Source organism: Peromyscus eremicus, chromosome 2 (genome assembly GCF_949786415.1).
Source record: "Peromyscus eremicus chromosome 2, PerEre_H2_v1, whole genome shotgun sequence".
NCBI lineage: Eukaryota > Metazoa > Chordata > Mammalia > Rodentia > Cricetidae > Peromyscus > Peromyscus eremicus.
Window position 1 is genome coordinate 131,162,320 of NC_081417.1, and position 121,789 is coordinate 131,284,108.

The 121,789-nt window shown below is 49.1% G+C and overlaps 6 protein-coding genes and 1 long non-coding RNA gene across 11 annotated transcripts; 3 read left to right on the plus strand and 4 right to left on the minus strand.

Moving 5' to 3' along the window:
• The first annotated feature begins 4,503 nt into the window (after positions 1-4,503).
• Elovl1 (ELOVL fatty acid elongase 1) lies at positions 4,504-8,944 on the plus strand. Of its 2 annotated transcripts, none has more exons than XM_059254853.1 (8): positions 4,504-4,625; positions 6,861-6,920; positions 7,097-7,287; positions 7,441-7,521; positions 7,616-7,672; positions 7,750-7,855; positions 7,939-8,075; positions 8,228-8,944. In XM_059254853.1, exons 2-8 carry the CDS (start codon positions 6,875-6,877, stop codon positions 8,447-8,449), a joined length of 840 nt encoding a protein of 279 aa, XP_059110836.1. In that variant the 5' UTR covers positions 4,504-4,625; positions 6,861-6,874; the 3' UTR covers positions 8,450-8,944. The 2 variants fall into 2 exon arrangements, with proteins under 2 accessions (XP_059110836.1, XP_059110837.1); XM_059254854.1 differs by lacking the exon at positions 4,504-4,625 and adding an exon at positions 6,113-6,217.
• Positions 8,945-9,198: 254 nt separating this feature from the next.
• Cdc20 (cell division cycle 20) lies at positions 9,199-13,152 on the minus strand. Of its 2 annotated transcripts, none has more exons than XM_059254852.1 (11): positions 12,921-13,152; positions 12,619-12,807; positions 12,370-12,518; positions 12,184-12,280; positions 11,948-12,076; positions 11,650-11,846; positions 11,452-11,546; positions 11,102-11,330; positions 10,813-10,938; positions 9,746-9,863; positions 9,199-9,441 (listed from the first exon to the last, which is right to left on the minus strand). In XM_059254852.1, exons 2-11 carry the CDS (start codon positions 12,797-12,799, stop codon positions 9,263-9,265), a joined length of 1,500 nt encoding a protein of 499 aa, XP_059110835.1. In that variant the 5' UTR covers positions 12,800-12,807; positions 12,921-13,152; the 3' UTR covers positions 9,199-9,262. The 2 variants fall into 2 exon arrangements, with proteins under 2 accessions (XP_059110835.1, XP_059110834.1); XM_059254851.1 differs by having other exon boundaries at positions 12,935-13,150.
• On the plus strand, positions 13,065-16,172 carry LOC131903964 (uncharacterized). Of its 2 annotated transcripts, none has more exons than XR_009377637.1 (3): positions 13,065-13,404; positions 15,098-15,318; positions 15,884-16,172. It is a non-coding gene; the product is annotated as an uncharacterized LOC131903964 (long non-coding RNA). The 2 variants fall into 2 exon arrangements; XR_009377636.1 differs by having other exon boundaries at positions 13,075-13,337.
• Positions 16,173-19,651: 3,479 nt separating this feature from the next.
• Mpl (MPL proto-oncogene, thrombopoietin receptor) lies at positions 19,652-34,274 on the minus strand. 2 transcript variants are annotated; one of them, XM_059256065.1, is made up of 12 exons: positions 34,196-34,274; positions 33,894-34,026; positions 33,421-33,599; positions 32,602-32,720; positions 32,072-32,234; positions 31,721-31,847; positions 25,816-26,000; positions 25,443-25,585; positions 22,927-23,086; positions 22,624-22,720; positions 20,312-20,399; positions 19,652-19,929 (listed from the first exon to the last, which is right to left on the minus strand). In XM_059256065.1, exons 1-12 carry the CDS (start codon positions 34,272-34,274, stop codon positions 19,678-19,680), a joined length of 1,725 nt encoding a protein of 574 aa, XP_059112048.1. In that variant the 3' UTR covers positions 19,652-19,677. The 2 variants fall into 2 exon arrangements, with proteins under 2 accessions (XP_059112048.1, XP_059112047.1); XM_059256064.1 differs by having other exon boundaries at positions 32,602-32,900.
• A 13,339-nt stretch (positions 34,275-47,613) lies between these two features.
• Positions 47,614-72,029, minus strand: Tie1 (tyrosine kinase with immunoglobulin like and EGF like domains 1). Its single transcript, XM_059254855.1, has 23 exons — positions 71,880-72,029; positions 68,483-68,800; positions 68,298-68,408; positions 66,719-66,874; positions 66,425-66,556; positions 66,177-66,317; positions 65,852-65,980; positions 64,626-64,771; positions 64,235-64,379; positions 61,873-62,031; positions 61,566-61,703; positions 61,075-61,365; positions 60,369-60,659; positions 59,904-60,094; positions 56,958-57,168; positions 56,707-56,817; positions 56,308-56,498; positions 55,131-55,244; positions 54,951-55,021; positions 51,383-51,423; positions 51,207-51,303; positions 50,986-51,085; positions 47,614-49,372 (listed from the first exon to the last, which is right to left on the minus strand). Exons 1-23 carry the CDS (start codon positions 71,935-71,937, stop codon positions 49,301-49,303), a joined length of 3,414 nt encoding a protein of 1,137 aa, XP_059110838.1. The 5' UTR covers positions 71,938-72,029; the 3' UTR covers positions 47,614-49,300.
• Positions 72,030-102,854: 30,825 nt separating this feature from the next.
• C2H1orf210 (chromosome 2 C1orf210 homolog) lies at positions 102,855-103,512 on the plus strand. The gene is made up of 2 exons (XM_059255870.1): positions 102,855-102,894; positions 102,939-103,512. The coding sequence occupies exons 1-2, from the start codon at positions 102,855-102,857 to the stop codon at positions 103,250-103,252; spliced, it is 354 nt and encodes a 117-aa protein (XP_059111853.1). The 3' UTR covers positions 103,253-103,512.
• An 11,163-nt stretch (positions 103,513-114,675) lies between these two features.
• Positions 114,676-117,939, minus strand: Tmem125 (transmembrane protein 125). Its single transcript, XM_059256066.1, has 4 exons — positions 117,685-117,939; positions 117,094-117,237; positions 116,326-116,460; positions 114,676-116,084 (listed from the first exon to the last, which is right to left on the minus strand). The coding sequence occupies exon 4, from the start codon at positions 115,943-115,945 to the stop codon at positions 115,295-115,297; it is 651 nt and encodes a 216-aa protein (XP_059112049.1). The 5' UTR covers positions 115,946-116,084; positions 116,326-116,460; positions 117,094-117,237; positions 117,685-117,939; the 3' UTR covers positions 114,676-115,294.
• Positions 117,940-121,789: the final 3,850 nt, after the last annotated feature.

The window sequence follows — 121,789 nt, forward strand, 5'->3', positions numbered from 1 at the left end:
TCTGTCTAGTATGTATTAAGACGTGCCCTTTGTCTTTCACAAGACGGGCTAGGTAGGAGCTTGCTGCAGGTCTCAAGGGGCTGTCTTAGAGACCCCGAGTCCCAGTCTCCCCCACTGTGACACTCATAAACGTGGGGGACCTTTACCCACGCAGCACTGCCAGTCCTGCTTCTCTGGTCCTCCTTGTGTTTTATTTTGTGCCCAAACAGCTCCAATCACGTCCTAGACTTGGTAGAATGTATACAGCTGGTGGCTTTCAGGCTGAACCATAGGGGAAACATCATTGGTTTTTTTCCTTTAGTGCCGTGGTTCTCAACCTTCCTAATGCTGCGACCCTTTAATACAGTTCCTCATGCTGTGGTGACCCCCCCAACCATAAAATTATTTCATTGCTACCTCATAACTGTAATTTTGCTACTGTTATGAATCATAATGGAAATATCTGATATATGACACCCCTAAAGGGGTCATGACCCACAGGTTGAGAACCACTGTTTTAGGGAAAGAGGACAGTAAGGAATGAGTCTGTTAAGGTGGGCCCGAGAGAAGCTGCCATTTCACTTCCCAGGGCTTGGAAAGGCTCCTTTTAGAAGGGATTGTAGCTGTTAGACTGGGCAGTCTTGCCCATCCCACTGGGACCTCATTCTTTATCTATCTTGTGGGTTCAGTTCCTCCAGTCTGTCAGCCTGCTCTGGTTTGCTTTCCATTTCCTCTCACCCCCAAGGCCTTCCATGAAGCTTCCCTGCGGATCCCAACCTGTCCCATTTACGCCACTCTCCTAATCTCCTAAATTCACTGGGAGCCTTGGGAAGCTGAGGCAGGAAAATAGAGAATCCCAGGCTAGCCTGAGCTAGAAACTAAGATCCTGCCTTTAAAGGGTAGTGGGGCAGCACTAGGAAGATGCCTCAGTTGGTAAAGTGCTTGCCACTCAAACAGGACTTGAGTTTAATTCATAGCACCGATGGAAAAGATTGGTGTTGTTACCCTACACACACACACACACACACACACACACACACACACACACACACACACCCCTACCTTTATAAAAGAAACAAAATAAAACCCTAACCCTGAATCTCTGATGAAGAACACCACTGTGCATGGTCTCCAGTGGGTGGGGTCATCATCTGTGCCCAGGAAGCCTGCCCAATGCCTGCCATCCGTGTTACCAGACTCTTAGCATTTCTAAAACCTCTAATCTTACCGCCACTCATGCTCATTGACTGCCTCACATTCTGCTGAAGGGAAAACAGTTCCCTTCATGAAACTCCCTCCATTCCATCCCAACCTACTGACAGACTTCATTTCAGCCTGTGAGGTGTTTTTCTTAGCCAAAAGCCAACGTGTGTGTGTGTGTGTGTGTGTGTGTGTGTGTGTGTGTGTGTGTTCCTGGTGGGTCCTATTGTCTCTTTCCATACAACCTATAAACAAATTCCAGCCCTTTCCTATTAAAAACAACCATTAGTACCAGTTTAGAAACAAGAGGCAGGCACTGATTCTGAAAGCTCCCCCAGGTGATTCCTGTGTGCATTCGGGGCCAAAAATTAGAAACAGAGGCTGGGTATGGCTGCACATGCCTGTAATCCTAACACTGAGGAGACTGAGACAGAAGGACCTGGTGTTTGAGAGCCTAGGCTGCATAGTGAGATTGTCTCAAAATGCACACACACACACACACACACACACACACACACACACACACACACACGGGGGTGGGGTGGGGTCAGGGAGGCTTGGGTGGCTCTCTGAGCTGGAGCCATACCAAACTACTTAAGGGTTTCCAGTACCTGCCACACGTTCTGCTTCTAGGCCATTACGTGCTTCTCTGTGTCTCAAAGGCTCTCACTGACTGCTAGAAAGTGTCCCCTAGTGCTCAAGTCTGGTGTCATTCCTGAGAGGCCTTTAAGGACTCACCCCCACCTTTGGTTAAGTTCCCCACTCCCCAGAACTTTGACACGCCGCTGGGTCTCTCTCTGGGGAGATTCACATGCTACTATGTGTTGTTCATTTATATGTATGTCTGCTCTCCTAGGCTAGAGGCTTTGCAGGAATCCATTGGCCAAGGAGATGCCATTTGGTAGACTTGGGATATATCAGATATTGGAAGATGCTTTCTGTCAGGACCAGGTTAAGTACTGAGGCATTTGTTCATCCATGTAGTCAGCCAGCATTTATCGAGACCTTGCCATAGTCATTTATCAATGTGGCCCAAATGAATACATGTATATTTAAAGTTTCCTGTTCGTTTGACTTTGGAAGAGTGTCATCATCTTTCCAGTGTGCTTTCATAATGGCTGTGTAGTCCCAAATGTCTTAGTAGGACTTTCAGAGAAGTTTATGTATTTGCACATTGTTTAGGAAAGATGTGTTAAAGGAGTTAATTCCTATGCAGACATGTACTTTGTTGCTGTGTTGGACTGCTTCTTACCTTGTCTGTTAATGGTGAGAGAGAGAATGCTAAACACTTTACATGGATGATCTCCTTTAACCTTCACAATGTTCTATCAGCTAGGCACTATTTGTTCTCATTTTTAGGAGGTTCCACAAATATACACGATCACACACATATTAACTAGGACATTTAAACTCAGAACTTCAGAGTTAGATGTGGCCTCAGAGCTGTTCAAGTACACATGAAAGACATTAGGACTTCAGTAAGTATTGGTTAGCTCAATAAATACTGCTCTCGAAGGAAATATAAAGATGTGAATTCTTACTGTTGTCCCATTTGACTCTGGATCGCTTGATTTCTCCCTCTTTCCTTCCATTGTCCTATTCATTCTACCATTTCATCAACAGGTTTTGTATAGGGGCAACTGAATGACAGGCAGTGGGCCCAATTATGGAGAGAGAGCTATGACTAAAATATGAGCTTCCCCTGCTGAAAGGAGCTTGGAGTTGGGAGAGGTGCAGAAAATTGCATGATGGTAAGCCAGAGGCAGGAGTGATTTGCTGCCTGGAGAGCTGACTGTATCTTGTGCTGAGCCAAGGGGAGGCTTGAGAGCATCTGTTTGTTTGTATGTGAATTTGGGAACAGTCATTTAACACGTCTTTCCTAAACATCCATGCAAAGCATCATTCTGAATGCTCTACTGGGAGGTTTTGGATAAGTATCCATCATGGATGTTCATTGGGAAGATGCGGACATTATTTGATGGCTGAAGTGCAGGCTGTGGCTTGAGAATGAGAAGGCCAGGGAGATTAGGGGTTAGGGTACAGTGCTAAGGGGCTTGGATTTGGAAGTAAATTCTTTGCTGTTTCTTGTCAAGAGTGGGTACTAGCAGGTAATCTAAGGTATACTCAAAACTGTACCCTGGCTTTTGCCTCTTACCAAGCTCTAAGATGACCCTGCCTAGGTAGCTACATCCACCAGTTATCATTGTATTATCCCTCTCAGCCACTGCTTCTTCTGAATTCCCCAACTCGCTACATATATACAGCATCCAGTTGTCCAGGCTGTAATTGGATCATTATAGGCAAAAGAGATAGAGATTTCATGTCACTGAAACCTGGTCTAGTAGTAGTTTGGGCTACCTGGTGTGTGTGTGTGTGTGTGTGTGTGTGTGTGTGTGTGTGTGTGCAGGTAGTGTTGAATTGACAGCTAAATAGAAATCCCCACGTCTGTCTTTCCTAGTCCCATCAGTTTTCTCTTCAGGTCCAAGTTTTCTCTCACCTGATCTCTCTCTGGTACCTTGTACCTGGACTGTAAAATTATGTAAGTGCCAGAACCAGAGCTTAATGTGGTTTTGCACACTGTAGATGGCCAGTAAATGTCTGATGAATGAGATGAGCCGCCTCAAAAGTCTTGTTTTCTTCTGCTTCTAGAATAAAAGTCAGCCTCATTTGGCCTCAGAGATCCACTACATTGAACCACAGCCAATTTCCCTTGCCTTCCCCCCCACCTCCACCCCCATCCACTACCTTGAAGGCTAGTTTAGACAGTGATTCACAGTTTTTGCCTGGGGCCACTTGTATTCTCCCATCTCCGTTCCAGGAAATCCTTTCCGTGGCTCCTTAAGCTAGGACTCATCTAAGTTTATAGGCTCTGAGAGGCATGGTGGTGGCAAGCTGCTGCTTCCCGCTAAGGCCTCCCGCCACCCCAATCAGCCCTTAGCAGGCACAGCTGGCCCTCCTCTGCCCCTGCTGGATAAGTCTTGAGGGAATGGTTGAACCCTAGAATTTCCCCGGAGTCTTAAGCCGCGCCTGTCGCAGACAGCAGGTGAGTGGGTCCTCATGCTGGACTGGACAGAGGACCGCGAATGAGACCATGCAGGCTGGACGTCAAGAAGGAGCTGGGTGCAAGCCAAGCCACAGTCATCAGCGGGGCAGGCTGAGAGATGCGAAGGAAGGGGTGGAGAGCTGGGGCTGGGTGTGCTTCCTGCCCGGGGATCTGGCGACCCGCCCCTACTCCCGCCCTGGCGGCCAGGCGGGTGCTGGACGGCCCCTCCTGCCTCGGCCAGCCGCCCAATCAGCAGGCGCCCCCCGCCCGGCCCGCCCCCTCCCCCTCTGGTGACAGAAAGTCGGCCCAGCAGATGAGGAAGTGGCCGGCAGGCGGCCCTGGGGACCTCTCTCCGGCCCTGATCCCTCCGAACCCTCTACTGCTGCCCGCCTGGCTCCCACTGGTGAGTGTGGACCTTCCATGGCCCCCCACGTGCCAGCGCCCCCTGCCTGGCTGGCTGGGCTAGCCCTGCCCTGCCCTGCCCGCCCTGCCCTGCCCAGGCTGTGGGCGAGGCTGTTCTTGGGGCGAGTGGGTGGGAGGTCCCAGCTACTGGGGCTGGGCCAGCCCAGCATGTTCCCTCCCTCCGACACCTTGGCCCCTGACCCCCATTCGCTCTCACCTAGTTCTTTTCCAGCACCTCCTGACCTTGCCCACTCGGCCCCCTCCTCTCCTTTGCGGTGCCCTTTTTCATTCCCATCCATCTTAAAGGAACTGCCCCTGCCCGTGTTCCACTGCGGGGAACACACCCGGGGTTCCCTCAAGCTTAGGGAGAGATCCTTCCCAGAAGTCTGACTCCCTCCTGCCCTCCAGGGTTCCTGTGTGCTACTGTGTATGTGGTGATGAGGGGGGAGTGAATTGGAGGAGGTGGTTGAGGAAGATAAGGAGCTGGCAAGCTCACGTGTGTGAGGAACTGTGTGTGAGAGCACATGCCTAAGTGCTAGGCCCCACTCCAACATAAGCCACCAACAAGTGTGACTATGTGAGAAGAAATGATCAGTGTCGCTCACCAGGAGCTCTGTGTGAAGGAGTGACTGTGAGTGAGGCAATGTTCCCTCCATGTTCTTCTCCATGTGTCTGTGCCTGGTGAAGTGTGAGTGCCACTGTGAATTCAGCCCCTGCCAGGTGTGAGATTTAGGGGCCTGGCATGTCATAGTCCAGTGGGGAGGCCTGTTTTGGTGGTGTGGTCAGCAAGATACGCATGGGCTCTGTATGGAGGTGTGCTAGCCCTAGGTATAGTGTGTATGTCTCAGGGGTAGTGGAGAACGGTGTGAGGCAAGTGTGTAGAAGTGCGAGGGTGCAGCTGTGAATAGTAGAGTTGGAGCCCTGAGGAAGGCGTGATGGAGAGCACCTGGAGCACTTGGGTTGTTGGGCACTTGCCTGATGCCTCTGGGACAGAGCCCTGGGCTTTCCTGCGTCTAGGCTAAGTTTTTGTACCACTGTAAGCCTTCCTCTGACATTCCTGCCAGCTTTGAGGGGGAAAGGGCCTAGCCCATGAGGATCCCTCCCAGAGGAGGGAAAGATTCTTGAGACCTCCCCCACTCTCCCACCTCCTCACATACCACTGGTGTCCTCACCCCTCCCTGGAAGGGAAGGGTGATGCCCATTCTGAAGTAGGACAAACTGAGAATTCATGGCTGGTTTGGGAGAGAATGCTGGGTGTGGATTTTTAGTAATTCCTCTGGCCAAAGTCCTGGTAGAAGTTTCTGGAGTACCTACAACATTAGCTTATCTGGCTGGTCTAAGGTGGCCAGTCTGGGTCCTTACTTGGCTTTCTCAATTCCAGTGGGTCCTGCTCCTCTAGGCATTGACCTGTGGCCTGGACCCACCCTCCACCCCATCTCCAATGTAGCGGGGGCGGGCAGAGGGCGGGGCTGCTGCAAGATCTAGTCAGACAGGTGGAGCCGCCAGGGCAGGAGTCTCAAAGAGCCAGGCTCCCGGAGTGGAAGAGAGAGAGGAGAGCTTGCCGGTGAGAAGAGGGGAGGAGAGAGACTGGAGGTGAGAGCACTGGAAGGCAGAGGGGACGCCTGGGGAGACTTGCGCTTAGCAGCGGAGAAGTGGAACCCTAGGTTTGTTCAGGTACTGGGACAGAAAAGCCCATGGAGGTGGGAGTCCTGGCAGGGGACAAGGGGAGATGGGAGTCTTGGGAAGGAACCAGAAGGAGTTTACTTGGGAGAAGCGGGGAGTAAGAGAGGAGAGGCTGAGGGAGAATTGCAGGAGAGAAGAGTGACCTCTCATGGGGAGATGAGACTGCTTACCAGGAAGGGTGAAGAGGTTCACTGGGAAGATGAGCTGTGCTGTGAGGATAAAGGATCCAGGAGACCCACCCGGAATTCAGAGTTCCCTCAGAGAGGAAGCGAGGGAGGCCAGGAAGGAGAATTCAGGAGAGGAGAGGAAGGGTGGGACAGCTCTCTCCAGGCAGCAGGATGCTCCATCCAGACTGCCTTCTTTACTCCCGGGATATCCCCACCTCGTGCATGCTAGGACAGTGCTCTACCACAGAGCTCCATTCGCAGTCCTACCCTGTCTGTTAGCGGTGAGGCATCAGTTGTTTGATTCTGTATCTTGTCTCTGTGGGCCAAGTGTGGGGTGGGGGCATGCAGCGATCCCTATCTGATGCCCCCTCTCCATCCCTCCTCAGAGTCCTTAGCCAGGATGGAGGCTGTCGTGAACTTGTACCAGGAATTCCTGAAGCGTGCAGGTAAGCTGCTGTCCATAGCCATGCCTGCCCACCTTCCCTGGGACCCCAGGGTCTAGGCTATGTCCTAATGAAGTCCTTATGAACTACTTCACCCTTTTGTGACCTGATCTCATGACTAGACCTAGAAAGGCATATTGAACCCTGTGACCCTAACCCCTTTGACCTCCTATTTACAGATCCCCGGATGCAGAACTACCCTCTGATGGGGTCCCCCTTGCTAATAACATCCATCCTTCTGACCTATGTGTACTTCGTCCTCTCACTTGGGCCTCGAATCATGGCTAATCGGAAGCCCTTCCAACTTCGTGGCTTCATGATTGTCTACAATTTCGCACTGGTGATACTCTCCCTCTACATTGTCTATGAGGTAGGCTGGAATGCCTAGGCTTAGTTTGTGTGCAGGGTAAGGGGTAGGGCATGGGCCAGTGCATGGCATGTCTACTTTCTAGAGGTTCAGTAAGGAAACGGGAGGGGTTGCTGGGGGAGGGGAACTTTGGTCTAATCCATACTTTATTCTTAGTTCCTAATGTCTGGTTGGCTCAGTACCTACACCTGGCGCTGTGACCCTGTAGACTTTTCCAATAGCCCCGAGGCACTTCGGGTAAGTAGAGCCTTAGGTAAATCCTAAGCAACCTAGATAAGGGAGCAGCCAGAGACCTGTGTGTGGGTATTAAGAGCGACCTAACTTCTTACAGATGGTTCGAGTGGCCTGGCTCTTCATGTTTTCCAAGGTTATTGAGCTGATGGACACAGTGAGTACTTGAGACATTAGAACTTGGGGTAGAAAGGCAGGCACTAGCACTCAGCCTTTCCTCCTCTCTTCTCTCAGGTGATATTTATTCTCCGCAAGAAAGATGGGCAGGTGACCTTCCTACATGTCTTCCATCACTCCGTGCTTCCCTGGAGCTGGTGGTGGGGGATAAAGATTGCTCCAGGTGAGCAGTCAAGGCCACTGGAGAGGCGGGCAGCCACTGGGAGTGGAGGCTCATCTCCTGACCCTGTTTTCTTTCCCTCCTAGGAGGAATGGGCTCTTTCCATGCCATGGTAAATTCCACTGTACATGTTGTCATGTACCTGTACTACGGATTGTCTGCCCTTGGCCCTGTGGCTCAGCCCTACCTTTGGTGGAAAAAACATATGACAGCCATTCAGCTGGTGAGGGGCCTGGTGGGCCTAAAGCCAAACCCCCAGTATCGCTCCGTTCCATTCTTTATCCAACCATTCTCACCCCTCCTTCCCGAAAGCCTTATCTATGTCTGTTCCTCCCTCCCAACCCTGTTTCTGACCCTTGTCTTTCTCTATCCCAGATCCAGTTTGTCCTCGTCTCCCTTCACATCAGCCAATACTACTTCATGCCCAGCTGCAATTACCAGTACCCTCTCATTATCCACCTCATCTGGATGTATGGCACCATCTTCTTCGTGCTCTTCTCCAACTTCTGGTATCACTCTTACACTAAGGGAAAGCGGCTGCCCCGTACAGTTCAGCAAAACGGAACTCCAGCTATCACCAAGGTCAAGGCCAACTGAGAAGCATGGCCTAGATATTGCCCACCTAAGTGCCTCAGGACTGCACCTTGGGCAGCATCCACAAGTGTCCTCTCCACCTACACCTATGACCAGGGCTCATGTGGTCAGGACTGAGTAGGAGGACTGGCTCTCCCTTCCCCACAGCTGGTCTACAGGGACCACTGTTCCCATCCCTTCTCCCAGCCAGCTCCAGGGATGTGGCCCCACTGCTGTCTGCCACCAGAACTGGAGGCTGAAAGGGCTGGACACTTACTTCCCCCCTCCCTGCCTTAAACTTGGGAGAGGAACACTCAGGGCTGGCCCCCACCAGGGTCTTGTGGCCTTTCTCCTCACACTGAAGAGGTCAGCAATAATCTGTCACAGTTGGACTCAGGCTCCCTTTCTCACTCCCCACTGAAGCATGAGCTTCTGGGCCAAAGGTCAGGATGGGCAGCAGGCCTGGCAATACAGGCTGTGTACTCATTTGTGTCTTAATTAAAGTGACAGAGGAAACCACTGAGATTGTGTGTATGTATAAATATTGGAGGGGGCACACAGCTTACAGAAGGAGGGTGCAGGCAGTAATTCTAGCTACTGAGGAAGGCTGCTGAAGCAGGAAGCTCACAAGTTCAATGTTAGCCTAGACCGGTCTCAAAATAAAAATGCTCAGTGGCAAGGCTCTGGGATCAATCTCCAGTCCAAAAGTTCCCACAAGACTTCTATCTAATTAGAGTACGGGCAGCCCCGAGGAAGGATGCTTGGGACACAAGAAAGGGAGATCAACTTTATTAGAAAAATAAGAAAACAACAACAACAAACAAAAGGGGTCTGTTTTCAACGGATGCCCTGGTGGATAAGGCTACTTTTAGCTACACTGGCTTTCTCCCTCTCCCGCCGCAGGGCAGGGTCCAACTCAAAGCAGCGCCACAGCCGCAGAGTCTCATCGGCTGCTGCTGATGCCACTGTGGCCCCATCTGGACTCATGGTAAGACTCAGGACCCGGGCTGTGTGACCTAGGGTAAGAGCAGTGCATTTGAGGATAGGCACATGACCCTCTAATTTTGTTAGTCACCTTGAAATAAAATTTGAATACCATAAACTCACCTTCTTAACTAATTCAGTGGTTTTACTGTATTTACAAGGCTGTGCATTGTTATAACTAGTGCCACAGCATTCTAAATCATACGTCCCATCCTCTCCAAAGCCACTAGCAAACCATTAATTCTTTACTCTCTCCACATTTATCTATTCTCAACATTTCACATAAATGAAATCATACACTGCAGCCTTTCTGCCTGGCTTCCCTTTCCCACCTACCTTTGAGCTCAGCCACCTTGGCCATGGTTGGGTACTTCCAAATAACCAGCTGGTTCTGGGCAAAGCCATGGCCTGAGATAAGCTCCTTATAGTGGGGAGACCAGAGGATGGAACACACCTGTGGAAAAGAGTTGTCATGGGCATGACATATAGCCTGGGCTACTCAGAATCAAGTCCATTCTAATATTAGCAACCCTATCAGGTGCTATAGATTCAAACAATGGTCACAGTCCTTACGAAGCCGCTTGAGACAAATATCTATTTATGGGAGATAAATCCACCAGTAGGAAGTCCATAAGTTGCCCCAAAGTAACTCCAACTATCTGACATCAGAGTCTATGCCTGCAGTGTAAGCTGAGTGTTGGGGAAATGAAGAGGGGAAGCTGGAGTGTTTACAGCAAGGCACAAACCAATAGCGAGAGCCTCAAATGTTCTAATGTATTTGGATATGTTTTAGGTTGTGGGAATCACCACAGGTTTAGGGACAGTAAAATACCACTCAGACTGTGAAATAAGACTGGAAGAGGGAATGCTTGGGAGTCTGGGCATGGTGGTGTACACTCAGAATCTCAGAACTTGCAATGCTGAAGCAGGAGGATTGCAAGTCTAAGGCCAGCCAGGGCAAAATTCTATCTCAAAAAAAAAAAAAAAAAAAAAAAAAAAAAAAAAGATGATGAAACCCAGTAATGAGGGGACAGATGTGAATGATATTCCAAGATAAAACAATTCTCTTAAGGAACATGAAAGATTCTAGGAGGCTTTCAGATTTCTAAGCAATTCTGAAGCAGTCCAAGAGGAACAACAATCATTTCAGGAAGGCAAGGTGAAGTGATAAGTTTCATTTGGGACATACGGAGGATGTGATCTTTAGAGGACCTATGGTGGAGAGAAGCCAAACTTGGAAATGGTAACTCAAGAATGAGGGCTGAGTTAGAAGTCCAGAAATGAGCAGGTATTGAGTTGGAGTGGAATTGGTTTCTCAGTAAGCTCACACAGAAGAACACACCTGGAAACAGCTAGAATATGTTAAAACGTGAATCGCCACTAACAATCACAACAAAAACTACCTGGGAATGGGCGTCCACAGCACTCAGACAGGCCCCAGAGCAGACGTTCCAAATTCGGATGTGTCGGTCACTGGTGCCGCCTCCTGTTGCCAGAATATTGGACTGCCAGGGACACCATGCAACAGCCTAGGACAAAGGCTGGGTCAGGTCAGTGGACAGACAGTAGAGCTAGTCAAGAAGCTGTAAGTGTCACAGTTAAACACGGTCTAATGCCACCGTGTCATCTCCCTTCAACAGTCCCCAGTTTATAGCTGAGGGTCTGCAGACCTCAGCCCAAGTGCTTTCTCACCTTGACAGCACCTTGATGTTGAGTGAATGTCTGCAAGGGAGCCCAACCACTTTCTCCAGGACTACTAGGCCACACATTGACCACGTTATCGTTGCCACCGCTTGCCAGATGACGTCCATCTGGGGCCCAGCGCAGTCCACATACTTCCTGGCTATGGCCACTCAGTGTGGCCACATGGTGTTCTGCTACCCGTACATCATGGTGGTGGATGTGGCCAGAACGTGAACCACTGAGAGAAGAAAAGAGATTTAGTTCTGAGGCAGCACAAAATCAAGTCAGAGCCACTTCAGTTCTGGATGTGCCCTCAATGGCAAGAGGTAGGCAGAAACCAAACTGCTACAACCACTGACCTGGACAGAATATAGCTGTTCCAACTTAGAGAGCTCACTCGAGCGGAGTGACTGGTCATGTTCCGAAGCCGTTTCTGCTGCTGCACATCCCATAGCTGTAGAGGTTAGACCAGAGGATCAGAGTGGGGCTGGGCATCTACATCCTTCCAGCTGGGCTGGCTCCTCCCTGGGGCTGAGGACACAGAGCCACCGACTTACCTGCACTTCAGCGTTACTGGTGCCCACAGCCAGGTAGTTGCCCTCTTTGATCCAGGCCACGGAGGATATGTAGTCCCCAGGCTGCTCCATTTGCAACAGCTGCAGGATGTCACCAGAACCAGCATTCCATAAGTACACACTGTTGTCCAGTGCCACAGCCAGTACATTTCCAGAGCTCCAATCCACAAGGTTCAGGTCTGCCGGAGGCAGAAAGAAAGGAACACGAGGTCCTTTGTTAGACTGGTCCATCCATGCCCAGGCTATCTTTCTCCATCCGCAAAGACAATGATGCACTTACAGTAGTCATTTCGGATCTCGGGGGCATCAAGTATCCTGTCTGGCAGGGAAGGGATGTATCGGCAAGTCTTCCGGCTGGAGCCAGGCGTGGCTTTCTGGCTGTAGAGTACTTTCAGTCTGTTCTGGTAGCCTGTGGCAACAGAGTGGGTCTAGGCCTTGAAAGCGATACCACCCTTGCCCTCGACTTTGCGCGGGGAAAGCAGGCACATGTCTCCTTTAGGAGGGACTGACACCAACCTTCTGGGGCATTCTGAGGTTTTCCACTGAGCCTGAGGATCTTGGCTTCCTCCACATCAAAACCGTTCAGGTTCAGAGCCCAGGCTTTCTGATGCTCCTGGCATAGAGAGGTGGCCGTGAGGCATAAGTGGTATCATCCAAGGGACACATAAGGTCTCAGGCATCGTGACCCCCGTGGAATCATACCTTCTTGGTGGGCGTCTCCCCGTCTTCCGGCTGGTTCTCCTTGCTCAAGAGGAAGCTAGCCACCTCCATTTGGGAAGCACTGCGATGTGGGATATAGCGGTCACCTCCAGGTTTGCTAGGGGTGGTCTGAACCTTGGAATTAGATTTGCCTGGGGCAGGGAGAGAGAAGACAGTCTGTCGAGGCTCCTGGAGGGGGCTCGAAGGCCGACTCTCAGAGATTCTATTTCCCTCCCCGGACCCCCAACTCACCAGGAGTTCGGCCCGGGGTCCGGCCGGCGCTGTGAGACCTGTTGGCAGCCCGCATGGGCGACGGGGCCGGACCCGTGGCTTCCTTCGCTTTGCGCTGCCAGCGCGCAATGGGTGCATTGGGGATGGGCGTGTCCAGTTGAAGCAGAGAGTGCAAGTCGCTCTCGAACACGAACTGCGCCATGGCAGTGTCTGCAGGGGCGAGAGGCGACCAAGTTCGGGACCGTGCCGGGCTTCTGGGCTCCTCTGGCCACAGCTCCCACCAGCCCGGCACCTCCCCGTACGCGGCCTTCCCAGGCACAGACCCCCGGCTCCTCACAGTTCGTCCGTGCGTCTGCCGAACGCGTTCTTGCCCGGACCAGCTAAAGGAACGCCGGGCTGTTGTTCTTAAACTCTCCGCTGCGAGCACTCATTGGCTCCTTCAAAACCCAACCGTCTTAACCGTCGCCCTCGCCCATTGGTCGCCACACTGGAAAGGGGCGAGTCTTCCGGGAGCAAGTCTCAGATCTCACGAGAGTGTGGCGGCCCGGCGTTTCGAGTGGAATTCCGAACCCACCCCCGGGAGCCCTCCCGAGTCCCAGCCCGAATCGGAGCGCGGGGCGGAGTCTGCACCGCCCGTCAGCCCGCCCTGAGCATCCGCTCGCTGGTTGACGCCCCTCCGGGTGGGATCGAGCGGTTGGGGGAATCTGAGAGCCTGAGAAAGGTCACGCGGAAGCCTGTGTGTGCGTGGTACTTAGGTTATATACAGAAGGGTAAACTCCATCCCGAGGACCCGGTGACTTTGGGCAGGTAGCAGCCTGAGTGAGGAGAGAGGGAGCTTGCTGGCGTGCAGTCCGTTAGCCAGAAACCCTGCTAGGAAGAAAGTATGCGTGTGTGTGTGTGTGTGTGTGTGTGTGTGTGTGTGTGTGTGTGTGTGTGTGTGTGTGTGGTGTTTAACTGAGGCTGATGGAGGGGAAGTGGGGGGTCAAAAAAAAAAAAAAAGGATCAGGATTCCTGCCTTTCTGTCCTTGAAGATGTTAGGCTGCTCTTGGGGGCATCCTGTGATTGACTCTCCTGGGGCTTTAGATTCTTGAGAATCCTAGAGATTCTGTCTTACCTGAGTTACATGCAACCTGTCAGTGAGCAGCAACCATTTTGTTTGTTTGAGACGAGGGTCTCACTATGCAATCCGGGTCTGGAACTCAAGTCTGCTGGGATTTAAGGCGTGTGCCGCCACACCCGGCCCAGAACCAGGTTGTGTTGGTGTAAAAACTAAAGCCCAAAGCAAGGAATTTGCCCAAGGTTGTAAAAAGAAGTTGGTAAGAATCCAGGTCTGGGACCTGGAGAGATGATTTAGGGGTTAAGGGCTGCTTGCTGCTCTTCCATAGGACCAGAATTTGGTTTGTCAGGCAGGCACACAACTACCTGTAACTGCAGCTCCAGAGTTACTATTCTGGGCTCCACTGGAACCCAGCAGAACAGGTGGCATACACTCAGGCAGACACAGACATTGACACACACACAAACACACACACACACATAAAAATAAAATCTTTTAAGGGGAGGGGGGAGGCCCTCGCTGACCCTATGGGATGCTGGAGGTCAGTCTGCGGGACCTCAAAGCCTCACTGTGGGAAAATGTGCCTATGGCCCCCTGCCCCCACCACTGCTGCCAACCCATGGCTTGGGTTCGTTCCCCTGTGGCTGCACCCTGACTCACAAGCCCCTTTTCTCCTGTTCCCATTTCACCTTGGGATCTTTCCCCTGTCACTCTTCTTTGCTTTCTCAGGAGACAGCTTAAGAAATAATGATTTCTATATAAGTCATTCAGGATTGTAATCTGGCTGTACTCAAAGATCAGAACTACAGCTACAGGGCCTTAAAAATGGTAATAGATTCAGATATCACTGCTAACAGCTTAAAAAGTGTCTCTCCTTACTCAAAGTCTATTCAGGCTTAAGAATGTGAACCAAGCCGGGAGGTAGTGGCACACGCCTTTAATCCCAGCACTCGGGAGACAGAGCTAGGCGGATCTATCTCTGTGAGTTCGAGGCCAGCCTGGTCTACAGAGCAAGATCCAGGACAGGCACCAAAACTACACAGAGAAACCCTGTCTCAAAAGAAACCAAAAACCAAAAAAAAAAAAAAAAAAAAAAAAAAGCCAGGCAATGGTGGCACACGCCTTTAATCCCAGCACTTGGGAGGCAGAGGCAGGTAGATCTCTGTGAGTTTGAGGCCAACCTGGGCTACAGAGTGAGTTCCAGGAAAGATGCAAAGCTACACAGAGAAACCCTGTGTTGAAAAACCAAAAGTAAATAAATAAATAAATAAATAAATAAATAAATAAATAAATAAAAGAATGTGAACCTCCCTGTCCTTGCTAACTTCATTAAGCTGTAACTAACTGGGAAACCTGTATATTCAGATTTAAGTCATATGTATGCTCTCAAAGTTATAAATACATCTAACGGATTTTGTTCCCTCCGTCCTCAAACACCTGTAGATCTGAGAATATGGCATTTAATATAAAAGCTTTTTTATCATAAAGAGACATGTCAGCTCCTGGCAGCATCCTGCATCTCCTCCAAGAAGACGGATGGCCACAGAAGAACCTCCACCCGAAGCTCCATGGCAAGGCTGGCTACGCAGTGAAAAGCTGAGATCCTGTCCAGATTGAACAAGTGGAACAATGGAGGACCAATTGCCCCATACTGCAAAGTCAAGGTGGGTCAGTCTCCCCAAATTTCTACTCCATAGAACAAATCTGTCAGATCTTCTGGGCTTATGAGCTGAACAAGTGCTGCCTTTGGGGCTTCTGTCCCCTGCCCCCAACGACCATGAAGAGACTTGGGATTGTCGCCTAGGTAGCTGGAAAGCTGTCTCACTTCTTCTTAAATTTATCCTTCTCAGGTCTGATGGTGTTTGATGACTAGGGTGTATCAGTTTAACAGCCCCAATCCCAAGATTATATATATATATATAATATATATTATATATATATATGCTCTCCAATTACAGACAGGTATGCCTCATTCACAGACTTCATGGTACAGGATAGACTGGTTTCAGATATAAATCCAGAAGTTCAAAGTTTTAATACTGATAAATGCAGCTTTGAAGAGTTCTTAAATGGATTTTTAACCCTTTTGCTATGGTGTAAATGCATTCCAGATGTCTAACAGATTCCTACAGGCTCCTGGGAAAAGTTTTGCTACTGCATCAAGAAATCTGGTCTGATGAAAACTAACAGTCTCCAGAGACCTACATATTATTCGAACATACTTTGCAGATTCACTGTTCCCACCTGACCTCCAGAGAAATAGCAGATGCCATGGCTTCTCTACTCCTGATTTGGAGTGTCTCTTCCCCCCAAGCTCCTGGAACACCACTGCTGCAACCTGCCTCCTCAGCTCCCTCAGGGAACATTCCTGAGATCTGCTATACGTGACTCCTGGTTCCCCCGTCCCTACTTCGCCCCTTGTCAGCTTGAAGTAGCCTTGAGAATTCAGGGCCCTTGTTCCCCCACTTTCTTCCCTAATTCACCTCTTTTTATAATAATTAAAATGTAGGAATGTTAATATTCTGATTCGCCCCTCTAAATCCCACCCCTTGGTGCTGCCCTGGGTCCTGATGTAAAAGCCTCATTCTAAGGAAAAACTCTTCTTCCTCTCGCTCTCTTCCACTTTTCCTCCCACGAGGTGCACACCCTCAACTTCTCTCTCTCCTTTTCTCTCTTTCCTATCTTTCTCTTCATCTCTCTATTATAATACTCTCCATGTGGATGTGGCATCTGGGTTGTGAATTACTGCCACGCTGCTGCCATGCCTGCATGGTGTGCATCTGCCCAGCATGTTTCCCTGCATGCGTGGGATACCGTCAGGGGTCCATCCCCCCATCCCCCAGCAATAATAACAGTTTACGAACTTTTTTTGGAAGCATGTTCTCATGTAGCCCAGGCTGGTCTTGAACTCCATGAAGCTAAGGATGAACTTGAACACCCTCTCCACACACACACACACACACACACACACACACACACACACACACACACAAGGTTTCTGTGTAGCCCTGGCTGTCCTGGAACTCACTCTGTAAACCAGGCTGCCCTTGAACTCAGATGTCTCTGCCTCTGGAGTACTGGGAAAAAGGCATGTGCCCCCCACCTCCCACATCCAGTAAATTCACTGAGCTCTTAAGGTAGATAAATCAACTGTCTTCATTTTACATAAAAAGGAAATTAGGTCAGTGAACCAGGCATGATGGCACACACCTTTTACATGTTAATCCCAACACTTGGAAGAAGAGGCGGGTGGTTCTCTGTGAGTTCCAGGTCAGGTAAAGACCCTGTCTCCAAAAAAACAAAGAAATTAGGTGGGAATGAAGTAAGAGACATTAACAAAGGCACCCCTTTGCAATCCCAACAACATGCTGCCTGAGGAAGGCATCAGAAAAGACCAGAGTTCGGTCCTTAGCCTAACTAAGGTCATCCCAATGATGGCAGAAGAATCTTCAGCTGTTCGTCTAAACTCCTTGCTGTCTCCAATTCTGAAGTGCTCATTTTTCTATTTCTAATTACCATGGAAAACTAGAGATTTAGTGCCCTGGAGTTCCTGAACCTCAAAAAAAATGTAGAAAAAGTTAGCCTAGTGTCAGGCTTACATGTTAAGATAAGGAGTTTGGCTTTTGTCTGCCAGGAACTTTGGGAACAGTGGAAGTTCCTATGCAGAAAGACTCAGAACCCTGAAGCATGACAAGCAGTTTGCTTTGTCCGTGTCTGGGTTAGGTAACTACTGTAGAGAGGAGAGACAGGAACACAGTTGCAGTGAGATGTGTGCCTGAAGCCCCGGCACCCTGAGGCAGAGATGTTCAGTGACTGGCTGGGCAGTGGTGGCGCACACCTTCAATCACAGCACTCGGGAGGCAGAGCCAGGTGGGTCTCTGTGAGTTCAAGGCCAGCCTGGTCTACAAAATGAGATCCAGGACAGGCACCAAAACTACGTGGAGAAACCCTGTCGCCAAAAACCAAAATCAAACAAAAAAATCACATTTGAGGTACTTGGGTTTCAGACCTCAACATCTGGATTTTGGAAACAAGAGGACACAATTTACCAATATCCTCCCATAGAAACGAAACAGAAGCCAAAGCTCTAGGAAATCCTCTGATATCCACCCTGTGAATCAACTCTGGATCGACACAGAGAAGGATGAAGTTGTGGCAAACAGATGGACTACAGTATATCCATAATTCATCCCTAGCCATTTCTCTATTCCGAGAGACTCAAAACTGAGCACTTGAACTCTTTATTCCTCTGCTCCCTCCTCCTGAAGGCAGGCCTGTCTGTAGGTGTTCCCTCTAGGTCTCGTGTCTCCCATACTGCTTGATGTCTAGGGTTGGTACCAGCTTTGTTATTAGCCCCATGGTACAAGGGACTAGTCCTTGGTGGTTTTCTAAAAATCCTACCCTCCCCTTTGTAAAAGTGCCTTATAGTAAGCTTGTCAAATTGACTGGGAGCAGTGGCACATGCCTTTAATCCCAGCACTCAGGAGACAGAGGCAGGTGGATCTCTATGAGTTCAAGTCTAGCCTGGTCTACAAAATGAGTTCCAGGACAGCCAGGGTTGTTACACAGAGAAACCTTGTCTTGAAAAAACAAAACAGAACAAAAAAAAAATTAGATTAGCTTGTCAAATTACCCAATTTGTCCATCTGTCCCTGCCAAGAACCTGACTAACAAACTGGGTATATTTGGAGCCAGCAAAGACCCAAACATGATAACATTTGATTGGGAAATTGAATGGCTTAGAGGAATCTGTAGCTTGAGTGGTTTAAGTTTATTTACCATTGCATAAGAGTGGCTTGAAATATGAAGGAAGTTGGCATGGAATTAAGGAAACATCATTTAGAAAGATTTTCATTAATTTAGACAATATTTATTGAAGGTCTATTACCTATCATACCCCAAATAATATTCAAGGTGTTGGGGGAAAAGGACAAATCCTCGCCCTCCTGACTCACTATCCAATAGCAAGAAACACACATGTAAAAAGTCACACAAAGCATCATGGACACTTTACTAAAAGTCTGGGCTGGAGACAGAAACTTTTTAAAAAATTTTTTTTTTGAGACAGGGTTTCTCTGTAGCTTTGGCGCCTTTCCTGGAACTCACTCTGTAGCCCAGGCTGGCCTTGAACTTGCAGAGATCTGCCTGCTTCTGCCTCCCGAGTGCTGGGATTAAAGGCATGCACCACCACCACCCATTGAGACAGGAACTTTTTAATGATCATCATATAATAAAGGCCAGAATAGGAGATGGAGAAGAAATAATTAGGAGACTAGTTGAGGTACATTAAGTAGTTAACATATCTTTGCCAATGTGCTCTCAATTGTTTCCGCAGGTCTGTGGGGTTCTGTTTTTGTCGGTGCTTTGTAGATGAGAGGGAAAGGCTCGAAGGCTTTCAGCTATTTGCCTAAGTTTGTACAGCTAGCAGGTGGGAAAGACAGGCACGGAGCCTGGCTCCAGCCCCTGAGTTGGTTCTACCGCTGGTATGCTCAGTGAGGCAGGAGCAGAACCAGGGTGGAGGAAAATGCTGAGAGATCAAATAAATGGATGATCAACAAGACCCTATTGGATCCCATAATTAAGAGACTTGCCGTGAACTTGGCCTGCAGTTTCATTAGCAACGTGGTAGTAGGGGAACTCACTCTAAAGGGTCAATGGGAGGTGGGGAAATAGAGACTTTGTTCCCCCAAGAGTTTGGTAAGAAGCTACAGGCATGGAACCTTTAGTTACAGCGGGCAGATCTCTTTGAGTTTCAGGCCAGCCTTCTCAACCTCGCTAGTGATAGGTCATCAGGGCTGTATAATGCAACCCTGCCTCAAAAAAAAAAAAAAAAAAGAAAAAAAAAAAAAAAGCCTGAGGAGCCTAGTATAGTGGTGGCTATGGAGAAAGGGCTCTGGATTTGTCAGCAGCAGTATGGAGAGATCAGTGTTATAAAACCCAAGGTGATGGGTAAACAGAGTGGATGGTGTTGGTGTTAAGGGCGGAGAAGTTAGTGTGTATCTATGGTAGCAAGGGAACTGCTTTCAGGGTTGCTGCCAATAGCTTAGGGGTAGGTAGGAGTGGTTGGCGATGTGAGTAGTGCAGCAAGACCCCGACTCAGCCATGGGTGGACACACAGACAGGGGCATGGTCCTCAGGCTAGGTTGCAATCCTCGGTAGTCCATCTGAGGCTGGGAGGAACACAGGGGCAAAGGAGTCCTCTCTGAGGACTTAGGTAGGATTTCCAGGAGGCTGGGTTCCACTTCTTCACAGGTATCGGTAACTGTGGCCTTAGGCTGAGAGAGATGAGCAAAAGGAGCTAGATTAGGCAGGCATGGTGCACACCTTTAATCCCAGTACTTGGGAGGCAGAGGCAGGAGGATCTCTGTGAGTTTGAGGCCAGCCTGGTCTACAGAGCGAGATCCAGGACAGCCAGGACTGTTATATAAAGAAACTTTATCTTGGGGGAAAAAAAAAAGCAAAACAAGAAGAGCTGAGCTGAGTTAGAGCGGATCTTAGGGTTTTGGGGTGGGCTGGATTATATAATAATCATTAGGCTAGCGAGTAACACCTACGGATAGCACATGTCTAAGCAAAGACCATGAACAAGTTGCATTGTGGGAACAAGAGTCATTGGTGGTGGGGTGACTGAAGGAGGGAGAGTTGGGGTGTACTCACAGGACTTAGGGCTGCAGTGTCTCTAAGGTACTGGCCTAGGACCCGGTGTAGGTCTGGAAGGGAGGGCCACACAGCATGCCTCAGTCTTCTATCAGAGAAGGAAGAGAGAGGAATGTGACTCGGTACTGAGCTGGGAGTGATGAGGAGGTACCGAAGTGGGAAGTAGAGGAGGCAGTGAGGCAGAGAGCCAAGTCTGGAGAGGCCACCGTCACAGCATGTTGGCCTTCCCCAACACTGCCCAAACCAGCACGTCTTCCGTCCCCATCACCCTCTGGCTCGTGGTCTGTTGTTTTCTTTTTCTTTCTTTCTTTCTTTCTTTCTTTCTTTCTTTCTTTCTTTCTTTCTTTCTTTCTTTCTTTTTGTTTTTGTTTTTGTTTTTTCGAGACAGGGTTTCTCTGTGTAGTTTTGGTGCCTGTCCTGGATCTCTCTCTGTAGACCAGGCTGGCCCTGAACTCACAGAGACCCACCTGGCTCTGCCTCTTGAGTGCTGGGATTAAAGGCATTCACCACCATGGCCCGGCCTGTTGTTTTTCTTAACTTACTATATATTGACTGTATTGTTATGGTAGTTCGTTCTTATCTTACTCCTCCAGAACACAAGCTCCGTGAGAGCTTGAAGATTGTCTATTTTTCCCCATCTCTATCCCTTGCCTTGAGTCCACAGTAGGTACCTGAGAAATCGCAAGAGTGAAGGAAGAAAAAGGGGGGAGCTTCTTATGATGTTGCTGCAGAAGGTTGTCTGGGAAGATTACAAATTAAGGTATATTGGGGAAGCTTCCAACTCTTTGGCCCAGATTTTCATGTTAAAGGGCTTTAACCAAAGGTATCCAGCCTCTTCCATGACCTCCACCCCCATCTCCTGGGAGGAGAAGTAGCTTTCTGATCTCAGAAAAGAACCCTGTGTGCCCTTTAGCAATACCACTTCCCTTTCTCTGTCCACATTTTTTTTTTTTTCAGAAATAGAGGCTCCATTCTCATTTGCTCTTACTCAAAGGCAGACTAAAGTTCAAAGAAAGTCAGGCATGATGGCTCATGCCTATAATCCTAGGACTCAGGGTGGGGCAGGGTGGGGTAGGGGGAGCTGAGCTCTAAGGATTTCAATGAGCTTGCTTGATGTTATGCTGGACCATACAGTGAGTTCCAGGACAGCAGCCTGGGATACAAGTACGATCCTGGTTTTAAAAAAAACAAAACAAAAAACAAAAAACAAAAAACAACCAAACAACACCTTCAAAGTGCGGTGTGGGGTCCAGGAGAGGGGCACCTAGTCTAGCCTATAACCAAAACACACTCTCCACTTTGACTTCTGAGCTAGGTGTTCAAGAATCAGGAGATAGTGCCAACAGAATGATTGAGGCTGTGCGGATCTTGTCTTTAGGTTTATAATTTCTCCTCAGTCCTCACATAAATGAGTCATTCATTATGACATTTATTCAAGGGCCTTCTACTTGGCAGGCACTATACTGAGGATTTAAAAATGACCAAGTAAGGTGTGATGGGGAAGACATGTAAAGGAATAAATGCTGGGCTGTCAAGTGTAGGACAGTGGCAAAGCACATGCTTAGCATGCGTGAACCCTGGGTTCAATACGGCTCACACCAAATAAATAAATTAATGCAGGAAAACACTATGGGAGCACAAAGGAGCAGCCAATGAGGGGAGGTGAGGAAAGGTTACGCATTAGTGAAGAAAGCTATTTAAAGATGAATGGGTAGTCAGCCAAAGAGGATATTCCAGGCAGCAGGACATTGTGTACAAAGGCACTGAGCAGTAAAACAGCCTACTGTGGATAAAACAGGACTTTGGCAAGGCTGATTATAAGGGTAAAAGAGATTTTTGTAGAGCCTTGTTGGGTTCTATCCTGGGGATCTACTGAAGGAGTTAGGCAGGTCACCATAGGTTTGTGAGGAAGGGGAGTAAGGAGGCACTATTTCAATGAGTCAGGTAGTGTGCGGGGCCAGAGAAAGAAAGCATTGTTCCATCTATTTCCTGAGATGGAAAGACCAGACCTCAAGGCCAACTAGGTGGGTGGGGATGGGAAGACGCCCTCAAGAACGCTTATTTGGGCCAAGGCTGGACAGTAGCCCTGTCACTAAGTGAGCATCCAGGAGGTGGGGCTGTTGGAGGTGTCCACAGAGTGACCAGGCTAGAGTGTAAGAAGGCGCCACTTCCAGAGGCGTGCGTGAAGCGGTAGGTGTGGATGTTCCGAGGTCCCGAGAGCGGTGTCATCAAGTGACTCCACAGAATACTTGTTCAGAGGCCACTGACCTTGCAGAGACCACACCCCATCACCCTCTTGTCAAGGGCGGTACCTGTAGTGCGCAGGAAACTGCCACTTCAGCAGCAGCAGACCCAGGAGGACACTGAGGCACAGCACCAGGAGCAGAGCGGTCACCAAGGAGATCCAAGCTAGGCGACAAAAAGCTTCTGACCTCAGCTGATCCTCGGCCCCGCCTGGGGGCGTGCCAGCCCCTGTCTTGGCTCCACCCTCAGCCTCCCAAGCACCCAACACCGCACTGAGACTCAGGGAGCTCCTAGCCGGCCCATCGTCCCGCCCATAGTCTAACCACGCCCCCCACGCGGCGTAAACCAGCTTCGGCCCCGCCCACTCTCACCAGTCTCTGATCCCGTGTCCACTCTAGCTGGAGGAGACCAGGCGCTCCAGGGGCCTTGATAGGTGGGACCGTTGAGCCTGGCACGCAACTGTAAGCTGTAGCGAGCTCGGGGGCGCAGCTCCAGGGTCCCTCCCCGGGCTCCGAGAGACGGCTCCAGCACCTGAGGGAAGAAGCATGGAGGGGTCGGGAATCCGCACAAAGAGCCTCATCCACAGAGGCGTGCAGGATCGAAAGCCCTGCCTGAGATCACGCCTGGGAATTCACAGAGCTGTGCATCCTGCCACAAGATGTGGGGACCGGCTACATCCTGCCACAAGATGTGGGGACCGGCTACAGGCGATCACCACCCTCACTGATCAGGCCTTGGACCCTCTTAGAGACATGCTCGGACCCTCAGAGCCACACAGACCATGCCACAAGTTCTATAGCGTAGAGAACACCAGATTTGTGCTAAGTGCTAGGGCCACAAACACTATTTTGCGCAAGCAGGGATACTATTACATACTTAGCAAACATTTGAGTTGCTTAGCGTATGCCAAACATTGAGCTAGGCGCTAGAGACAAAGTTAAGTGAAATACAGTTTCATCTGAAGAGGTAGGCAGATAATCACAATTAATTAGTGCAAGGCACCATGGGAGCACAATGAAACAGTTAACACTAACTAGTTTAGCCGGGCGGTGGTGGCGCACGCCTTTAATCCCAGCACCCGGGAGGCAGAGCCAGGCGGATTTCTGTGAGTTTGAAGCCAGCCTGGTCTACAGAGCGAGATCCGGGCGGGACAGGCACCAAAAGCTACACAGAGAAACCCTGTCGCGAAAAACAAACAAACAACAACTAACTAGTTTAGTGTGCCAAGAGCGCAGATGGTCAAAGCGAAAACTAGGAGTGAGGAGTGTTTGATACGTTATTCAAATTACTCGTTGATAAACAGGAGAGGGGAAGGAGAAAGGAAGAGTCAAGGATGCTTCTAGGCTCCAGTCTTGGGTAAGAGGAGTAAGTTTGAAAATAAAAATAGCTCATGGGTCTACATTATAAAGTTTAACCACAGTCAGAGGAGTTATGCCGAGAGAGTGGCCAGCTTTGGTTACTGTGCAGGGAGACTGTAGGAGGCATAAGAATCTAATGGAGTTTTGTATACGTTATATTCTGTAGATCTGGGTAACGGACAAATTGGCTACATGTATGGCATATACATGAAAAATTAATGCTATATTTAAGGTTTGTATATATTATTGTATATGAACTATATCTTGTAAAAACTGGTATTTTTGAGATAGTAGAGTATCAAACTAGTATAGTATGAGCTGTATCTAGTAAAATGTAGTACAACTGGGGAGGACAATGCTTTGGATACATTGCATCTATCTGTTGGGGATGAAGTGGTTTACTAGGATTGTCTGGTACGGATACAAGTTAACTGAGAATAAAAACAATGTTTGTGTATTGAGTACCTTTTTGTTGTTGTTGGTTTTTTTTGTTTTGTTTTTGTTTTTTTCGAGACAGGGTTTCTCTGTGTAGCTTTGCGCCTTTCCTGGATCTCGCTCTGTAGACCAGGCTGGCCTCGAACTCACAAAGATCCACCTGCCTCTGCCTCCCGAGTGCTGGGATTAAAGGTGTGCGCCACCACCGCCCGGCAAGTACCTTTCTATATGCCAGGAATTTAGATATTAAAAGTTTTTATATTTACTTTATGTGTATGAATGTTTATGTGTATGAGTGTCTGCACATACATATGTGCATAAGTATGTGTCTGGGGCCCTCAGATTACCTGAGGAGAAACTGGAGTTATGGGTGGTTGTAAACTACCATGTGGGTACTGAGAACTGACCCTGGGTTCTCTGCAGAAACAAGAACTGCTAACTGCTGGACCATCTCTCCAGCCCTTACATTTCATTTTTATCCAACTCCAAGGCAGGTAGCTTTTTCCCCGTTTCACTAATGAGGAGACTTCAAAAGTTTAGGTAATTTGTATGTGGTGCTTAAATCTCTTTCCACATGGGGTCTAGAATGATAAAATTGGGGTTGTTAAAGTGTAGTTAATGCATAGTCATTAAAACCACAGGGCTGAACCTCTCACCTAGGCAGAGGAGACGTATTTTGGATGGGGTGCTAGAAAGAACAACATCTCATGAAAGTGTAGACAAGGAGGAGCCAGGGAAGAAGAGATAAAACTCAATCAGAGAGATAGGAAGGCAATGGGGGAGGCAGCCATCCCACAGGCAAAGAACTTTTCATTTAATGGTCTGGGGTGGAACCTGGGGCCTCTGGCATGCTAGGTGAGTGCTGTGCCACTGAGAAACACCTCCAGCACAGGAAGAGAACAGTTCACACGAGGTAGCACAGGAAGAGAACAGTTCACAAGAGGTAGCCCATGGCACCACATGCCCGAGAGGGATTTAGATATCAGTTGAATCAGATAAGCAGAGATGTACAAGCCCAGATACTGAGACAGAAACAGCGTTGGCATGGGCAATGCCGTGTGCGTGTTCCACTGGCCTCTGTTGCTGTATGGTACCTTCCAGTCCTCATGGCCTTCGCCTGTGTATCGGAGCTGGTAGGAGGTCTCTTGCGCTGCCCAGGATGACTGGTGCTGCCACTCCAATTCCAGCCTCCCACTTGAGACCTCTCTCCAGCGCAGACTCGGGGTGGGGAGGAGCACTGTAGGGTTCCAACAGGGACAGCACTAAGCCCTTTTGTGCATTAGGCATCATGCCACTAGGGCCATGGGTCAGAAATGTCAGAGCTGGTATAATAATAGTAACAACGAGAATAACAGTAATACATGAGCGAAGATGAAAGAATGTAGTTTTGGAGTTCAAGTCTCAGCCTTCCAGTTAAGTTTGATGAAGGCGGGAATTATGTGGGGATACGAGAAGGAAGGTTCTTACCAGCCTGGTGGATCCAGAAAGGTGAGCCCAGGTAGCTGTGAATGTCACCTTGGGCTGTGGTCACCTCTACAAGGATGTGAATAACACTGTCATTTTGTGACTTGAAATGGCAGCGGGAGAACAGAGCAGGCTGTGATCCTGGATCTGTTTCCTCTTCCTCTTCACATTTCTCCCAGGTAGGATCCCTAAGAAGCAACCCGAGAGAGTCGTTGAATCAGACTTGCCCCAGAGACCACTCCCCATCCTTCCCAACACACAGGCACTGTGTCCTGCATGGATCATAATTGAAGTCCTCCCTCTGCACCTTGGACCTCTAGGGCTCTCTCTGCCATTATGCCGTGAGGTCTAGCCTCTTTCTCTTGAGGAGAAGGCAGGCATGATAATGTGAAAATAACGTGGTTACATGATGAAACCTGTGACTTTGTGTACTAACCTAATAATAGCACCAATAATAATAATAATAATAATAATAATAATAATAATAATAATAAAAAGAAGACATGAACAAAGCTAAAAGAACATAGTCTATAGAATTCAGACCTCAGCCTACTAGTGCATACCTTGGGCCAATTATGGTGTGATTTATCTCTGCTCCCCTGTTCCCCTCTTTTGAGGCCATGTTTTGGTACCTACCTTGCAGGCTGTTTCCGAGATGAAAGAGACTTTATCATTCTAGAAGCAAATATCTTTATATTTTCAGTTTTGTTCTTATTCAGTAGTCTCTGACATTGCTTCCAGAATTTTCTTCCCAAAACTGCTGATCTGCTAATACCCAGAATGTATCACAATCTATTTTGACATTCGCCATTGCCACATGAAGTAAAGCCACCGTTATTGCTTGCCTGGGTCAAAGTAAGTTCTGATTGGGGGGCATGTTGCTGCTCTTTTTTTTTTTTTTTTTTTTTTCTTTCTTTAAAGACTGGGTCTCCTTATGTAGTTCTGACTGGCCTGGAACTTGCTATGTAGACCAGGATGGCCTTGAATTTGAGATGCTCTTGCCTCTGATTGCTGGGGCTAAAGGTGTGCACTTTTGGAGGCAGGGTCTCTCTCACACATAGCTCAGGCCGGTCCCAAATGCCTCCTCTTGATTGTAATCCCTTGGTGACTTACCATTCCTAAAACGGTCATTCTTGTATGACCCTTTTGTATTAACGTCCACCCACTTAATCAACAAACAGCTGATACTCATGTGCCAAGCAGTGTGCCAGGCCTGGACAGCATATGGATGAAAAATGATCTTGAAGGAGCCCTCCTGTCAATGGACAAGTCACAAAAACAAGCAGCCATGTGTTTTTGTGTAACACTGGCCGACGACGGGAGAGATCACAGCAGAACATCTAACTGGGAGGGAGGGTCAAGGAATGCTTCCTGGCTGAGCTAGTGTTTATACTGAGGCTCAGACTATAAATAGGTGAGGTAGGGGGACAATTGGCTATTTCAGGCGCATGCTGTGCAGACATAAAGGGAGTATTGTGCTTGGGGAAAATTCTCTCTCTCTCTCTCTCTCTCTCTCTCTCTCTCTCTCTCTCTCTCTCTCTCTCTGGTTTGATTGCAACAGCCTTCCTTGGCTGTCCTGGAACTCGTTCTGTAGATCTAGGCTGGCCTAGAACTCACAGAGATCTGCCCGCCTCTGCCTCCTGACTGTGATGGGGGTGGTGTGGTTGGGGCGGGGATTCTCAATGGTTCAGAATAAGGAATAGTTTTTAGGTCCAAGGGCCTGCAGACCCTGCCATGGACGGCCTCTTTAAGGAGCTTGAACTTTTTGGAGGGTGGGGGAGGGGTAAGAGGGTCTCACACTACCTAGCTCTGGCATGCCTGGAGCTAGAGGTGATCCTCCTGCCTCAGCCCCCTAAGTATGGGGATTATTGCAGGAGCCTGAACTTAATCTCATAGTTAGGAAAATTCTCAAATATCTTAAGCAGCGAAGGGTCATAATTACACTGTATTTTAGAAGACTCCTCTAATTGCTGTGTGTAGAGAGGATTTGGGAGGAGAGAGGAGAGAGGAGAAGCAGAGAAATCCATTAGGGCATTGTTGGGATTTTCATGTGCAAAGTAATAAAGGTGAGAACATGGTGGAGACTGAATGAAAGAAATGATGCAAGAAATTTTTGTTTTAACATGGCTATTTCTGATTAGGCCTGGAGGGTATAGGAAGGAGAAAAGTCCAGGGCAACTTAGGTGTGAAAATTGAGTTCATGGTAAAATAGAGCAAGAGAAAATTTGGGTAAAAGAACTGATTGATTTTATTTGTTTTGTTTTGTTTTTTAAGACAGGGTTTCTCTGTGTAGCCCTGACTGTCCTGGAACTCGCTCTGTAGACCAGGCTGGCCTCGAACTACAGTTGATCGGCCTATCTCCCCAGTGCTGGGATTAAAGGCTATTCCCAGCTCCAATTTGATTTTGTCGCCTTAAATCCACACACGGATTAGACCTCCACACTATGAAAATCTGTGCAGCCATTTAAAAGAATGAGCTGCTTCTTTTGGACAGAGTTCCAAAAAACATGTAAGCGAAAAGCTGCCGAACCGTTTAGGGTTGTCAGGGAATAGCGCGGTGGTACAGTGTTCACTCAGCCTGTGATCCTGTCCTCAGCATCACAGAAACAAAAATGAGAACAAAGCTGGGCAGAGTTAACCCCAGACCTCCAGAGGCAGAGGCAGACGCAGGTGGGTTTCTGAGAGTTTGAAGCCAGCCTGGTCTACACAGCAAGTTCCAGGCCAGCCTGAGTTACATAGTGAGATCCTGTCTCAAAGTCAATAGTAAGTAAATAAATAAAACAGATTATATGCATGCACACATATATAGTGTGACATAATTTATATTTAAAGATTAAACATTGCTTTTTGTTTTGTTCTGTTTTTCAGGACAGGGTTTCTCTGTGTAGCCTTGGCTGTCCTGGAATTCTGTAGACCAGGCTGGCCTTGAGCTCACAGAGATCTTCCTGCCTCTGCCTCCTGAATGCTGGGATTTAAGCTGTGCGCTAACACTGCCCACTGCTCAGCACAGCAAAGCTCTTTTTTTTTTTTTTTTTTTTTTTTTCCGAGACAGGCTTTCTCTGTGTAGCTTTGTGCCTTTCCTGGAACTCGCTGTGGAGACCAAGCTGGCCTCGAACTCACAGAGATCCGCCTGCCTCTGCCTCCCGAGTGCTGGGATTAAAGGCATGTGCCACCACCGCCCAGCTAGCAAAGCTCTTAAGAATGATTTTTTCATTATTCATTTATTGAGGTTTTTTTTTTTGCATATGTGTTCTTGTGTATGTCTGTACATGTATATATGCACATTTGTATGAGTGTGAGTGCACACACTGAGGTCAGAGGACATTGTCATGTGTTGGATCCTTGTTTGAGACAGGATCTCCTGGCTTTTTTCTCTGCTATGTACAGCAGGCTAGCCCTTGAATGTCCAAGGATCCTTCAGTCTCTCCATCACTGGGATCACAGATGTGTTCAACTGTGCCCAGCTTTGCATGGCTCCTAAGGGTCTGATCCTCATGCTTGCTCGGCAAGGGCTTTGTCCGGTCATCACCCCCCCCCCCCATCTCCCCCTACTATGGTAGGCAAGAATATACTGGTGAGTAAAAAGGGATGCTGATTTTGTCATGCTCACATATAGTCAAGGACAGTGTTTCTCAACTGGAGAGCTGAGGGAGAATTTTCTGTGTTACTTTGTTTTGAGACTCAGTCTCACACAGCCCAGGCTGTCCTTAAATTTAATATGTAGCTAGAGTTGACCTCTGTTCTTCCTGCCTCTACCTCCCTAGTCCTGGGATTATAGGTATGTACTACCATGCTCAGGGTTTTTGATTAAATAATCACATGAAGGGTAAATGTTCAACTGTATCCAAGATTAGTGTTTTAAAAAAGGAGAGACTGGGTGGTGGTGGCGCACACCTTTAATTGCAGTCCTCAGCAGGCAGAGGCAGGCAGACCTCTGTGAGTTCAAAACTAGCCTGGTCTACAAATCAAGTCTCGAAAACTGTCTCAAAACACCAAAACAAGCTGGGCGGTGGTGGCGCATGCCTTTAATGCCAGCACTCGGGAGGCAGAGCCAGGTGGATCTCTGTGAGTTTGAGGTTAGCCTGGTCTACAGAGTGAGTTCCAGGAAAGGCACAAAGCTACACAGAGAAACCCTGTCTCAAAAAACAATAACAAAAACAAACAAACAAAAAAACCAAAACAGAAAACAACAGAAAAAGCAGAGTTATGTAGTACAACAAGCATGTATAAACATGCCAGCAAGATGGCTCAGCGGGTAAGGCCACTTGCTGCCAAGCCTGACAACCCGGGTTCAATCCCCAGAACCCACATGGTGGAAGAATAAAATCGATTCCCTCAGGTTGTCTTCTAACATCCACAATCATGCCATGGCGCACATGTGTCCTTGACCCCTGTGGCAAAGAAAATAAATTTTTTTTTTTTTTTTTTTTTTTTTTTTTTTTTTTTTTTTTGGTTTTTCGAGACAGAGTTTCTCTGTGTAGCTTTGCGCCTTTCCTGGATCTCACTTGGTAGACCAGTCTGGCCTCGAACTCACAGAGATCCGCCTGGCTCTGCCTCCCGAGTGCTGGGATTAAAGGCATGCGCCACTACCGCCCGGCGTAAATAAAATTTTTAATGCATAAATATGCTATTGGACATGATAAAGAAGGGCAGACGAGGTTCCTGAGCTCGGAAGGATAAGTGAAAGTAAAGAGGAGAGAGACAGATGAGCGGCACATCAAAGGCCAGCAGAACAGAAAAAAGAGGTGAATATGGGGCACAGAGCCAGTGCTGGGAGAGCTCAACCGAGTGTAGCGTAGATGAAGGTGAAATCACATGGAACAGTCAGATAGTCCAAAACATACGGCACTACAGCAGACTTTGTTAAGATCAACGGGAACTTATCAAGGGTTTTAAAGCAGGGGGTATTCTGTTCGTTTCTGAGCTTCTAAATCCCTCCAATTTCTATGTGAAGGACTCTTTGTAGTGAACAAGTGGGAAGATAATAATCTCCCGCCCCCCAGTACTGGGGATTGAACCCAGGGCCTTATTCATGTCAGGCAAGTGCTTTACCAATAATCTATCTCCCCAGCCTGACGGACAGTGATAGGGCCATGGCAGTGACAAAACCGTGACACTTAGTTTGCAGAACCAACAACATGGTAACAGATTGAATTTAGCAAAGATGAAGGATCAGGGAGGTTTGGTAGAAGTCCTTGAAGGTCAGGTTACTAGATCACAGATCCCAGGACACTGCAGTACATACTTGAGTAGTAGAGGTGACCAGCAAGTTTCACAAAGATCTTGCAATGTGGGAATCATGGGGAATAATCCGAAGGTGGATAGAATTGCCAAGGATGTCCGACTTTTTTTTTTTTTTTTTTTTTTTGGTTTTTCGAGACAGGGTTTCTCTATAGAGCTTTGCGCCTTTCCTGGAACTCGCTTTGGAGACCAGGCTGGCCTTGAACTCACAGAGATCCGCCTGGCTCTGCCTCCCGAGTGCTGGGATTAAAGGCGTGCGCCACCACCGCCCGGCTTCCGACTTTTGATATGGTGGGACCACCTTGTTATATATAAAGTTCAAACTTAAGCACCACACAGTTGGATTACAAAAAACTTGCATGTTTTAAGTAAGTTTACAATTGTGTTGGGCCACAGTCATAATAACTGTTCTTGGCCACATGTGGCCTTTGGGCCCTTTGTTGGACATGCCTGCTAGGCTGTCTCAGGAGTCTAGATGAGGTGATTAAGTCTGATGAAACCAAGCCATTCCCAGCAGAAACAGAGAGGATGAGACAATAAAAACAGTCATTGGAGTATGAGAGAACAGAGAACAGCACCTGGAGGGGACAAGGTAGGCAAATGAAGAGGACCCCTGTTGACGATGTTGACCTGCAGGTTCAAACTCAACCAACACTTCTGGTCTTACCTGTCCGTGGGGCAGCACCGTGTTCTACTGTGGTGGAAGAAGCCTTGGGAGCTAGTGTGGTCTTGATGCTGCCACTGGCAGATAACCTTCTTTAGATCCAAGGTAAAACACTGAAGTCCAATTGCCACTGTGGTCAAAGAAGAGGGCCTTGTGTTCTTACGCAGAGTCCCTAAATTGTCTCTACACACATAGCAGAACATTCTTACCTATTCTTTCTTCTCTTACTGAACATAGTTGTCCTGTGCAATGACAGGTTTGAGGTCATCAGGAATGACCGTGGTTCCCAGTCTAAGCCTCCGTGGAGATCTTTCTTAACCCCTCGCCCATCTCCTCATTCCTTTACTGACCCACCTGCATCTCCTGGAAGGTCCACAGTCACAGGAAAGGACCAGGGGCCCCAGGAGCCGCGAAGGGAGACCCCATCCGGTTGACTGCGTAGCTGGAGCCAGTAGGAGTTGCCAGGCTGGAGCCCTGAGATGAGACAGCTTCCACCCTTCACTGTCAGAGACGGAGCCTGGGGAGAAAAATCCCAGGCTTGCTTCTCAGCTAAGATAGCCCACAAACCTAGTATTTGAACCACAGTGCAAAATGGGGCTCCTTGCTGCAAAGATATGCACACAGGGCAGGGGCTGTGTTGACAAAATTTGGGTTGGGTTTAGGGATTTTTATGAAGTCTCAATTTGGAGGTCTGAAAGCCTTCAATTATGTTAGTGTGAATGATCCAAAGTGGGAGAGCCCTAGACAGGGTTCCTGAAAGCTAGTCAGAGTCTACACTGGCTCCTCAAAGACCAACCCAGTCCAGGATCCCCTAACTATGACCTTTCTTTTCCAGGGGACATGTTGGGGTAGGAAATAGGAGGAGGACTAGAAAGTTAGAATACTTCTCCAGTTGGGGAGGTCCTTATCGGTCCATGCTGTTGGGGCACTGTAGGCTGGACGCATGGAGGTTGGCCATGAACAGGAACCGGATTCAGCATCCACAAAGTGGGGCAGCAGGTTTCTGTGGAGAGCAGCTGCATGACTGAGGGACCAGTGGAGTTGCTGGGGTCCGTGGGGCCATAGCGGAGTTCATGCCTCAGGAAATCACTGATTTCAGGAGCAGGGGCCTTCCAGTGGATCTGAAGTTCCCCTGGTTGGCTCCCACCCCTAGCCTTGATGATACTGGGGGGAGCTGGCAGGCCTGAGGGCAAGACAAGGCACATCGAATCACTGAGTGCCAGTCTATGGCTCAACCCGTGGACTGCAGAGAGGGGTCTGAAGGCTGAATAGAACTGCTCTGAATTTAAAAAGACATCGGTTCTCATTTCCATGGAGGGGAGGAAGGAGGGGGGAGCTGCCTGTCCTGTTCTCCATTCTCTTGAGAACAATGAGTTCGCTATGGTGTAAAGGTTTGTTAGATTTGGGCTTCTTAAAGCAGGGACCTCTTTTCATCTCTGTCTCCTTGTCGGCTGGCACACATCGGCGATCTGACGGTTGAATAGGTGAGTAAATGTATATGTTAAAGGGAGGAGCAAGGTATCTTTGCTGTGAAGTGCTTTATGGGAGAAGTCTAATTCTGGGTGCCAAGGCTGGGAGGAATAATAAGGGGGAATCTGATAGAGAAGGGTACCCACATTGTCCTGGCAGACTACAGGCAAGTCTGATTCTGGGAGCTTTAGCAGGCAGCAAACGGAGGGGCAGCGTGGCAGAGATGCCCTTACCTACACTATCCACAAAGAGCACCCGCTGGGTCAAAGTCTGGTTGAGGAACACATTCTTCAGCCAGAGGTGCAGCGGAAAGAAGAGGCGCACTTCATCCTGGGCTGGAAACTGGCACACGTATCGTATTCCAAAGGTGGGCACACTCTGGGAATGCAGGGGACACGCACGAGGCTTCTCTCTGTTGGCACAGGAGAGGTTCTACCTACCCAGTCCTCATGCTCAACCCTGAGGACTCAGGTCGAACCCATGCCCAATTTCTGTCTTCATTATTGCCATTTTCTTCTCGCTGCTTGCAGTAAGTATGATTAGGAGTTCTGTCGGGGCTTGAGCTGGGCCATTTATAGAGCGGTTATGTATTGGGCATGTATTTGGAGTAATTCTCTGATAGGGCCAAAGACAGGGAAGCTAAGAGTGTGACTCAGCTACATACAGGGACAGATAAATGGGCATTGGGGGACAGTCCAGAACCTACCCTGGGTAGGCATACAGCAGCTGGTATGTCCCACTGGGTGTTGCCTCTTCCTCATCCCAGAAGCAAGTGAGGTCCTCAAATGTTTGGGAGAAGCAGTTCAGGGGCTCTGTGCCCAAGGCCAGCAAGAAGACATCTGAGAAACAGTTGAGGGGTTGGACTCTGGATTTTTCCCATCACGTTTGTGGGTAAGAGTAGGGGACCAGTGGGAGTCTCTTACTCTATGTCCCTCCCAGGGCTCTTCATCCCCTCCCAGGGCTCCTTTTGCCTGAGCATAGATGATCTCCACCCTCTATACACCTCACCTTGGCTGGTGACTTGTGCCTGGTTTGGAGGGGCCAAGAGGAGGCAGGAGGTGACCATGAAGAGGGCCCAAGAGGGCATCTTCTCCGGCACTGTGTGCCTGCCTTAGCCCATCCTCCCTTCAGGAAGCTGGGCCCCAATCCCCTCCCGGGCCAGCCCCTCAGGTTCCTGTCAGATACAGCCCCACGTCCTGCCCCTGTCTCTGCCCCTCTGGGGCCCATCCAGACCACACGCCAGGGGCCAGGGGCCAGGGGAGGGGGAGTGGGCAGGAGGGTGAGAGGAATTCGAAAGAGAAGACACGAGCCTTCTTTTGGTAGGGACATGGTGCTATATAATTGCCTGTGTGGGTGCATGAACTACTGTGGAAGAACATACAGCCATCAAAACAGTGTTAACCATGCTATATGTGTTGACGCAACGGCCATACAGTACTTTTATTTCCATCAGGAAGATGAGAAAGCTGGGATACAGTGAGGTTAAAAGGTTATTCAAGGTCACGTACCCAGCAAGATGGAAAGTGCAGATCACACTTCAGAACCTGAGTGCTCAACAGTCATGCCATGCTCCTGGAATGATCTGCCATGAAATGCCTGTTTCCCTCACAGACATGCCTGGTGGTGGCTATTTCCAGTTTAATAGGTTCTGGGCCTCTGTGTATGAACAAGCCATGCTCCTGGATAGGAATGGCCTGTCCATCATAGGTGGTATCCTCAGCAACCTTAGTGTGTGCTCTGTAGAGGGCAGTGACAGAGGTACTGGGAATGTGTCAGGAATACAGAATCCCAGGCCCTCCGCAGACCTGCTCACACAAACCCTACATTTACTAAAATTCCCAGTAAAGTTTGAAAAGCATGGCCTTCAGTATTTCTGTCTGGCTTGCTCAGAATGAGCAATACTTGGGCTCAGTTCTTTGGCTGTGCCTGCCTCATGTCATTGTGTGTGTGTGTGTGTGTGTGTTGGGGGTATATGTAGCTAGAGTTTTCCTGCCTGGCCCACAGTCAGGACAAATGCAGGAGGACTGTGAGTTTGAGGCCAGCCTAGACTGCATAAGGAATTCCAGATCAGTCTTGGCTGCATTGCGAGAGCCTATCTTTAAAAGCCAAACAGAGAAACAAATGGCCAGGCTCCATGTGCTTGCTTGCCAATAACCCCAGCTACTCAGGAGGCTGAAGAGGGAGGATCACTTGAGTCCATGAGTTTAAGACTAGCCTTGGCAACACAGTGAAAGAACCCTTATCTAGGGTATGCGTGTGTGTGGGGAGAGGCAGGTGGATCTTTGTGAGTTCAAGACCAGCCTTTTCTACAAGTATGTTTCAGGCCAGCCAGGGCTACATAGAGAGACTCTGTCTTGAAAGGTAGGAAGGAAGGAAGAGAGGGAGGGAGGGAGGGAGGGAGGGAGGGAGGGAGGGAGGGAGGGAGGGAGGCAGAAAGGCAGGCAGGCCTGGATTCTGGCTCCTATCCCTAAACCTGTACCTTTTATTTATTTGTTTGTTTGTTTGTTTGTTTGTTTGTTTTTTAATTACACTCATGATATTCATTAATTACACTCATGATATTAATTACATTTGTGGTATTCACTGATTATATTTACAGTATTCATTCAATAATCATATTTATGATAAACCTGTACCTTTTGTTTCCCTATCTTGCCATCTTTGTGAATGGCATTTCCACCTATGCAGTGTTCAAGCCTTAAATATTAGTACTTGATTCTTTCCTATGTCCAGTTGACTAGCACGTGTTGTGGCCTGAGTCTGCACACTTTTAGCCTCTCCAGCCCTGCTTCTCTATCCTGTGTTTGGCTCACTGCACCCGCTCCTGCTAACTCCTTGGCTCCCCTCTTCTCCCCTCTGTCCTGGAGATCCTGCACAACGGGCAGATGCTGCTGTGAGAATCACCACTGGGTGATTAAAAAAAGGAACTTTTTTTTTTACACTTCAGCATCCCTATCACAATTTAATTTTTTTTTAATGCCGAATGCTGTTTATTGAAGGAGGGAAGAGGTCTTAAATACAGGCTTACAGCACAATGGGAGAACCCCAGAGGGCAGAAGTTTGCTACCGATGTTTTACAATCTTACATCTAAGCCGCTAACGTACATTATGCAGGATACACAGACAAAGAACTTCTCTTAAGCATTCAGGAGGGTGGAACCCAGCAGGGAATTAGCATAGGGAGGATATCAAGGTTAAGGTCAGCAAGCAAGGCAACAGTTACCCAAAAAAAGGAATTTTTATTTCTTTTATTTGTTATTAGCATGTGAGTGTGAAATGTGTGTGTCATAGCATGTGTGTGGAGGTCAGAGGACAACTCTTGAGAGTTGGTTCTCTCCTTCTACCATGGATCTGGCGTTTGAAGTCAGGCCCCAAGGCAAGTGCTCTTACCTGCTGGACCATCTCACATAAACATTGGTATGTTTAACATGCCTGTCCTGTGTTCTCATTCCCGTAGTAAAATTCCCAAACAAGTTCCCATAGCATTGAGAACACACCTCAAGTGCCTTCTGATGGCCCACGAGGTCCTGACTGCATGGGCACATGCAGACTTGAACTTCACCTCCCTCCATTTCCTTCTTCATTCCTACTGTAAGGATTCGGTCCTTAATTACATCATCAGCCTGCAATGGTGTCCCAGCCTAAAAGCGGGTGGGCCCTCTGTGCGTCCCTCTCTTTCCTTTCCGCTCCTTCCTTCTGTCTGTCTTCTTCTCTCCCCCTTTCTCCCCCCCCCCCCCCCCCCCCCCCCCGCCAATAAAGCTCTAAAAAGGTAACTATGGCTCGTGACTCTCCTTCAGCACTCTCCTCCACTGGCATGGGCGCCACAGGCGGCAGCCAGCCAAGAGCAGCGCCGTTTAACCAACATTGGTGCCATGACTCGGATACATCACCGAGCACCGAGGACCTGCTGTGATCGCTGCCGCTTGCCGCCTCCTCCCCCATCCAGCATGTGTGTCCCTTGCCGCCTCCTCTGGACCCCTACACAGCTACCACTACTGCTACCGCCATGATTCTTCACCACAGTGAGTGAGTCCACAGTTCTCGCGGCTGTAGTCTGAGCTATATTCTTTGCGACGGACACCCTGGGGGTTGTCCTTGGGCTGTGTTGGCAATAGGAGGCACATTTTCGCTCCTGACGAGGGGGTCAATGCTGTCTCGGGTCTACTGGGTAGACCAACTTCAATGCAGCCCCAGCCCTTCCCATCCCTTGATGAAGAGGATGGAGAACTTGAGCTGATTCTTAGATCTCTCTTCACTCTCAGGGATGCCTGAGATTGGAGTCTGATCCCGGTTTGTTATTTTAATTTTTTATTTTTCTCTTGGCTACAGCCATGAGACAAAGGGGCAGATACGACACATTTACCACCTACATTGGCGGATAGGGGTGGGCAAGCATAAACCTGGCCACATAACAGCGTAAACCTGGCCGCATAACAGTGTCGCGGGAACTTCTGCCAGCAAACAAGAGTTACTTTATCTCCAAGCTTTCTGCTAAAGTTCTAAACCCTTCTCCTTCTCCACTTCTGCATCTGCCATGTGCAACCTTTTCTGTCTGACTTCCGCCGGCAGTAGGTGGGCTCAAATGGGTGGGCTTGGGCGGTTTCTATGACTTTCCCTAACCTTAACTCCACCCACTCATTACAAGCTTTTCTCTTCCCAGTTCCCTATTCTAACTCACTGTTCAGCTAATGGTACAGGACCACCACAGAACCAGAGTCCAGAGATCATCAACATCTTGTCAAACAGAAAGTTCCCAGCCACAGCCAAGAGGGATACATGTCTCCAGAGCAAACGGATGACAGACAGCATCCCACAATGCCTATCTACCTCGGAAGACTCCCCCAAGAGCCAACCGACATCCAAAAATCAGCTGGAAGCAGTTTTTGAGAGGAATGATGCCCCATTCCCATCTACCTGCTTTTTTTTTTTTTAATAAGCGAAAGTCTGGGATGTAAGGATTCGGTCATTAGCCTGTGATGGCGTCCCAGCCTAAAAGTGGGTGGGCTCTCTGTGTGTCCCTCTCTTTCCTTTCCGCTCCTTTCTTCCATCCGTCTTCTTTTCTCCCTCTCTGTCTCCCCCTTCCCTCCCCCCTCTCTCTCTCTCCCCCCTCTCTCTCCCCCCCAATAAAGCTCTAAAAAGGTAACCATGGCTTGTGACTCTCTTCCAGCACTCTCCTCTGCCGGCATGGCCACCAAGAGCAGCACCCTTTAACCAACGCCTACCAGCTGTCAGGACCTTATGGTGGCTCTCCCCTTAATCCCATTCCACCTCAAGCTGTTCACAGCACTTGGTATCCTTCCTTCTGCTCTCCGGCATGGGCTTCTCTTGGTTTCCTCCTGCCTCCCGTAGATTCTCTCTGCCTTCTCCTGGATCTTCCTTCTCCTGGGAGTTGCTGTTCCCTTGCATCCTTGCTTAGCTCTTTGTGTTGTCTGAGTGGGCATACCACTTCAACTCTTTCTATAAACCAGTAACTCCTTAGACCTCATCAGTCTTAGTTGCTATTAAACATCTGTTTGCTCTTCCTTGGAACTTCAAACCCATCAGGTCCCAAGCAGAACTATTGCCCTCATATGCCCTGTGAAGCCTCTTTTCTTACGTTCTACATCTCACATGGGCTACCTAGGCATCTAAGCCTGAAACCCAAGGGTGAGTCTCAAATCTACTTCTCCCTCGACTGCATCTAAGTCCCTTCCAAGTTCTATAACTTCTAGAGGAGGCAGTACAATTGCGGTTAAGTGTAGGGTCCACCAGGGACTCTGTGACTGTCAGAGGGCTGACATGGGGGCCTCTGGCTCCTGCATAGGAGGAGGTTCAACTACCTGTTCGTGTCATTGTCCTATTTCCTCTGTGTTTGTGAAACTAGGAAGAGCCACTGTCCCCAGTCCTTCATTTCTGTGGAAAATCAAGCAGGAACTGGCATAGGCCTAGGACACAGGAAGCCAGGTAGTTCTGCTTTCTTTGGTTAAAAGGTCCTGCAGGCTCCAAGGTCCAGGACAGAGCAGCAGACTTGGCGTATAGCAGCCGGTCTTCAGGCTGGGGAGATAGTTCAGGAAGTAAAGCTTACCCCTGAGCATGAACACCTGAGTTTGATCATTAGACTCCCCGTGAGAAGAGCTGGGCGAGCCAGGTATGGTGGAACACACCTTTAATCCCAACACTCAGAAGGCAGAGGCAGGAAGATCTCTGTGAGTTCAAGGCCAGCCTGGTCTACAGAGCAAGTTTCAGGACATCCAGGGCTACATAGAGAGATCCTTGAAAGAGTCGGGTGAGATGGTGTATGTGCATGCTTGTAAACACAGTACCGAAGATGTATTGATAGCAGATCCCTGGGCTGATAGCCTAACTTACTTGGCAAGTTCCAGGACAGTGATAGACCATGTCTCAACAAAAAAGGTGAGAGCGTGTGAGGAATGACACTCAGTTTTGTCCCCTGGCCTCCAAGTGCACACACAGCTGGTATTTGATATCTGGGTAGCTATTGCTTGGGGGACTCCTGCAGTTGCTGGTTGTGGACTGACCGAGGTAGCAGCGTGCTTTTAAACCAGACATCAGAGAGGAGGGAGTCCTGTTTGGACCACTTGCTGCTTTTTGTGGCACAAATCCTTCCGCCACAGACAGTGCGAGGCTCCGAAATAAGATGCTGCCGAGCAGAAGGTGGAGAAGAGATCTGGCTCTTGTGAACCTGAACCTGTCCTCTTGCTCTTTATCTCCTTATTGATTCAGATCTCCCAACCTCTGCCAGTTTTACAAAATCAGGAAGTCTGACTTTAGGTAGCTCTAGGCTCTGGGATTCTGTCTCTCTCTCCCAACATTGTCCAACATCCTTCTGAAATGATTCCATTCATATCAGCATATCAGAACGCTTTGCTTTCCCTCTCCTTGATCAATGTCATTTTATTTACTTAAAATTGTTGTTTCCCGTGTGTGTGCCTTGCATGCATATGTGTATACATGTTCCTATATGTATGGTTACGTATGTGTGTGTGGAGAGAGGCTCAAACTTGATGTTGGGTGTCTGCCTTGGTCACCCTCCATTTTATTTATTGAGGCAGGATCTCTAGATGAACCCCAGCATGCCAATTCCAGCAAGTCCAGGTAGCCAGCTTTCTCCAGGGATCCTTGTCTCTGTTTCTTTTTCTTTTTCTTTTTTTTTTTTTTTTGGTTTTTCGAGACAGGGTTTCTCTGTGTAGCTTTGCGCCTTTTTCCTGGAACTCACTTGGTAGCCCAGGCTGGCCTCGAACTCACAGAGATCCGCCTGGCTCTGCCTCCCGAGTGCTGGGATTAAAGGCGTGCGCCACCACCGCCCGGCTTGTCTCTGTTTCTTAACACACTTGCCCAGGCTCTTACATGGGTTCTGGAGATCCGAACTCTGGTCCTCAGCAAGGGTTTTATCCACTGAGCCATTTCCCTAGGCCTGTCAACATCATTTTAAGTTTGCTCTTCTGACAATCTACAAATGGTATCTCCTTACACCATGTCTTTTCTGAGGTTCAAATATCCTTAGCTTCTTTCCTTCCTGAAAATCTTTTCAGCGCTTCCTGTGGTCTTTCGGCTTGTCCTTCCATGCTGGAACCAGGGGCCCTTCCTACCTTTGCCTCTCCCATAATTGGACTCTCTCCCTCCTAATGTGCTGTTTTCTAGCCCCTAGCCCCAGTCCAGACTGAGGACTTCCCGCATTGTCGTGGCTCTCCTAGGCACAGAACCTCCCCAATTTCTTTGTGTTTCTAGACCTGTTTTCAAGTCCTACCTCTTGGAGTCTTTTCTTATCTTTCACCAACTAGTAATAAGGGAACAGCCTAACTAAAAAAGAGGAAAAGACAGAGTTAAAGGCACTCGTCACAAGCCTGGGGACCTGAACTAGATCCCTAGGCCTCGCATGGTGGAAGGAGAGAAGGGACTCTCACAGATTGTCTCTGCCGTCTACATGCCTGCTATGACTCACAAAAATGCGCACACACAAATGTTTTTTTTTCTTCTTTTAAAGGATGTGTGTGTGTAGAGATGGCTCAACAGTTAAGAGCACTTGTTGCTCTTGCAGAGGACTAGAGTTCGGATTCTACCACCCACATGGTAGGTAACAACCATGGGATTGTTCCAGGGGATCTGGTGTTCTCTTTTGGCCTCTGAGAGCAACCCTCCTACATACAAATGAATAAAAAAGAATCTTTAAAAAACAGAAATGCAAGTTCACACTCTTTTCAGAGCACCGGCCCCCCTTCTGTGTGGTCTGAGCAATGTGATAGGTCTCGTTTTAAAATGAGGAGGGCATGGTTTTGATAGGAGGCAATAAGAGAGATAAATTTACCAAACTGGGGAACAGAGGGGAGGGAGAGCCCGGCTGAGGAGGAAGACCAGCATTGAGATATTCCAGGCCAAGCCCCACCCTTCAGGACAGTGGTGCCCACTCCTCAGATTTTAGTTCACTCTCTATTCTGTGAATGCTAGCTTCCCTACAGCATGTCCAGTGACAGTATCCCATGCCCAAAATCTTACATCCTCAGCAGCTTGGGAATAACAGAAAAGACAGCATGGCACCCGTGGAGCTGAGAGGAGATGGCAGCCATAGCAACTTGAGGAAGAGTAAGTTCAGATTGAGGATGTGAACCCGGGGGAGGGCTCTGGTAAAAGCAGAGGGGCAGGGAGTGGTTCCTCACACAGGTCATCCCAAGTGCTCAGGAGATCCAAGCAGGAAAATTTTGAGTTTGGAGACCAGTCTGGATTACATAGTGTTGTTTTTAAAAATGATAAGTGGTTCTGTTACTGGGCGAAAAGGTCATGAGACACGACAAAACCCAGTATCAGTGCTTTATTAGGAAGGTGTGTGTGTGGGGGGAACAAAAGAACCAGGCCTGGGGAAGAAGCATGTGCAGAGAGGAGAGAGAGAGAGAGAGAGAGAGAGAGAGAGAGAGAGAGAGAGAGAGAGAGAGAGAGAGAGAGAGAGAGAGAGGAGAGGAGAGAGCGGAGAAGAGAGAGGAGGAGTCTGTGTCTGGCTTTTTAAGGATTCCCGTGCACATGCACTTACGGAGCTACGTCACGCATGCCCTGATCACTCAGCACACTGATGATGCAAGATGTAAGACCCAAGGCTTAGCTGCTGAACTGCGCATGTACGGTCATGCAGCTGGAGTGGCAGAATCCTAACACATAGCATGTTTGAGGTAGCCTGTTTATAAAATGAGATTTAAAACAATTTCTACAATTTTTATTTATTTGTGTGTGTGTGTGTGTGCACGCCCATGAAGTCCAGAAGAGCATGTCAGAGCCCATGGAACTAGAGTTATAGGCAGTTGAAAGCCATCCGATGAGGGAGCTGGAAACCAAACTTGGGTCCTCTATAAGAGCAGCAAGTGCTCTTAACCACTGAACCATCGCTACAGCCCTGGATATAATTTTGAAGGTGATCTGAAAGAACTGCAAACTTTGAGCACACATCTTTCCCTTTTCTGTCCTCCTTGAACTTTGTGCCTTTGTGGGGAAAGGGAGCGTGTGCTCCGCGCCTCTCCATTCTGATTTCAGTCCTTTATTGTAGCAACAAATTCTAATGGGTCTTGATAATAAAAACCCAGAGTCAGATATCGGGGTAAATGCTGAAAAATCAGGGAAGTAAAGGAGCCAGCTGCTAGAGAGACTTCTTACCTCGCCAGCTCCTCAGACGGAAGGAGGGGGAGGCTTGAGCTCCTGTCTCTACTCAGTCATATCACTTCCTGTTTCCTCCTCCCTAGTGCTGGGATTAAAGGTGTGTGTCACCACTGCCTGGCCTCTATGGTTAACTAGTGGCTAGCTCCGCCCTCTGATCTCCAGGCAAGCTTTATTTATTAGAGCACAAACAAAATATTATCACAATTTGCCATTAAGATTTGGTGTTCCCTGACTTTCAGCCCATTGGCTCTTTGCCTGTTGGGGTGTTTTTATACGTGGGTAGCCATACTGTCACTACCCTAGCTAAGGGATGTGAGTCCCAAGAAGGGACTCTTCCAGGGTTGGAGTGGGTGGGAGTGTGCCCTTCCTGGTGACTCCCTCTCTTATCTTTATCGTTCAGCTTCCAGAAACAAACACTTGCTCCCTGACAGCACTATGGTAATGCACATATCACACCATAGCTCTATTGTGGCACCCTTGTCCTTCTCTTTCCAGAAGAGAAGCCAGGCTCAGAAGGAGTAAAGGAGTCGTCTAGAGTCCCTGTGAAAGTGGAGGACTGAGACTTGAGGCCTGTTTGTCTCTAAAGGTTATTTTTTTTAAACAAGTATTATTTTTAATTACATGTAGATGTGTGTGTGTGCATGTAGATATATGCATGTGGATGCAGGTGCCCACAGAGGCCGGAGGCATGGAATCCCCTTGAACTGGAATTGCCAGCTGCCTGACAGGGATGCTGGGAACAGAATTCTGGTCCCCTGGAAGTGCAGCAAGTGCTCTTAACTGCTGAGCTCTCTTTCCAGCCCCCAGAGGCTATTTTGAAAACTCCTACACAGGACTGGAGAGATGGCTCAGCAGTTAAGAGCACTGGCAGCTATTCCAGTGGTCCTGAGTTCAGGTCCCAGCAACAACACGGTGGCTCTACAGCCATCTATAATGGGATCTGATGGCCTCTTCTGGCATGCAGGTGCACATGCAGATAGAACACTATATACATAAAATAAATAAATCTTACAAACTCCTACACAGATACCTTGGCCAAAGGTCACCTTGAAGTGCTTTCCTTTGCTCTACTTACTATCTAGAATTGCAAGCCGGGCATGGGGACGTCTTGAAGTCGGAGGTTGAGTCTAAAACCCACCTCAGAAGGGGTGTGATGGTAGCAAGTGGAAAAAGGATCAGCAGTTTCCCAGAAGTATCTCCAAGGCAGATGGCTGAAGGGCTGCAACCTGAACGGTCCTCTGTGTTCTGTCTCCTGTCCTCCACAAGACATCCTGGCTCCTGAGCTGCCCTACTTATCTGTCACCTCTGAATCGAAGGCCCAAATCCAAAGAAAGAGGAGACTGTCCCATTACAGCAGCTTCGGGCTGCCAATGGAAGAAGGCCTGGCTGAGATAAGAGATACACAGCCCTGCGGAAGGAGCCTGTGCTGCCCAGAAGGCCTTGCAGGAAATCACCCCTTTCCTTGAGGGCTAGAGGGAGCGAATGACTCAGGGCAAAGTGGCGTGACTTCCGTATTTTACAGCCGGGACTGTGGTGAGACCCCACGACCAGGTGCCTCAGCTTCGCCTTTCCCAGGGGTCTGTCTAATAAGGCTTTTCTTCTGGCTTTTTCCACTGAGTCTCTGGACTCAAGTTAGCACTATTGGCTTGGTCTCTTGTTCCAACTCCTGCCCAGGCCATGACCTGTGAGAACAGGGCCAGAAGTGAAGCAGAGGGAAATGAAGCTGGAATGGGTGGGGCAGGTGACACTGAGGATTTACGGCTGTCCTCTGCTTATAGTCCACAGTGGGGGCTGTGGTCCTTAGAGTCCATAGTGGGAATGTGGGGCTCTCCTATGGGAGAAACATGTCTTCTTGACACCTTAACATGTACTACGGGCACAGTTGTTGAATTTGTAAATGTACGGGGCCCAGATCGGTTCTCTCCTGCTATGCCAGAGGAGAAACATTGCACCGTGGCTGACGGATCCTCTGGAGCCAGGGCCTCCAGTTCGGAATGCTAGCCTTGCCACTTACTGTCAGGTTATTTATTTATTTATTTATTTATTTATTTATTTATTTATTTAATGCCGAATGCTGTTTATTGAAGGAGGGAAGAGGTCTTAAATACAGGCTTACAGCACAATGGGAGAACCCCGGAGGGCAGAAGTTCGCTATTGATATTTTACAATCTTGCATCTAAGCTGTTATGCCCATTATGCAGGATACACAGACAAGGAACTTCCCTTAAGCATTCAGGAAGGTAGAACCCAGCAGGGAATTAGCATAGGGAGGATATCAAGGTCAAGGTAAGCAAGCAAGGCAACAGTTACCCAAAACGGGGCCAGGACCCTATAGGTCCCCCTTTTACTAAAAAATGAGCTTCTGTACTGTCAGGTTTTAAGTCAAGTTGCTTAACCTCTCAGAACCTTCTCTTCAATACAGTAAGGGTAATGATAATGCCCGCCCAGTAGGTGTGTTGAAGATTGGAAGACTAATGTGTGCTAAGTGCTCAGCACAATACCTGAAACACCAAAACATCAAGTAACCGTTATCTGTTTTTATTCTTTTAGTGAAAGACATTGATCCAGTCCTACGCTCCTCCCTCTGCTCCTAGTCTCCTGTTCAGTCCCCACCACCCTCCTCCACAAGCGCTTCTTCTGGCTCATCACCACCACCACCCCATCATGTCATCTGCACACTTGGTGTATGCGTTCACTGACCTCATTGCCGTCACTCTTTACATTTTTTTTTGTAATTATAGTCATTTGTGTGTTTGTTTGTGCGCATATGCATGCACATGTGCCACGGTGTAGGTAGGGAGGTCGGAGGACGACTTTTGGGAATCATTTCTCTCCACCATGTGAAACCTAGGAATTGATCTCAGGTTGCCAGGCTTTGGTGGCAAGTGCCTTTATTCACTGAGCCATCTTACTGGTCCCTTCCACCTTATCTTTTGAGACAGACTCTCTAACTGGACCTACTGCTCACCAATGAGGCTAGCCTGGCTGGGCCCCAAGGACCATCCTGTCTCTGCCTCTCCAGCAGTGGGACTCTGGTGTGCACTGCTACATCTGGGCTTTTACATGGGTGCTGAGTATTAAACTCAGGCCCTCATGTTTGTGCCGTAAGCCCCCCCACCCCCACCCCCGCCCCGGGCTCTTAGCTGTGTACCTTGCCTGTCCTTATATCCATACCATAGTGTCTCAGTTTTTATTGCTTTATGGTAAGTTTCAAAATCTGAAATTGTGAGCCTTCCAATTTTGATCCTTCTTTTTGTTTTGGCTATTCTGGATTTCTTGCAATTCCATGTGGAGTCTAGGATCCATCTGTTTATTTCTATGAAGAAAGCAACCAAAATTCAGATAGAAGGATGTTGAGTCTCTAGATCACCTGGGAAGTATCATCAGACACCAATATTACCTATGTCCTCCAGTTTTTGAATCATCGGTACTTGGTTCTTTACCTAGGTTTTTTCAAATGGTGCTGGGATGCTGGAGATCCATCACTGATTAAATCCCAGTACTTGCTAAAGTCTGTGGTTTATCTCTTCCTAGGAAGTCTCCCGTTAAGTCTAACAGGAAAGCTTTACTCCTTTTCCTGTATAACCCACGTTCCACGGTGCAGCCAGAGTGATGCTTCAGAAAAATTCAAAAATTCAAAAATGCCAATCTTGGACCAGCTGGATGGCTCAGCAGGCAAATGCACTTGTTATGCAATCCCGTTATGAAACCCAAGTTTCATCCCCAGGACCCATGCAAGGTGGAAGGAGAGAACGGACTCCATAAAATTGCCCTCTGACCTACACACACTTGTGGCACACCTGCCCACACACATATCATGCACACACAATAGTAATAAAAAAAGAATAAAATACAGATCTGATCCAGACACACCTTTACTGACAACTCTTGAAGATTTATTTTTTAATTTTATGTGTATGTGTGTGTAAGCCACGTGTGCGGGTCAGAGGCTATAAGAGGGCATCGAATTCCCTGGAACAGGAATCCCTGTAGCTTTGAGCTGCCTTGTGGGTGTTGGGAATCTGAATTTGGTCCTCTGAGCTGTCTCTCCAGGTCCTCTTTTTTCCTTTTCTTTCAGCATTAATTCGTTTCTTGTTTTTGCACTAGCTGCTCTTACTAACGACCCACATCCTTGAGGCTGTCTCTGAAGCTCAGGATGGCCTGGCCTTTGTCACGACATTCATGGAAGAATGCTTTCTTTGTTCCAGCTCTGTGAAACTATGCTCCGATGCTGAACACACCACCAGCCACTGGTGCTGTTTCTGTGCTAGGATCTCTTTCTCCAAGGAACTCCTGCTTCATCTCTGTGTCCAAATTAAAACGTCACTCTTGCTGGAAAAGCTTTCCTGATCCCACCTCTGCCCCACGTGCCCCAGGTCCTCTCTTACAGCATGGACCACTCACCTCTGTATTTTATTGTGTGTTTACACAACCTGCCACATGTCAAGGGCATTCTCATCTATGGGTACTTTAAAATTATTTTATTTTTGCTTATTTATTTGTTTGTTTTTACATCCCAACCATATTTAACCAGGGTTTCATGAAGCTCAGGCTGACCTCTGGCCAGAATGACCTTGAACTTCTGATTCTCCTGCCTCCACCTCCCAGTGCTCAGATGACAGGCTTATAATACCATGCCCAATTTCTATAGTGCTGGAAATTGCACCCAGGGCTTTGTGTATGCTGGGCTAGCACTGTTAACTGAACTACATCCCCAGCCTTGAACAACTTTTTTTTTTTTTTTAAAAAAAGATGTTTTATCTGAAAAATTATGTATATGTGGGTGTCTGGGGTGGGGGTGGGGTGTGTCATGTGAGTGCAGGTGCCTGTGGAGGCCAGAGAGGGTGTTGCATCCTCTAGAGTGGGAGTTAGAGACAGTGGTGAAGGGTCTGATGTGGGTGCTGCGATCCAAACTCAGGTCCTCTGGAAAAGTAGAACATGTTCTTAATCACTGAGCTATCTCTCCAACCCTAGGACTGCTTTTTAAGATTCTCACCTCTGGACTACATCTTTGCAGTGAATGCAGTTTTGAAGTTTCATTCTAGCCCATTCCATTTCTCCTACATTAGCTTCCCATTTACTACAATTTCTTCCTCTTAATCCATCTCAGGCTCCAACCATTCCTCTCTGTTCACTACACATCTTGCTGTCTTTGTATATGACATCATCAGCTGCCAGCACTTGACTACGTACAAGACCCATCACTAGTCCCACTGAAGATCTCATTTAATGCCAGCCACAGTGAGGTATCTAAAATCACCCCTACTTTGAAGAGGAGAAAAACAAGTTCAGAGAGGGTAAATGACGTGATGAACGCCACACAGATAATATGTGGCGCGCAACCACTTGAGCCCAGGCTTGCGATTCTAGCATCTGTGTTGTTAACCACACTGTCATACCAGGTTTATGTCTTTTGGGTGGGGGAAGGGGGATGTTCATCTGATTCATTGAAAAAGAATTCCATTTGTTTCCAAAGAACCAGGGAGAGAGACATCTGTGGACAGTCATGAGTAGTCAGAGGAAAAGCTAGTCACATCGTCGATGGGGGTGGGGGATGGGACTCCTTTCAGTTAGGAGAGGAACACCTCCCCCAGCACCAGTCCGAAGGAATCCACCTCAACTGGCTGGAGTTGGAGGGGCCTCTGCCTCCCTCCTTTTAGACCAATTAGCTGCCTGTAAGCTGGTGACCTTCCAGGGAAGGCTGCCTAGAAACTAAGAGTGAGGGGAGCATGAAGACCCCCAAATCCAGCCGCCATCTCTTTGGGGTAGAATGTCACTTCAAGCTGAGCTGGGACTTCAGCCAGTCCTGCCATGGACTGTGTCTGGGCAGAGCAAAGACTCTGAGGCTGGGGTGACTGTCTAGAGATGCAGGGAGACACGCTGGTGTGGAGGCTGGGAAGCAGGAGGAAACAGGAAATTGTAATGTGATTGGGGTAGAGGTGGGGACTGGTGGTGTATGTGGTCCATGGGTCCTCCAGAGCACCCATCACCCCTTCTGAAGGGCAGTGCTATCGGACGGTGCTTCATTTCCTCCCAAGTTCAGTTTTTGCTCTTGGGATTAACTCTCCCCACCTTGGACCAAACACCTATAAAATGTAGACACACATGGCTACTCAGCATATTTACTTTTTCTGAGTTCAAGCAGAGAGTGTGTGTGTGTGGGGGTGTTAGTAGCATGCATCCTGCTTTGGGTGGAGGATCAGAAGTGGGGTTTGGGTGTAGGGAGCGGAAGAGCGGGGAACACATATGTGGAGGAACAGAACGAGCTGGAAGGAAGGAAAGAAAGAAGGGCAGCTCTGAGAGAGGCTGCCGCGAATGGGGACCCCTGTTTCCCTCAGCCCGTGTGTGCTGGATCTTTTCCTTTGAGTTCAGAGACTTTCTTGAGACAGCTTGGGTCCGAAGTTAGAAGGGCCTGAAGTCACAGATGGAAGCAGTTGGCTCCGGCCAGCAGAGCCAGGTGCTGGTGGGGGTAGCTCAGGCCTCCTCAGCTGTGGCATCGATGCCCGCGTAGGTGAAGTTCTCAAACAGGGACATGTTCACATAAGCCTGTGGGAAGAACAAGTCTCAGTGGAGCAGAAGCTGGCAGAACTCCGTGAGTTCAAGGTTAGCCTGGTCAACCCAACAAGCTCCAGGACAACCAAGGCTACTGAGACACTGTCCAAAAAAAAAAAAAAAAAAAATCACTGATTTATCACTCATAAGGCTGTTGTTGATGATTTGATCATTTGTATATATGATTAGTTGATTCTTCCTTCTCCCTTTCTTTCTCCTCCCTTCCCTTCGCCTCTTCTCTTCCCCTCTGCTCCCCATAACCCCTTCCTTTTCCTGCTTGTGAGACAGTCTAAGCCAGGCTGTCCTTGAACTCACTTTGTAGGAAAGGATGACCTTGAATTTGAACTTCCAATCTTGGTTCTGTGCTGAGATTACAGGTATGTGCCACCATGTCCTACCCAGGGCCTCGTGCATGATAAGCAGGAACTAGCAACTGAGCTACACCCTAGGCCATATTTGTTTTGTTTTTGAGATAAGGTCTCTCTATGTGGCCCTGGCTCTCTTGGGACTCGCTAGGTAGACCAGGCTGTCCTTGAACTCACAGAGATCCTCCTGCCTCTGCTTCTGGGATTGAAGGCTTGTACCACCACACTCAGCCTGCTTTTTGAGAGACAAGAGTATTCTTATGTAGCTCAGGCTGACTTTGAACTCAGTCCTTCTGGCTTTATCTCTCAAGAGCTGGGATTATAGATGTGCATCATAGACACCCAGTTTCCTTTCTTCTTATGGTAGCTATTTAATTAACTCATTATTTTTCTTTTTTTCTTTTTGGCTTTTCAAGACAGGATTTCTCTGTGTAGTCTTGATGCCTGTCCTAGATCTCGCGCTGTAGACCAGGCTGGCCTCAAACTCACAGAGATCCGCCTGGCTCTGCTGGGATTAAAGGCGTGCGCCACCACCACCTGGCTTCAACTCACTATTTTCATAGGCAGGTGGTGGTGGTGATGCTTTTAATCCCAGCACTAGGGAGGCAGAGGCAAGAGGATCTCTGAGTTCAAGGCCAGTCTGGTCTACAGAACTAGTTCACAAAAAAACCCTGTCTTGAAACAAACAAACAAACAAACCCCACCAAAACCTGTTTTCATATTTACATATTTTGCTGTATTTCTTCTTTCATTTTTATTTGATAATTCATCTATTCACATGGTTATTTGACTCAGTTATTGGATTGTGTTTATTCATATGATTATTGTACTACTCACTAATTATGTTTATTTATTTAGCCCTTCCTATATCATTCAGCCACCTCTCCATTTTGGGTGACCATTCATGCATTTTCTCTGACCCTGGACTGGGTGAGAAGAGGGGTCCCAGGAGAGAATGGGTTGATGGCTTGGAGGAAGACAGACTAGCTGTCTGGAATTTAGGGGAGGGATTTGCTGTTGAGACTAAGCAATAAAAGCTTTGCAAAGAGTGTATATGGGCCTAGTGTCTAAACCCTGCATGGGCTGAATCTTAAATCCAACCCAACTGTGGTGACAGCCTCAGCTGAGGGAGTTTGGGTAATGTGTGAGGGTGAGAGGCATAGTGGCCTCATATGTGGCATCTATGAGATGGTGCTCCTGTGAACTTGGATGGTGCCCATCCCCCCTTGTCCAACCTCTTACCTTCCTGGCTTCTAGCATTCGGCCCAATTGTAGCGCAATCTGGGCAAAGGGAGGGCGCTCATAAGGTCGATCCCGCCAGCACTGCCTCATCAGCTCGTACCTGTGGATGGGAGTGGGGGTGCTGTAAGGTGAGGGACTGTCAGGGGCAACTCACAGATTCAAAGCCAGGGGCCACTCATCTCAGAGTTGAGTTCGCAGAGCTCAGGGGGTAGGGAACTCACACTTCATCATCACAGTTTCGAGGCTGCTCCATGCGATAGCCCTGAGGCAACTTCTCGTAGAGTTCAGCACAGGTCATGCCACAGTAGGGCGTACCTCCTGCAGAGGGTACAAGACTCCCTCAGTCCAGGGCCCCACGGTAAGGTGGGATGCTCTGGAGAACAGGGTGTCAGCTTACCAAGGCTCACTATCTCCCAGAGGAGGACCCCAAAGGACCAGCTGAAATGAGAAGGATGGACATAATTACTTGTGGGAGACACATAGTTTAATCTCTATATAACCAAGCTGTGCTGTGTAACTGTACCAGGTCCTGCATGCGTCTTCTCTGCTGGCATCTGGCTTTGGCCAGCTACTGTTCCTATTCCAGGGAAGGTCTTTCATAGTTCCTGATCCCCAGACTCAACTAATTATAGTAACATTTTGTGTATTTCTCTCTCTCTCTCTCTCTCTCTCTCTCTCTCTCTCTCTCTCTCTCTCTCTCTCTCTCTGTGTGTGTGTGTGTGTGTGCGTGTATGTAGTGTGTGGTAAGTGTATGTAGTGTGTGGTGAGTGTATGTAGTGTGTGGTAAGTGTATGTAGTGTGTGGTGAGTGTATGTAGTGTGTGGTAAGTGTATGTAGTGTGTGGTGAGTGTATGTAGTGTGTGGCAAGTGTATGTAGTGTGTGGTGAGTGTATGTAGTGTGTGGTAAGTGTATGTAGTGTGTGGTGAGTGTATGTAGTGTGTGGTAAGTGTATGTAGTGTGTGGTAAGTGTATGTAGTGTGTGGTGTGTGTGTTCACAGGTGGACACTGGGCCTCTTTAATTGATCTCTGCCTTAGTCTTTGCATGGTTTCCTCTCACTGAACCTGGAGTTTGCTGATTCTGATAGACTGGCCAGCAAGCCCCAGGAATCCTCCTGTCTCTGCCTCCCTAGTGCTGGGACTGCAGTACATGCTGGGATTGCAGTACATGCTGGGATTGCAGTACATGCTGGGACTGCAGTACATGCTACCTGCAGTTCCATTTTCTTACCCCCCTCCCCCCTCCCTTATGTGAGTGCTGAGAATCTCAACTTCGGTCACTGGGTTTGCACATCAGGCACTTTACCAGCTCAGCCAACTCCACTGTCTTTACGGCTAACATTTTAAAGATTTCTTTCTTTTCTTTTTTTAAAAATAATTTTTAGATTTAGTTTCGTGAATGAAGTTCTTGCCTGTGTGTATGTATATGCACAATATGTACACCCCTGGTATATACAGAATTCAGAAGAGGTTGTTGGGTCCATTGGAATTTGAGTTATAGATGGTTGTGAGCCACCATGTGGGTCCTTAGAATCAAATCCTGGTCCTCCGAAAAAGCATCCACTGCTCTTAACTATGGAGCCATCTCTCCAGCTCCAAATGAGAATATTTTTAACTGACATTTTTATTGAGCACTAACTATGGTCAGAGTACTGATTAATTAACATACATGCCAATTATGGAACTCACAACAGCCCTGTGATTCAGGCATTACTATCCTCATTTTACAGATGAAAACACTGAGGTCTGAACAGGATCTGAATCCTGGCTCTAAAGTCCTCATTCTTCGGTGCATCTTGCATGGTGAGAAGCTCTGTGCAGGTGCATGGCAGACCTAAGGCCAGGGCAGGGAGTTCTAGTATGGAGAACTCTAGGGAGTCTTGGGGCAGAAGCAGGAAGTAGGTGGTGGTCAGAGGGGCAGTCGGTGAGATCAGGTCAGTCTAAAGGGCTCAGGGCCGGGACAGAGCAGCTCAGAAGATAGGGCTGAAAGGTCAGCAGGTCAGGTTCAGACTGAGATGTACATACCTGGAGATAGGGGGTGTGAGCTAAGGTGGTCATGGTGTGTAGGAAGTGTGCCAAGATGGTCATGGTGTGTGCATGTGTGTGCCTGTGTGCATGTGTGTGTGTGTGTGTGTGTGTGTGTGTGTGTGTGTGTGTGTGAGACAGAGGGTCTGAAGGGTCATGTACTGGTAAGAGCCTCAGGTGGCCATGACCTTACCCTTCAGACAGAAAGGTGGGCATGCTCCTTGAGTATTGAAGGCTATGGGGGTCCAGCCCCTCGATAGCTTCCCCCAGCATTCCAGAAGAGATGCTACCGGCGGCAAGTAAATCTGAGGGATACTCTAGTAAATCTACACACACGAAACTCTTCAGTCCATACACTTTATTCTTCTGAGTCAGTTCTCTCTTTACAAGCTTCTATTCTGCTCTCATGCCTAGTTCCTTTCTTGCCTGATTTCTCTCTACAATTATCTGCTGTCCCCTCTAAGTTCTATCTTAATTCTCTCATCTTATTCTGCCCCATCTAGGTTCTCATCCATCTAGTTCTTTCCCATCTTAGCTCCTCTCCCATCTCCTTTCTCATCTTGTTCTTCCCCATCTGGCTCTTCCTCATCTTTCATCTCGTTCCTCTAGTACTCTCTTCTAGCCTTTCAATCTAGTTCTTCCCCATCTCAGTTCATTCCCCTCCAGTTCTTACCCATCTAATTCTTCCATTCTCTTTTCTCTTCTCCGTCTTGTCCTATACTCTCTGAGGTTTACAGTTATATACCCTTGCAATAGCAATGCTCTGGCAAGACAAGGTCACCAGGCTTGAATTCCCTCAGGGTCAAAAGTAGGGCAATATGATTCACACAAAAGAGCAGTAATTGCTAGCCATCACCTGCAACCCAAAAGGGAAGTGACTAATGGGGAATAGAATCAACTGAGGGCTAAATTCGGTTAATATCTGAGCAAAGGGGGTTTTATGTGCTCAACTATATTCTTAGAAGTGGTTAGTTAAAGTGTTAGGAGTCTATCAGTGACAAGTGAAAATAAAACTGCCTTATTTTCCTTTGGCCCCTTATCTGTCCAAGCAGCCTGAGTCAGCTTGATGTACCTGTAAGCAGAAACCCTTTAGTTCTGAGTTAATAGTTAAAGGTAGATCTAAAACTAGAGATAAGACTTTGGAAAGGGTAAAATTAAGCTTAATTAGCACATCCAACAGGTCTTCTCAAACAGATAGTCTGGATGCTTAAATCTGTTCTTAGAGAGTACAGAAGTATCTCTGATAAGATACTTTCATCTGTCTGGGGATGGTCCTGGCCGGATGCTGCCAATGATGATAATTACAGGGAGGCTTGAATTGGGGTTCTGGCTGTGTATAGCTATCAGCACAGAAGGTTATCTAAATATTCCACTAGTAGAGGGGAAATGGTGCCCAATAAATGATGGAAAAGCTACAATAGCACACGAGAAATTCATAGCAGGAAATGGCTAATAATCAAAAGCCAGTCTCACCAAGACTCCTTGAGCCTTGGCTTTACCTCTGGAAAGGCCCTTGGCTTCTTCCAGGTATTAGCTTGTCATAATCAGCTGAAATCCTACTTCATGTATTTCTGCAGCCTATAGTACTTTAGTGTTCTCTCTTGCTACCCTAGTGACTACCCAGTTTTTCTGGATCTCATCGAAGAATTCATTGGTCTCTTACACAAAGAAAATCCTAAACACCCCCTAACCCAGTCTTACCACTGAAGTCACTTCCAAGATCAAAATCCTTCCAGGCATTAGGAAGCCTCCTAGCTTCCCTCTAAGATGCAGAAACTCCTAGAGCATTCTCAGAACTCACTGTTGCACACCTGGATTCTACCTGTTGATACCCACATCATGCCTTCAATAACCCAAGACATTGCTGAGGTCTATCTAGGCTACGCCTGAGTGTCCTCAGGGGCCAAGCCCTCTGCCCCTTCCCACCTCTCCCCACACTCACACATCACTCTTGGTGGTGTAGACACTGTAGTTGAGAGACTCAATGGCCATCCAACGCACAGGGAGACGGCCCTGTGAAGGAAAGGGTCAAAGGGCCAGGATGGAAGAAAAGGCTATTTGAGGAGCTTGGGGGGCAGGTCTGGGCATGGGTCCTAAGTGGGAAAGGCTGAATGAGGCTTACCATCGTCTTCTTCACGTACACTTCCTCCCCCCGAGAAAGGCCAAAGTCTGCGATCTTGGAGGCCAGGTTCTCTCCAACCAGCACATTTCGGGCAGCCAGGTCCCTGTGGATGAACTGCAGGCAATGTCAGAAGTCAGGGAAGAGAGGGATGGGGGCCCAGGAGCGTGGGGCCAGTTGGAGCTCCTGTGTCTTCCCACCCACACATGCCTCAGCTGTGGGTCAGCTGACCAGGGTCCGAGGAAAGTCAGTACTGGTTCTCATGCATTCCTCCCCGACTTGGGCCACAGTCAAGTGCAGCGAGTATCCCTCTTTCTGGGACAGGGGTGATTGATTTGCCGCCCTCTCCTCCATCCCCTCCCTCTCCTCCTGTTCTTCTTTTCTCTTCTTCCACCCCTTCCCCTCATCTTTTGAAACAGAGTCTTGCTATGTGGTCTTGGCTGGTCTGGTACTTATTATGTAGCCCAGGTTGGCCTTGAACCCTTGATTCTCCCACCGCTGTCTTCCAAGAACTGGGATCCAGGCATTACCTCATCCTACCTCTCCTCTTTCAATGCCTTCTGTCCCATTTCCTCCACTATCTTGTCCCCTCTCCCTTACTGATGAAAGTCCGTAAGTGACCTCCATATTCCAGGTTCTCCCCTTAGCCCTGCATCCTCCTCAGACATGTTTTCCATCAGCTTCTCCCTGATGCCCCTCTCCTTTCAAAGACTCCAAATTTTGCTGCCCGTAAAATGCCTTCGTTCAGGCTGGAGTGGCCCTCTGGCAGCTGTCCCCTCTCTCATCTCATTTGGGAGCCCACCCCACCCTCTTCAGTGGCTCTCCACCCCCTCCCTGCTGGAGTGGGTGCTGAAATGGCAGCCCCAACACTATCCAGCCCAGGCCTGTCTCTTGAGTCTAGTTTGGTATCTACAACTTGCCCGCTCAACACCTCCGCCCAGGATGTCTCTCAGGGACTCCAAAGCCAACACCTTCTCGCTATACGCCTCCTGTCCTCTTCTCCATCCATGTAACATTTGCAGTCGCTCGGCACCAGGGCCTGAGCCTAGGCCTGTGTCCTTCCTTCTCACTGTTCATACCTCCCATACCCAACTAGAACCTGCCGATTGACTACCTGATCAGGCCTGTTCAGTGGCCTCCTCTCTCCCCACTGTTGCCCACTGCACCCACTCACACACACCTGCTTCTCACTCAGGTACTGCATGCCGTTGGCTGCATCGCTGGCAAAGCGCAGCAGCTGCCGGGAGCTGAGGGTGGAGGCTGTTCCATGCTCTCGAGCAAATGCTGGATCAGTCTCCAGGACCCTGCTCTTTCTCAGGAAATCTAGCAGGTTTCCATAGGGGGCATATTCGATAGCAATATACAAGTAACCTGGGAGGTAAGGAGCCACATGGTGATGGTTTAGACACAGGTCATGTGTTGTTATGAGCATTGCCCAATTGTAAGAGGCTGTCTGCAGCATGCAGGAAAACCCTGTGATGAGCACAGAACCTAGGGATCCCCACAAGCTACGAGTGTGGCACAGGTGATGACTGATGACAGAGGTCTGAAAGGAATAGGCCATGAACTAGGGGCTTACCTCGGTTCTCACAGGCCCCCAAGAGGTTGATGATATTGGGGTGGTGCCCTAGTTTGCACAGAACTTCCAGTTCGCCTGCAAAGTCTCGATGGTCATTTTCAGAAGCATACTCTGTGTAAAGAAATCAGTGTCAATTTTTGCCATGGATAACTCTGGGAGGGCATCAGTGGCTGGTGGGAGCTAGGAAGAGCCTGATGTTTGTGGGATAAAGGAAGAGAAAGAGGCTGGGGTCTGGAGTCATGTCCGAGGACCTTTGAGCATCTTGATGGCGGCATTCATCTTGAGCCCGTCCTTCTTGATCATGGCCCGGATGACTTGGCCGAAGTTGCCCTCCCCGATGAGGTCCTCAAAGGTGATGTCTTCCCACTCCAGCACAGGGTAACTCAGGGGCTCAGGCTGTGGCTTTGGCCGCCGGGTCAATGTCAGGGTCCCTGAGCTGAACTGCAGGATGGTCTCTTCGCCCTTCATGGGATGGGATGAATAGCAGCCAGTCCACACAAGAGATGTGAGGGCAAAAGGAGGATCAGAGAGGCATACAGAGAGAGGGTTCAACGGTTAGACAGATGGACAGAGCCAGACAGAGGGTGCCCTGGTGGTTAGCCTGGGCCACACCTACAGAGATGGACAGAGCACAGAATCACAGGTGACAGAGTCACAGGTGGGTTCCGGGTCACAGGTGTCTAAGAAGACAAATACAGAGGCATTAGCTTGGGCGTCTAGTATGTGGGCTTTGCTACAAGGTGGAACCCAGGGCTTGTGGGTAAGTTGCCAAACCATGGATAGGTCAAATGGACCAAAAACATTCTAATATTTAAATAGAGAATTGGAATGAGATGTAATGGGAAAAAGTAAGCTTCCCATTATTGTGCAAACCCCACAACTAGGCTTTATTTATTCATTTACTTATGCCATCTTGGGTGAATTTCTTGAGTGTTTATTACATGCTAAGCCCTGAGCTGTAGGGAGCAGGTGGACAGATTTTCTTCTTCACGGTAGAAGAAGCAGAGACGATCTTTGTCCCTCTTCTTGGCGTCTAGACATAGTTCCAATCCCAGGCCAGGACTCAAGGACCATAACAAAGAGGACTGCCCAGCTCCCTCTACTAAGCAGGGCTGTGCTGGTCAGAGTCAATGTCAGGAAAAGGCAGCAGCTGATCGGGAGTAAGGGACTGCAATATGAGAATCTGAAGCAAGGTCCAGGTGGACCATGCAGGCAGAGGATTTCCTAAGTGAAGTGATGCCAAGTTTGCTGGGTAAGTGCTGGGGACACAGGTCACATGGATTCATATGAAGCTTGTGCAGCTGAGGCATACATCAGAATAAACATGTACGGTCTGTGGCTACATCATATGTAGGTGCATCCATTCAGACATACACGTACACATGAGGACCTTCAAGTGTACCAGCACGGGAACACATGCATATATAATACATGGGATGCACAAGTGCGCACTACATGGCACACACATGAGCATGAATATCTGTGTGCAGGCACACATAGCAGACGTCTATACTGATAAGTGTAATGATCACATGTACACTGCGTTCTCACTGCCTTGCCTCAGCATCTGGCCCTGCTACCCTCTCCCCGCCTCCCACGGCAGTGATGGCTTTCTGTGCGCACTGACCTCAGAGTCAAGGTCAACACAGCTCAGACAAAGAAGCCAGTTGAATCTCTGGACTCCGATGGGATTTTTAAAGGCACCGCAGACACCAGTGTTGAACACTGGACTTTCTATACAAGAGTTAGCCCCAGAGAGAGAGAAGTGTTTCTTCCTTTCTTTTCTTTCTGTCATTTTTGGAAATGCTCTAAATTTCTTTTAAACCACTCTAAATAGCAAGAGCCCACGCAGAAAGGGCCAAGGCTAGAGTTCTGCTTCCTGAGTGGGACAACAGTGGGAAGTTCTCAGAGGGGATGGGACCACCAGGATGGGTGGACATGACAAGGTAGGGTGAGATGCCAGCAGCCCTCCCCATCCCATGTCTGTACGGGCATGAGGGCCAGAGGGCATGGCCTGTAAGAGGACTAACAACCCAGGAGTGTTTGAAGAGTGAGCTTCTCTCCTCCAGGAGCGCAGGTGAGGCTGCAGGCCTGGCACACTTCTGGAGGGTCAAAGGCTGGCTATGTGAAGGGCATGGCCACACATCGCTGCCCTTCAAGGGGTCTGGAGAAGCTCAAGTGAACAGTTTCCCAAAGGAGGCTATGGAGCTTCCAAGAATATGGGCTGGGGCTGGTGTGGTGTTGCACACTTTTAATCCCAGCACTCGGAGGCAGAGGCAGGCCATGTCTGTGAGTTCGAGGCCAGCCTGGTCTACATAGAGAGGCCCTGTCTCAAAAAAAAAAAAAAAAAAAAAAAAAAAAAAAAGCCGGGCAGTGGTGGCGCACGCCTTTAATTCCAGCACTCGGGAGGCAGAGCCAGGCGGATCTCTGTGAGTTCGAGGCCAGCCTGGGCTACCAAGTGAGTTCCAGGAAAGGCGCAAAGCTACACAGAGAAACCCTATCTCGAAAAACCAAAAAAAAAAAAAAAAAAAAAAAAAAAGAGTGGAGGCTGGGCCGGGCGGCGGCGCACACCTTTAATCCCAGCACTCGAGAGGCAGAGCCAGGCGGATCTCTGTGAGTTCGAGGCCAGCCTGGACTACAGAGCGAGATCCATGACAGCCACCAAAACTACATGGAGAAACCCTGTCTTGGAAAACAAAAACAAAAAACAAACAAAAAACAGTGGAGGCTGAGATGAGAGCTCACAGCAAGCAGGATTCAGAACACTGACCACAGAAGTGTATAGATAGAGGCTGGTTCCCAAGTAAGGGAGTGCCTGTGAGGCCAGCATGGGCCCTAGCTGCCCCTCCAGGATATCGCCATGTGATCCATGCTGATAGCACCCTCAAGGGGTGGTAAGTGAAGAAGACAATTCCAAATGGTGGCTTCCAAGCTTGGAATAAGACCTGGTGAAACATGAACGAACTGTCTTCTTTTTAACTGAGACTGCTAATTATTCAACCATTAATATGAATGGGCTCATGAGCTGAATTCAGTTCTAAAAAAAAGTTCTATTTTGTATCCTAGAGGATCACCGAATGTAGCTTTAAACTTGTGGCATGAACAGGCATGTGCATACCCATATGTGCTTGCATGCATGTGGGTACAAACACACACAATAGACAGTATCATGTACCCAGTGGGTACCGGGCACTGACCGATCCTGACTGGTAGGTGAAGGTACGTCTCCGATGCAGGCAGCTTCTTCGGATGCACACCAGGGCTAAAAGGGCAGCCAGGATGGTGAGGCAGGTGGCAGAGATGGAGCCTACAACAGCCAGGACCAGCTGCTGGTCAAGGCCCTCTTCAGCAGCTCGGCTCTCTTGAGCTGGGCCCTCGCTCTGCAGCCCTAGACACAAAGAAGGACAGACTGTGGAGATAGCCTGGGTCAGGGAACCCAGAGGCCACCATGGGATCCCACAGAGGGAGAGGTTGGAGATCCTGGTACCATGCTGTGAGGGCGTCATGGATGACTGGAGTTCAGGGCTTGGGGAAGCAACTAGAATAGTTTCTGAGATAGGAAAGTCAGGGCTTGCGATGCCTTTGCGCCAAGTTTGGAGGTAAGGTGGAGGGGCACATGCAGTCTCGGGGCTTAGAGAGAGTGCAAGGGCACATTCTCTCACCATTGCCCAGAGTGGACTCCTCTACGGTGTTGCTCCAGTCGCCGAGACCCTGCACACTGGCCCGCACACGGAAGAGGTAGCGTGTGCTGGCATTGAGGCCACGGACAATGGTGCTTGTCTCCTCCGGCCTGTCTACATCCATCCACTTTGGGTCTCCTGAGCCCCCAGCCACCTGAATCTCCACAATGTACTTGGATATAGGACCAGACGGAGCCTCAGGATGCTGCCATGTGAGCTGGATCTCAGAGTCTGAGAGGGCCTGGGCATGGAGTTTCCGGGGAGCTGGAGGCCCTGGGGAGGTAAGAGAGGGAAGGACGGGATAGATTGGACGGGGCTACTTAGCTGTGGGGGCCGATGCATTTGTTCTAACGTGTGCTCTTCTTTGTGGATCCCGGCACAGGAGCCACGTGCTACCTTCCCCTGGCTGGGCTCATCTCCATCCCCAGGTCACCTCCACCTCCAAGCTGCTTCTTCCCTTGGTCACCTTGCATCCCAAGTCTTCTCCATGTCCTCAGTAGCTTAGGCTCCCTCCACCCTCACCCAAGGCCCCGTTCTTCACACGAGTCATCATTTCCTTACACATCCCCGCCCCCCCCCCCGCCCCACATGCTCCTGGTGACCCGTGTCCCCCTGGGTTCGCTCCATGTCCATCCGGTCTCTTGTAACCTCCCTTATCCCTAGCCCATCATTCCCACAGTGGGCCTACCGCTGGGGGGCAGAAGCACATGTGCAGGGGGTGAGGCGGGGCCCAGGAGGGTGCAATGATACAGTTGCACATCCAGCTGATAGTGGGTGCCGGGCGTGAGTCCAGTCAGGAGGGCAGTGCGGGCCTGGGGGGATGAGATGTTCTCCCGCCTCTCCTGTCCCCGGGCCGCGTCCCACAGGCGCAGCAGGAAACCGTCACCCGACAGTGGCACCGAGGGTAGGGACCAGCTCACTCGTAGCCTGTCGGGACCCTCCACGTGCCAGCCCTCTAGCCACGGCTGCAGCAAAGGCTCTGTGGCCAGAGGTTAGGAGGGGTCAGAGTCATTCAACAGGTCCTTGGGGGCTAAAGGGGATAATAATCCCCAGTGGGCAGGGCTGGGATGACCTCCAGTGGGAAAGGCAGGGGTCTTTGGGGGTAGACCAAGACATATTCTGAGTGGGCACGGCCGTAAACCCCAGAGGAACAGGAAGGGAAGACTCTTGGCTTCTTACCAGGACAGTCAGTGGTCATAAGGGTAGAAGGCCCCCAGGGTCCCTCTCCTCCTTCCCCTGGCCGGCTCAGCTGCACACGAACACTGTATCCTGTCTTTGGCTTCAGGTTCATTAACGTCACATTTTCACTGGGATCCACTGGGGGTGGGGTGTGCCACACACATCACTAGGCCCAACCGTGTCCCGGAGCCACGATTCCCCCTTAGCCCCCTCTTCTTTTTATATCACTTCCTCCCTCCCTTTCTGTTTCCACCCTATCCCCTCACTATTACACATCCCTCCACCCCCTAACTCAGACCCCACTCACCCACAATAGCAGACCAGGCGATCATGCTGTCCTGGGGCCGATAGTGCAGGCGGACGGAGGAGATGGGTCCATCCCCCCCAAAGGAGACCAACGGGGAGACCACAAGCTGACGGCTCTGCCTGGCCAGGAGCCGAGGAGCAGTGAGAGGCACTGGGGGTACTGCCAAAAAACTGGGAGGAGTCAGGGTCCGGGAGGAAGGGAGCACTCTGGGATCTGGAGATTATCTAGTTTGGTGGGAGGAGACCAAGTTCAGCAGATGACTGGGATGGCCAAGGCTCAGAGAAAGCGGTTCTGGTCTCTGGGAAGCTTGGACCACAAGGACTTGACCACAAGGATGGAGGCATCTCAAAAGATGCCAGGTGAGAGTGTGATGTGACCAGACGGAGGCTGGGAAGCAGCTTTCTGTCCTTGTAATATTGGGGTAGAGAGAGGCTGGGGTGCAAGGCAGGGACCACCTAGGTGTCATATGCTCTCTTCCCTCCCTTCAGCATTCAATCTATTGATTTGTTTGAAAGACAGAACATGCCAGTGATGAGGTACCTGCTCCACACTTGATGCTTGCTATGTATAACCATTCTCACAGCCCCTGGGTCATGAACGAAGAAATTGGGACTCAGAGACATCGCACGACTTGCCTAAGGACACACAGCTAGGAGAATTTGAACTAGGTCTGTCTGATCAGACTACCTCAAATCAATCAGTTCTACCCTAAAATAGTATTTGTGTTTCTACCTGGCTTCCTCCACAGTCACTGCCCCTATTCCAGCCTCAGTTTTTCTCTCTAGATTATTGCATTAATGCCTAAACAGATTCCTTGGCTTCTTTCAGACTGACTTTCCCAGAAAGCATAAAAGGAAAGAAAGGAGAGGGGGAGGGAGGGAGGGAGTAAGGGAGGGAGGCTGAGGAGTGTGGAAGACGCAGGGTGGTGAGGTGAAGGAGTGTCAGGTGGCAACCAGTCGGGGCAGGTACAGATCTGGGGGAGATGAATGTCCAGTTTGGAGCCTAAGGAGCCCCGAGTGCCTATGGCTCGTGCAGGGGATCAGAGTCCAGACAAAGTGGCTGGTATACAATGGGCCCCCTGAATCACACATGCACACACACACACACACACACACACACACACACACACACACGTGGCTGGTATACAATGGGCCCCCTGAATCACACATGCACACACACACACACACACACACACACACACACACACACAAGTGGCTGGTATACAATGGGCCCCTGAATCACACACACACATACACACACACACACACACACACACACACACACACAAGTGGCTGGTATACAATGGGCCCCTGAATCACACACACACACACACACACACACACACACACACACACACACACACACAGAGGCATGAACTTCCACACTGGCTTCGAGACCAGAACTTCACAGGAGATGTCCACCTCACGGAGGTCCACTACTCAGGGCTGGCATCAGGAGAGGGGTCCTGACTACAGAACACAGTGGTACTGCCAGAGAAGGGTTGGCACCTTGGCGCTAGATGCCGCTTTTAGGTAACAGCATTTGTCCTCAGTATCGATTATACCTTCTGCCAGCCACTGTGCTAACTACTTACACGCATCACCTAGTTTAGTCTTCCCGAGCAGCCTGGCTGCTTTTACACAGTAAGGAACTAGCAGAAGGGCTGTAACTTGCTTAGGTGAGAGAACTTGTAGAGAGCGGCTGAAGCCGAAGATCTGATAAAAGACTGAGAAAAGTGGGGCCTGGTGGATGGGGTAGTAGGAGGGAGGTGATGAGGGATTGGGAAGCAGAAGGAAAAGAGAAGAGGGAAGGAGAGGAGAGATGAAAACAGACATGGGGTGTGGGGGAGGGGCAGAAGGAGAGGAGGGCTTGGGGTACTGGACTGCCCAGGCTTATAGTGCGGAAGCGGAAAAAATGCCAAGTCCAAGGAGAGGGTGCTCTGCGCTTTGCTCTGAGTGCATGGTAGTTCCCTTCTTATTCACCCAACAGACTCCTGTGTACGTGTCCCTTTTGAGGAGCCGAACAGGCTTGCCTGTCCGCTGTCCCTGTGTGTCCATGTGAGGTGACTCGGGTGAAAGAGCAGCATCTCAGAGGTGGAGTCAAAGGGACCCTGGGTGCAGTGGTGAACAGCACATGTAATACAGGAGACAGGGCAAGGCTGGAGGATATCCCGTTCCTGGTGTCTTTTCCAGGTGGGACCAAGCTGTGTTCCAGCTTTGACACTGATTGGCCACCAGCCTTCTCTGCCTGGGGCTGAGCTTTGCCCTTCGAAGCCCTTGCTTTCCTGCTAAGATCCCCAGCCTGAGCAGCATCAAGTACTCAGAGTACCATTCATCCTCCAGAGCCTTAGAACACCACTAACCTTTGACATTGACTTTGAAGCGCCGGCTATCTTGGCCACCGGACGTGGACACACGGCATTCCCAGAAGCCGCTGTCCCCAAGAGTCAAACGGGGCACCTCAAACTCAGCTGTGGTCCTGTCGAGCTCCACAATGGCCTTTGTAGACTAAGAGGCAAGAGGAGACAGTCAATGGAGAAGGCATGCTTCCTGAGACAGATTGGAGTCAGTACTGACTGTTGCTGGAACATAGACCCAGCATCATCCCCTCACCGGTTCGCCCACCCCATTTAAGTCATGGCCAGGCAAGTGGGCAGAGCCTACAAGTTCTGATGGGGTGAGGGGTTTAAGGAATGAACTGTCAAGCTGGTGAGATGGGGGAGCGGACAGTAGGTCGGGGTGACTGGGGCTGACCAGGAGCATAGTGCCATCTGGCTTGCGGAGTTCCATGCTGCCCCGTACTGGGAAGGGATTCCCTGCAGCTGCACAGTTGATCCGAGGCGTTGTCCCTAAGTTGAATTCCAGCTCGGTGGCCACATTGAGGATCTGGGGGATCCGGTCTAGAGAGAGAGAGAGAGAGAGAAAGAAAAGCCATCCCGAACAATCCTGAGGCAGCCATGTGACCACCAATGTGCTCCGTGTCCCATGCTCTGCATCCCAGAGAGGGTCCTACTGTCTGCCCTGCCACTTACAACTGCAATCAGCAAGGTCTTGTGTGGTTCCTTCAGGCCCTGGTTCCCCACATCCAGTCAGGTGTAGGGCTCACCTCCTCTGTCTCTCCCATCACATTTCCTAGGATCTTCTAAGTCTCAGAGGCAGGCCCCTTATCACCTGCCCCGCTCAAACAGTTCAGGCTGAATTCTCCTCTCCCTCTCCCTCTCTCTTTCTCTCTCCTCTCTCTCTCTCTCTCTCTCTCTCTCTCTCTCTCTCTCTCTCTCTCTCTCCCCCTCTCCCTCTCCCTCTCCCTCTCCCTCTCTCTCTCCCTCTCTTTCTCTCCCTCTTCTTCCTTATTCCCTCTCTCTTTCTCACTATCTTAGGCTGTAGCCTGGCCTGGCCTGAAACTCAGTTTGTAGCACAGGCTGGCCTTGAACTCCAGACAGTTCTTTTGTCTCAGCCTCCCGAGTGCTAAGATTATAGGTATGAGCCATTACACCTGCCGACTCCTTCATTTCTGGCCTTTGGCTTCTGTGCTCCACCCACAATGAGAGGCTCTCCCTCAAATACAAGTCTGACCACCACACACCCTTCAACAATTTCTGTTCAGCTCTTCACATTAAGTAGCAACCCTTGGCTTATATTCAAAGGTTCCATCACTTGGCCCATCCTGACCACTCCCCTAGCCCCTACTTCAACTCCCTGGACTTTCTTCACATTCTTCCCCAATCATCTCTCTTTGTCTTTCACATTCAATTCCAGATCTTGACTCCTCCCCCCCAAAAACGCTCACACTGGTCAGGGTCTCCCCTAGATCCTGTACACCGAGGCAACCATCCTTCACAATGTGGGTGCCTGAACGGTGAGAATACCTACCACACCTGAGCTCCCTGGGGGAAGGACTTGGGCACCACCAACGAAAGAAAGAGCAGAGAGATGCATTTGATAAAGGATCACCTGTCTTGAGGGATCTCAGTGGCATATACCTGACTTCTCACAGTGTACTCCATGCCATCCAGAGGGGCAGACACAGCCACTGAACCGGTCACAAGTGCCACCATTTTGACACTGGCACTGGAGGCGACAGTCAGCCCCAAAATGACCAGGGGCACATGCTAGGAACAGAGGAGGTATAGTTAAAATGGGCCAGTCAGGCCCAGCAGGGTACAGATGGGCACAAGCTATTCAGCAGGCTGGTGTGGTGGTGGTGGTGGGGGCACCAATAAGGGAGTGGAGGGCTTAGTGTTTAGGTCAGGGTCTTAGTGAAGGGTCTGGCACATTTATGCCCAGAGGAAGTGGCTTAGTCCATACCTTCCTGGCACTGGCTTCCCCTCCAGCCAGATCCACAAGAACATCCATAGGGATCCGGGAGGCAGAAAGTGAGACCCCGACAGCCTGTTGTGCCTGGGCACTGTTCCTGGCAGCTCTGTCCAAAACGGCCCTCTCTGCAGGCTGAACACAAGGTGTGTGGTGTGTAGCCTCCATTGGGCTTCATATTCAAAGCTTTGTCTCCATGGTTTCAGAACCTTCTCCCAATCAGTCCTAGCTCTCCTACTTACCTTGCTCACAACGGGTACCAGTGAATCCTGGGGGGCACACACATTCGCCATCATGGTCATGACAGACACCTCCATGCAGGCAGCCTGGGCAATCCTTGACACACCCTGGCCCCCAGCGTCCAGCCCCACAGCCTGGAGGAAAGTGTTCTCAGTAGCTGACCTTCCCCCAGCTGTCCACAGCTGCTGAGGATTAGGGTAGCTCTGGGACCCTCATGGATCCTGAGACCCCAAGGAAGTACGTATACAGCTCACAGCCCCCCACACCACCCACGACCTCTGTCTTCTGCTCCTCACCCCGCACGATGAGCCGAAAGAAGGCACTGCCCAGGGGGCTGGCTTCGAGGTAGGTGGCACTGTAGATGCCACTAGATGGTGGCTGCACATTCTGGAGATGCAGCTGAAACCGCCCATCATGGGCCTCGTGCCAGTCAAGGGTGTGGAAGTAGGATCCTGGGGGACACAATTAGGTCGGGGCCTTCAGAATCACATGAGAGACTGGTGTTACCTCCCTCTGCCCTGGTCACACCAATGTGGCCTGTGTGCATTGATTAGACTTGGGGAGAGGCAACCACCAGGTACTAGCAGCCGGAGAACATCCTCTTCATGCTCTCTGAGCCTCCCAATAAATCAAGTCCTCCCTCTCCTTCCTCTTCATTTAATAATTCAGCCCTTTTCTCATGACTTTTTTTTTTTTTTCAGAGCTGAGGACTGAACCCAGGGCCTTGCACTTGCCAGGCAAGCACTCTGCCACTGAGCTAAATCCCAGCCCCTTCTCATGACTTTTATAGGAGCTCTCTGCTTCCATGCTAGCCCTATCTGCCCACCCTCCGCTGGACAGCCACCGGGATGCTTTTATAATAGACTTGTCTGTCCCCTATTACACTTAGGGCTCTCTCTCAGAGCTCTCCATGGCACCAGGATGAAAACTAGTCCTTTAGCTGCTGTTTTCGACAGTTTGGATCTGCTCAACCCTCCAGTCCCACACCTCACCACACCCTGCCTGACCCCTAACATTCTTGAATTCCTAAACGCTTCTTTGCCTTCTAGAAACATCTGGTGTTTCAGGCCTTTGCTCTTGCCTGCCCTGCCTCCTAGAACGTCCTTTCTTTTTCTGTCTCTTTTGCTTTTCAAGGCTCTCTCCTGGCCTCTTCATCCAGGACCCATACTGTTAGACAAGGGTTCGACCCCTCTTGTCTTTGCTCAGAACTCTAAACAGACCGCAGAGATTCAGGTTTCCTTGTCCACTTCTACATTTCCTGTTGGTTCAAAGCCTTCTACCCAATGAAAAGGATCTTCTCTCTTAGGAGCCAAGTACCCAAGAGTCAGCCAGCAGATTGTGGGGCTGAGGCAGGCATTTTGGGGGTTACTCAGGAAAAAAGAGTCCTTCCAAGGAGTGAATAAGGACAGGGCAGTGGGCAGGCAGAGCACAGAGCCAAGACCCACATATCTGTGTGGACTCCAGCGCATGCCTGCCTTGGGCATCAAGGATCCGAACTGGGCACGTCTTAGAGGGGTCAGACTTCCCTCGTGGGCACTTGTTATCAGCTGTCTTCTTTCCCATGGGGACCGCTGCTCTTCTTAGGAGGGCCATGTGACAGCACCTGCTCACTCCCAGGGGAGAGTTGAAGATGAGGGCTTAACATAGTGCATAAGAGGTAGCTGGCCACAGGCTCCTGGACCTCTTAGTACAGGAGGTGAGTGACTCAGAGCTGGAGATGAAATGGGGTCAGGTGCATCCCATGGAAGGACCCTGGAGGCTGGCCAGGAGGATGACGGTGTATCATAGTGATTGGCTGAGTATATGGAGGGCAATGGAGGCCCTGGGGTGTCAGAACCACGCATGGGTCTACCTGTCCAACCAAATGGCCCTCACCATTGTTCTTCCATATCACGTCCGTCTGTTTTGCCTTGTGCACACGTGCAGAAAGCACAGCTGTGTCTCCCTTGTTCACGGTGTGTGTAACCTTGTCTGGAAACAGGTGGGCTGTGGATGAAAGGTGAAGTCAGTGATCCAGGATAGCAGCCCTCCCTCTGTCCCTCCACCTCCGGCAGACTCACCTCCGGGGCTGTTGTGCACGTAGAGGACTCGAGTGCGCCGTGTGCTGGCGCCGCCCACGCAGGAGAAGACGCCTACCAAGTCTGAGGGCTTGGAGAAGCCACGCAGCGTGACCTGGTGGGAGCCATTGCGTGCCAGGTTCAGGGGCTGCCCGGGTGGGAAGGTGCGCACTATGCGGTCATCCTTCTCCAGCAGCAGGGGCGGGCCCCAGGCGTCTGAGCCCCTCCCTGCCCCGGCCTCGCCAGACACGCAAGTCAGGAAGAAATGCTGGGGGTCGGTGATGCGCAGGTTGGCCAACAGTGTTAAATCCACAGCTGCACCTGGGACCAGACAACAGTGACTCCATGGTAGACCCTGCCAACAGCCCCAGAAGCCTGCAGCTCCAGCAGTAACTCTGGTGTTAATGTTTCACTGTGCCCTCTGAAGACTTCACTTTATCAAGGATTTCCACCCCATTCTCTTCCCTTCTACACACACTTGCCCTTTGCCCTTATGCCTCTTCATCCTATAACACACAAAAAAGCACACATCCTTCTCTGGCTCCAGACAGATGCTCCAGACAGATGCAGCCCTTGACAGCAGGGCTTTCACAGGGAACGATCTATGTTTCTGTCTCCTTACTTTGTCCCTGTCCGGTCCCTGCCTTGACTCCTTTCTGAACCGTCTGCACCACAACTATCCCTAAGCCACTTGTCCCTGCCCCGCCATGGAGGTGCAGGTTAGAAGAGCCACTCAGACTGGAGTGTCCTGCAGACACCCTCCTTGTTGCTTAAACAATGGAGAACTATTTGATTGGCTGGGATTGAAGGCAGGCTAGGGGCAGAAATGAAATTGCTAGCCCTACCTGGCCCAGAGGGACATAGACACAGTCTAGGTCCTGCCTTGGGAAGCTGGAGGACCAGACACAGATATCCCTCCCAGCTGCAGGTGTGGGGACAGAGGGAGGAACACCTAACCAGCGCGGGTAGGGGAGGGGAGGGAAGAGGACAGGGGGAGATGCAGAGGGGCTTCATCAGAGAAAAACCACTGAAGGGTTTTTGAAGCTTAGGCAGGGTACATGGGTGAGGAGAAGCAGGAGGAGAAAGGTCGGGGGTAGGGAGAGGCCACCCTGCATGCAAACAGCTTGAGCAATGCACAGAATGAGAAATGTTGTCGTGTGGGGAGATGGGCTGCCCAGGGCTAGTGGGACTGGAGCATGAAATTTGTACCCCACAGTGGGCAAGACCAAGGGGAAGAGCCTGACTTGCCTGCCTCAGATCTGTGACCCCAGCCCTTCCAAGACCCCTTCTTCCCTGTCCCTTTCCTGCCTGTTAACTGCAGTGTAACTTAAATGCCACTTAGCATATCAATCAGTTCATGGTCTTCGGCGGTCTAGCGTAAGTACAAGAAGCTGCCATTTACTGGCCGCGAGCCGGTACCCAGTGCCCTTTCTCTATGGCATCCTCACGGCCTCCAGTGAAGTTGATTTTCTTTGCTGTCATCATTATTCTTGGGCTTCCTTGAGCACGTTCACCTACTCCCATAGCTTTAACTGTCACCTCTGAGTCAGTATCTCTGGTGTGGCCTTTCAGCTCCAAAGGCATTTCCATCCATGTTTCCTAAAGCCTCACCTCTCCCAAGTTCCCTGACTCAGAGGACAACGCCCATTACCTGAGACACTAACTTCAGAGTCATCTGTATTTCCACTGTCATAATAATTAATGTTTATTGGACGTCAATTATGCATCGGGCTCTTTAGTGAAGTCTCTTACTTTCCCGGTCTGACTGTCCTGGGAGGTGGGTGTTATTATTCCCATTTTATTACCAGGAAACAAAAGCTTAGAACTTGCCTGAGGTCATACAGTTAGAAACTAGCAGAGCCAGGTTGTCCAAGTCTTAAATCCTCATTGCTTAGCTCTCAGGCTGGCACATATTTCTACAGTTTTTCTTCCTAAACCTTGCTGGCCATCCCTGTCTTCCATACCACCTTTGTTCAGACCTCGTCTTTACTTACTCAGACCATTTCAGAAGCCACTGCTTCTTTTCCAATTCGTTCTCCAAAGTGATGCCACCAAGACTCAAAAACACCCTGTGACTCATTTGCCTACAATGTCCCATGGCTCCCAGGTACCTTCAGGATGATGCGTACAATCCTGAGCATCCTTGTGGCTTACCCTCGGCCCCTCCAGCTTTCTCTGCAGAGTCCTTTCTTCCTATGGACTTTCATGCCTCCCGAGCTCGCCCTTACTATTCTGGCAGCTTACCCCTCTTAAGGACATCCTTCCTGTTTTCTTGGCTTACTGCTGGGGCCAGAGTAAGCATTGCTCCTCAAGAACTCTATGTCTGTCTCTGTTTGGCCCTCACGCCTGGCCTGTGCCCCCCACTAGACTGTGCACCACTCAAAGGCAGCCTCTGACTACTAGTCCTCTAGTCAGCAGGCTGCGAGAATCTGCCGCCCATTTTCAGAAACCTTCTCCAAGCCTTCTGTACACAACCCCATTTAAACACAAACATATCCACCCAGGGGGCCAGCATCATTTGATTTCCACCAAAGAGGTTTGGGAGTCTCCAGACACTCAGCCAATAGAATACCATTGGTGCTAAATAAATGTTTGATATTATTATTATTATTATTATTATTATTATTATTATTATTACTATTGTTTTGAGACAGGGTCTCTCTATGTAGACCAGGCTGTCATTCAACCCACAGAAATCCACCTGCCTCTGCCTCCTGAGTGCTGTGATCAAAGCCACCGTGCCCAGCTGTCCAATGACTTATTGAATACACCCAACACAGTTACTCCTGAGGTCCAAAACAATGGCTGTCTTCTGCCCTCCCCCATACGCAGGCAGTGGTTTCTAGCACCTGCCTGAGTTTTCTCCACCTTGATCTCATTTTTTGGTGGAACAAAATCATGATGATGGTGATGATGATGATGGTGATGATGACACAGTTTCTATTTTTCCCTCTAATTTTTAAATTGTGTTAAAATACACATGCCCTAGAATTTACCCTCAGAACAATTTGTAAACATTTAATTCGGTGTTAATAAATACATTCATAGTATTGTATAAACATCACCACCCATTTCCACAGCTCTTTTTGTTTTTGTTTTTGCCACAAGGTCTCACTACGTCTCTATGTGACTAACATGGAGTTCACTATGGAATCCAGGCTGGGCTCTCAAGTGCTGGGATTAAAGGAGTACACTACCACACCCGACTCTGTAACTTCTTTCATCTCCACAAACTGAAATGCTACACCCCTTAAACAATACCTCTCACTTCCCCTCCCCCAACCTATGGCAGCCTCCATATTGTGAGGTCCACTGCTACGCTGTATTGGGGTTTCTTGGGGGAGGCCTGGGATTAAGACCTGGAAACCAGGGGTTTGGGAGGCACCCAGGGTAGACTTACCAACACGAGAGGCCAAGAAGAGAATGGGGAACAGGAAAGGGGACCCCCACCAGACCATACTCCGGAGGCTGACCTGGGCCAGCCAAGGCCAGCTGGGCCTGGGGTCAGTTGCTGTGGGTCTGTGTGCTCAGCCTGTTCTGCTTAGTGTGCCTTGGTGCTGGGGAGGAAGAGGAAACGATGGCTGAGGTGGGAGGGGTGGCAGGGGAGAAGGGTGGGAAGACTTGTCCTGTTTCCCAGCCTGTAGTCCTCCCAAGTCCAGCCCCCACAAGCCTGGGGATGGGTGTGGCTTGGAAGTCCCTGGAAGGGGGCCACTTGAGGTGTGTGTGGGGGTTATGACAAGGACAGACCTGGGGATGGTTGGACTGACTTCTCCCATCCCCTCTGTCCCCTCCATCTGTTTTGCTGGAGCACAGGAGACAGGAAAGGGAGGAAGCCAGTGGCTTCCGCCTATTGAGGACGTTTGGAGGCAGGACATTGTTCTGGGGCCTCCCCTCCTCCCAGGGGACACACACACACACACACACACACACACACACACACACACACACACACTGAGGCTCACGTGACTCTTCGCGCATGTGCTCCAGGACACAGACAGTTACCCCTGACCCTAGAGAGCAGGTCTCAGAAGCACAAGCCTGAAAGAAGCAAAGGGCTTAGGAACAGGAAGACCCTTCCAGTCTGTCTTACGTTCCTTTCTCATTTTACAGATGGGAAAATGGAGGCCTGTGGTGCTTAGGGACCCCTGAGGCTGTGACAAGGCTGGGACTTAAACTTCTGGTCTGGTCGTTGGTTTCTTGGTGCTGGTTGCTCCACAAGAGACGCACTGCAGTACGCAGGGGAGCACACGGGCAATGGTCTCTGGCACAGCTGTTCCTCATCCACAGCGGCCTGTAGGCCTCAGCTCCATGTCTGTCTGCTGTTGCTAACCATGCCTGTTTCTGGACACTGAGGGAATAGAAGTCTACCCAGGAATATGCAGCCACTTTTTCTTGTTTCAAGATTGAGACATAGTCTTATGATGTTGTTCAGGTTAGCGTGGAATGCACTTTATAGCCCAGGGTGGCAGGAACTATGTAGCCCAGGGTGGCCTCAGACTCCTGATCCTCCTACTTTTCCTTCCTGAGTCCTGGCATAGGCATGTGTGCATACCATAGTACATATTCTCTAGTCAGAGGACAACTCGTGGGAGTCACCTCTCTCCTTCCTATCATTTGGTTCCAGGGATCGAATTTAGGTCATCAGGCTTGGTGCCAGGTGCCCTTTTCTGCTGAGACATCCCATAAACTCATACTCTTAGAGGCTGACCACACCTGGGAGTAGTCCCTGCCCCTTGGTCTGTCTTACAAAGTCCCACTGCTGCATTTCTTAGGCTGTCTCAGCATTTTAATGCCCATGTTCCCGCTGCCAGTTCCCAGGTAGAACATCACCCATAGAACAACAGGGAGATGCTTTCATGGAGCAGGAGAAGCTACGGGGTAGCCTGAGCTCACTGGTTAAATCTATGTCCTCCTCACCGCTAACAATGAATGAATGGGGTTGAGAGCTGGTAGCAGCTCTAGTGACCTGGAGGTTTTAAACTCTCCCCCTGGGGCTGGGACTTTGTTCCCAAGTCAGTCCTGGTGAAGGCTATATTCAAAAGTGCAAAACCACTTTTCTGGGGGAAGCTGGGTCCCTGGGAGGTTTGTTTCTCTGGTTAGCCCTCTTCTGAAGGTGTCTGAAAGAGTCCTGGATTGGCTTGACTCCTAGAATAGAGTGAGAAAGAATCAAGGAAGGCAACCAAAGCTTTTGCTAGGCCTGAGGCTGGGAAGATTTTCTGGACAGACTGGGAGAGGGGAGAAATGGTTGATGCCTTTTTAAAAAAAAATTTTTTTAATGATTTATTTATTTTTACTTTATATGCACTGGTGTTTTGCCTGCCTGCGTGTCTGTGTAAGGGTGTCAGATCCCCTGGAACTGGAATTACAGAACAGTTGTGAGCTGCTATGTGGATGCTGGGAATTGAACTCAGGTCCTTTGGAAGAGCAGCCAGTGCTCTTAACCACTGAGCCATCTCTCTAGCCCCTAGTTGATGGCTTAAACTCCAGCCTACCTTTGAATCTGGGATGAGTTAGCAGTTGGAGTATGCATTTGTCCAGCAGAATGTTGGCTCAGGATGCTTTTATGGAACTTGCCCTTACTTTTGGAGAAACTTTTAGGAGTTTGGATGTCATTGTGGAGAGAAGTATGGAGAACACTTTTCTTTCTAAATTATTATTTTTATTTTGTGTGTATGGGTGTTTTACCTGCATGTATGTCTGTGCACCATGTGTGTGCAGTGCCTGTGGAGGCCAGAAGAGGGGGTCAGAGCCCCTCACATTGGAGTTATAGACTGTTGAGGCCACTATGTGGGTGCTGGCGATCAAACTCAGGTCCTCTGGAAGGGCAACCAGTGCTCTTAACCATCGAACCATCTCTCCAGCCCTGAGAACACTTAGTTCTTGAAAATGTCTTTTCTGAATGGGCAAGTTTGAGAAATTGTGACATAAGCACATGCCAAGCTCCAGGCCCTTTGTCCTCCCCATTTTCAACTGGAAAAAAATCACAGTCGTAATTGTCTGTACATCAACAAAAGGCAAATGTTGCAGAGTTTGTACACAAGCATTTGCATTATAAAACAGTGCCCTGTAAATGTGAGCACATTTTTACATATGTTGAAAGTAACTTAAATATCATCAGTTTACAAACAGCAAGTGCCGAGTGAAATACCGTCCCACAAACAAATGTTGAGTGGGTTGTGAATACATCTGCTGTTACAATAGGAATATTGAAACCGCAAGGCATAGCTTAAATTTTCAGCCCCTGGAAAATTAGAGGCCCAAAATAATGTGAATATAAACAGACATTCTACATATTGTCGGGTTAACTCCATAACCCTAGCAAGGTAAACTACTGAGAGAGCAAAACCAGACATCATTTCCCAACAGCAAGGCATGGTCACCTCCACACCAGGCAGATAATTCACTTCTAATAAAGCTGTTCTTCCCACTGTGGAAATTCCAAAAGCTGTGGGCACAGAGACACTTTTGGGGGGTTTTGATGTCATGGTGAAGATGTATGGGCTTTTCTGGGTTGCAGGGATCCAGGGCAGCCGGGCTTCCTGGCTGAACACTGACGTGGGGTTTTTGGCACACTCTCCTTACAGGGACTAGGTCTTTCTTGAAGATGAATTTGTTTCCACAATTTCAGGAAGAGATGTGCCTCCTCCTCCAGGATCCAGCACGGCTTGGCAGCCTGAAATAGAAGTGGACTTTTTCCAGGTAGAGACTAGTGGTGTGACTGTCTGTGAAGGTTCTAGCTGGAGAGCCAGGAAGGTCATGAGACCAGAGCAGGGTGGTGGAAGCCAGCACTTTGAAGTATTCATCTTGGAGACTTTTTTTTTCTCCATGGCTGGCTAATGGGGAACCAAGAAACACCCTCTGAAGGTTGAACAGTTTAACACAGGTTCTCAGTTTACACTGGCCAAGCTGTGGTCCTACCATGCATCCTGAATAGGCAGTTTCTGCCACATATTACTTCTTGTGTGAATTCTTTTATTATCTCTGTGTGTGTGTGTGTGTGTGTGTGTGTATGTGTGTGTGTATGTGTGTGTGTCTGTCTGTCTGTCTGTGTGTGTGTGTGTGCATGCCGGTATACACATGAGCCAGAGGCCAGAGGGTATGAGGTGTCCTGCTATATCACTCCCCACCTTATTGAGACAGAGTCTCTCACTGAATCTAGAGATGGGCTGGTGGCCAGCAAGCCCCAGTCATGCTCCTGTCTCCTCCATCTCTCACGGTGCTTGGGTTACAAGTACATGTGTAGGTACACTGGGCTCATGTGGGCACTGTGGGTAGATCAAAGGTTCCTCATGCTGTGCAATAAGTGCTAGCCACTAAGCCTTCTCTCTCTAGCCCTCTCCTGTGATTCCTTTCTTCTTAAATTTAAAAATTTTTACTTTATGCCATAATGCCAGAAGAGGCCTCAGATCCCCTGAAATGGTAGTTAACAGATAGACATGAACAGCCACGTGGGTGCTGGGAATTGAACCTGGATCCTCTAGAAGAGCAACTGGCACTCTTAATCACGGAATCATCTCTCCAGTCACACTGTGACTGATTTTGATTCTGGGTTGTGACAAAACCTTCTCTCTAGCCCTGTGATTGATTGATTGATTGATTGATTGATTGATTTATAAGTAGAACAAACATAGTTATTAAGAAAAAGCCACGAAGAACTCCTGAGAGTGGGAGGGGGCTTTAGAGAATGAATACCTACTCATTTGAACCCCAACACCCCACCCCACCCCCGCTCCCCTGAGCTTTGGAGACAGGGTTTCTCTGTGTAATTCTGTGTCTTAGAACTCACTCTGTAAACCAGGCCAGGCTTGAACTCACAGAGACCCACCTGCTTCTGCCTTGCAAGTGTTGGGATTAAAGGTATGTGCCACCACTACGTCCAGCCAGATTCAAATTCTTTTTGTTTTTTGTTTTTTTGTTTTTCGAGACAGTGTTTCTTTGTGTAGCTTTGGAGCCTGTCCTAGAACTCACTCTGTAGCCCAGGCTGGCCTCAAACTCACAGAGATCCACCTGGCTCTGCCTCCCAAGTGCTGGGATTAAAGGCGTGCGCCACCACCGCCCGGCCAGATTGGAATTCTTAAATATCTGGTCTGGTCTAAACATTTGCTGTGTATGCATTTTGCTGATCATGATTTGTATAATTATGATGACCATGCATTTGAATGTTGCAACAGAGCCAAATCTTTACATAAGCTTCTTGGAACTTATTCTCAGCCCATCTTTGTAAGTTCCCAGACTGGAGCAGGACCGCAGATGACATTTTGAGTGGCTTTTGTCTCACAGAGTTATAGTCAGAGGATTGTGGGGTAGATGACTGAAGTCACAGTTGAGATTTAAATTGCTTTTGGAGAGTATTGTGTTGTGAACATGTCTGTGATGTAGAGCAAGTGGAATCAAAGATCATAGAGACGGCATCTCTGTTTTTACATAGAGCTTATGGCATAGAGTGAAGAGACGCATGGGCAATTCCAACAGGCCCTCCTGACATGTACCAGTGTCCATAGCAACACAGTGAGATCCTTCAACCCTCGGGATGGAGTTATGTGCTTCCTATGGACTGATTTCAAATTTTAGGTGGTGATAGGAAAGACAGACATAGGAAAGACAGACATTCCAGAAATGCTAAGGTTGTAGTTTTGGCTTCCTTTGTTGCATGTGACTGTTTTCTGTCCTGGATCCCAGAGTACTTGGAAGGCTTAGATCATGGGACGTCTGTCATATGCTTGTTTATTTGGGTCTGGGTCTACTTTTCTTCATGTTAGATCATCCTCCACCTTTGATCTGGTCACCTCTACCCTCCTTTCTCAGCAACTTGTGACTGGGAAGAAGGAGGACCAGAAGAACATACTGTGGCTGGGGAGGAGCTCATGCTGGAGGGATGAGGGATGAGGGATGGTTGGCAAAGGCCTATTGAGTTTGTATGTCAGATGGAGGGGAGAGAGGGTCTCTCGGGTTAATCTGGCCTTCATTCTTATACCTGTGGAGATGTCCAGGATGAGGCTGATAGTTCCTGGCTGGGTTTCCTCAGTCCCAGAGCAATGGGCCTAATGAAAAGTAGCAATGGCTGGCACATTTAATGGCCACAACCTACCAGCTTCTATGAATTTCATTCTTAGCTGGAAGAAATAGCATATTAAGAAAAGATTTTATAGCTGGGCGGTGGTGGTGCATGCCTTTAATCCCAGCACTCCAGAGGCAGAGCCAGGCGGATCTCTGTGAGTTCGAGGCCAGCCTGGGTTACCAAGTGAGTTCCAGGAGAGGCACAAAGCTACACGGAGAAACCCTGTCTCAAAAAAACCAAAAAAAAAAAAAAAAGATTTTATTTGGGGTGAGAGAGATGACTGAGTGGTAAGACTACTTACTGCTCTTTCAGAGGACCTGGGTTCAGTTCCCAGCACCCATAGAGTGGCTCACAACTGCTTGTAACTCCAATTCTAGGACACCCAATGCCCTTTTCTGGCCTATGCAGGCTCCTGCACATACATGGTGCACATATACTCATGCAGGCTCACACATATACGCACAAAAAAACCTTTTCAGGCTGGGCGGTGGTGGTGCACACCTTTAATCTTAGCACTTGGGAGGCAGAGGCAGGTGGATCTCTATGAGTCTGAGGTCAGAGTGAGTTCCAGGATGTCTGTTTCACAGACAAACCCTGTCCTGAAAAAAAAAATCTTTTCAAAAAGGAAAACAAGATTTATTTTAAAAATAGTTTTGGATAGTACAGAGAGTTCCCATCTATCCTACATGCAGGTATCCTATCGGTTTCACCTAATATTAATATGGCACATTTCCCGAAACTTAGGAACCACTGTTGGCACGCCATTATTAAAGACCATCGTTTAATTCGGAGTTCATCTGTCTTCCCTGTGTCTCTTTCCACAGAACTCCACTCTGCATTTATCGGTCATGTTCCTTTGGGCTCCTCTTAGCTCTAAATTCCTCAGGATTTCCTTGCCCAGGTGACCTTGACAAGTTTAAGGAGCACTGCTCTAATATTTTATAGGATGTCTCTCTACTGGAATTTTCCTGGTTATTTTGGTCATGTTTAGACCGGATCTTTGAGTTTCTGGGAGTGAAGTGGTCACGTTGTATCAGAGGCGCACAGTATCAACACAGTGCTCGTCACTGACTTTGATCTCTTGGTTGAGGTAGTATTTGTTGGTTTTTTTCTACTGTAAAACAGCATTTCTTCTTCCCCACCGTACTGTACTTACTCAAGGAGTGGAAATTTGTGCATTTCCTCCTGGAGGCTGAAGTATTTACATAAATTATTTAGGATCCCCCCCACCCCACCCCCTCCCCCGGAGCTAAGGACTAAACCCAGGGCCCTGTGCTTGCTAGGCAAGCACTCTACCACTGAGCTAAATCCCCAACCCAGGTTTTTTTTTTTTTTTTTTTTTTGAGACAGGGTTTCTCTGTGTAGCTTTGCACCTTTCCTGGAACTCACTCTGTAGCTCAGGCTGGCCTCAGACTCACAGAGATCTGCCTGGCTCTGCCTCCAGAGTGCTGGGACTAAAGGCGTGTGCCACCACCGCCCGGCCAGAATTCTTTAATTATTACTTTATTTATCGGCATGTGTGTGCACAAACACACACACTTACATGAGAGAGAGCATGCCAAGGCTCATGTGTGTAGGTTTTTTGTTTTTGTTTCTGTTTTTTTTTTTTAAGATTTATTTATTTATTATACATACAGTATTATACATCCTTGCAGGACAGAAGAGGACACCAGATCTCATTACAGGTGGGCGTGAGCCACCATGTGGTTGCTGGGAATTGAACTCAGGAACTCTGGAAGAGCAGTCCGTGCTCTTAACCACTGAGCCATCTCTCCAGCCCTCAGATGGTAACTTTTTAAGAGCCAGTTCTGTCCTCCGTCCGTGTGGGTCCTGGGGATGAAACTCAGGTCATCAGGCTTAGTGGCAAGCATCTTTGCCTGTGCAAGCACCTCCCCAGTCTTGGGATTGTTTCTATCTACTCAAGCACTCAATATATCGTTTATTTACAGCACTGTGAACTCACAGGTATTTATTTCATATTTTGGACTCCAGTCCATCACTATGTGATTTAGTTTATCACTCAGATTCTTCTGGTGTTAGCCTTTGGGTGCTCTTTCAGGTGGCTCCTCTGTCCTTTTGATATTCTCACACAAATGTAGAGTTTGCTATTGTTTGCTCATTCTTTAGTAACAAGGCACTCTAGAGTCATCTAGTGTGCTCCTGTCGTAGTCCTGGAATCAGCCCCACACAGAGGGTGGAGTAGAGGACCAGTGGAAGAAAGAGGAAGCCTGGACCATGTGTGTGGCTTCAGGTCCAACCCCTGGAACTTAGAACTAATTATGCCTTATGAAAATAAGAAAAGGTTGGCATATAATATCAGCAGGTCTCCTTAAAAAGCATCACCTTTTGAGAAAGGCTACTTAAAAGTCAAGTTTCTCCCGAGGAGACTAGCCAGGAAGGGGAGAGATGGCTTAGAGGTTGGATGCATGTTCTTCTGGGCTCGGGAGGCAGGTGGTTTAGAGTTTGGTTCCCAGCACACTTATTGGGTTGTTGTGAACTGGTAACTCCAGTTCCAGGGTGTCTAGCATCCTTCTCTGGCCTCCATGGGCACCTGTAGTCACATGCACACACACTCACATAGACAGCACACATATACACATGATCTTTTTAAAATAGTAAAAAAAAGAAGAAAAAGATTAGCCAGAAAACTCTGAGCAGTATATGATGTGTTCCATCACTATCAGAAATTAAGATGTAGCAGATCTTACTTGCCTGACAAATGTTCCTTTTACAACATAATCTTGACCTTTGTCCCACTGACATGTAGATTCATGTCTCTCCTTGGGTTTGGATGCGATTATGACTCACTTATAGTCAGAAGAATGTAAACAGTGGCTAGGAGAAGGCTTATCTGGTAAAGCACTTGCTACAAAGGCATGGGGACCTGAGTTAGGCTCTCCATGACCCGTGGGAAGCCTTGGGAAGACGTGTCTGTGATTCCAGCACTGAGAAGGTGGGAACAGGCAAGCCCTGGTGCCCACTGGCCATAACCTAGCCAAATCGGTAGGCACCAGGTTCGGTGAGAGATCCTGCCTCAAGAAATAAGATGAAAGGGCTGGGGAGATGGTTCAGTAGTTGAGTCCTTACTGTTCTTGCAGGCAACTTGGGGTTGAGGTTCCCAGCACCCACATGGTGGCTCATAATCACCTGTAACTCTAGCTCCAGAGGATCCTATTCCTTCTTCTGGCCTTCGAGAGCACCAGGCATGAATGTGGTGCACATGCAAGCAAAATGTATATACACATAAGATAAAATAAATAAATCCTTTTTTTAAAAAAATCAGTGACAATCTCAAAAGGCACTTAAGAAATAAGGTGGGAAGCTTCTAAGAAAGATACATGATGTCAGCTCTAGCCTTCCTGTGCCCCTGCATGAACATGTGCACACACACAAACCACAAACATGTACACACACACACACACACATCAATGTAGACAGCATGATATGTCAGAAAAGGTAAGGCATCTTCATTCATGGAAGCCCTCCACTGTAACCTGAAACTGCTGTGTAAATAAACAATCTGAAGCCACTATGCTGTGAGAAAGCCCAGAGAGAGAGAGAGAGAGAGAGAGAGAGAGAGAGAGAGAGAGAGAGAGAGAGAGAGATATGCTTGGCCAGTCCCTGCTCTAGCACCTCCCAATACTGTTTAACTCTGTGTTGTTCTCTGACAATAGCCATCTGATAGTGGCACTGAATGAACCATCTGAGACCTTCCAAATTCCTGATACTAAGATACTATTAGACAATCGCTAGAGTGAGGCTTGGTGGCACAGACCCACATACAGTCCCAATACTCGGGAGACTGAGCTTCATAAATTCAAAACCTTCCTGGGCTGTGGAAAGAGCTGAAGGTCAGCCTGGGCGATGGAAAGGGACCCTGTATCAATTTGAAAGCTTTTTGTTTGTTTGTTTTGAGACAGGGTTTCTCTGTGTAGCCCTGGCTGTCCTGGAACTCACTCTGTAGACCAGACTGGCCTCAAACTCAGAGATCTGCCTGCTTCTGCCTCCTGAGTGCTGGGATTAAAGGCATGCGCTGCATCCTCAACCAGATGGGAAAACCAGACCTTTTAACAAAGGTGTCATGCACCCTGGCAACTCTCTAAAAAGAAAAAAAAAGTCTATATCACTTAGCAAGATAAAGCCCAAGTGTGTTGGAAATTTAAACATATAAAAGTAAATCTGGCAAAAGAGCTAGAAGAAAACATGGGTCAATTCTCTTATGACTTTAGGTCGGGTGGATCTTTCTAAGTAAAATTTACAATTTGCCAATCTTCAATTTACTATAAATTGTTGCAGAATATTTGTTTAATTATGTAAAGATGTGTTGCATTTGTTTACCTTGCCTGCCTAAGGCACCTGATTGGTCTAATAAAAAGCTAAACAACCAATAGCTAGGCAGGAGGTATAAGAGGGACTTCTGGGCAGAGAGAGTAAGTAAAAGGAGGAATTTAGGCTGGAAAAAAGAAAGAAGAAAGAAAAAGAGATGCCAGGGAGACACCAGAGAGATACCAGCAGCCAGTCAGCCAGACATGGAGGAAGCAGGAAAGTAGGACATACAGAATGAAAGGTAAATGATAGGTGAATGAAGGTCCCAAGGCAAAACATAGATGAATAGAAACAGGTTAAATTAAGTTAAAAGAGCTAGTGGGACAAGCCTAAGCTGAGGCTGAGCATTCATAATAATAAGTCTCTGTGTTTTTATTTGGGAGCTGGTTGGCAGTCCAAAGAAAATTCCAACTACAACAAATTTGAAAACATGAAAGGCAAAAAATAAGAGATAAATGTCAATATATATGTACACACACATACACATACATACCTTATATTTTCTGCTTGATGACCTATTTTACCTATGTGAGAATAAAGTAAAAATCAGCATAACAATAGCTCCACTTTCCAAGTTTATTTTCTTGAAAAGAAAGGCAAGAAGTATTCGCTCTATATGAGAACATTGAGGCACGCTGACTGTAGGATTTAGTTTTACCTTGAAGCATTTTTTCTTGATTTTTTTTTTCTTTTAGTTTAGAAAAGCAAAAGGCCATTGGCTGGGTCCATTGTTTCTCAAGTGACTCAAGTAAATAAGAACAGAGGACACTGCTGTGGGATGATCTGTATGTCAAGTGTGTTGCTGATTGGTCAATAAATAAATCACTGATTGGCCAGTGGCCAGGCAGGAAGTATAGGCGGGACAAGGAGGAGAATAAAGCTGGGAAATGGAAGGCTGAGTCAGACACTGCCAGCCGCCACGATGACAAACAGCATGTGAAGATGCCAGTAAGCCATGAGCCATGTGGCAAGGTATAGATTTTTAGAAATGGATTAATTTAAGATATAAGAACAGTTAACAAGAAGCCTGCCACGGCCATACAGTTTGTAACCAATATAAGTCTCTGTGTTTACTTGGTTGGGTCTGAGCGGCTGTGGGACTGGCAGGTGAGAGAGATCCGTCCTGACCGTGGGCCAGGCAGGAAAACTCTAGCAATTGGTTGGGTCTGAGCGGCTATGGGACTGGCAGGTGAGAGAGATTCGTCCTGACTGTGGGCCAGGCAAGAAAACTCTAGCTACAGGACACCCAAAGCCAGAATTCCAGTCATCTCTGTGAACATGCACTGAGTGATGCAACATGGTCTTTTGTGAGCCTTCTTCTTGTTGTTGTCTTTAGAATTGTTTTAATTTTTAAAATTCGTGTGTGTGTGTGTGTGTGTGTGTGTGTGTGTGTGTGTGTGTATGTATGTGTGTGCAGGTGACCATGGAGTCAGATGAGAGTGTCAGATTCCTTGTAGCTGGAGCCACCAGATGTGGGTGCTGGGAACTGAACTCTGGCCCCATGGAAGAGTAACAAGAGCGCTTAACCTCTGAACCATCTCTCCAGTCCATTGTGTACCTTCTTGGACTGTCCTTAGGACCTTAACTTGCTTGTAAGCATACAAGGGAATATTTTCCATGTAGAAAAGCCACCCAGTTTTCCTAGTGGTTGAACTGAGAGCCCTTTGGGTAAAGTTGTGATGCAAATTATGCAGAAGAAAAAGACTATTGAATTTTGGGCTAGAAACTGTCAGGGAGAAAGAATGGTTCTCTCCAAATTACCATCCCAAATTGGCATCCAAGGGCTTGTGGATGTGGCTCATATGAGCTCAGATGGGGTGAGAGCCTGGGTCCCATCCTGAGCACCCCAAAACAAAGCAAGATTGACAGCGATGCCTCTTCTGAACTGGGCCAGATTGGTTCTCTTCTGTGTTAGTGGAGACTCCGCCTAGGCAAACTTGCCTGGCATCTGTGCAATTCATTTGAATAAGAAATGGAGCAAGTGTCACGTCTCCACTTCTGGGAGAAGCTGAGGTGCACTGACTCTGTAAAGTCCACATGGGAAGCTGAACGCTGCTCTCTTCTGCCCCGTGATTTTAAAGGACATGGATAGCTCCCCTGGGTCTTTTTCCCCCTCTGCCCAATCACATTCTTATTTTCTTCTAAAGCATGACCTTGTGTATCAGCTTCTAGACTATTTTGAAAGGTATTTAAGATATTTGTTTGTGATGTACAAACCCAAAGGTGATGTTTCTGAATAGTCCATCCTTACATTAACTCACACTCTCTCTCTGGCCTGGAGGTGGTGGCACACATCTTTAATCCCAGCACTCAGAGGCAGAGGCAGGTGGAACTATGAGTTTGAGGCCAGCCTGGTCTACAGAGCAAGTTCCAGGACAGCCTGGCCTATACAGAGAAATCCTGTCTCAAAAACAAAAACAAAAACAAAATTCTGTATATGTGTACTAATGGCCACAATTGGGGTGTGTGTGTGTGTGTGTGTGTGTGTGTGTGTGTGTGTGTGTGTGTGGTGTAGGGAAGGAGGCTGTGCTGGGAATGAACCCAGTATTTCATGCATACTGTGTAGTGCTCTATCTCCATGCTACACCCCCAGTCCCACAATTGCTTTTTGAGACAGGGTTTCTTCATGTAGCTCTAGCTGTCCTGGAACTTGATGTGTAGACCAGACTGGCTTTGAATTCACAGGGATCCATCTGCCTCTGCCTCCCGAGTGCTAGGATTAAAGGTCACCAATGCCTGGCCCACAAACGCATTTTGAAAAGCCAGGTAAATGTTGCCTAAACAACTTTATGAAATTAACTTTATGGTTACAATTAGCAACATGTTAACCAGATGCTTAAGAGCTGTTTTGGCCTGAACAATCTACTTTATAAAAATAAAGTACTTTTCATTGTTGATCAGCAAAGAAAGGGGAAAACATTCTTGTGAGATGAGAAGAAAAAGAAAGTAATTTCCAAGTTCCTTTGTTTTTTTGGTTAATAATTAGTAACAGTTAGACTTTCCTTTAACCTCAAGAAGCAACTGAAAATATAACACCATTGGAAAATGAGTTTTGTTTGTCTTCCAGGAAATAACTATAGAGAGAGGAAGTTTGTCAGCAAATGTTCTTGGGACACCAGGCTGAGGCTGTGTCCTGAGGTTAGTAAGGGAGTGAGTGTGGACTGAATGTGTGTGTGTGTGTGTGTGTGTGTGTGTGTGTGTGTGTGTGTGTTCATTCTGGTCTGAAAGGATGAGGCAGGTGTTTGTGACAAGCTGTGATGAGGACGTTAGACTACTTGAATCCATTGTGTGTTTTTCCTTGGGTGGGGCGGGGGGGGGGGGGGGGCGCCCGGGGGAAGCAAGCTAAAAACAAGCCTTCATTTGAAGGAAGCCCTAGTTAATTCAACAAGGAATCGAATGAAGTCCCTATTCTACGAAGTGCTTGACAAAGCTGTTTGGCTCTGGGAGTCTTCTGAGGCTGGAGGCTGAAATCAACACCCACAACAGGATTCTACCAGTTGGCCTGTCAGAACCAATTCACAGTGCTGGGGGTTAAACCTGAGGCTTGTGCCTAGGAAGCACACACTCCATGCTGGAGCCTCATCCTTAGCCTTTGAGCCCTTTGGGACAGAATCTCCGTAAGTGCACCAGGCTGGCCTCAAACTTTGGATCTTCCTGACTTGTCTGCCCAAGAGCTGGGATTATATCAGCTCAATATAAAGTATAATATGCTTTTATTGACCTTGGTTGGAATAAAGTTTACCCAGTAATACAAACAGTCTGATGCTAGAAGACCAACAGACCTTGGGTGCCACAGCTAACAGGTCCTGGGTGTTTACAGGGTCAGCATGACCTCCTGGCAGGATAGGAGGCATTCCAAAGAGATTTTCTCCTCCCTTTGGCTACCTGTCTACTAAATTTTCCTCTAGGAATCCCATGCTAGTGGAAGAGGAAGGCTAAAGCCGTGGTAGAAGCCAGAGGAGGACCTTGCCTCCCAGAGACTTCACACATCTTAATTTTTTTCTCTTTTTAATTGGGGTTAGAGAGTTAGCTCAGTGGTTAAGAGCACTGGCTTTTCTTTCAGAGGACCTGGGTTCAATTCCCAGCATCCATATGGCAGCTCACAACTGTCTATAACCCCAGTTCCAGGGGATCCAAAACCTTCTTCTGGCCTCCGAAGGCACCAGGTATGCATGTGGTGCACAGACATGTATGGGCAGGTAAAACCCCAATACACATAAAATTAAAATCAAAATTGAAAACATGTATTTAATTTATTATTATTAGTGGGGGGGCGGCATGGCACATGTGTGTAGGTCAGAGGGTAAATCTTGGGAGTCGGCTCTCTCCTTCCACTGTGGGCTCTGGGGATGGAACTCAGGTTGTCAGGCTGGCAGGGCAGATGCATTTACTCCCTGAGCTGTTTCACTGGGCCCAAGAACTCACACAGTTCTGACAACTTACTCCACCACCTTGTAGGACAGACTGGAGCTGAGATAATGACAATGTCAGACCACACCTTGACCAGACTCCTTAATTCTATGTACCTCTTTCCTCTGTTCAAACCTAAGCCTCCTGTCGGTGCCCACACACAGGACTCCTTTCTTTTTGTTTTCAATGTGGCCTCCTAGGATAAAACCTGCTTTTAGCCGGGCGGTGGTGGCGCACGCCTTTAATCCCAGCACTCGGGAGGCAGAGCCAGGCGGATCTCTGTGAGTTCGAGGCCAGCCTGGGCTACCAAGTGAGTTCCAGGAAAGGCGCAAAGCTACACAGAGAAACCCTGTCTCGAAAAACAAAAAAAAAAAACAAAAACAAAAAACAAAACAAAACAAAACAAAAAAAAAACCCTGCTTTTACTATTATCTCCTTAATTAGAGTGTTAGGGACTGGTGTGTGTGGCTAGCTTATTGGGACTGCCAAAGCTCAGACTCGTGCCTTAAAACTCCAGTGACGCTGGAAGAGGTGGAGTTTACACCTCGAGGACTCTCGGTCATCTGAGGTGGGGTTCATTTTTATTTCTCAGATAAGGAAACAGATGGTCCTCAGTTTATATGTAGTGAAACAGCTTTGACCCCAGTGCTTAAATCAACTGCTAAGAGTATAAGTAACTGTGCAGTAGGCCTGTTAGATGCTGCTCTGTCCACAGGAAGCGAGTTAGAAGTCTGCTGCATTCACAGGAAGGCTACTACCTTCTGTACAGGTCACCGCCCACCTCAGCTCATAATGATTTCAGAAGACCAATTCCTTTAAACCCAGAAAGCATGGAAATTTTTAGTCTTAAAACAACAACAACAACAACAACAACAACAACAACAACAAAACAATGAATTCAGCTCTGGTAGGGCGGAGTGAGGTCCCCAAGAAGGCAAAAGGCAGACCAGGAGAGATGGACTGGCAAGAACTTGAAGGGCATCTTGCCTCTAAGTTATACCAGGTCACTCTGAAAACTTGGAAGCAATAGCACCCCATGGCACATGACACAAGTGACCTATTGTCCTTTTATCTCAAACAACAGCAAGCCTACTTAGCATGCAAAGCACATTTGGTGAGGGAATACTGCCACCAGGCCCACGGCCACGTCCCTTGCAGGATCTGTACGCTGGAGTGCTTTCTGGTCATTCACTCTTACTTGATCTTGATATGTTGGTTTACAGCAAGAGGTAGCAGCAAGACCACTGGGGTTCACAGTGGTGGTGCAGGGAGGTACAGAGCGCTTTGGAGGCAGCTCCCCAGGTCTACCCTTGCCTTGCTCCCCTTTCCCTGTAGGCACTGCGATGCTTTGTCTGCCATCTGGCCTTTGCTCCTATCCTGCAGAAGGGACACTCGCTCAAAGTGTGCAACCTCCTATGCGTGCGGTTGCAACCTGATACAGCATGGGCTTCCTGCGCTCCTGGGGACACCACCTCCTTCCAGGTGTAAATGGCGCCTGCCACCAGAGGATTTCTGCCTGTGAGCTGTCCCAATACTAGTGGGGCTTCAGGTAGACATCCACTTCCCTCCTTCCCTAATAGGCTCGCCATGATTGCAAGAATGCGGCAGACATAACTGGTCCTACCGCACAGGAGCCACAGGAGCCGGGGAGGCAGGGCTTGGGGCGGGGGCAGCTATGACTAGCTGGTTTACCAAATGCGGCCACCTATATGGTTTCTTCCCTCAGGGATGTAGGGGGCGGTTCCTGTCAGGACGGCTGAATTCTTCTGCTTCCACTAGGCCTGACTATTGTAAAGGTAACTAGCCAAGGGGAAGCAGTGATGTCAAGAAATGCTATACCAGCCAGGCAGTGGTGGCAGTGGCCTTTAATCCCGGCACTCGGGAGGCAGAGCCAGGTGGATCTCTGTGAGCTCGAGGCCAGCCTGGTCTACAGAGTGAGTTTCAGGAAAGGTGCAAAGCTACACAGAGAACCCTATCTTGAAAAACCAAAAAAGAAAGAAAGAAAGAAAGAAAGAAAGGGAGAGAGAGAGGGGGAGAGAGAGAGAGAGAGAGAGAGAGAGAGAGAGAGAGAGAGAGAGGGAGAGAGAGAGAGAGAGAGAGAGAGAGATGCTATACGGTTACATTGTGCACATTAAAGGTTGATGGTGAATCTCATTTATCAGTCACCATGGAAACAAATCTCTGAGTTTATCTGTGAAGACCCACATTAACTCTGGGTGGCACTATTCCCTAGGCTGGGGGTCCTGGACTGAATAAAGAGGAGAATGAACTGTGTGTAAGTGTACACTATGCTCTGCTTTCTGACTGGATACAATGTGATCAGCCACCTCCTCTTCCCTGCCAGGAGGGACAGAACTCCCCAGAAATGTAAGCCAAAAGAGTCCCTCCTTCCTTAAGTTGCTTTTGTCGGGGTATTTTGTAGCATCAAAACAGGTCACTAATACTATCTGTGCTGTTCAGTTCTTTTCCCACGTCAGAGGTGGTGAGGCGGAGCCAGTAACTCTGGATGGAATTGTCTCATGAACCTGGGTGATGAATCTGGTGTGGTAACTCCATGAGATAATTTTACTGGAGTTTCAGGGTTGTGTGGCTGGGGACTTCCGAGGCTTAGCCAACCCTTCCTCAGAGCTTCCTGGAACAAAAGGATCTTGGGCTTTGAGTGAGGAAGAAAGTCCCAAAAGCTGTGGTCTTGAAATGTTGCTCTGGACTTGGGTCTCTTGGGGGCTTCACTGGGGAAAGATCCTTTCAGTTACCACAGGCTTTGATTTCTTAGTGATAACCCAGTCAGAGGGCTTCTGGCTTGCTTTCTTCTTTTAAGACAAGCGATAGTACCCTGGCTGGTTGACCTGGAACTCTCAGAGATCCCCCTGCCTCATCTTCCCAAGTGCTGTCTGACATGGCAGGGGCCTCATTTTCACTCAGCTTCAAGCTCAGTCCTCAGTGGGACTTCAGCAACACTGTGAATGCTGGGACATGCACGGAATGTTGGTCAGGGCCGATCAGAATAGGAGTGAGGAAAGGCCAGCCTCCTCAGAAAACTCTGTGTCATCTTAAAGTTGTTCTCAAGTCCCAGGAAGGCTGGACGTGACTGGACGCATGGAAGCAGACAGCTGCCTTCTGACAGCTTCATCCACCATTCCAAAGCAGCATTACTTAAAAGCAGATCAGAGATCCCTACAAATAGAGTGGAAACTGTGAGTACCAGTTTTGTTTGTTTTGTTTTGACCTGGAGCCAGCATGTGAGCCCTGTGGAATCCTAGCCATGCATTCATCCAACAGGTTAACCCTGAGCATCGGCTGCCGGTGCCAGGCTGATGTGTATGCCTCTGGCGGGACATACATGTTCACTATTTTGCTTTTACCACCTCCTTAAAGCACCCTGCCAGCGGGGCAAGGTGGTTCAAACCTGTATTCCCAGCACTTGGTTGGTAGAGGCAGGAGGATCAGAAATTCAAGGTCAGCCTTGGCTACATAGTGAATTTGAAGCCAGCCTGCATGGGACCCTGCTTCCAAAAAAACAAAAAACAAAACAAAACAAAAACCCCAAAAAACAAAAAAAACAACCCCCAAAACAAAACAACAACAACAAACCCAGAATCAAGCAAGGGCCTGTCCAGATACTCCAGGCCTGTGACTCCCAGATAAGAAGTCGTGGCTGCTGTGAGGAGGGGTCAGGTCTAAGGAGAAGGGAGCCAGTGTTAAGGAGGGTGCAGGACTTCTCATCTTTTGCCTGCTCAGCATCCATGCTGAGCTTGGAGAGCACTCTGAACTTCCTTTGGGAAATATGATCATGCCTGGGAAAAGAAGCGATTGCTATCTGCCACTCAAAATGGCTGTGTAGAATTGAACACCATGGGACGATGGGATGTCTAACTCATCGGTGCCGAGGGAAGTAGCTGGGATGTAATTGGAAAAGGACTGACTGCACAGAGAGCCAGAAGCCTGGGTATGAACTGCAGCTGTTATTGATTAGGGGTGCGTTTAGAAGGCTCTCCTTAGACCCACGGTTCAGAAGGTTAACCACATGCTTCAGATAAGAGTGAAAGCACCACTGTTCTGCGGCCCCGCCTCAGGACCGAATCATGGTTTATAGCCTAGGGACTGTCAGTGCAATCAATAATTGCATCCCCAGAGTAACCCTAATTTCTGGGTGTTACCATCCACCCACCTCTTCCTGTCTTCCACATAACTCCTCTCCTACACCAGTGACTGGCCCTGAAGTGTAAGGATCTCACCGACTTTTCCTGACTTTTCCGTTTTCCCCACCCTCCTCCCTCTGTCCTGACCAGATCGCCTGCCCACCATAGTCATTCCCCTGCTGCAGCCAGTACCTTTGCCCCTTTCTCACTTTGTCACCCTTGCCTGGCAGATCCCCAGCCCCAGCTCAGGCCCTTTCTTCATCTTCTCCCCACCTGCTCTTGGAATGGCGGGAGAACAAAATGCAATCAGCCCATGGTAACCTTCGCCGTCAACTTGGCTGGATTAGAGTCACCTGGGTGAGAACGCTAGGCTAGGCACGTTTTGTGAGGCTAGGGAGGTTTAACTGGGGTGGGAAGACCTACCCAGAAAGTGGGTGGCATGGTCAGGCTTGAGTTCGGGACTAAGAATTCTGGGAAAAGGGAGACGGCAAGTGGAACACTAGATTTCACCTCTCTGCTGCATGGCTGTGGACTGTGTGACCAGAACACAGTATAACCATTGGCTTTCATGCTCCCACCACCATGCCTTCCTACCAGGATGGACGGCGTCCCTTTCTTTAAACTGTGACCCCCCCCCCCCAATTAATTCTTCTTTTGTCAGGTAGAGTCAGTCATAGCACTGAGGGAAACAGCACAAACAGCAACACCACACCGATCACACAGTGAGCCTGTTCTCTCTCCCTTCCCTGGGATGACCATTCCCACCCTTCCTTCTCTCCTCCAGTTCAGTCTCCCCTCCCCACCCTTCCTTCACAACGCTTCCTATTGCGCTGGAAAAACAGACACCAGGAAAGAGAGCTTCCTGAAGCTGCACCTCAGCCCTAGGGTATTTACCTACACAGGTCACCTTCTTCTTGTGACTCAGAGGGACTCTTTCCAAAGCCAGCTCTGTGCACCTGACTCCGCCTTCTCAGGTGACTCCTCAGGGATATCCCCCCTCCCTTCCGTATCATCAAGTTCCTTCCGTCTGTCTCTCCTACGCTGTCCTGATCAGCAAACACACATGGTCCCACAGCTCCTAGCCTTAGAAAGCAACAGCTTTTCCTCCATCGTCAGCCCCTTCCCCACGTCTGCTGTTTCTCTGCTCCTGTACAGTAGAATTTCCCGAAGTAGTCTCTGGTTTTCTGTTTGCCTGCACTTGCACCCTCCAATCAGGCTTTTATTCCCAACACACCAGAAAAGCAGCTCTGGTCAAGGTGTTCGGAGACTCCCACTTGCCACTTTCAAAGGTTGTAGTGCAGCCCATTAACCTAGTTGACTTATTTGCAGTATTTTACAGAGCTAACCAAACCCTGGCCCTTTAAATGCTCTGTTCTCTGGCTGGGACACCAGAGGTGTCCTCTTACACAGGTGTGCCTCTCACTCTGCCAGCCACCCGCTAGCTCCCTAGTCTTCTGGCCTGCTTCTCCTCCCCGTCTTGACCTCTACTCTTGGCACACTTTAGGGTTTTCTCTCTCGCCTGCTCCTTGGCTATCTCGCCCAGTCATAAGACGTTTTTGTTGGTTCCATGTTTTGTTGGTTCTCAATCATACATGTTCAGAACTGCTACATCCAGACGAGTTTGTGCTCTGCATACCGTGTGTGATACTGGGATGTCTGTCAGGCATCCACTGTGCCCCAGACCAAGGGTCCTGTGAGAACAGGTTCTCCTTATCCTGTCCACCACAGTCTTCCTGCTTTGGGTAAACAGCACCTTTAATCTTCAGGATGAAATTCTTTATTTCTGTTATTTTGTCAAATCCAAAATCCAAGAGGCAAATCTTATTGACTTCGCCATCAAGTTATATCCACAATCTGAAGATTTCTTTACTTCCTCCTGGCTTCCATGAGGCCATATCTACTCTTTTTTTTTTTTTTTTTTTTCCTTTTTTGGTTTTTCGAGACAGGGTTTCTCTGTGTAGCTTTGCGCCTTTCCTAGAACTCACTCTGTTGCCCAGGCTGGCCTCGAACTCACAGAGATCCACCTGGCTCTGCCTCCCGAGTGCTGGGATTAAAGGCGTGTGCACCACCACCGCCGCCACATCTACTCTTGCTTAAATGCTCGCATCAGCTTTCTAACTGGCCTCCCTGTTTCTACCCTGGCCTCCTCAGGCCCAAACTGCAATGAATGGGTCCCTTCAGGAGGAGTAGACCATGTGTCTCTGGGGCAGTGACACTCATTTTTCTCACCTTCTTTGCCACACTCCATCCAGCAGCATCCTTCCTGTGGCTTGAGCTAGCCAGCCAGGCTCTCTGCTGCTCGGTACCCACCATGGCTGCTTTTTCTTCCCCCAGATACTGACACGATCATGGTCTCATTTTATCCAACCTTCCCTCTACAGTGGGTGTTATGGTTTGAACCCGAAATGTCTCCCACAGTCTCATGTTTTGAATGCTTGCTCCCCAGCTGGTGATAATATTTGGGGGAGTTCTCAAAACTTTGAGGAGGTGGGGCCTAACTGGGAGGCCCCTGGGTTACTGGTTCTGGAGAGTGCGTTATCCCTGCCCACTGCCTGTGTACTCTCTACTTGTTGGCCTATGTTGTAAATAGCCTCTGCTGCATTGGTCAGGTGCCACGAACTGTCTCCTGAGCCACGCCTTCCCTGCCGTCATGGACGGAAACCCTCTCAAACTGCAAGCCCAAACCAGCCCTCCCCTCTTGAAGTTGTGTTTGTCAGGTAAAGTGGTCACAGTGGTAGAAAAGTAATTAATTTAAAAAAATTAGAAATTGTGGGCCAGCAAGATGGCTCGCCGGGTAAAGGGACCTGCTACCAAGCCTGATGATCTGAGTTTGATCCTCAGCACCCACATGGTGGAGGGAGGGGGCTGACTCTATCGGGTTGCCCCCTGACTTTCACAGGCTTGCTGTTGCACACGTGTGTGCCCATGTGCACAAATTTAAAACTAAATAAATAAACACAATGTAATAATTGTTGTTAGATGTTTTAAAAATTTGTATCAGAAGTGGGGGCACCATTCTCCTTAAATCTAACTATGTGGCTTTAAGGCCTTTGGAACTGGCTTTGGGAAAGAATTTGGTGGGGTTTCAGAAGCTGGAACCCTGGCGGCAGTGTGGACAATAAAGGCTTGTGCTCATGAAATTTCAGATGCGGACAAAAACTCTACTGTGAATTAAAAAAATTATTGAATCGTATTCTTTCAATGCACAAATTTTATGAGATTTTTTAAGAGCATTTGAATCAAGATGTTGGGAATAGGTTCTGTATCAGCTACAAATGATTAGATATTATTTTAACTTAGCAAATACCATACAAATTCATGTCAGATAATTTTCTAAACATTTGAAGCTAGTACCATTTATAAGAAGAATTACTGGGCTTAGAGGTTGAGAGCACTGGCTACATTTCCAGAGGTCCTGAGTTCAATTCCCAGCAACCACATGGTGGCTCACAACCATCTATAATTTGATCTGGTGCCCTCTGCATACATAATAAATAAATTTAAAAAAAAAGAAAGAATTTTTAAAAAAAAGAAGAATTACTGAATGATTTGCATGTGCTATGTTATTAACTAATTTATCTCACCCTTTCCTGCTACATTCTGGTAAAAGATTTGTCTGTGTTTTTCCCTGTATTCTGGAAAAATGAGTGAGACTGAGTTCATAAATAATGAACTAGTTATTTTGGCAGAGAACATTTCAAGGTGGCAAAGCATTCAGGCGGCAGTATGGTTATTGCTGACTGATTTTAGTTTACAGTGAGGACTGGGAACAAATAGCAGAGGGTGAGTAGGGAGTGAAAACCTGTACTTTGTCCCCGCCCCAGAAAAAAAGAGCTTATTTAGAGTTGTGGGTAAGGAAGATTATTATTATTATTATTATTATTATTATTATTATTATTATTATAGAGATCAGCACCATTAAAGAGAAGCTGTGGCCAGGTATGGTGTTGCACACCTTTAATCCCAGTTGTGGGGGCAGAGGCAAAAGGATCTCTGTGCCTGCTCTACATAGCAAGTCCCAGGATAGCCAGGGTTAGAGAGAGAGACCCTGGAGAGAGAGAGAGAGAGAGAGAGAGAGAGAGAGAGAGAGAGAGAGAGAGAGAGAGAGAGCGCTGTGAATGCATAGGAACAAAGATGCCTTGGGGACCTTTCAGGAACTGGTGAAACCCTACCTTTCCTTTGAAAATACAGTGCTACCATGTGCTCCACTCTAACGGGTCCATCTAAAGAAGTGTTTTTCCAGGCTTGCCCACCCAGATACTCTGTTGCAACCATGGTCCAATGGGGCATGGGGACTGCTCAGACTGGCAGCAGAATTTGGTATCATCCACGTAGTGCTGTGTTATGGAGTTTGTAATCATCCCTAAAGGTTTCAGAGAAGAGCCTGTGACACCAGGCAATGTGTAGTAGTTGGAGTCCCTACAACCTCTCTATGAACCTGTGACAGTGAGTTCCAAGTCATAGCAGAGACACTAGGATGTCGGAGATGCCAGGAATGTGGGTGTCTGCTGAGGAGAGGTGTAGGTACCAAATGGAACCAGACCAAGAGAGAGGCCAATGTGCTATACACAGCAAAAGCCACGGGCACAGTACTATCTAGGTCTGTTGGAGCTCACGTCATGATGCCATGTCCCTGGATGTTGGACATGGAGCTATAGGGTTCAGTGTTTGCCTTACTGGCCTGGCTTTGATCCTACCCTTTCGTCTTATACAAGCATTCCTCAATTTTTGAAATGGAATGTTTACTTCATACCATTGTACACTGGAAATTCATAACCTTCTCTTCTACTTTACAGGGAACTCACAGCTTAGAGATTGCTTTGAGTCTCAGTGGAGATTCCAGAAAGACTTTAGAATAATGTTGGAAATGTTAAGATTGTGTAGACACTTGAAGTCAGACTGAATTTTACATCATACAATTTTACACCATAGGCCTTTAGGGACTAGGGTGGAACATTATGGTTTGGATGTGAAATATCTCTCCTAGGCTCATGTTTTGAATGCTTGGTCCCCAACTGCTGGTGTTGTTACAGAGTTTTCCAAAGCTCGGGAGGTGGAGTTTACCTGGAGGAAGGTTTCTAAGGCAGGTCCTTGAGGGTGCGTCATTGCTGCCCACTTCCTACTTTAATGTCTGCTCCTGGGTCCACCTTGATATGAACAACCTCCACCACCCTGCCCCACCCCCATCATGACTTGAACTACTGGCACATCCTCCCCAACCAGGATCCACTGAAACCATCTGAAACAGTGAGCCAAAGGAAGTCCTTCCTCCTCTGAGTTGTTTCTGTCGGGGTTCTGTGGTGATATTTTATTTGTGCTCTAACAAATAAAGCTTGCCTAGAGATCAGAGGATAAAGGCAGCCACTATATTATATATAGATCAGGCAGTGGTAGCACACGCCTTTAATCCTAGCATTCAGGGAGGCAGAGATTCATCCAGATCTCTGTGAGTTCAAGGCCACACTGGGAACAGAGCCAGGCATGGTGGCACACAAGCCTTTAATCCCAGCACTAGTTAACCATAGAGGTCTGTACAGATAGACAGGAAGTAATAGAGGTGGGTGGAAAGAGGAAGTGATATAGCTGGGCAGAGAGAGGAAGTAAGATGGCAAGGCACAGAAAGGTATATAGGTGTGAGTATACAGGAAGTAGCTCTCTTGGGCTGAGGATTTCCTAGAGGTAAGAACTTGTGGCTTGGCTTGTTCAATTCCTCTGATCTCTCAGTTTTCACCCTAATATCTGGCTCCCGGTTTTTTTGTTTGTTTGTTTTGTTTTTATTAATAAAACTGTTTAGCAGTTTGAGTTACAGGGTTCTTGTCACAGCAACAGTAAAGTAACTGTCACAGTGAGTCAACTCTTCCTGACTTTCTGAAGTCACGGCTTCCTGCCATGTTCCCATGAAGCTGTTGCATGAAGCTCTTTTCTTTATTTTTAAGTATTTACTTTATGTGTACAGTGTTTTGCCTGCATGTATGCCTGTGTACTAGGTGCATCCCTGGTCCTGCGAAGGTCAGAAGAGGTGTCAGATCCCCTGGAACTGGAGTTATGGATGGTCGTGAGTTACCACATGAATGCTGGGAATTGAACCCAAGGCCTCTGCAAGCACAGGTGTTCTTAACCACTGAGCCATCTCTCCAGGCCCTGGTTTACTTTCCTCCTAGCACTCACCATTATCCGAAATAATCTAATTTCTTTGCTGGTCTGTTGTCCATCACTGCTGTGAAAATACAATGGTGGCAACTTGCACAGAGCTTCCTCCATGCTTGCCAGGCTGTCTGTGGAAGGTTGTACTGCATCAGAGCTCCTGGCTGGAGAGCCAGTGCGGTTGCTGTGTATTTTGCTTATTGGGTGGCTGTGCCTCTGTGGTGTGCATTCAATAAATAATCTTGGAATAAAGGACTGATGTGGACCACTTGCTTATTTCGTCTGCCAGGACCTCCTGTCAGTTCTCTTCTCAGAGTCTCATTGTCTTCATTTGGTCAGGGGATGATTAACATCTGCCTCATAGGATGGTTATGAGAACCAAACGAACTAGCCCTTTCAAAAGTTGGCACAGAGCTAGGTGTGGTGGTAGCATGCACCTTTTATTCCAGCACTCGGGAGGCAGAGGCAGGTGGTTCTCTGTGAGTTTGAGGTCAGCCTGGTCTACACAGTGAGTTCTAGGCCAGCCAGGGCTACACAGTGAGACCCTGTCTAAATAAAGTAAATAAATGTATGTGGCACAGATGTTATTACATCTATACAAACTATCCAGAAAAGGCAAATCCACAGAGATGAAAAGATCGGGGTCTACCGGAACCTGGGGCAGGGGACAGGAAGAGCGGCTGCTTGCTAGGTAAAGACGTCCTTTGGTGTGAGAAAAGTACCACGATGGTGATAAGCGCTGCACAGCATTGTGATCTCCAAGGCTGCGGAATCCCATGCTTGTGAACGGCTGACCACTGAGGCCCTGGGAACTGGGTTATGTTACAGAAATATCTCCATTTAAAAACAAGCGCATGGGATGGGGCAGCAAACAACAACAACAAACAAACACAGTGCCTGGAACACGGTCGGTGTTGATTAGGTGTCAGTGAATGGCTTTTTTTTTTTTTTCAAAAATAAAATACAACCCACTTTTCCTGGTGCCTCCTTGTCCCACCTATGGTGACAACTATTTCCTTCTTCATTCCTCATCTCAGGCTTTCCATGTTGTCTCCCCCTTTCATGGGATTCCTGCTTTTCCTCAGCCTGCACCCCAGTCCCTGCCCACACCCATCTTCCTCCCAGGCTCCTCACCGGTCAGGTCCCAATTCATTAATTGATTTCAGAAATATTCATCGTTATCATTATAGACATTGGGGATATGATGATAACAAGATAATAAGATAAGATACCATATCACAGCTCAGAGCTCACTGAAAGTTTCCAAAAAGAAACCACAGCACTGGGTTGTGGGAGCAAAGGGCCAAGGCAGTAGAGGGGTGTGGTGATATTGTGTCCCCCAGTTTATTGTGCACCCTAATAAGCTTACCTGGGGTCAGAGAACAGAACAGCCACTAGACAGACATACAGGCCAGAAAATGGTGGCACACACGCCTTTAATCCTATCACTTGGGAGGCAGAAATCCATCTGGATCTCTGTGAGTTCAAGGCCACACTGGAAACAGCCAGGCATGGTGACACATACCTTTAATGCCAGCACTTGAGATCTCATGTCTTGCTTGGAAAAGACACATGCCTTTAATCCCAGAAAGCGATGGCAGGAAGTAGAAAGGTATATAAGGCATGAGGACCAGGAACTAGGAGCTTTTAAGCTTTTAGGCTTTTAGCAGCAGTTCAGCTGAGATCCATTCAGATGAGGACTCAGAAGCTTCCAGTTTGAGGAAACAGGATTGGCTGAGAAGTTGGTGAGGTGAGGTTAGCTATGGCTTGCTCTGCTTCTCTGATCTTTCAGAATTCACCCCAATACCTGGCTCCCGGGTTTGTTTTTTGTTTTTGTTTTTGTTTTTTGTTTTTTTTTTTTGTTTTTTGTTTTTTTTTTTTTTAAATAAGACTGTTTAGCGATTTTTCTACAGAGGGGAGAAGAGGATGCATCATCCAGATTAGGGAGTGGCAGGGGAGTTCGGTCTAAAGAGCTCCCAAGCTGGGACCCTCGAAGCGAAGAGCCTAAGAGGAATAATTTTCTGGGGAGAAGCTGGAGACAGATGTGGGGCAGGAGTTGGAAGTGTTGGTGGGGAAGCCAGGGTCACAGTGTGCAGAGCGTGGGAAGAGGGTTCACTGCAGGTCTGGGCATTGGAAGGTGAGCAGAGCTGGAGCACAGTGTTGAGTGGGAAGGGGCAGGGTGATAAGGGAAGAGTAACACGGCAAAGGGCTGTTCCTGGGACTCCATCCTAAGACACTCCAGGCCCTGCATACAGACTTCTACATTTCAGACAGTTTCACCATGCCCCTGCTAAAACAAAGCAAAACAAAATGAAAACTCTGGAGACAGGCTGAGTGTGGTGGCACATCCTTTAACCCCAATGCTTAGGAAGCAGAAACAGGTGGATCTCTGTGAGTTCAAGGCCAGCCTCCACTCATAATGAGCAGCCTAGGTCACACAGAGAGACCCTGTCTCAAAATAAAATTAAACATACAGGCATATCCCAAAACAAAACAGCAGCAACAAAAACCTTCTGAGACCAAGATATCTTGGAAAGGAAACAGCTGAGGGATCTGTTGCAGATGCTAGCCCCAAAGGACTTATGACAAGTTGCCATACCCCCTACCAGCCATGCTAGGTAGCAGTTGGGGTGGGGATGGGCAGGGGAAATGAAAAGCCTATGTGAGCTAAAAAGCCACAGTACTTCATAATGAAGATTAAGACAGGCATTTAAAGCCAAGCTATGGAGCTTGCCTTTAATCCCAGCACTTGGGAGGCAGAAGCAGGCTGATCTCTGTGAGTTCAAGACCAGCCTGGTCTACAGAATGAGTTCCAGGACAGCCAGGACTGTTACACAGAGAAACCCTGTGTCAAAAAGCAAAAACAAACAACAACAAAAAGGACAGGCATTTAATTTAAGGCATTGAATCCACACTGGCTGTAGGTAAGAGGGGAGGGATATTACTCCCAACTGGGAAAGGCTTTGGGGTAGGCAGATTGCCTGCATGGAGAAGTAACCATTGTATCTGGATAAGCCAGGGCTGCAAGCAGGATGTCTGCCCCTCGATGTCTTAACACATATTCCGGAAGGTAAAGCAGACGTTTGCTCTTGTAGGCCTGTAGCCTGTAACTCATTAACCCTTCCCACGCCTGCTGTCCTTCCTTCCAGTTCAGCTCTTTGCCAGTAAACTGAGGACATCTCAGAACTTTATCATCCACATTGCAGCGCCTCTGGGAAGCCCTCTCTCCAGCTGTGCCCCACTGGTCCTGGATCCTGGCGCACCCATTCCCGAGCATTGGTTGCACAGGCGATCCTTTCTCCTTAAATTATCTATTGATCCTGTCCAGCTCCAGGTATTATGCTGAGTACAAAAAAGCCCAGAGAACCTCAGAGGCTGTCTTCCACCCTGGGAGAACATCCAGGTAGATAGAGGAGACAGCCTAAGCAGGAATAAGCCCAAGATCCTGAGAAACACCGATACCAGGAGTGTCCTAGGCTGTGCTGGACAGCATAGAGGTGACCCCTGAGCTGTATCTTGAAGGACAATGGGGCACCAGTCCGGAGGATCAAAGTCAAAGGAAAGCCTGGGAGGTGGGGTCAAGGGAACCATGGGACCCAGATGAAGTTTTGGACCCCCTGTGCAGGTACTTGAGTGTAGACACACACACACACACACACACACACACACACACACACACACACACAATCATGTGCTAGCACTTTGCAGGGAAGTTTGGAACATGCTTGGTCCCTCAGGCTCTGCCTGGGAAGACAGCTCATTGCTCTCGCCTCATAGTCCCAGTCTCATCTGGCTCATTGCCTTCCCAGGCCTGTAAAACTCCCAGCTTCAACTTTGGACTTTGTACCGGCACTAGAAATCCATTTGTTTATCAGGGCTGGTAGCGGTGCCTGCTGAGATCTGTCTCTGAAGGGACAGGCTGGACCCTTCTGCACTCCAGTTGCACTAATCCACAATATTGGAGGAGGGAGCAAGCCTGCTCCCCCTCAGTACTTGATGAGGTGTCGGATGAGTCTTCCCTGCTGAGGGCGCTGCAAATCCCGGTTGCTGCCCCGCCTTGCCTTCACCTGCACTTCCGCCCCGCCCACCCGGCTGCAGTTCCAGGAGAGTCAAGCTTCTGCTCTGGCCCGCCCACCTGTCCAGGTTCAGCAGTCCCAGCCGGAAGCCACCTCCACGGACTGTGCACAGTGTCTGAAGGTGGGAGCCGAGAGGGGGGAGACCTTGGGAGTGTGGGAACGGGTCCTCTGGTCTCTTCTGATCCACAAGGGCTCCTGCGTGCAGCAGAGAAACTAGATCCATTTGAGGGTGTGTGTCTGTGCAGATCAGGAGGGCTGTGTATTGTTGGGTTGTGGGTTGAGAAGTGACAGTTGGAGGGGGATGGGCTGTGAGTTCAGAGGCATTTGGAAAGTGGCTTCGTGTGTATCTTTGGAAAGTATTTCCAGAGCAGGGCGGGGGAGGAAGGGAGCAGGTGTAGAACATTTGAAAAGCCTAACTGAACTCACTGCAAGGTGTAACAAACTCCTGTTTCTTGAGTAGTGAGTGCCCAGGGAGAGGTCCACAGAAGACAACCTAAGATTGCTTGCGAATGAATGAATGAAGTAGGTATGTCTCCTTCCTGAGGCTTGCCCTTCCCCCGTCCAGGCACTTCTCTCCCCACCACCTTCATTCACTTTACAAGCTGTGCGCTGAAGCCCAGCTTCTCCCAGCTTCTCCCAGCCCCCAACCGGTCTACCGGAGTCCTCTGCCTCAGGGAAATGTGTGGCTGGTGGTGGCCAGTTCTGACTGGATGCTGAGGAGGCAGAGGTCACCTATGGACCCTGAAGAAACCTCACCTGCAGGGAGGGCTGATTTGGTGATGAAGGATGAAAACTCAGAGAGCTGAGGGGTAGATGAGGTGTGTGTGTGTGTGTGTGTGTGTGTGTGTGTGTGTGTGTGTGTGTATAGGGTGGGGCTCTATGGCCTGAGGGCCCCATGATGGATTTTGAGTCCCCCAACCAAGAACAGGACATATTTGGCCTATGGGGAGCAGTGAAGGAGTTTCCTCAGGTGATAGGCTCAGAGTTGGCTCTGGGAAGTGGATTGGAGGTGGTTACACACCTGTTAGGAGATCTTGGCTGGGGACTGCGGCTACAAGGACAAAGTGTAGGTAGCTTGGACATGGCTGTGGCGGAGGGTGGGAAGGAGGGCTGAGTTATTGGAGAAAGAGGAGGTACATCACGAGTGAGGGCATCCTTTGGGGTATCACGCAGAGCTGAGAGTGTGGCTGAATACATCCCTAAGCTGGGTGCTTCAGTCCCTTGCCTGGCCACTCAGCCCAGGGACACCTCTGACTCTTGCCATCCTCCCGCGGACACTGCCCTGCCTCAGCTGTCTTGCTCTCCCTTCCCTGGCCATGCTTCAGGGTCACGTGTGTCTCCCCATACACTGTTGACCTCCTTCAGAGGTGTCCAAGCCTAATCCTTCCTATACATGTGATCTTCTCCAGCTACTCCCTTGGCTCAGATGCTCCTCCCCCAGGGTTTCCCAGCCCTGAGCGCCATGACCTTCATTGTGAGCTTTTCCTACTCAGGTGGTCATCTGCAATCGTTCCCTGGTATAAGCCCCACTGTGGTGGCAGAGTGTGGGACCCCTGTGGGTAGGGGTGAGTGGACAGGGCACTGGAAGGACAGGGATGTATGGTAGGGGAGGATCTTGACACAGGAGTGGAGAGGCAGGGTGCCCTGACTGTCTGAGGACGACCGTCCGTTCCTGGGGTCTACTCCAGAGCTGGATATAGCTCCGCACAATTGCTATTCAGCGGCTTCTGTCCTGACTCCTATCTGCTTGCCAAGCAACATGCCAGACTACGCTCTGGTGTCAGAGATCTGAGTTCAAACTCTGGGGCCTCAGTTGAGTTATTTTCCATTTGGGGGGCCTCTGTGCTGTCATTAATAAGGCAGGGATAGTGTTCATACTTATGTAGTGGGATTTTGTGAGCACAGTGCCTAGATCCTAAGGTGTGCTTACTAAGGGCATTAGAACCCCCTGTGTCAGCCCCTTTTAGAGCTGAATTCATTTCATGGCAGCTCCTGTTCTCTTCCATGGACCAGTGGTGTGGGCAATGGTCCTGTCCTCAGCACCCTCCATCTAACCCTGACCCCTGCACCTCTGTATTTTTCAGGACTTGTGCCCCAGGGCTGCCTGGCGCCTGGGGTGTCCCTGGCTTTTTCTGACAGAGGCCGAGGCTCACCAATGTCATCAGGCCTCTCCATGCCAGAAGCAAACCAAAGTGAGTGGTAGAGGGGCGTGGTGGTTGAGGATGGATCGGGTCCCCTCAGTTTCCCCCCCCGCCCCCGGGAGCCCCATCTGGGGACCTTTTGTAACACTGTCTCTTTCCGTGCAGCCGAGTTCTCAGTGTATAACACCACATCAACAATGGCCCCTGGACTGGGCACCGGGGGCCGGGCGTGGCCCGTGCTAGTGGGGGTTGTGCTGGGGGCGGTGGTCCTCTCCATACTCATCGCGCTTGCTGCCAAGTGCCACCTCTGCCGCAAGTACCGTGCCAGCTACCAGCATCGCCCACTGTCGGGCACGAGGAGCGGGAACCACCCACAGGTGGGTGACGACGAGGACGACGGCTTCATCGAGGACAATTACATTCAGCCTGGGGCCGGCGAGATGGACACAGCAGGCAGCCGGGACCACTTCGCTCTGTGAGCCCCATCTTTGGACACTCCCCACTTCCCTCCATGCCCGGCACTTGAAAGACAGTGATGCCTCAAGCCTCAGGGTCAGAAGTGGCTAGTACTTTGTAAAGCTTGACCAGGACTCTGTTTTCCGATACTCGTCGCCAAAGTGACAATTCTGTTTCTCAGTAACTCTTCGCGTGGCTCCCTGCTGTCCCAGGATAAACCCTGACGGTGCATGAATGTGGGGAAAGGCCCCTGGAGCAGGCCTCTTGATTTCCTTTCCTTGCCCCCCCCCCCCCCCCCCCCCCCCCCCCCCGCCCACTTTACTTAGTTTTTACCGTAGTCACCCCCTGCCTGGGCTGCTTTGCCCTTCATCACGATGGCAGCCCTGACCTACAAGTCCCAGGATTTCACACATGCCCCAGCAGAAGGCCGTGCCAAATTTCTTACTGAAAAATTTTTCTTACCAAAATAAAGTATGTGACTTGATTTTAATATGTCATGTTTTTTTACAGGAATTAATAAACCTATTTTCATTTTGGATTAACGTAAGAAGTCGTTCCTTTTACATTTTCTCTGATCCTAAACACATTGCTCATAGCTGGAAGACACTGCCCAGACTCCCTCTCCTCCAGGGTACCTCCAATGAGTATCTCTCTGGTCACAGTTTATTTTACCAAAATGATCTGCCTGCCCCCCAAGACAGGGTTTCTCTTTATAGCCCTGGCTGTCCTGGTCACTCTGTAGACCCCGCTGGCCTTAAACTCACAGAGTTCCACCTGCCTCTGCCTCCCTAGTGCTGGGATTAAATTTGCCATGCACCGCTGTTTTGTGCGAGTCTGTGAAGATGGAGCGATGTGAAGGCACATTCTATCAAGAGTCAAAGTGGAGCTGAAGAGATGGCTCAGGGTTAAGACTACTTACTGCTCCTCCAGAGGACCCAGGTTGAGTTCTCAGCACTCACATGGCAGCTCACAGCCATGTGTAACTCCAATTCCAGGGGATCGGACACCTACTTCTGGCATCTTCTAGAATTGCATGCACTTGAGGTGCACAGACTTGTGCAGGTAAAACATCCCATACACCCAAAATTAAAATTAAAGCCAGCAATGGTGGTACACGCCTTTAATCCTAGCATTTGGAAGGCAGAAGTAGGCTGATCTTGGAGTTAGAGGCCAGCATGGTCTACAGAGAGTTCTAGGATAGACAGGGCTGCACAGAGAAACCCTGTCTAAAAAACAAAACAAAACAAAACAAAGTTTAAGAATGAGAAATACTTCAGAGATGATTTAAAGTAGATGGGAGAATATGCATGGGGTATATGTGAATATTGTACCATTTTGTATAAGGTGCTTGTGTATATGGATTTTGATTCTGTGGTACAAGGTTCCAAGGGACAGTGGCATTTGTTGAATGACTGAGGAGTGAATGTAGAAAGGTGTGGAAATGGAGGCAAATGTGGAGGAGTTCATCAAGAATCTTAGTGATGGGAAGGCTGGGTGTGGTAGCGCATGCCTTTAATCCCAGAATTTGGGGGTGAAGGCAGGTGGATCTCTGACTTTGAGGCCAGCCTGGTCTTCACAGTGAGTTCCAGGACAGCCAGGGCTAATGTAGAAAGACGTCGTCTCGAGAAACCAAAAAAAGAAAAAGAGGAAAAAAAAAAAAGAAAAAGAAAAAGAAAGAAAGAGAGAAAAAGAAGAAGAAGAAGAAGAAGAAGAAGAAGAAGAAGAAGAAGAAGAAGAAGAAGGAAACTGTGAGGCTCACAAGACGGTCCAGAATGGAAAGTGTTTGCTGTGTGAGCCTGACAGCCTGAATTTGAGCCTTGTACAGGTCCCGTGCAGTGGTTCTCAACCTCCCTAATGCTGCGACCCTTTAATACAGTTCCTCATGCTGTATGGACCCCTGACCATAAATGTATTTTGTTGCTACCTCATAACTGTTATTTTGTTGCTGTTACGAATTGTAATGTAGATACCTGCTATATGATGCCAAGGGGTAGTGACCTGCATCTTGAGAACCACTGGTCTAACGGAAAAACTGATGCCAAAGAGCAGTCCCCTGACCTGTACATACACGCAGTGGCACATCTGTAACCAAAACAAAACACAAAACAAAGTGACTGGGAGGGAAGGATGGCTCATATAGGCCGCCTTGAGAGGGTGGAGCTTGAGAGGGGAGGAGCTTGAGAGGGGAGGAGCTTGAATTAAGCTTCTTTCATTATAAGCAGTAGAAAGGAGTCTGGGGAAAAGGATCCTGGCATAGAAACAAAGGGACAGCTGATTTAGAGGCAGGAAGCAGGTTGTCCGAGCCTTGTGGCTGGTGGCTGGCATTGTATCTGTAATGCTCTGTCATTTAGAGGGACGTTGATGTGACTCTCCTCGAACTTCCAAAACCTTGAGGAGTCTAAGTTCCAAGGAATCAGGCAAGACACTGGTCATGAATTCACCACTGATCTAATCACCTAAGACTTGGGGGACACAAGGGGCAGGGTCCTGTAGCACACATGACATTGGGTGTGGGGAGGCGTTGTCTGTTTGTCCCAGACAAGGGGCCATCCTCACAAGTCAGGTAGCTCCCCTGCCTGTGTCCACCCAGTGTCAGCCTTTGAAGGGGAAGTCCTCAGAGAAGGAAATGGGGGTGGAGGAAGTGCTGATACAGGGAGGGGCTTGAGAAAGGCAGGGATTTCAGGTGGGCCACAGTGCGTGTCTAAGAGTCCCTAATCAGCCTGAAGCTGGAGTGGACTGTTGTGGTATTTGCTCCGCCCATGACCTTGGGCTATATGGCCTGAAGGAGGCGGTGCTTCTTGCCAGTGTACTCGACTTCTTAAAAGGAAGGGAAGAGGGTTCATGAGGTCCCAGCTCCCTTCTTCCTGGTGTGATTCAACTGCCAGGTGGATTCACTCCTGATCAGATCAACGGACGACTTCAGCAGCCTACTCGGTTCTGTATTTGTGAGTGTATTTCTTCAATTTATAACTTAATAAATTCCCTATTACTCCTTAAGCAGACTCCCATGGATTTCTTGTTTTAGTGGACAATACTGGTTAGGGCCTCAGAAGTGGAGAGAGAGAGAGAGAGAGAGAGAGAGAGAGAGAGAGAGAGAGAGAGAGAGTTCCAGTTTAGAACAGCTAAGGCTCATCTGTGTCTTTTTTTCTTCTTCTTCTTCAAAATGATAGAATTATGATAGAAAAGCCCTTGGAAGCCTAGTGAGACAGCTGTTCAAGGCACTTGACTCATGCAAGTAGGACGCAAACCCGATGATGACCTGAGTTCAAACCCTGGAACCCACGTAAAGGTGGAAGGAGAGAACCAACTCCACAGAGTTGTCCTCTGACCTCCCTATGAGTGCCGTGTACAAGCACACACACGGACAAACTGATAATAAAGAAATAACAAGCCGTTGTGGTTGCAGAGCAGAGAGGGAGCGGGAGGAGAGGCCGGTGGTTGATGAGACTTAGGGCCCGGCACAGACTCCAGGAACAGGAAGGGGCAGAGTTGACCGAAGTTGCTGACACTGAATCTGGGGAGCTGCCCTGGTTTCTGGCTTAGCATCTGGCTACAGCAACAGGAAAGCAGGTTGGGGAATGGCCATTCCTCGTCAGAGGAAGGATTTCCAGGGGGAATACCCAGGACAGAGGGTTCACCTGAGCGCCATGCAGCCTGGGGACTCGGGTTTGGAGGCGTCAGCAATGTGGTCCTAGAGAGTAGCAATGTATGAAATTGTGGGAGAGGGCAACGGAGAGGAGAAGCTGAGGGAGGAGGGGTTGGCCTGGAGGTGGGGAGGAGGAGCTAGAGGGGAGAAGTCTGGCTCATGGGGTCTGAGTTGTCAGCTGTTCCTGAGTTCAGAGATGCTTTGACTCTTGAAGACTTGGGAAGAACACAGTCTTCCACAGCCTGAGACCCTGAAGGAGGTCTCCCGAAGAGTGGGCATAAGGGGCTATGGACACATCCTGGCCTCTAACATGCTGTAAACGTGGTTTGACCTCCTCCCTCCCCTCAGCCTCCACTGAGGAGGCCCTGCCCTGAGTTGATTCTGGGCCTGAGAGTAGGTCAACTGCCCACATTCTTACATATGCTTCAGGACATGGGTTGGAGTTTCTGAGGACCCAGGAGGTGGTAAGTGCCTGATTCAAAATTAGCAGTTGTTTTTCCTGTTAGAAGCACTCAAGTTCCACAAGCTGGCTTCCTCCCAGACTTGCTGTTGGATGCCAGGCCTGGCTGAGCAAGACCCTGAAGTCACAGAACCCTGGACCCTGTCCTAGGGCCTCATTGGATTCTTTGGGGGCAACCTGTTCCTGTGTTCCGCATGCTTGGTTCCAGGCAGGGGGGTGGGGGATGGGACCTTGACCTGGGTCATAGGCTCCGAGGGGCAAAGGTACTGAACTACAGAGAGAATCATACCATTAACTTGACCCCCTCTTTCTCATCCGGCCTCTTCTGGCTTCAGGTCCTGCCCCCAGCTTGCCACTGCCCACTCCTCACCAATGGCCACTACTTGCCATGCCCGAGAGCCTCCAGTTGAGACCTGGTTCTGGAAGAGAACCTAGCTCTTGGCTGCCTTCAAAGGCATAACCGTGTCTCTTATGCTGCGTAAGGGAGGGGCTGTGAAAGCCGTGGAGGAGAAGCTTAAGAAACTCCCAGGCTGGGGAGAAAGCTTCTTCAGTAGAGCTTACTGCACCAACACCAAGACCTCATGTTTAAGTCTGTATCTCAGAAAACATAAAAAGCTGGGCGCGGTGGCACATGCTTGTAATCCCAGCATGGGAGAGGCGGAGACAGGTGGACCCCTGGGAATCGCTGTCCAACCAACCTATCCTACTTGGCAAACATCAGGCCAATAGAGATACTGCCCCAAAACTCATGGTGAATGACTCTTGAGGACACTTGAGACTGATCTCTGCCCCCCACACACACACAAAGGAGTACCCATGCATGCATGCACACACACACACACACACACACACACACACACACACACACACACACCCTTCTTAACAGCATCCTAGCAGTGATGAGTACAGGTTAATTCAAGTCCCAGTTCTGACACTGAGATGCTGTGTGACCTTGGGCAAGTTATTGAACCTCTCCGTTCCAATTCTCAGTAAAATGGATATTGTAGTGGTATTCACTTCTTATTGTTGTTGGCGAGACTGAGTTCTATATGTAAAGCAGAGAGTAAGTGCTAAGTAGATTCCTGATGATTGGCTCTCCACAATAGTTCCCTACAATAGGTAGCCAGCGTTCATCCTGGGGAGGAGCTTGCTAATCCCTTCCCTTGTCATTCACTTCTTGCTGGAGATTTGAAAGGCAGCTTCCCAGGAAGGACTCAGAAGATCCAGCGAGGACAGCAAAGGATTTGGATGAGAACCTCCAATGCTGTAAGAACATTAAAACGAACAGCAAGAACAGCATCAGTATTGTTCTTCTCCCAGCAGCTCTGCTGGACAGACAACCCTACTGAACAGCCCGACAGGCTAAGGCTCAAACATCTTAGCTGCTACTTGCTGGCTGCACCCAGCAACCGATGCCATGACTCATAATCTCACCTGGAAGTAGGAATAACGCGGACTCAGAGAAGAATACTCTTGGCGGGGGCATCCCTACCTGGCCTGAGCTGACTGCCTTCCGCACTTGGCCAGAGCATGTAGGCCCAGGAGATTCAGGGTATAAGCTCCAGGTTGGGAGAACAGGATGGCACGGTAGAACTGGTAAGCCTCACCAGGGGCGACTTCCAGGGTGACATCCAGGGCACTGAGCCTGAGGGTGTGTGTGGAGGCTTCCTGGTGCCTGAAGGAAGCTCTTCTAGGGTGACCAGGTGGTCTGGGGTCTTGCGTAGGATGTGACTAGACCAGAAGGGGCAGTTTCTAGAGAACATTCTCACAGTGTCCAGATGTCTAGGAAACATGCATGAGGATGTAGAGCTTGACTACAGCCTCAGGAGGGAGGGTATCACCTTTCTTTCTCTACCTCACCTGCTGCCAGTGTTTTGCTCAATGCCAGTTTGGGTATTTATTTATTTATTTATTATCTATCTATCTATCTATCTATCTATCTATCTATCTATCTATCTATCTATCTATCTATCTATCTATCCGAGACATGGTCTTACTATGTAGCCTTGACTGGCCTGGAACTTGCTATGTAGATCAAGAGGGCCTTGAACTTACAGAGATCTGCCTGCCTCTGCATCTCCCCGCCCCCACCCCAACTCCCTTTGGTTCTCTTTGTGCCCAGGTTTGGACTTTGAGATCCATCATGTCGACCTCTCCCCAGCACAGCAGTTTCCCTGTCCATCATTTCACCATCGACTGTCCCTGTGAAACTCCAGCCCACAGCCAACAACCCCTCCCCATGCCTGCAGCCTGGTCCAGCCAATGCCTGATGAGGCCTCCAGGCCTGGAACTTCTAGGGAATGGGTGTATTTTTCTCAGAAGCCCATTTTACCCAGAATTCAGTCTATTCTATTCTAAAAAGATGTATAAGATGCAAAATATGTAGAGGGATTTAAGCGTTGAAAAATTTACTAGGTGAAAAGGTAATAGCACTCTGGGCATGCTCTGTTGGCAAGGAAGTCCCTCAGGCTGGAGAGACCAACACCATGTAGTCTTTACATCCTGCTTTAGGGTCTCTGAGCTGGTCCAGCTGGAGGGTCTGTTGTTCTTTATATCCTATTTTGGATCGATGGTCAGTCCCTCCCTCCTCCATAGCAACCCTTTAAAACGGCCTCCACCTTGCAGAGAGAATGGCCATTGGTCAGGGACTCCCTTAGTTTTCTGCTTCAAACCCACAAACTTACCTTCATCACCACATTCTTCTTTATCTTTACCAAAATGAATAGCAAACCCCCCCCCCCCATCCACCTTGTGCCCTGGGGCTGCCTGTCTTGTCTGCTCCAAGGCTGACTTCTACCTTCCATCTTGAGGTGACCACTGCTTAGTCAACCACATCTCTCCCATCTGGGCTCCTCTGTGGGTCCTACTTTCCCAGCATCCCTTGCATCCTGGAGCTTTATCTGAGCAGCCCCTAAGTCCCAGTACCTTACATCTGGACTGTGCCTTGATTTCTCAACTAGTTCCCGGCTTCACTTCTGCCCCTGGCAATCCACTATCTGCAGACATGTGCTCACCTGAACACACAGTTCTGACCAGGCCATTTCTTCATTAAAATCCTCACTACAGCCTGGGAGACGGCTTCAGCGGATAGTGTTTGCCATGCAAGGCTAAGCACTAGAGTTTGGATCTCCCGTGCTCAGTGGAAGCAGGGAGTCTCCAAGTCAAGCTGCTGACCAGATTAGCAAAAACAGCAACCTCCAGGCTCAGGGGTAGACCCTTCCTCGATTTATAAGGTGCAGAGAGATGGAGGTCGGTACCCAATGTCAACCCAACATCCCCACATTCACGTGTACACATGTACACACGTACACACGTACACATGCATCCATTCACACACGGATGCAAAGCACACATATATGCATACTACCAAACTTGAAACAACCCTTCCCTAGCTTCCTCTCGACCATAAGGAAGTGGCCCACCTGTTAAGAGACCCCTGAAGCCCTCACCTGGCACCCCCTCTCTGGCCTTTGTTCTCACCTTTCTTCAGCCTCAGAGCCCCCCTGCTGTCTCTAAATTGCTAAGGCCCTTTGCTTTCTTGTCTGCGCTCCTCTTCCCAACCCTCGTCCCTCAGGGTCAGCTGAGACCTCAACTCAGCATTTCTGGGATGTTCACCCACTTCTTCTTTTCCTCCTGAGGCTAATCTCTACCTCCACAGAGGAGCCAAGCCGGCTAACTAACTTGAGCCACGGTCCCCGATTAAAATCTTTTCATGTTTTTCAGTGTCTCGAGGACAAAGTCTAAATTCCTCCCTGGGCTCTCAAAAGGGAGGAAGAGCAGATGCCTCCTGTAATCTCTTGTAGTGTGTTTGTGTAGTGGCAGGGGGCTGAGTCAGCTGTGGAGACTGGGGTGGGAGGTGCCTCCAGGGCAGATTTCTCTGAGGACTGTTCACTGCAGGGTGTTGGGTGGGGTAGGAGGTAGGGGCAGTGAAGGCAGAGGGAGGTTTTGCTGAAAGCAGGGGTGGAGGAACCTGACAAAGGGTGACAGTGGACCGCAGAGTCTCAACCAAAACTCAAGGGAGGTGAAGACAGTTCCGAGTGTCTTCAAGAAGAGACAGCTTTGGAGAGAGCAGAGAGGCTAGCGGGCTGCTGATGGTGATGTGGGCTTAGCAGAGGCTGAGTGAAATGTTTGAAACAAGGCAGTGGCAGGCAAGGATGGGCTGCAGGCCTGCCTTGGTGCTGGAGGCGGTAGATGTACTGCTGGCTGGCTGCATTACCTGCCTCACATTACGGTCGAGTGGGTCGATGGCCGACCTCTACAGCCTTATGGAGCAGGCCATCTGGGGCATGTGCTGTATTCTCTCCCTCACAGCCTTCCCTGGGAGGCTGACACCATTGCCACATGCTCAGTGAGATGTCTAAGCTGTGTGCCCTCTTCCTGTTTTCCAAGCTTCTGTGTTTCTGAACTCCTTCAATTTCTTTTTTTCTTTCTTTCTTTCTCTGCCCCCCCCCCCCCCCCCCCCGAGCTGAGGACCGAACCCAGGGCCTTGCGCTTGCTAGGCAAGCGCTCTACCACTGAGCTAAATCCCCAACCCTCCTTCAGTTTCTTAAAAGAAATATTGAAAAGAGATGAGGCCTGTCTCAGCCAGCAGGAAAAGGGACCCCTCACTTATTCCAGGTGGAAGGATGTCCTGTGGTCCCTTGCCTCCCAGGAGTTGGCCTGGGACTGCATCTCTTGGGAACCCAGAAAGAGTGAAGATTTCTCAGGGAGAGAGTTGAAGGCCTCAGGAGGACTCCGAGCCAGGTGTGCCCTGGCCTTACTTCCCTTCCTGGCTAAGGGTGGGTCTCGCTGTCCTTGTGCATACATTGCCATCTGGCCAAGCCCCAGTGCTTCAATCTCAACGAAAGCACCTGCTGCACATTAGGCTGCACGTTAGGTCCACATTGGGAGCAGGGATCAGTAGACAACCAAAACCAAAACACTCTGCAAGGAGGAGCTTGACTCTGACTGAGTCTCTTCAGGCACATCATGAGCTCTGGGTTAGCATCTGCAGCTGAGGACGTGTTGGGCTTCAAAAAAGAGCAAGTCACCAATTTAAGGGACAGGGTCAGGGAGGGCTCCCTAGAGAACACGGCTTCCCGGAGAATGGGGTCTTCAAGGATGAGGATGGAAAACAGGATAAACACTGGGATGAATGAGGGAATGTTGAAAGTGTATGGAAATAGTTGGGTGTGGCTGGTCCAGGAGACGGAGAGAACAAGACCACCTGGCATTAGGAAAAAATTTAAGGTAAAGATTTTAAGGTAGATTTTTATTTCATTTTAGTTGTATGATGATCACTTTGGCTCATGTGTGTGTCTGTGTTGTGTGGACTTGAGGAGTGTGGATAAAGCTACACAACCAGGACAAACGCAAAGAGGTCCCTTCTGAAGAGTGTGGAGGTGCATGTTGTCAGGCAGATGTCTATGAGGAGCTCAGAGGAGATGTATTGTTACTGGTCTTGGGGAGGAGACAATGAAAGTGCCTCTAATGTCTGGGACCACGATGAGGTCTCTGACTGGGATGCGGAGTGATTGGTGGCACCTTCAGACCAGATAGATGTAGAAACCCCCAAGGTAGACGGCAGTGATCCCATTTTGAATGTGCAGAGGGATGAAGCTCCATGGAACATCCAGAAGATGGGGTTCAGTTGTTCTGGCATTCTGGGACATGTGCTGTCTTCCTCCCCTGGCTCCGCCCACCTTGCCCTTCTCTCAGTTTGCAGGCCCCTTTCCCTTGTCCTCCAGCCCTGCATCTCTCCAGGAGACATGTTTGTCCTGTCTGCCGAAAGCAACTTTCCCCATCAGACCTACAGCTCCGCTGTTAAAAGTCATTATGAGTTCCATCTTGTCCACTTGGCAGAAGTATGCCTCTCCTGATAGGGGACAGGGGCTCATTGGCAGACCAGGACTTAATGGTGGTTGTGGCCTGCCCTGCCCATGTGAGCTGTCCTTGTTTCCCAGGTAGGGGAGGAAGACATACCCCTAAGAGGTGCGTTCTTTGCTATGGGGATGGGTCTAACGGCTGGCTGTAAATCAAGGTTGTCTCCTTCTATTATGGGAATGGAGCCTAATTGTAGGTCAATCTTGGTGAATAAATACTAGCAGAAACTTCTTAGCAAACCTAAACTTCAGCCGGGCGGTGGTGGCGCACGCCTTTAATCCCAGCACTCGGGAGGCAGAGCCAGGCGGATCTCTGTGAGTTCGAGGCCAGCCTGGACTACCAAGTGAGTTCCAGGAAAAGGCGCAAAGCTACACAGAGAAACCCTGTCTCGAAAAACCAAAAAAAAAAAAAAAAAAAAAAAAAGAAAGAAAAAAAACCCCTAAACTTCAAGTGTGATACAGAATTTTCTTTCTTACAGTTGCTAACAAGCCTGGTTAAAGTACTACTTATCTTCAAATTGTACTACTTAGCTTCATATTGGAGGCAGCGCTCCTTTAGCTAAATTCTACTTTGTGTAACTTAATATTTCCCAAGCGAGCTTATTAGTAAATCCTTTATAGCAGCGGACTCAACCTTCCTAATGCTATACTCCTTTAATATAGTTCCTCACATTGTGGTGACCACCCCACCACCACCACAAAGTTATTTCTTTGCTATTTCATAACCGTAATTTTGCTACTGTTATAAATCATAACGTAAATATCTGACATGCAGCATATCTGATATGTGACCCCTGTGACAAGTTCGCTTGACCCCAAATGGGTTGCGACCCACAGGTTGAAAAATGCTGCTTTATAGCATCACTTTTCCTACTTGAAGTTTCTCCTGCCTCAGCATCTTTTAGGAGGCAGGTCTCTGGTGTCTTCACATAATCTACACTTTGTGTAACAGGAAGTGGTAAAAGCAGTAGCCTATGTTCCTGTTACCTGGAAATGCATACCACAGGAAGAGAGATCCCTTCCACAGTGACTCCAAGTAGGAAGTAACTTACTGCCTGAGAAGGGTTTGAACACCTCTTCCATGCCTGGAACCCAGAAGCGGGCCAACTGGTACAGCGACCACACGGATTGCAGGCTGTCCTTGTTTCCCAGGTAGGGGAGGAAGACATACCCTCCAAGCCATCCCTCAGGGAATCCACAGAAGGCAGACTATATAGGGCAGGGGGCACATTTCTAAAGAAACAGTCACCAATACCGGTGGCTAAATCTCCCTTTGAATTAGCAAGGGAACAAATGTGAAGGACTGGGTCCCCCCACTCTCTCTGGGTCTTCCCAAACCTGTGGAATTCTCTGGGCCAAACTTCCCCCTTCTTGCATGAGGAAAGAAGCCCCACGTCTGGTTAAAGACAACATCATGGCACCATAGCCTGAAATCAGTGGGCTGTGGGGGTGGAGAGCGAGGGTCTCTGAGGTGAGCCGGTGAGGTGAAGACAACTGCAGTCACCTTTTTATTGCACATTTGCCAGGAGTCCAGTCATCTCACTGAGGATAGCATTTAATCCCAACAAATCACCGGCAACACTGTTCTAAGAACTGAGGCAAGAGAGGCTAAGCCACCTCGCCCAGGCCCCAGCTGCTAGGTTATAAACTCAAAGGCATTTCCGGTCCAGGTCCATCTCATCAGGGAACCATTTCATTTCCCTCTGCTTTGCCAAAAGTCACTCTCTCTGAAGAACAATCGCTGGTCTATTCATGGGTCTGCAATGGCCACTTGTGTGGAGACCCTGGATGATGTCATAGGGCAAGGCTGGAGTTGTAGGGTCTTAGAAATACAGGTCAAATCTTCAGGAATTCCAGACGTGCCTAGAGACCCCAGAACCAGGCAGAGAGCATGACAGTCCCCAGACACAAGCATTCAGTCCCAAGGAGGCATACATCACTCACCTTCTCATGGTGTGGATGTGTGGGTACCCATGAGCTCCTAGTCACATACTATGCAATCCCATGGCAGGGGCGCACACATATATGCACGCACCTGTGCACGTCATGAGTTCTGGGGACACTGAGTCGGGTCACGGGAGGAAGGGCTCCATCTCTGTCAGATGAGGCTGGCAATGCTGGAGGTGGTCTCGTGACGCTGGCCAGAGGACAACTGTCCTGAGATGCTAAAGATGCTGCTGTTACCACTGTGGCCATTTTGGGTGGAGGGTGCCGCTGTACAGATTGGAGGGCAGTGTCCACTCACACCCACCTGATACAGCAGCAAACCCAGCAACAAGACTGAGCCTAAGGAAGCCAGGGTAATGCCCACAGACAGCATGGCAGCCAGTGGCCGAGCTGGAGCCGGGGCAGCAGCAAGCCCAGCCAGGGTCAGGCCCGTGACCAGCAGCACAAAGCCACTGAGCAATACCACAACAGCATCGGCCCCTCCGCCGCTGCGCAGCAGGGCCACGTGCTGGGCCTGGCGTATACAGTTCATATCCTGCACGGCCGAGCTCATCAGCTGCTTCACCAGAACCAGCAGGGCCAGCAGGCAGAGCACAGTGCCCACAGCCAGTCGCCATTCGCCAGAGCGGCTGCTGGTGGAGGACAGCAGTGCCACACCGCCTGCCCCGCAGCCAGCCACAAGGCCCACGGCCACGGAGAAACAGAGCAAGGAGCGCCGGGGCTGCTGGGACCACCAGAGCTCCACCTGCTCTGCCAGGACGTCTGGGGGCAGCCCCCCGTCCACTGAGGCTTGTTGGGACATGGCTTGGTCAGGCAAGGTCAGGTGAGAAGATCAGTGTTAGAGCTCCGAGGATGTTTATCGTGGCCTGGTGTCTCCATGCCCTGGCTGGCGGCTAGAGGCCCAGTCTCCTCCTCTCAGTCCGGGCTATGGTTACCATCACCTGCACGACAGGAAGGACCACATGCTATTTCCCACCCGTCTGGCCCTTACTCACAGTCTCACCTGGATGTCTTAGGGAAGAGCCCCGAGAATCTTCCCCAGGGTCCACAGGACCTGCTCCTGAAGGCGGCGGCGGCCCCAGCACTGCACCTTGGGAAAGCACCGCCCCTGACCCCAGCAGAGTTCACTCCATCACGGAGTTCCCCCTCCCCTTCAAGGAATCCCCTTGCCCAGCCCCTGACCTCTCTAGCTCTGGCTGTCTCCATCCAGGCTGTCGGAGGGAGCTGGTGCCACAGTGGATGATGGGACGGACAGTCAGAGATAAAGCCTCATTCAGGATCTGACACTCACATGGCCTCAGCTGTCACTGCTGGGTCCTGGATGGGAGGAGTTGTGAGGAGGGGAGGCTGGTGACTTAACCCTTCTCGAACCGGCAGGCTGACCCTGACCTTTCTCTCCTAGGGCTGTATCCTTCCTTCTCTGTGGGTTAGCACCTGACCCCTAACACACTTCTTCCTCTAATCCGACTCCATCTCGGTCTGGCAATCAAGAGGCCGCTCCAGACATCTCTCGCCAGTGCTGATCTTCCTGCTGGGCCAAAGTCATCTCTGATGCAACAGGGCCCAACCCGAGTTCCTCATCTTACCCTAACCTGTTTCTCCTGTGTTGCTTCCTCAAGATGATACAACCATCCCTCAGCCCACCCAGGGCTCCTCAACTCCCTCTGCTGTTCCAATCCGTGCCCTCAGGGGCTGCCTCTTGCCCCTAAGCATGTCTCTATCCAGTCCGTCCTCAGTTCTCGCCCAGAAACCTGCTTCCCCCTCCCTCACTGACCTGATTGCTCCGCACTGGTCTACCCCGGCTATACCCTCCACATGTTCTCTAAGGCAGCAGAGGAGGGCTCTGGATTTGAACCTCAGCCTAGTCCTTCCCACCGTGGGAATGTGGGGAGGGATCTAACAGTGTTACTCATTTAACCTGTTCCCTAGAGGACAGGCAGCATGACTCACACCAGGTAAAAATAAAGCTCGCGCTGCCGGCCAGGAGCCCAGCTTCCTGCAGCAGGAGAGACCGATCCTGTAGGGGCAGGCTGCGAGTCCAGCAGGGGCTTGAGTGCGACAGGGAAGCCCCAGTTCACGTCTTAGAGCCCTTATCTGAAAAGTGAGGAGAGAGGAGTTTATTCTGAGGAGGGGGAGAGCCATCTGACATCCATCTTCCTTTCAGATTTTCCATGGGGCAAAGGGGTAAGAGATTCTCGGGGTGAATCAGAGGAGCCTAAGTCCTGGAGACCGCACGGACCACACAGCCCAGAACGGGATTTTACTCCAAAGAGACGGAGCTGTCTTCCACTACCCCTCGGTCCTCTGCAGGGGTTGCTCAGGACGCAAAGTGGGCGTGGTAGATGCCCACGCCCCCACGGGTGGTGGGGGAGGGGCCATGGGCGGAGTCGGTCCCATCGTTTCCCAGCACTGTGGCTTGCTGGCCTGAAGGTGTTGGCACAGGCCTATCCGGGAACGACCCCAAGGTGGGTGGAGGTTCCCAGTAGTAGAACCAGTGGACAGGTGGCGGTGGGGCGGTTGGGGAGGTGTGGGGGCACTCACGAGAAGCCTGGGCTGTGCTGGATCCGATTTGGGCAGGCAGGGCCCAGCAGGTGGGGCGCTCAAGCTCCGTTTCCGGGGAGACGCTTCACCTGCCTAACCTGCATCCAGGTGAGCTGGAAGGAGGGGGATTAACAGGTGCTGTTTCCAGGGCAGGGCCAGAGCCAATTGGCTGACGTGGCCCGGCGCCTTCTGTGGGGCTGAGACATTCCTGGAAAGGGAGGGGCCCTTGACTGCTGCTGTTGGGTCTGGAACACAATATGCAGACGCGGTCAGCAGGAGGAAAGAATGCTGTCCCTCTGCACCGGTCTGAGCCCCAACCCACCTCCCCCAAATCCAACCGCACTTTATCTTTAGCCCCTCCCTGAATACCTACCTCCAAGCCTGCACGTAATCACAGCCCAGGCCTGTCCAGTAAACTTTGCACTCTGAAAGGCTGAGGCAGGAGTATAGCCCGAGGGAAGCACCACACCTGGCCTGAAACCTCAGCTCCAACTCCTCACTCCAGCGGATTCTGGACTTTAGTTCTAAATCCCAACTGTACCCCCTCAGCCCCAGTCTTGACTTCTATCCTTGAGTCTAGCCCCTCAAAATCCAGCTCTGCCTCAAAGTCAGCCTCAGCACTATAGTCCAACATCAGTGAGACCCCAAACCCTGCTCCAGTATCTCCATCTTGAGCTCCCCCAAAGCAGACCTTGGTTTCTTTCCCTTGAGGCCTCAAGTGGGTGGCAGGGTCAGCCTGCTCCATGGGTGGGGAGAAACCTTTCAGGTGGACAGCTGGAGCTCCCAGAGTAAACACTTCTTGGATAAGTTCCACATCCCTTTCAAGGCACAGGAAGCCCTTGCCCTCCAGCCAGGGTGTCCTTCAGTTCTACGGACTGCCCCCATCTGACCTAGCTGCTTCCGCTGCACTCCTGGCCTGGGCTTCCCCCACAGTCATCCACAATTGCTCTTCCTTGTTCTTAATTGCCCCTTAGTTAGCTTTCACCTCCACACCCCCCACCCCCCAGATGTGTATCCCCAGCCAGTTCAGGGATAGCGACCAGTTTACTGACGACCGTGATCTCAGCAACCAGCACTCCGTAGCCTGTACATGCAGGGTGATCGATAAACGTTCGTTGAGTAGTTGGCAAAATAATAGTGTGAACTGGTGAGAACCTGGGTTCAAGTCCCAGCACCCACATGGTGGCCCACAACCGTCTATAACTCCAGTTCCAGGGGACCTGACACCTTCACACAGACATACATGCAGGCAAAACACCAATGCACATAAAAAATAAAAAATAAAAAATAAATAAATAAACCTGCCGAGGGGTAGTGGTAGGCAGATCTGAGTTCGAGGCCAGCCTGGTCTACAGAGTGAGTTCCATGACAGCCAGAGCTACACAGAGAAAAACCTGTCTTGAAAAACCAAGGTGTGTGTGTACCAACAGGTGCCTATTTTGAGCCTTGAGTATTTGGGAGGAAACAAGAAAGACAAGTTGGGCCCAGGCTGTATGGGCCTCGAATGCCTGAGGGATGCATCTGGACAATGCAGGATATCCACAAAGTGTTCTGAAGTGGAACAGGGACATGGTTCAGGCTCTGCTTCTAATTGGCAAATCTGGTTCTCAAATACCATGCCCCAAGTTGCCAGAGGGTGGCTGGCTGGAGGGTGTGTGGACTGTCACATGTGTCCTCTCTACTCTAAATATACGTCAGTATTTCTTCTCTCTTCTTTTGATGTGTATGAAATAAAAAAAACTCCAAACAAACAAACAGACAGACAAACAGAAACCGACAGGAAATCCAAGTTATCTCTTCCCATGATCTGTTTGCAGAATAACTGCCTGGCCTGGCTTCCTCTTCATTTTGTCCTGTGCAGAACCCTGAGCCTCATAACTCCAGAACAGTGTGCTTTGTGTGTATATGTATGAGGTTATTTATGTGATTTGAGCCTTTCTGATAGCCTGTTTCAAAAGACACAGGTAAATAACACATTAAGATGAATGTATAGCTGGAGAGATGGCTCAGTGGTTAAGAGCACTGGCTGCTCTTCCAGAGGACCTGGGTTCAATTCCCAGCAATTACATGGTGGGTCACAACCATCCGAAATGAGATCAGTTCCCCTCTTCTGGCCTGCAGACAGAACACTGTGTACATAATAAATAAATAAATCTAGAAAAAAAATAAACATATTTGCTGGGCTGTGGACATAACCCAGTGGTTGCTCATTGCTAGGTTCCATCCCCAGTGTTGCAAAAATACGTGTATTTGAATTCTAAAATATATTTTATTATGGAAGGTATTAATGTGCTCTTTGAAAGTCTTTTATTATACATACAAAGTATATCTCAGTTCAAATTAGCTACCCACCAAGTACCCAGGAACCACCTCTGCCTGGGGCTGTGTCTTCACTGAGGAGCACAACTCTGGCTGGCTTTCCCCTGAAGAACAATTTAGGGCTGGCTGACTGCTGCAGGGCAGGCTGAAAATGGGGGACATTGTATGACATTGTGGGTGTTAATCCTGCCACTTTGCGAAGCTTTGTAAATATGACCCCTTTATAAGAAACAGGCGGGGGAGAGCAGAGCTTGCCAGCCTGGATTTGCTCTGAACAATTGGGATATCCTGGTCCCTAGGAAAGTCCAGTCTCATGCTGGCCCGATGGCCAGCTGTCCTAGACAGAGCTGGTGCAAGGAATCCCTGAGCATCTCCCTCCTCTTCACTTACCCTTTTGGAGTCTGTAGAGGAGGAAACAGCCCAAAGTTTCCTCAGTTCAAACACTGGCGGGTGGGGATAGGGGAGTCAATGGCTCAAAGTTGGTGTTGAATTCTGTTCCTAAAGCGGAGGTTGTGGGAGCAGTTCACAGGGGGCAGAAATGGCAGGGCAGGAGGTAGAGGTGGCAGTGGGCATGCAGGGGAAGGTGTAGGTCTGAGGGGGGAGTACAGGGGAAGAACAGATGAGTTGAAGGCCTATGTCCCTGCCTCTGTGAAGGTCCCACCTTCCCCTGTGCTCAGCCAAAGGCTGAGTGAGCCTGTTATGGTAATGTCACTGCCTGCTTGAGTCCCTCCCGTGGGCAGACTGGGTCCTTCCAGGATCTTTGAGGTCTTCTTGGATGTCATCCCCCTGCCTCAGAACCTGTGTGCATTGGTGGCTCCCTCCTTCCCTTCAGGAATGAGCTCAAATGTCACCTTTGGCTGTTAAAATCTGTTCCCGGGGGAGATGTAAGCTATGACTGCACCTTCTCCTGAGGTCCCAATGATTCGATTCCAACAAAGTTCACTCTAGGAACCAATAAGTTTATTGGGGTTACTTCCAGAGCATAGGTAAGGGGTTAGTTACTAAAATGTGGGTGCTTCCACCAAAAGGCCACACTGGAACATCTTTACCCAGCAGGGATGATGCCTTTCCTACAGCAGCATAGATGGGGTCCCCTGTAATAGGTCCCCAGATCTTAGCACAACTGACTCCATGATGGAAGTACCATTCAGGCTGTAAAACTCAGCAGGTAGACAGCAGCCAAAATGAAAACAAAGACCTAAAACACCAAAGTCCATCGTTCTGGGAAAGTCTCTAAGTGTCCTAACCTTCCTTTTTGGCTTCTGTAGTTCTGTTTCTGACTAACTGTTCTTGTTAACTGAGGTAGGTCAACCCAGAACATGGGTTTTGTGCTTAAAAGCTCACCCTGAGCAAAGCTCGGGGCTACACTGGGATCCTGAACACCCAGAGTAGTCAGTGGCCAGCTAATAAAGACTCTCTATTGGCTTAAACCCTTGTCTGAGCAATCTTCTCTGGCGGATACCCCACATCATCACCTTCAGTAGTCTTCCTCGGCCTATGTACTTTGCCCTTCCCAAAGGCCACATATAATTAGGACAGAGATGCAGAGTTGGTATGGAGTGGCTGATACTGAGGTGAGGGCCCTGTGACTCTCTCTGCTCCCCTATGAGGAGCTGTAAATGGTGAACAAGCCCAGCCAGGTTGATATTTTCCAAGTGGCTCACCTGAACTCCCAAAGAAGTTGGGCTCTGAGGATCGTCCTGTACACCCCCCCACCCCCCCCCTCCCCCCCACCCCCCCCCACCCCCGCCACACACACATTATTGTTGGTTTCCCTTCTAGGTTT

Excerpts from the sequence above, each read along its gene's own strand:
- Elovl1 (XM_059254853.1), top strand. The coding sequence starts at position 6,875 with ATGGAGGCTGTCGTGAACTTGTACCAGGAATTCCTGAAGCGTGCAG. Across the intron at positions 6,921-7,096 it reads GGAATTCCTGAAGCGTGCAG|ATCCCCGGATGCAGAACTAC; the intron begins GTAAGCTGCTGT and ends TCCTATTTACAG. Across the intron at positions 8,076-8,227 it reads ATATGACAGCCATTCAGCTG|ATCCAGTTTGTCCTCGTCTC; the intron begins GTGAGGGGCCTG and ends TCTCTATCCCAG.
- Cdc20 (XM_059254852.1), bottom strand. The coding sequence starts at position 12,799 with ATGGCGCAGTTCGTGTTCGAGAGCGACTTGCACTCTCTGCTTCAACTG. Across the intron at positions 11,547-11,649 it reads CCAGTAACGCTGAAGTGCAG|CTATGGGATGTGCAGCAGCA; the intron begins GTAAGTCGGTGG and ends TAACCTCTACAG. Across the intron at positions 9,442-9,745 it reads CAAGGTGGCTGAGCTCAAAG|GTCACACAGCCCGGGTCCTG; the intron begins GTAGGTGGGAAA and ends CTCTTACCCTAG.
- Mpl (XM_059256064.1), bottom strand. The coding sequence starts at position 34,274 with ATGCCCTCTTGGGCCCTCTTCATGGTCACCTCCTGCCTCCTCTTGGCC. Across the intron at positions 32,235-32,601 it reads GGACCTCCCCAACTGGAGAA|GCTCCGTCTCTGACAGTGAA; the intron begins GTATTCTAACTT and ends TTTTCTCCCCAG. Across the intron at positions 25,586-25,815 it reads TTTCTGGATCCACCAGGCTG|TGCTCCTCCCCACCCCGAGT; the intron begins GTAAGAACCTTC and ends GGAACCCTACAG.
- Tie1 (XM_059254855.1), bottom strand. The coding sequence starts at position 71,937 with ATGGTCTGGTGGGGGTCCCCTTTCCTGTTCCCCATTCTCTTCTTGGCC. Across the intron at positions 64,772-65,851 it reads AGTACACTGTGAGAAGTCAG|ACCGGATCCCCCAGATCCTC; the intron begins GTATATGCCACT and ends CTCTCTCTCTAG. Across the intron at positions 49,373-50,985 it reads GAATGCTAGAAGCCAGGAAG|GCTTATGTGAACATGTCCCT; the intron begins GTAAGAGGTTGG and ends TTCTTCCCACAG.
- C2H1orf210 (XM_059255870.1), top strand. The coding sequence starts at position 102,855 with ATGGATCGGGTCCCCTCAGTTTCCCCCCCCGCCCCCGGGA. Across the intron at positions 102,895-102,938 it reads TTCCCCCCCCGCCCCCGGGA|CCGAGTTCTCAGTGTATAAC; the intron begins GCCCCATCTGGG and ends CTTTCCGTGCAG.
- Tmem125 (XM_059256066.1), bottom strand. The coding sequence starts at position 115,945 with ATGTCCCAACAAGCCTCAGTGGACGGGGGGCTGCCCCCAGACGTCCTG.